At 34.2% G+C, this 144,179-nt stretch overlaps 5 protein-coding genes, 1 long non-coding RNA gene and 2 pseudogenes across 15 annotated transcripts; 2 read left to right on the top strand and 6 right to left on the bottom strand.

The window, feature by feature from the left end:
* The first annotated feature begins 830 nt into the window (after nt 1–830).
* Nucleotides 831–4,702, top strand: LOC126694298 (protein NOI4). 4 transcript variants are annotated; one of them, XM_050390455.1, is made up of 4 exons: nt 844–1,003; nt 1,560–1,685; nt 3,477–3,659; nt 4,317–4,702. In XM_050390455.1, the coding sequence occupies exons 2-4, from the start codon at nt 1,632–1,634 to the stop codon at nt 4,359–4,361; spliced, it is 282 nt and encodes a 93-aa protein (XP_050246412.1). In that variant the 5' UTR covers nt 844–1,003; nt 1,560–1,631; the 3' UTR covers nt 4,362–4,702. The 4 variants fall into 4 exon arrangements, with proteins under 4 accessions (XP_050246413.1, XP_050246412.1, XP_050246411.1 ...); XM_050390454.1 differs by having other exon boundaries at nt 3,474–3,659; XM_050390456.1 differs by lacking the exon at nt 1,560–1,685 and having other exon boundaries at nt 831–1,003; nt 3,474–3,659.
* Nucleotides 4,703–8,674: 3,972 nt separating this feature from the next.
* LOC126694292 (transmembrane emp24 domain-containing protein p24beta2-like) lies at nt 8,675–24,061 on the bottom strand. 2 transcript variants are annotated; one of them, XM_050390450.1, is made up of 12 exons: nt 23,747–24,061; nt 21,736–22,054; nt 18,986–19,126; nt 18,628–18,759; nt 17,993–18,205; nt 17,634–17,858; nt 17,075–17,422; nt 15,479–15,976; nt 11,694–11,903; nt 9,879–10,065; nt 9,681–9,788; nt 8,675–9,013 (listed from the first exon to the last, which is right to left on the bottom strand). In XM_050390450.1, the coding sequence occupies exons 1-12, from the start codon at nt 24,016–24,018 to the stop codon at nt 8,880–8,882; spliced, it is 2,787 nt and encodes a 928-aa protein (XP_050246407.1). In that variant the 5' UTR covers nt 24,019–24,061; the 3' UTR covers nt 8,675–8,879. The 2 variants fall into 2 exon arrangements, with proteins under 2 accessions (XP_050246407.1, XP_050246406.1); XM_050390449.1 differs by lacking the exons at nt 15,479–15,976; nt 17,075–17,422; nt 17,634–17,858; ... (3 more) ...; nt 21,736–22,054; nt 23,747–24,061 and adding an exon at nt 12,675–12,849.
* A 9,708-nt stretch (nt 24,062–33,769) lies between these two features.
* On the bottom strand, nt 33,770–80,284 carry LOC126694287 (cellulose synthase-like protein E1). Of its 6 annotated transcripts, none has more exons than XM_050390443.1 (9): nt 80,118–80,284; nt 43,829–43,961; nt 41,799–42,117; nt 36,910–37,050; nt 36,549–36,680; nt 35,931–36,143; nt 35,617–35,841; nt 35,170–35,517; nt 33,770–34,517 (listed from the first exon to the last, which is right to left on the bottom strand). In XM_050390443.1, the coding sequence occupies exons 1-9, from the start codon at nt 80,254–80,256 to the stop codon at nt 33,963–33,965; spliced, it is 2,205 nt and encodes a 734-aa protein (XP_050246400.1). In that variant the 5' UTR covers nt 80,257–80,284; the 3' UTR covers nt 33,770–33,962. The 6 variants fall into 6 exon arrangements, with proteins under 6 accessions (XP_050246400.1, XP_050246402.1, XP_050246399.1 ...); XM_050390445.1 differs by lacking the exons at nt 43,829–43,961; nt 80,118–80,284 and adding exons at nt 57,046–57,095; nt 57,346–57,488; XM_050390442.1 differs by lacking the exons at nt 43,829–43,961; nt 80,118–80,284 and adding an exon at nt 57,346–57,680.
* Nucleotides 71,057–73,180, bottom strand: LOC126694293 (uncharacterized). Its single transcript, XM_050390451.1, has 2 exons — nt 71,825–73,180; nt 71,057–71,724 (listed from the first exon to the last, which is right to left on the bottom strand). The coding sequence occupies exon 2, from the start codon at nt 71,704–71,706 to the stop codon at nt 71,179–71,181; it is 528 nt and encodes a 175-aa protein (XP_050246408.1). The 5' UTR covers nt 71,707–71,724; nt 71,825–73,180; the 3' UTR covers nt 71,057–71,178.
* A 316-nt stretch (nt 80,285–80,600) lies between the features above and the next one.
* LOC126694297 (uncharacterized) lies at nt 80,601–82,401 on the top strand. Its single transcript, XR_007645702.1, has 3 exons — nt 80,601–80,932; nt 81,077–81,134; nt 82,274–82,401. It is a non-coding gene; the product is annotated as an uncharacterized LOC126694297 (long non-coding RNA).
* A 3,875-nt stretch (nt 82,402–86,276) lies between these two features.
* On the bottom strand, nt 86,277–100,900 carry LOC126695744 (cellulose synthase-like protein E1; annotated as a pseudogene).
* A 3,108-nt stretch (nt 100,901–104,008) lies between these two features.
* Nucleotides 104,009–116,336, bottom strand: LOC126694289 (cellulose synthase-like protein E1). Its single transcript, XM_050390448.1, has 8 exons — nt 116,029–116,336; nt 109,335–109,653; nt 107,460–107,600; nt 107,093–107,224; nt 106,475–106,687; nt 106,162–106,386; nt 105,725–106,072; nt 104,009–104,676 (listed from the first exon to the last, which is right to left on the bottom strand). The coding sequence occupies exons 1-8, from the start codon at nt 116,298–116,300 to the stop codon at nt 104,122–104,124; spliced, it is 2,205 nt and encodes a 734-aa protein (XP_050246405.1). The 5' UTR covers nt 116,301–116,336; the 3' UTR covers nt 104,009–104,121.
* Nucleotides 116,337–119,849: 3,513 nt separating this feature from the next.
* On the bottom strand, nt 119,850–142,320 carry LOC126694290 (cellulose synthase-like protein E6; annotated as a pseudogene).
* Nucleotides 142,321–144,179: the final 1,859 nt, after the last annotated feature.

Here is a 144,179-nt window from a genome sequence, read left to right as displayed (position 1 = left end):
GGATAACCCTGTAAAAATATATCTTGAATTCTATTTAAAATGCCTACAAAATATTACACTCTTCTAGTAATTTATGTTTTCAAAACAAACTTATTCAAAATTAAAAAAAAAGAAATTATAACACTAGAAAAAAAGGCCTCATTGCACGTGCAAAGCGTGTATGATGAGGCTAGTTTATTTTTAATTTTTTTTATGTATATTAAAGATGAAGGAAAAAAGTGAATGATGATTGTTAACAGTAAAGAAAGAAAAACAATAAAAGATAAAGAAAAATTAATATTTCAATGAAATATAGTATAAAATAGATAATCTAATAAATAGTATTTCTTTACGAATGATGACTGTTATTTGTAAAGAAAGAAAAATAATTAAAAAAATCAAGAAAAATTAATATATTAATAAAATATAGTTTAAAATAAATAATTTAACATGAAGTATTTTGTAAAACAAGTATGTATTACGTAAAGAATAGATAAGAACTTTTACACGACCTGATGCCAATACTTTAACACATCTGAAAAATTCTGATGTTACAAATTAGTGCACAATTTTGTGCACAACTCGCCCATGTGGCGAGTTCTGGTTGGTGGAAGAGTGATGGTGGTCACTCTTCCATCAATTATAACTCACCACATAGACGAATTGTGCACAAAATTATGCACTAATTTGTCTCGCTAGAACTTCTCAACATACTCTCATACTTTTGAGTGCTTGCCCACGTCACCAATGACGCCGGATTAACGGGCGTTCCCATAAAACATAACGCCGTTATCTAAACCCCACTCTACGCCGTTCCGTTTCCACAGACGTTTATTACAGTACAGGCCCATTTTTTTGGCCCAAATTTCACATTCCCTTCTCTCTCTAAAAGACTCTTCCTTTCTCTCACTAAAAAACTTCTCTCTCTCTCTGGTTTTTTTTTTTACTTTAGCTTTATTGGTCTGTTGTCATTTTTCTTTTCCCAGAAAGGCAAGCTCTCTCTTTCTCTCTCGAATTCATGTCGGTACGTCCTTTCTCTCTCTCTCTCTAAAAGTTTGTGTCTTTGATTCTCTGTGCTCGATTTGATACAATTCTTGATCGATTCCTCAGCTTCAGTTTTTGGTTTCTTGTTGAATATTTTGATTTGATCCTTTTGGTTATGCTAGTATTGTAATTTAAATATACAATCTTTCTTTTCTTATTTTGTTTTATTTTAAAAAATTTAAGCAACATTTGAGTAAATTTTTATTTTTTTTCCTGAATCTTTATTTGTTATGTTAGCTTCTTTTGTTGAAATTCACGATTTTTATAAGTCAATGGTTTGTGGGTATTTCAATTTTCTGTTTTTTTGAGAAATTTTTTTTTTAATGAATTATTAGTTTATTACCAAAAAAGGAAAAAAAGAAAGAAAGATTAAGTTAATGAATTAATTCGAATGTTAAATGTTTTAGTAAAGAATGGAAAGGAAAGAGCTTTGAGTTTGTGTTTTTAGTTTTAGCTAAATGCTTTTTGTTGTTTGGTTGTTAAGTGCTGACTAAGTAAGTTTAATGACTTGATTTGAATATCTGTTTGCTATGTAGAGGAGCTTTGTGTGGATCTATGATGATATGGCTGTGATACTGTGCTGGTAAATTGCTCTTGATATTGTGTCGATGAGCTCCGGCTCAAATGGGCACTTCCTCCCGTTCAAAGTTGATGGGTGGAGGGTGAGTTTATGGGTTTGTCAGGGTTGAATGCCTTTGGATTACCTGGTAACTAGTTTTGGCGGGTGGGGTGGGGTCAGTTGCCGGTGGGTTTTATGGACTTGGGGCAAGAGTCCAAAGAGCAGCTCATTGAATTTGTAAATTACTGATAATTTGACAGAATTGCTCTTGGTAATTTGCTGCTTTGGTCTGTTTTAGTGAATGCTTATTAATGAGTACTGTTTTTGAGGCTTTGTTATATGGTTAAGCAGTAGTCTAGTGTTTTGTATGTGGGATTTCTTGATTATACATGTTTGTATCACCTAACATTTCACTCATAAATCCTGTCCCTACAAAACACTTTAGCAAAAGAGGATATGTTACTTGGCTGACCCAGTTATCCTTTAGATTGTTTGTGGATACCAAATTTTGTTACTTAATTCTGTAATTCCTTATCTTTGGTCTTTATGATGAATTTTGGTAAACTGGGAATGAATGACTGATTTTAAATCCATGACTAGCTGTGCTGGTTTTGAGCCCAGTGAATAATCTATTTAGTTTCAAGATGTATTTGGTGTTGCATGGTATTTTTAACATAAGACGATTTTTCGTTATGCACATGAGCAATCACCACTGATATTTGCGATTGGAATGACCCAAAGCTGAATTAACGTCTGAAAAACAACAAATTGCCACGTATTCGAAAACTATAGAGTATGCAAGAAATCCTATGGCACTGGAAAGTAAAGGAAAATTACTTAATATCTTGTATAAACCTTTCAGTAGATTTCACAGAGCTGAACTAACCTGGGTCATTTCAAGTCTACCTTTACCCAAAATAATCAACCAGAAGTGTATGTAAAGCTAAAATAAATGGGCTGGCAGTGCAATTTTGGTATTACACTTTTGTAGTGATTCAAACTGAAGTTACAATCTATTAAAGTAATTTAGCAAGTCAAGGGGGTGGATGCTTAGGATGAGGTGAATTTGCTAGTGTTGCTTGGATGCTTTGCAAGGTGTATATAGCTGTAGCTACTCCATTCATTGTATGATTGCTCAGTGGGGCTGAGATGCCTAATATAATGTTGAGGTCATGTAATAAAAGAATGCCTCTCATTTGAGGCATCCCAAAGCTTTATGGAAGGATTATCAATACTTATTGCAGTCTTATGATTGGCCAATCAACCTAGGTAAAATGATGAATCTATCTGTCTTACGCTTTGCTTTTACTTTTGGATGTGTGTGTTAAGTAGTCTGCTTCTTTCCTGGAAATGATCACGTTGATGCCTGTTGCAGACTTGATGGGACTAGTAATGACATGATTAATATATGTACCTTGCTCTGTTATATCATGCTTTGCCTTAGGAAATTTGCATGCTTGAATTGTGGCAGTCAGCTTTTTAACAAACATATTCAAACTCTGTTTATGACTGCATGAGGGTTTGATTCCTTTTCGAAGCTGATCCTACTTCATGGTGGATGGAGAGTCCTCCATAACATCTCTTTCTCGTCTCTAGATATTGAATTATTTTTGTGCTTATGTACGGTTCTACCTGAGAACATGAGAAGTTTTTGGGTTGAATTAAATGACTTTTCTTGCTAATTGTGATGGGGTTAATTATAGTTCCATTTCTAAAGTTCATCAGGGGAGGACAATCAGGATTTAGTATTACCCTTTAGGGTCCATATTACTTAGTGATTGATTAAATGACATTTGTGAACATGATCATTTATTTATTGTTAAGTGGCTGTCCTTTACCTTAAACAGCAATCAGAGATGTAATAAGGTCTTTTTACCTTTCTGTTCTTCAGCAGGACAAGGGTCAACCACTACCAAAATTTGGTGAATGGGATGTCAATGATCCTGCTTCAGCTGAAGGATTTACTGTGATTTTTAATAAGGCTAGGGATGAAAAGAAAACGGGCGGCAAACCAGAGTCACCTGGAAAGGGTGATTCTCAAATCAAGCCTGGAGTTGATACTGCCAAGCCTCAGGCTGTAAGATGCTATTGCACCTCCCTCTCTCTCTCTCTCTCTCTCTCTGCAATTTAATATATTCCTAAGGTGGCCAACTGCTACCTATTTTTGCTACATCATAAGTAGAAAGCTTGATTATTTTTTTGATAAGTAAAAGTTTGATTAATTGTTAGAACTTTGTATTTTTTTTCTTACAGAGTACAGTTGTGCTAAAAGAATCTTGGTCATGTATCACACCTCAGGGTTACTCAAAGGATTTTTCTTAGGTCTACAAATGCCATTCAGATAATAAAAAAGAGTACGATTAACAAAATAAAAAGATTGGACAAGAGCATTGTAGCTCAACTGGTTGACACCTCCTAGTGTTTCGAAATGATACATCTAGGGTTCAAATTTCCCTTTCCCTGCTTTAACTATTGAATTATCAAACAAAATAGAAAGACTGTGACCATCAAAAGAAATGTTAGCAACTCTAATTTATCCTGTGAAGTTCATATGTAGTTGTTTATATAAATTGGCTGTTCTTATTCCATTCCCCCCACCCCAATCAATTGTGTTTGTTTTCTATATCCCTAGAATGGGGAAAAAAGTGGTGTGAGATTGCACTGTCATTTCTGCCACAGCCACACACTTTGCATAAGCTGATTTGTATTATGTGGATGATTCACTGATTTTCAGAAAAAATGGTTTTGCTGCTTTCAAGAACCACCTACACAATCCTGAGAAGGTCAGTGCTTCAACTTAAGAGGCATGTTTTTCTGTAACTAGCTCCACCATATTGCCCCAAAAAAGATGGGAGTTGAAGAGCCGTGATGCGCTCTACTGGAATTTAGTGTGTGCTGTTGTAGAACTTGTGAGGGAATAGGTAAAGAAGACAAACACTTATTGTATCTATATGTACTGATGTTGTGGTTTATTTATTAGAATGTGAGCTATTTCTCCCCATCTGGGCGTTGTATTACTCTAGATCTGTAGAGCTTTGCTTGTGACATCTTTTTTCTCTTCTTATTTGTATTGTATTACCTATCAAATTGGCGTCGTTTATGATATTATTCTTTTTCAAAGTTTGTTATGTCTTTTTTTATCTAGAAAACACAAATTCTGACATTACAAGATAGTTTAGCTTCAAACTATCTCTTCTAACTCACTAAGTGATGATTAATAAGACTATTTATATATATTATTTAAACAAGTTACATGACTCATTAAAAAAGTTATGTGACTAAAACTATACATGAATGAGTTCTTCAATCGCCACATAGTAGGTTAGGAAGATAGTTTCAAATTAGTTTGGAGCTAAATTTTTTCCTATGGAAAATAGAGGATAAGTAAATTAGGAACAATTTTTTGTTTTTGCTTTGTTAAAATCTTTTTCATAGTTAGTTAAGGTAGGAAGTTGCAATTTAAGTAAACATCACTTGTACATTGGCATTGCTTTACTTATTTATTTATTTTTAAATTTGATAGTTACACTGTGGTGGGAGGAGGGATTTGAATCCCAGATGTCATGGATACATCTCTAGAAAAAAATTATAACTTATTTTGTATAAGTGGACTTACATTACATATGAAGGAGGAAAATTGAAATACAAGTCCTTCCTAATACGGTCACACTCCAAGACAGGAATAGACAAAGGTATGGGATTTGAATACCAGTATTTTGCGAACACCTTTGTCTTTACTTTGTAGTTAAGACCTAGAAGTGAAATGAAGAGGACAAAGATGAAAATCCTAGCATAGTACAGAGAGTGTGCTACTCAAATAAAAAATAACATAGTAAAAGTGTGTGCCCATGTGCTAATCAATCAGTTCTCTTCAAATTATGATTCTTTTCTAGTATGTTCCTGTCATAACCTGTAAAGATGAATTGAAGTGCCTCTCCTGTCCTTTATGCGAAGGCCAACAGCAGGAGTTTTGCATCCCCCAAACGATAAAAAGCCTGTGAATATGACTGACAGAGAGGGGAAACAAAACTCTATTATATAAAAAACATTTAAATAAATTTAATGATCCAAAAAAATTTTCACATTATATTTTTAACAATAGTGATTGGTGTCGATAAGAAGCATAGTGTTTTCTCTCGTTCTCAAACACAGTTTGAAATGGTGTGTAGATGTTTGAATAAAGTTGATATTTAATTGAGTATGGAAATCTTCTTGTAGTGAAACGTCGATATAAAGCACGCTGAGCACTAAAGGCAAAGGATATCTGAAGGTTGCTTCCACACTCTCTACCCTTTAGGAGGCCCATCTACCTCAGATTAGTCAGATAATTTGTTCTTTTCTTCTTTTCCGATAAAAAAAAGAAGAAGAAGAGATTATGCTTTAAATTCCGAAGTGTTGGTTTATTGGCTCTTTCAAAAGATTTTTAGACACTCTTGAGAAATGGCGATGTGATATTCTCTCTTCTTACATTCTTGGTAGATCTCACTATAAATTTAATTATTGGGATCAATCGTGAATGTGAGAAGAAGGAATACCACGTTACCATACTCCGAAAATACCTAATAATTACTCACTAAGGTCTCATGAGATTCATAAGGTCTTAAGATTAAAACTTTTAACTTGTATTTTGGAGTCATCAAGATAGTTTAGCTCCAAACTATCTTCTCCAACTTACTAAGTGATGATTTATAAGACTATTCATATGTATTATTTAAACAAGTTACATGACTTATTAAAAAAGTTATGTGACTAAAACTATACATGGATGATCTCTTCAATCACCACATGATAGGTTAGGAAGATAGTTTCAAATAAGTTTGGAGCTAAACTTTTTCCTAAGGGAAATAAAGGGTAAGTAAATTAGGAACAATTTTTTGTTTTTGCTTTGTTAAAATTTTTTCATAGTTAGTTAAGGTAGGAAGTTGCAGTTTAAGTAAACATCACTTGGACATTGGCTCGCTTTGCTTTTCTTTTCTTCTTATTATATATTATTTATTTTTTTTAAAATTCGATAGTTACAGTGGTAGGAAGAGGGATTTAACCCCGAATGTCATGGGCACTTCTCTAGAAAAAAAATTATAACTTATTTTGTATAAGTGGACTTACAAATGAAGGAAAGGAGAAAATTTGAAATACAAGTCCTTCCTCATACGGTCACACTCCAGGACAGGAATAGACAAGGTATGGGAATTGAATACCAGTATTTTGCAAATACCTTTGTCTTTACTTTGTAGTTAAGACCTAGAAGTGAAATGAAGAGACAAAGATGAAAATCCTAGCATAGTACAGAGAGTGTGCTACTCAAATAAAAAATAACATAGTAGAAGCGTGTGCCCATGTGCTAATCAATCGGTTCTCTTCAAATTATGATTCTTTTCTAGTATGTTCCTGTCATCACCTGTAAAGATGAATTGAAGTGCCTCTCCTGTCCTTTATGCAAAGGCCAACTGCAGGAGCTTTGCTTCCCCCAAACGATAAAAAGCCTGTGAATATGACTGACAGAGAGGGGAAACAAAACTCTATTATATTAAAAAACATTTAAATAAATTTAATGATCCAAAAAAATTTTCACATTATATTTTTAACAATAGTGATTGGTGTCGGTAAAAAGCGTAGTGTTGGGTTCATTACAACTAGTTATCTGAATAAGTTGTGAAAAAAAATGATAAGATTATGGTGTACAACGGAAGTAGTATTGTGGTGGGTTCAATTTCAATAAGGTGTGAGAAAAAATTGTAAATTTTTTTTTGTCATTAGGATTGCTATGAGATCAATAAATTTAGTGACAATTTTTTACTAAACTGTTAACATGGTTTTTTATTTTTTATTATTTTTATTTTTATTTTTATTGTTTATGATTAAGGCATAATTTAAAGTCTGGAAGTAATATTTTTCTAATTCATAACTTATAATACATGTGAAAAACTCTCTAAAGTTTCTCCTAATACAGATCACAAGGATATTGACAGCCTTCACACAAACAAGCTTGGTACCATTGAGCAAAATCAACAGTGTAGAGAAGGTTAAAAATTAGAGAACACTTTCAAACAAACCTCGCCAACCCCGAAGTGTTGGTTTATTGGCTCCTAAAGTTAGAAGATTATTAGACACTCTTGAGAAATGGTGATGTGGTGCTCCCCCTTCTCAAATTCATGGTAGATCCCATTATGTATTTAATTACTAGGACCCATCGTGAATGTGAGAACGTTACCATACTCCGAAAATATGTATAATTACTCACTAAGGTCTCGAGATTCATGAGGTCTTAGGATTAAAACTTTTAACTAGTATTTTGGAGTCATCCCAATGAATATCCCAATGAATTTCCTTGTAATTATCTACATGTAAGGAATAAACTACACATGCATACTCAGTGAATAGTCATGTGTTCTAAGAGATTTAAAAGCCACTTAAAAAATAAAATTGATGCTTCTTGCTGAAGAAGAAATCTGGGATTTAGATGAGAGCTACAGAATATGAGCAATACCAGAGATAACAAAAATTCCCATGATTATTTTTTCCACAACTTGTCATCCCAACAAGTTGTGTCTAGTGCAACCACTGTGGTAACAAACAAAACTTGATAATCGAGGGCCAAAACCTGGGCACCATTTGAACAGTATCATCATCTAGTATCTCATTGCAAGATTTAAAATCCATTCTCCTAAGATTTCTTGGCAAGAGTGAATGTGAACACAGAAATATTGATTTTTGCCATTGTTATAAAGTTTATTTTGATAGGGTCACGTTCAAGATTGCAAGCTTTAGGTAAACCAGATGGACAAGAATGGTTGTTACAGACTCAAAAGACAACATTTAGGACAAAAATGTATGCCATAGAGTTGAGGGTTCTTTTCTAATGCCCTTAAAACTGCTTCAAATTCGCATAATATTTGATGTTACTAAATGATGAGCCATGCATTTCTACTGCCATGTTATTTCTATGCGTCATTGTTGCCAGGCACATACTAGCCTAGTGCAACAATGAACGGTACAATGTAGCCAATGAATATGGTTGCATCCAGTGGCTGAGGATGGCCTCTGGTGCATAGACTGGTCAAATTGGCAGCTAATCTAATATAGATCCACGGGTTGGGCTGAAATGCATGTATTTGTGCCTCATGAAAATCATTACTCGAAGGAAAGGTTGCCAGAGAGTTAGCAAATTGGTTTCTATGTATGTTTTTTCTTCTCCTTGGTTACTAAGAAAAAGGAAAACAAAAGCTTCAGGCAAGAGTCTGACTTTGAAATTCTACAACTGATAACTTATGATAAATATTCAATAGCAATTCCATATTTAAACTCTGGACATCCCAAGCTTCCGTTCAAAGAGGCGGCGCAGAAGGTAAACTTGGAGAATGCTGGCACCAACAAGTGCTGCTGATTCAAAAAAGGCTTTGTGAACAGCCCTCCGACCCATTGCATCATTTACTGCATTTTCAAATGAAAAGATTAGATTACGAAATGATTGACAAACTAAATTCATTTAAAAGTCAACCTAGCCAGTAAATGTTATTATTAGTGTCATGCTGACAACGTGTGCGCATTATTGTGTGTATTCTGTCATGTGTAGGAACTCTTGATCAATATTATATAGTCTATTTAGTCTAATCAAATCAGCAATTTTTTTATTTATTCATTTTTTAAAATTAAAAATAAGAAGGCTTCTTTATGCAACACCAAATATATGATGCAATATCACAACAGAATCAAGCTTGAAAAATGAAAACACCAGGTAGATATGATAATCAGATCACTGGACTACTCAGAGAATCTAATTGTAGCACAAAACTATCTATGGCAGGGAAGGAAGAAGGAAGCCAAGAGAGGAGAGGAGGGGGCCAGGGGAGTGTTCATTTCTCTCTAAATAATTAAGGTTTTATCAGTTGGAAGAACAGAATCTGGAACAAATGTCTTAATTGGTTAGAACCCAGGAGTACATAGCATTGATAAATTTAAGGGAAGAAGCAAAAGGCGATTAGTGAAAATCCAAAGAGATTGAATGAGGGGAATAAACACAAGCATCAAACCATTAAAGGACCATGCTTTCCTTCTATTCAACATTACTACAGAAGGAATTCAGATAATCAACAGATACCTATTGCCTGGCGTTCAGTCTGAGCCTCCAGCCAATGCTGTTCAAACTGAATGTTGTAAAGAGCTTCCTCCAACTTTGATATTTGATCTAACAAAGGATTAAAATGCTCTGCAAATATGCAAGCCAGTAAGTCCAAATCCATAATTCAAGGGCTTGATAAAAACAGAAAAGGACTAAGAACGGTGAAGAATGATTAACCATCTTTTGCATGCTGGTCGTAGTATGAAAAATGGCTAACATGTACATCAAAGTCTACTGTCTCATGATAGGGAGATTTATTAGTGAAGCAAAAACGGTGGATTCCTTTATTTTGAGCCACAAACTCAATCTTCTCACTTGTCTTGTCACGAAAATCATGTAACTGTTCACCTGAAGGTCCTTTCACCTGAAGATTTCAACAAGGTTGTAGAATCAATGGTGGTTTTTTCATGGCAATAATAAGAAGTAATAGGAAATAAAACAATTGAAATTTTTAGCTTGACACGTATTAAGTGTTGCCAGGTTAACATCTGTTATGGAAAACATCTTGCTGCTATGAATAAAACAAAGACATGAAAAGAACGCTTTCTTACCCCAAGATATCTATCGAGTTAAAACTTAGGTACAATTCCTTTTGTGCTATACCTTAAATTCCTCAATTAAATTCAATTACATAGTTGTTTGCCAAATGCAGCACAAACAATGTTATCTTTCTTCAAGGACAATAAATTCAACCATGTGGTTCATTAGTCAATGCAACCATGTGGTTGCATTAAATTGGGAAACCTATGGTACAACCATAAATGTTAGTATCATAACAATACACAATACACAATACAAATCCAAAAAAAAGGGTATCATATTGTTGATACGTGTTGACCATACTCATGCATTGTACAATTGTATGTATTGGACAATGCATGTACATGTGGGTTTAAATTGGGCTTTTTACAAATAAAAATGTGCTGTGACTTAAGTCCAACAGGTTGTGGGACTTGTTTTTATCAAAACATTATTGGGCTACTTGGTTGAGGCCAATAATATACCATGTCCATGAGTTTTTTCCCCTTCTCCCTCTTCTACATTTGTACTACACATTTGAAATTCCACTTTCACGTTTACAAATTTCTTTTCAATACTATCAATAACATATTTAACGACAATATAATCACTTTTTAAATCCAATCCACGAAATAATTTGATCTATGGACAACATCATTGTAGGAAAGGTCGAAAATTCTTGATCAATGGAGGAACGATATCTGTGGAAACATTCACTCATGGGGGGTGCTCTTGGACCAGTAAATATCACATATTGCTATTTTTGTTATAAGTTCAAGAAACTTGAATGGCAACAAGAATATAAAGAAAACATTATTAAAATAGAACAACAATAAAAGATTGTAAACGTTGGAGATGAAGAAGAATATAAATAAGAGGAGGATGTCAATGATGAAATGACTTTAGAAGAGGATGATAAAATTGACTTGTACTATGGAGATGAAGTTGATTAGGTAAGATGATGAAAATGATGAGAAAGAAAATATTGTATTAACTTATGTATAATGTATCATCACTTTTAACTTTGACCAATTTCAATGCGGAAGTTATAAATATATTTTAATTTGATTTATTTAGGTTACTTTGTTAAATATTATTGCATAACTGATGATTAAATTAATCATTAGTTGGATATGTTCCAATTTTATAATAAATATTCCTTTCATATAAGTATATCTATAAGTTTTCTATAAATTTTATACAGGGTGTGTATGTTACGATACATTGACACAATACAAGAAAATTAAAAATCAATTCATGATATGATTCACATTTTGAATACTATGGATACAACACTAAGGAATTGTAGTTTGCCCTATCTATCATATGGCTGATATACACTAATGATATTTTTGAAGTAGATAAGTGTACAAGAGGAAAAAAAATTTAAAAACTGAAAAGCTTCACAAAACCTCTTTTTTTTTTTATAGGTAACAAGCCAACAAATTTGAGCAAAGAGACGTGGAAGCTTACCACAAGATCTACACCATCGTGAGTATAATGCCAAGCTCCGTCAACCTTAATTACAACAAAAGAAATATGCAGCGTATCCCCCTCATATTCAATATTGTGAGAGAAGCACTCTTCCCTATCAATCACAAACCTAATGCCAAACACAGTTTGCAGGCTTGACAAGAGTGCCAGCAATACTAACACAGCAAATTTCTGTAACCCAATCTTCATCTGTAGATTACAAAGTGACATTTCCAAGTCATAAGAAAGAATAAAACTAATGGCAAGAAAGAAAAGGGGGGGGGGGGGATCTAAGGAATGAAAAACTGCAAAATTCAAAGATTTGTAGAATCAAAATGCATCAAAGTTCACAAAACATAAAATTTTATCAAGGAAAGTCTGTTACCCAACGTATAAGATAAGTAGTAATTGTCAAATTTAAGCAAACTTAAGGAGCATCATATAATTTTCTACACAATTCACAAACAATCCATCTATGTATACTTAAGGTGCATTATGCAATTTTCTAAACATTTCACAACAAGCTATCTATTGCCATAGAGGAAGCCTTCAAAGAAAATTTTCCCCCTTCTCCTGAAAAATTTAACAAAAAAAAAACAGAGAACAGAAAGAACAGATTCCCCAATTACCTTATATTCTATTGACTACAATAGCTTAACCAGAATAACCCACAATTAACACCGAGAGATTATATAATCCTAATCACAAACAAAACTGATCAAATGAAACAATTTTTCATAACAAAATCAAAAGCACAAGAACTAGATCTCATTTCATACACCGTTTGGTTGCTGAGAACACAAGGGAAAAATAAGAGAAATCATCAGAAACATTTATAATTCAACCCCCACGAAAAAACCCAGAAAAAAAAAATTCAATCTTTTAGAATTTAGAACACCCAATCAGACATCATATTCAAAAATTTCCCATCATGCTAGATTGATCACCAAAAAATAAAGTTGAAAAATTAGAAAATTTTACCTTTGAATTTGAACAATCTGATACCCAGATAGGAAATGGCAACAAAAATTGAAAATTTTGAACGATCTGAGAAGCACTCTGATTTGAGAGTCTCTCGAAGGGGACAAGAGCTCACGAGCTTAGGTTTGTGTCTATTTTCGAACCTGAAAGACTTCGAACAGAAACTGTTTAAAAGGCTGTGATTATATGAACTTCGTTTGTACGTATGGGTGTTTCTATGGCCCCACATTTATTGTCTACGTGTTGAACGGTTCTGATTGGCTGTTTTGATGTATCAGTTCGCCACGTAAGTACGATGTTGTTTGGTCTTTACCTTCCAAAGATGTACTTATGATGTATAGATTCTAGTGTGTTCAAATCTAGTAGCATAGTCCAAGTTTATCCCCAAAACTTGTTTAAAAATAAGTTTATCCCAAAAAAAAGTTTCTAGTAGTATTGTCCAAATTTTCATTTGTAATATTATCCAATTTGTATTAGAGAAGAAAAGAGGATTAAATTCAATTTAATATTGAATTTTATTTTAATTATTAAATTAAGAGTAATGCTACATTCACAAATTATTTTATAACATTTTTACAAAATGTTAATGTGACCAAATTCTTATTGGTTTTTATCTAGACTCAGTATTAATATTATTTTTTCATTTACCAATAATCACTTACCACGTTAGCAGTTTATAAATTTTTTTTTATAAAATAGGTTGTATCTCTAACATTATTCTTAAATTAATTTTTAAATTTAAATTTTTATTAATTTAGTCATTTACTTTATGAAAACGAGTTAATATGGCAGTTTCTATCCAAATTTATTAGCAAACAACATTGTTTAAATATTCTTAAATGGAGAGCTTGATGCCCCCTTTTGGTCTATCAATTTTCATTGTATTATTATTATTTTTTAATCAGAATTTTCATTGTATTAACTTGTTGGTAACTCATGCGATACATAATTTTTTTTACATAATATGATTTTTATTCTCATATTTATTTACTTTTTTAAATAATTATTGTGTTTGTATATTGAATTATATATTTTAGTATGAGATTAAATTCTATAATGACGTGGAGTAAAACCTAAATTCTACGCCTCCAATCCCAATATGCCACATCATTATATTACATTTTAAAGAATAGACATAACCCTCCTTCATCAATACTCATTTGAAAATCAGATTTAACTATGAGTTTATTGAGATGTTATTATTTGTGGTAGGATCTATTAAATTTTAAGTAAAAATTTGATGTGACAATCTCTTATTGGATGGTGTAAAATATGAGTTTTACACCCTGTTCTTATCGAATTCAAACTCTTTTAGTATTAGGCAAATATTATGTTTGTGTTTGTATATGAAATTATATATTAATCATTTAAATAAAATATGTCTTTCTAAGATTCTAATTAAGGATTTAAATATAGAATATAATTTAAATTTAATTAAAAATATAAATTAGAATGATGTTGTGAAAATTGTGAGGCCCTAAAAGCTTATGTGGCACAATATTGTGAGGCCAATAAAAAATTTGTAGGTTAAATAGTGCATGTGTTATTTAAAAATATTTTCTTTTTTTACAAATTTTATGTAATGAAACATATAATGTATTTTGCATTCAACATAATATATATATTTATATATATATATATATATATGAAAAATGTAATATAATAAAAATATTTAAATTACATAATTATAATATTGTTTATATAAATGGAGAATAATGTTATTAATTTTTTTTAAAATATACTATAATCGGTTGACTAATTTGAATATATCCAAGAATATACAAAAAAAATGTACACTCTCATTCCACGGAACACATGTGACATGTCATATTAAATTTAAATTATTATACAAGTTTAGAATCATTACATTCTTTTTTCTTTCCAATATAAGTATAATGTCTATATTATTGAAACTTGAATTTTAAGGTAGACTTGTGAATATTTATAATCTTTTTTAGGGCCAACATCTCTACTTTTTAATGCCTATATTGTTTGTATTTTTTAGTCCAAAACTAAAGAGTTTGGCTCAAATAGAATAAAATTTCATACTTTTCAACCCAAAAGTTAAAGAGAAAAAAATTGAAAATTTGAACCCAAAATTGAAAAGGCAAATTACCCCAAAAAAAAAAAAAAAAAAAAAAATCAATTTAGGCCCAATTAGTCCAAAATAAACTGAATAGACCAAAGTGGATTAAAATGGACTGAATTAGACCAAAGTAGACGAAATTGGACGAAGTAGACCAAATTGGGCCGAATGGATCAAAGTGGACTGAAATAAACCGAATGGACTGAAAGCTATATTGATGTGATTTAAGTGTTTAACATGAGTGTAGTAATAATAAATATTATGCTTCAGTTTTTAGATATTATATAGATAGATATAGATTATAGATATGTTCATATGATTCATGGATTATATAAAAAAATATGTAATATAAAAAGTATTTAGCTAATATCAATGAAAGTAATAACGAAATAGATTAAGGACAAATGTCCTTTTAAGTCATATTAAAAAAAAGTACTTTAACAGAATATGTGCATGCTTAGATCAAGGGATGGTGATATGTGACATTGATATGCAAAATTATACCTCTAGATGTTATGCCTATAAATATGAGATTTTACTTTTATATAGTTCTGAATTATTAGATCAAAATCATCAATATATAAATGTATGCTCTGTTCTAATCAGAACATGACACACTTACAGCCAAATAGCCCTTATTTCATATAAGAAACTGAGAAGATTAATACAATAATGTAAAACCGATACAGGCAAATAGAGCTAATACAATTGATTTGGCTGCTACGGAGCTTGGCAGCTTACCCTTGTCCTTCCTCAGGAAAAGGGCTTGGTACAAAGGCAAATTGATGAGAACCAGTATCCCACATAGAACAAATTGCAAACTCATTGTCTCATAAACTCTCATGATGCCTTTACCCATCAATGCTTCTATCAACACCTCAACAAAGCATACCAAGTTGATCAATGCAAGTGTTGATAATATTGTGAACATTGGAGTGGAGGTTCCAAACTCCATTATTTCTTTCTCATATCGTTGGGACACATCTTGGTCAGCTATTTTGGTTGAGATTACAAATCCTGACTCAGCAAAGCCTAGTAATTTTAAAATGGTGTCTATAAAGGCAAAGAGATAGGAACTTGTTCTCTTGTAAAGCCACATCCTTTGGCTATTCCACCAACCTAGGATTGTACCACCACACCACAGAAACTCGGCTAAGCCACAAATGTGCTTAGCAGTTATCACATATGCAAATGGTATGAACCATGGGCTTGAGTTCTGAATTGAAAACATAAAACTTGATCACGTACATTCAAAAAAATAAAAATAAGAACCATGAATAATCTTAAAAAAAAAAACAATTTCATTCATCTCCAAAAGATAAATATGCAATTTGTACACATTGAATTTGACCTAGATGACGTGTAGGCTGATCCTTGATGTACCACAATGCCCCTACTGTATTTAATTTTGATTTAATACTAGTCTTTCACATGTGTTACAACTGACAAATTAAATTTTAAAATTTTCTTTTTTACATCGTTGAAAACCATGTTAAATAAGAGAAATTATACTAAACTATATCCTAAATTACACTTTCCACTTTAAACTTTCGGAATGCATAGTTAGTGTTAGAGATATATATGAATAATATATACTAACAGTTAGCATCCTAAACTATAACCCGTGTTACGCTTAGCAACCTGCCGTTAATTATGTTGTTATCTTGGATGGAAAACCCAATCACATTCACATGTGACTCTTGCTTTAGTGGCACAAAGTCAAAAGATCCAAATGAGTCACGTGATTCGCATGTGATTGGGTTTTCCATCCAAAATAAGAGTAGAATTGATGTCGGAGTGCAAAGTGTAACAAGAGTTATAATTTAGGGTGTTAATTGTGTATTTTGAAAGTTTAGGGTGCAAAATGTAAGAAAAAAATAGAGCGTTTATTTTGTCACTTCCTTGTTAAGTAAGAAGTTAGTTTTTCCTTTCCTTTCATTTTTGTTTTCATTCCTTTTAGGAGACAAACCTTGACAACACCAAAATGTAGAAAATTTATATATATATATATATATATATATTTGATAAGAAGGTAGAAAAATTATATTACAAAAACAAAAATCCTTCAAACTGATAACTGAGAACAAAACTATGGCTTAGCATATCATTAATACATTCATCTACATTTTTTTTTCCCTCGTGTTCTTTTGTAAAATATTATTTCCAATTATTATGCTTCTATATTGTATTCTTTAGAAACATATGGAACAAAGGAAAAGTTGAATTTGTAGCCTATAGTTTCCAACAGTAATGTAAAGCAAACAAACAAATATAAATACATTGTGACAAATATATACGACGCAAGGATTCAAACCTGTGGAAATAAGGGAATGCCTCTGAGGAGATAAAGTGATGGGATAACAGAGTAATATAGTGTTGCCAAGGAATTAGGAGCCCAAAGGCAATAGGCAGAATATCCCATCTGAAGGACCAAACTAATCTTTCCATATGCATACCATGCAGGACTATACCTAGAAAAAAAAATCTGGAGATCGCCTTCAGACCATCTCTTATGCTGCACAAGTATATCAGGGAGTGTGCTTGGAGCTACTCCTAAGAAAGCTTTCCTTAATGGGTTGAAGTAAACTGATTTCCATCCCCGACATTGGATTGATAACCCTGTTATCACGTCTTCTACCGGACACCCATATAGCAATCCCATCTGCAATCAAACATTGATATATGAAAATTAAGAATGTGTTTGTGTTTGGTCTATTTGGATGCAGCTTTTGCTGAAAGTTGGTTCTGAGTATAATTGTACCTAGAAAAAGTGAGAATTTAAAAAGTTCTACGTAATCAAATAAGCTAAAATTCAAAAGAAAAAGTTATTGGTAAATGCACACGTGTGTGTGAGAGGAGGGAGAGAGAGAGACCTCTTTTCCCCATTGAGTGTTTTTGTCATAGGTAGAGTTTGCAAGACCCTTTAATTTTTCTTCGAATTCAAGAACACTTTCTTCTCTCTTTATATCTTTCACACTTTTCCAGTCACCCTTATATTCCTTACTGAATTTCCTCCCACATAGAATGTCTCTTCTGTGAAAGCATCCAGTTCCAATATATAGAGGGCCTCCACAACCGTCCAAACCATGGAATTCCAACTTCATCACCAAGCAATTGAATCTAACTAGATTAGAAAATTTAATTGATATAGTACCAAATTTTACTAATAAAGAAATCAAATAAACTCATATGGTAAAAAAATAATTCTTTGATTCTATAAATCTTTACTCACCTCAGAGCTTACTCTCAAAAAAGCATCATATAAATCATTCCTAGTAACATTCTTAAAATTCTGTGGAAACTGCACAAAAGCAACCTCATGGCCCTTCTCTTCATCCATGAAAAAGCATAATGCGTCTCGTACAGAATGTGAATTGTTTGAGTACATATCACAGTCCACATTAAGAATGATTGGCGCATTGCTAATTTCTGATGACACTCTTATCTGCACAATGAAACATTAGAGGAAAAATAAATCAATGATACCTTAAAGTTTACCCCAATTTAAGTTGATGACTGTATATTCAAGAGAAAGATAACACACACTCTAGTTTTGTGCCAAACTTGGGGATACTTTCACAAAAAAAAAAAAATAAAGATTGCGGAATTAAAAACATTGTCAGTATTACAGTTATATTAGCCCGCCCATTGCGCTATTATTTATTATTATCATTATGCTTGTTGTACTATTCTTATTAGTCATAGGATTAGCAGTGCTATTCCTAGTAGGTGTAGAATTCTGTTCCTATGCTTATATAACTAAATTGTATGGTTATAACTTAATTAACCAACTTATTTTCCCTGAGAAAATAACTAAATATACTTTCAAAAAATGCGTGTCATTTTGTCTGCAAGAATACACATTACCAATGCATTCATAGCTCCAGCTTTGAAGTTGTGGTGATGCTGGGGTCTCTTCTCTCTAGCCAAATAAACCAGAGTTGGCAACACAAACCCATCTTTATCTGTGACATTGGTGTCTCTCCCATCAATTATTATCTGAAAAAGAAGTTCAAAATGAAAATACTCAGAACAAAAATGATTTGCTTGAAAGTGCTTATAATCCATAGGTGTACATTGTACTTGATTTGCATGCTCTATATAGATAAGTTTTGGTTTGGCAAAGCTAGAAAACAAAATGTGTCCAAATTTTTTAAGCTGACCAAAGAAAAAATAATATTACAATACGGTCTTTATGAATGAATATGTGATAGTGCTGATATACCTGAAGAATTGTGGCATGGTCTCGTTGAGAAGAATATGAATCCCATTGAGAAAAACCTTTGTGTTTTGAGTGTGCTTCTTCTGGGAATCGAGCTAGCTTGGTTTCATTTTCTATTCGACTTTCCATTTCTTCATATAATTTCTACAACATGAACATATGATAGAGCTGTGACTACTGCAATTACCAATGTGGCAACGATTGAATTGTTTTTAATATAAAATCTTGATAGGTAAAATCCTTTATAATTGATTTGAACGGAAGTATTTAAAAAGAAAGATTCAGATTTCAGAAATACTTTAAATGGTTTAAATAAAGAAAAGTACTCCTTCGTAGGCTTGTTTAGAAAATCTAAATTTTAAAGGGAACATTATTTAATGCATTTTCTTTTATATAAAAAGGTACCGTTTTCAAAATTATCCTCTTTAATTTAACCTTTACACCTTATATTAGAAATATGAGCATTCACAACAATGGAGGCATATTGTTATATTGCTAAAATTTAGCTTCACAGACACAAAAGTCACGCTGCAACAATGGAGGCATAAGGAAAAATTTTAGATGTTTAGCTACAGTGCACATCTATTTATAAATGTGCACTGTAGCTGAGAGCAAAAAAAAAAAATTTTTTTTTTTTATTCGGCCGGTTAATAAAATAATAAAAAGTCTCTCTCATCTCTCATCTTTCTTAGTCACTCTCTCATCTCTCTCACTCTCTCATCTCATCTCTCAGTCACTCTCTCAAGCAAACTTCTCTTCCGCCGTCGATTGCCTCACGCCGCCTCACGCCTCATCTCATCTCATCTCACGTTGCCGATCGCCTCATGCCGCCGATCGCCTCATCTCATCTCATCTCACGTCGCCGATCGCTTGCTCATCAAGCTGCCAGTCTGAAACCCATGGAGCTCACCGACGTTGTGCTTGTTTGTGATTGGTGATTTTTTTATTTTGTTTGTGATTGGTGATTTTGTTTGGCCTGGGTTGAGGAAAAAGATTGGAGATTTGGGTTTTTTTTTTTTTTTTTTTGCCTGCTGTGGACTGGTGGTGGTGGTGGTGGTGGTGGTGGGTGTGGTTATGGCTGTGGCTGATGGTAGAAGTGGTTGTGGTTGGTGTTGTGGAAGTTTTTTGGGTAGTGGAATATATTATTTTATTGTAGTGGTTATATTATTTTATTGTGATGTTTATATTATTTTATTGTATTGAAAGCTAAAATAGATCCACTACTGTGACATGTATGTAGGTAAAATAGATAAAGTAACTTATAGCAATTTAGCTCCACTGCTGTGAATGCTCTTACTTATTTACTTTTTAAGGAGGATTTCACTTTGGAACACTCCAAAATAGAATAGATAATTAACAATTTGAGACAAAGGGTGTATGCATATTCTTATGATGAAATGATATTTAGGAATGGATTTAAATTTCAAATTATTATAAAAAGAGGATATAAAATCACTAGGCTTCATATATTATTTCAACTTCATATCACAAGTATTAGAGCAAAATCATCAAAACACAAACTCATTATATTTTGTTAAAATTCATATACAGGAATTTATGATAAAAATTGTTTTTTTAATTCCTTGATTTTAAATCTTCACATCCAAATACCATCTTCCTAAAAAAATAATAAATAATATATAACCATCTATTTCAAGAGATGTGAGATAAGTCCATGCTTTAAAGCGCTCTGTATTGAAAATGCTTTTAAAGAGCTTAATTTAGGGTCTCAAAGAGTTCTAGCAGAAATTTAACTCAGTGGGAAAATTTTGTGAAGAGCTTTTAAATGGCTGTTAAAGAGCTTTGAGATCAGTTTTGGGTTTATTTTTTAAATTATTACCCAATATTCAATTTAGCCTTTTCATGAATACTATGAAGTGCCAGAAAATAAAATAATAATCCAAGTATGAAAATAAGTATTTATAATATAAAATTGAAACACTTTTGTAATGCTCCCTTTTTTTTGGGGGGGGGGGGGGGGGGGCTTTTCTCACATTTAAAAGATCTAAATCCATTTGGTCACCAATATAATGTAAAAACTTTAAAGCACTTTATAATTATAGTTTGTTAAACACTAATAACTTTTTAATAAAGAATTCTTATGGCTCAACCTCTACTAAAATTTTACTGTTCAAACATAACACTGTACTTTCTACAAAAATTCCAAATCACGCTTAATCAACTTCATCGCTATACCGTATGAATGACTCCATTTCTATTATAATAAAAATAGTTGTTATTTTTATTTATTTATAAATCCATAGTTTTGTTAAGTATAGTAGCAAACAACATCCTTCTTCCAAGTATCCCAAACAACATTAGGGAAGGAAGAGTTATTACAACATAAATTACAATTGACCGAAGTATTATATATATATATATATTTTTTTTTTTTTTTTTTCAAAAGAAGTATTATAATAAGAACAGTTGCCATTATAATAATACAAGTGTAACAAGTCAACTCTTTGCACATAATCAGCCTGTTCACAATGTGTAATGGATGACTTTATATATTGCTACTATAATAAAATAGTTGCCATTATAATATTGTAAGAAGCAAAACAATAGTTACCATTATAATATTGTTTTCTACCAAAACAATATTATAATGGTAACTATTGTTGTTTTCTACCAAAATTCAACTCTTTGAATGTGTAACAACTCAGAACTCTTTGAATGTGTCTAGTGTCCCACCGTCCTTCATTTTAGAATAAAAATATTATTTCTTTTTCACTAAAGGAGTTTAATTTTACCTTGATAAGCACCAACTCTTTGGACTGATTAGCATCAAGTGGGTCATCACTTGAGTTGAAATATGCTGCTGGTGACCTTGGCTCCACCTTGAATTTCTTGCAAAATGGTAGCCAATGCTTAGCAAAGTGAGAGGCCTCTCTGAGAGCATAGTAGGTAAGATCTGACCCACCATCGTCTGAAAGATACACGCTTAGCTTCTCTGGTGGATAGTCATATGCCATTACTGACAGAACGGTATTGATCACCATCACTGGTGGCTCAATGACAGGGTCCGCTGTGCACACAAATATGTCCACCTTGGGCAAGTCCTTTTCATGCCTGTTATGTAAATTATCATAACAATAATATTTTTGAGATCAATAATTTTAGTGATACAAAATTTTAACATTTTTTTTTTCAATGTGATATTTGCAGTGATATCGTGTGAAAATTAGCATCACTCAAAACTTGACATATCAACAATTTCTGAAATAATTTATGAAAAATGGTGTATCCTTAGTATTTGCTTTTATGAATTCTGAGATTAATGGATTTGGTCAACTATTTCAAATAAACAAATAAATATAAGTTATTGGATATAATTTGATATTATAAAATAAAGAAATGAACTTTAGGATAAGATGCCAACTTAAAGGTTTACAGCATCTTTTATTTCCAGCTTTTCGTTTAAGAAAGTTTCAATCTTTTAGGTCCTCTTAAAATTTTTTTCTTTCAGCATAAATTTCACTTTTTTCTAGTTAACTTTTACTAAATTTAGATATGAAATCACTAAGTATAATAGTTGGATGGTACTCCTGTTGAGTGCAGGCTTGATTCACTGAAGATGTAGTCCACTTAGCTTTTGCGGTAAAACTATAAAAATACAAATAATGGATTTCAGGGATAGATGATTGGCACTTTTAATGGTTACAAAGTTTTTAACTTCACCTGTTTTTTGGGTAGTTCTCACTATAAATATAGCACTACCAATAGAAGATCTTTTATATATATATATATATATATATATATATAGCACTACCATCAAACTGTTTCTCCACTCCAAAAAAAAACTGTTTCTATGCAAAGTTCATTAGTTCTCACTTGTCACGGTAAACGAGTGACGGCAAATACAGATATAGAGGTGGACATGGAATTCTAAACCTGTTTTGCTTCCTTATAGGCCTATCCACGGGTCGGACCGGAGTGGTTGATCAGATCAGGCGGGTTGGAGCTTCCATGGATGTCAGGCGAATCGGTCGGGGTTGATTATTTGGAAAACGGCAAGAATCCAGCCAAGAAAAGATGAAAAACGGCAGAAATCCGGCCAGATCTCACCAGATCTAGCGAGATCTTGGCCATTTTTGGTAAGATCTTGGCTAGATCTAGCGAAATCTTGTCGGATCTAGCCTAAATTCTCCCAACAAAATCCCAAAATATGCCAGATATACACCTTCTCACCAGAAAAATAGATGGGTCAGTCGGATTGGGTTTCTCGGATTTGAGAGGAGGAGATTCGATATCTGACCCGTTGATCTCGGATTTTGGAGAATTGAATCCATCGCAGACCGCCGGAGCAATCAATTCGATCGACGGCGGGTCGGGTTCGGTCGGCGACAGTGGGTGGGTCGGTTCTAGTGGGTCCTTGGACAGCCCTACTTCCTTATAAATGTATAACTTTTTCAATAAAGGACCCCTCAGTTATTTACCTTTAATAGCTATTAAAGAAAAGTAATTGCTTGATCATAACCTTATTATTAAAGAAAGTACAACGAAAATGCTTACTGCTTGTACACCTTATACTAAAGTATATTTAATTTCCGGAAACTCTACTCTACTCCCCCTATCTTCTCCTCCTCAATCCAAACAGGCCATTAAAGTAAGCAAGAATTTCACGACATGCATAGGGACATATGAAATAAGTTCATCCTCAACTAACAAATACATAAAATGAACTTTTTAAGTACAAATATAAATTTATATCACGTGCATATTCATTGGTGAGATGGAGAGAGAGGAGGGGGACAAACAAACCTCTGAGAGAGCCTATCCTTGAAGGTGCACCTATAGACTGGGTTCCACCGGTGGGCTTGAGTAAGCAACCAGTAAAGACCGAACCAGAGCTCAGCACCAAGCAAACCAATCCAACCCCATCTCCCATCTTCACCTTTTCTTGGTATATGACTCACTCTATGAATCCAAATCAAGCATATGCCCACAAACACAGAGACCACAAGGAGCCTGTATAGGACTCTACCCTTAGCTCTCCTTGTCTCAAACAATGGAAGATACTCATCACTTCCCATCTCTGCCCCCCTGTCTATCTTCAGTTACTATTGTCTATGGTATTTAAAAAGGTTCAATGCAAGGAAATTTATCATTAACATATTATGCCTGTTACTTGTTCAACAATTAATGATGTCTACAGCAATATATAATACTAACCATATATGGCAGCCCCATGCATTGTATATTGGGCTCCCATGTGAACAGTGAATTTTCTAAATTGTGGATATTTTTTAGCCAGGGGAAACAGGGATCTAGTCCAAACATTTAGGCGAGAATTCCTTGCCAATTGATTGCAGGGATGGTACCACTTGAGGAGGAAGTAGGGTCATGGCCCCCCTCAAATCTAATTTTCTAAAATATTTGGGAGTTTATGTTCAAAAATTTTATACCTACCCTCCAAAAATTGAAATCCCCCCATCTAAATTTGAAAGTTGGCTTTAGAACCCAATAATACAATGGCTACTTGGCCCATTTCTGCGGTCGGTGGTCTCATCCCAAAAAATATTTGTTAAATTTCTTTTACTAACAAAACAAATCTTATACTTGAGTGTTTAACTATTCCAATATCAAATGTTTGACTTTTTTATATTCAAATGACTGTGTCTGTGGCTAAGACAGCAATGTGTTTGGCTTTTTATCTCTATATTACTATTTAAGGGGCTGTACCTGTTTGGACCGGATTTTTTTTTTTTTGGTTCCAAAATACCCCTACACTCCTAGGTTTAAGTAGAGACAAAATTAAAAGATAATTTGGTAAAAATACATGTCTAAGTTGCACTAAAACATTGCCTACAAAATAGGAACTCTCTTCCACTAACTCACTTTTTCAAAGTAACTATATGCTTATTATTATTTTTTAAATAGAAAAATAAGTTACAACTCACGTTGTTGCTGTTTTTTTCCTTAAAAAAAAAACCCCATGTTCATCCAAAAAAAAATTAAATAGCAAAAAAATAAAATAAAATAAAACTAATAGTTATCAAAAGAAAAAAAAAAAAGAAAAAAAAGAAAAAGAAAAAGATATATACACTTTTTTGTTTTGATAAGTAGATACAATTTTCACTCCCACTAAAACGTTGCCTACAAAATAGGGATGTGATGAGTGTTCTGCATTTTGGATGAGGTTCAAATTGCTCTTCTGATATGTGTTTGTGGGTGAAAGCTTACTCATTACCTTAAAAAAATGGAATACTTAATGCTTTTCTTTGATAACGATATTAAAGTATGTAGAACATTGTTTTTTTTTTTTTTTTTTTTAAATATTTGATTACAATATTACAATACATAAAACTTTGTTTAAAAAAAAATTATAATAATAACCGTGCAATAATTCTCTAGGAAGAAATTGAGAGAGGAAGAAAGGTTATTTTTTAACTCTTTTTTTATGGGTTATTTTTTAACTCTTAAATAGTATTAATTTTTTTTCATACGGGAAAGACTCGAGATTGTGAAGTTTTTTTTTTTTATTTTTTTTAATTTTATAAATTGGCACATTTTTATTGAGATTGCTGCCATTTTTTATTTATTTATTAATGGACATCATCACATGCGCTTCGCATGGGATGAGGCTTTTTTTTTTTTTTTTTTTAGTGTTCGTAGCAAAAAAATATTTGTGTTTTTTTATTTTATATTGAGAATCGAATTTATAAGTGGATAAAGAAATTTGAAAATTAACAGGAGAGTAACCCAATTTTTTTGGCAATATTTTAGTGGGAGTTAAGGTTGTATTTTTACCAGATTGTCTTTTAGTTTTGTCTTTACTTAAACATAAGGATGTAGGGGTACAGAAACCATCATAAAAAAAAAAAAAAAAATTGAAAAAGAGAGGTACATTCTGAATGAAATAATAAGAAAAACAAAATCAAATAACTAATTAAAAAACACATTTATAATACAGAAAAAGTGAACAGAGAGAGCGATGAAAGTAAGAACTAACAGAGATAATTGTTAGGGTTTTAAGAGGAGATGGAGAGAGAGATTTGTTCAAGGATATTGATGAGGGTCAGACTGTTATTACGATTATGCAAAAGGAAAGTACTATTCGAAAATGAGTTAATTTTTTCAAGGACACCTGTGTCTTTAAAAACCATCATAATAAAAAAAAAAAGAAAAAAGAAAAAAGAAAAAAAGAAAAAAAGAGAGGTACATCTTGGAATGAAATAATAAGAAAAACTAAATCAAATAGCTAATTAAAAAACACATTTACAATACAGAAAAATCAAACAAAGGGAGCGATGAAAGGAAGAACTTACAGAGATAATCGTTAGGGTTTGAAGAGGAGATGGAGAGAGAGATTTGTTCGAGCATATTGAGGAGGGTCAAACTGTTACTATGGATATGCAAAAGAAAAGTACTATTCAAAAATGTGTTAATTGTTTCTATAAGGTTGAATTTAATCAACCATGTGTTGGATTTATTCCGTGACAAATTTGCTTGTAATACAACACTTAGAAACCCTGTATTTAGGTGGGAATCATGTAAGGGTAGTGTGTGAGAGAGTGTGAAGAAATGCTCAAGACTGTGCAGTGAAGCAGGGACTCGCGGCTGGATCTTGCGGGAGGCTCGCGGCTTGCAAGCCGCCAAAAGTTGCACACGCGTAGAGCATGCAGGGGAGCTGAACAGTCATGCCAGCTGGAGCACTACAGGACAAAAATCCAGACTGGTCATTTAGCTAGCTCGCGGCTTGAACTCGTGACTCAGTTAAGTCGCGAGGTCAAGTCGCCAGCCAACCCTGTTTTGGAAAAACTGACTCTTCGCATTCCATTCTCACACCAGTATAAATACCCCTCATTCCCACAAAATATGTATGGCTATTCAGAAAGAAAAACCCTAAGAGAGGTTTCTTCAAAACACCCACCCAATTAGAGAGAGCTACTCATTCTTAGAGAGAAATCTTTGTAGTCTCTTCTCATTCCCTCTCTTATTGTCATACCTATTGAGAGGAGATTTCTATCCAAACACTACCCACACCCATTTCGAGTGTTGAGTGTTCTTGGAGCTTTGGGAAGCATTGGAAGATGCCAAGGATGACGGATGCTATGTATTATAGCGGAATCCGGTAAGCTAGAAAAGAAAAAGGTTCGGCGCAATCTCGTTGGAGTAAGAAGCTTGGAGGGCTTAGGTACATCGGGTAGATTAGGCTTGGAGGGTCTATTGCTCTTCATGTATCCCAACTACATTTTCTAGTGGATTATTGACCGCTTGGAGGGCGGCGGAGAGGTTTTACGCCGAGGGCTTCGGTTTCCTTTTCGATAACACATCGTGTGTTGTCCTTGTGTTTGCATCTCTCTTCCCTTTATCTTTGCCTTTTATTTTCTGCTGTGGATGTGATTTTAATTGGCTTAGATTGTTTTCCAATTCTGTATTAAGCTTTTGTTCATGTTCCGCACATTAATTGTTTAATATAAAGCTTGAATTGGTAATTTGTAATTTGGGGGTCTAAACGTTCAAGGGTGTTTTTACACTATTTGAACTTTCAGTTTCGGTCAAAATTTCACAACTGATTTTGGGGACATGTGTGTTTTTATCTATACTACTATTTAAGGGGCTTTCCCTGTTTGGACTGGATTTTTTTTTTTGGTTCCAAAATACCCCTACACCCCTAGGTTTAAATAGAGAAAAAAATTAAAGGATGATCTGGTAAAAATACATGTCCAACTTACACTAGCAATTAAACAATACCAAATCCTAAATAACAATAAGATCATGTATAGCATTGCCTTAAAAACCATCATAAACAAAAAAGATTAAAAAAAAAAAAAACACAATAGAGAGGTACGTTGTGAATGAAATAATAAGAAAAACTAAATCAAATAGCTAATTAAAAAACACTTTTATAATACAAAAATAGCGAACAGAGAGAGCGATGAAATGAAGAACTTACAGAGATAATCGTTAGGGTTTGAAGAGGAGATGGAGAGAGAGATTTGTTTGAGGAAATTGAGGAGGATTAGACCATTATTACGGTTATGCAAAAGAAAAGTACTATTCAAAAATGTGTTAATTTTTTGGGTAAAAATTTCACAACTGATTTTGGGAACATGTGTGTCTTTATCTATACTACTATTTAAGGGGTTCCCCTATTTGGACTGGATTTTTTTTTTGTTCCAAAATACCCCTACACCCCTAGGTTTAAGTAGAGAAAAAATTCAAGAATAATCTGATAAAAATACATGTCTAACTTGCATTAACAATAAAAAAAATACCAAATCCTCAAATAACATTAAGATCATGTACAAGATTGCCTTAAAAACCATCATAAAAAAAGAAAAAAGAAAAAAAGAAAGAAACAAAGGGAGGTACATTCTGAATGAAATAATAAGTAAAACTAAATCAAATAGTTAATCATAAAACACATTAATAATACAAAAAATGCTAACAGAGAGAGCGATGAAAGGAAGAATTTACAAAGATAATCGTTAGGGTTTGATAAGGAGATGGAGAGAGAGATTTGTTCGAGCATATTGAGGAGGGTTAGACTGTTATTATGGATATGCAAAAGAAAAGTACTATTCGAAAATGAGTTAATTTTTTTGGTTAAAATTTCACAACTGATTCTGGGGACACGTGTCACGCCCCAAACCCGTTACCCGGATTTGTAACCATGACTGGCATGCTAATATCAAGTTTAAACCTGATATTAATAAAAACCAACTTCACTTTTAAAAACTTTTACAAAAGCTTCCCTATTTCTTTTCATTCTTGTTTCTATACTTTTTGAGATATAACTTTTCACTTGATATTCAGAGCATCTACATTGTACTCAAAGAATACCATAATCCACCAGTTACTCAAATTCTAAATTTCACATAATACATCTCTTAATGCTTGAAAGTACACAACTTTCATTAGATCCTAAAATGCACAATACTATAAAGCTAAACATCAAATGCTAATTTGGGATCTATACATTAAAACTAAAACTAGTTCATTCCAAAACTCGACTAAGGCTCCATTTGCTCCAAAATAAACCTATTGACTGAAAGAGTAGAAGGGGTGAGCTACACAGCTCAGTAAAGGTAAGATATATGAGAATTTAATAAGGATGCATGTAAATCAATTCATTTCATTTTATGAATATTCAGATAAGAGAACATCTTTTCATGCATAGTATTTTATACTATTCATAATAATAACTTATATGTTCTTCATAGGAAAATAATTGTTCTCCTTTTTCTTATCAGAATAATATTATCAAAACCTTTCGGATTTAATTTTTTCATTTCTTACAAAGTCACCAGATATAATATTGGTTGTTTAAAATCAATATATATATATATATATGTATTCTCATTACAAAATAATCATTTTAACTTAAATTAGATAATTGGTAACTTTTTAACATAAACTTGTACTTTCATCAGAAGCTTTATCTTTACGAAAGACTAAAACATTTTTATCAGATTCTTTATCTTTAAAGCACAACAGAACTTCAGAAACTTTTATCTTTAAAGAACAGCTTTTCTTTTCATCATAAACTTCTTCTTTTCATGAGAGCTTTCAACTTTTCATAATGCATTTAAACAAAATAATTCTCTCATGATCAATAACATAATATAGTTGTCCATAACATATTGGTTAGTCCATATCTGATAAATCTGTACTTATTTGGGAGGCTTCTAGCACCATAGTGCTAGGCATCCAGCATTCCCCACAATACTAGGTATTCCTGAGATCAGATCATAATACATATCTTCAACCATGGGGGTCGGTTGACTTCCTCCACAAGTTGGCCGTAACCAACAAGGGCGGGTACAACAGAGCTAGTCCCACTTAATGGCCAATCAAATAACATTTTCCATAAAACTGATGACGAGCGCGGACACTCCAAACGAGGCGGTATGCACTAATTGCTCTTGTTTTTTATAATGCATATGACTTTTGACTCTCAGTTATAAGAATTAAATAGTCGGTTTTGTGAGTGTGATTAGGATCTAGAGTTCTTAGTTTAACTTCATCTAGTAATGATCATAAAAACAATATCCTACCAACTTGTTTGTAGTGGTTGTACTTATACTTACTCTTCCAATTTCTACTACAACTACAACTACAACATGAGTACTTTCAACCATGGATATTGTCAAAACTGGGCCTTGCAACAAGTGGAAGAAATTTTCTAACGGACTCTTTGATTTTGCACATTAATGAGAAATTGCTAGGAAGTTCAATATAAAATCAATCATATATGATTTCAGGAAAACCTTGAGTTTAGTTTTGATAGATCTTATATGATTGAGTTGAAATATATTAATAAATAGTTAGTTAGTGTCTTCTCTTTTCTTTAAAGAAAAAGTTACTGAAATAGAGCAACAAGATAATAAATGTTTGAGATGACGAAGAAGAAGTTGAACAAGAAGAAGATGTCAATGATCAAATGATTTTAGAAGATGATGATAGGATTGACTTGGACTATGGAGATGAGGTTAATTAGACAAATTGATGAATATGATTATGATGAGAAAGAAAACATTATTTTAGCTTATATATCATGTATCATCAGTTTTGAGACTGACCAATTTGAATGTATAAGTTATAAATATATTTTAATTTGCTTTATTTAGTTAACTTTGTTAAATATTATTGCATAAGTGATGATGAAATTAATCATTAGTAGAATATGTTCCAAATTTATAATAAATATTCCTTTAATATCTGTATATCATTAATTTCTCTATAAATTTTATAAAGTGTTTGTCTACGTTATGATACACTATACAGATTACAATACAATAAACAATTGATTTACAATATGATTCATGTTTTGGCAACTATAAATACAGCTAAGGAATTTTTTTTTTTGAAAAGTACAGCTAAGGAATTATAGTTAAGTTTTTCCCTATCCATCATACGCCCAATTTGTACTAATAATATTTTGAAGTAAGTGTAAATGAGGGGCAAAAAAACTGAAGAACTTAACAAAACCAACAAATTTGAGCAAGGAAACATGGAATATTACCACAAGATCAACACCATCATACACCCGATTTGTACTAATAATATTTTGAAGTAATTAAGTGTAAATGAGGGGCAAAAAAACTGAAGAACTTAACAAAACCAACAAATTTGAGCAAAGAAACATGGAAGATTACCACAAGATCAACATCATCTTGAGTACAATGCCAAGCTCCATTGGCCTTAATTACAACGAAAGAAAGATGCTCCGTATCTACTTCATATCGAACATTGTGAGAGAAGCACTCTTCTCTATCAATCATAAACCTAATGACAAACACATTTTGCAGGCTTGACAAGAGTGCCAAGTGCCAACAACGCAAACACAACAAATTCCGGTAACCCAATCGTCATCTGTAGATTACAAAGTGAGATTTCCAAGTCATAACAAAGGATAACACTATAGCAAAGGGGGAAGGGTGTGGAATAAGACACAAAAAACTTAACAATTCAAAGAATTTGTGAAATAAAAAAGAATCAAGGCTCATGACACATAAAATTTAATCAACGAAAATCTAGTACCCAATGCATAATATAAGTAGTAAATGTTAACTTTAACTCTTTAAGCAAACTTAAGGTGCATCATATAATTTTCTCCAAAATTCACAAATACCCATCTTTTTTTATTTTTTTTATTTTTTATTTTTTATTTTTTTTATATATATTATTTTTGGTTGGTAAGTAATAGAAATTTTATTGATAAAAAAGTACTTCATGTTCACGATGATGAACATAAAGTAGTTGAAAAAATTACAAGAAAATCAAATAGAAATTCCACAAACAACCGTCTATTGATATTCAATTGAATATAAGAGCTTAACCAGAATAACCCACAATTAACAATGAGAAATTATATAATCACAAAATGAACAAAAGAAACAATTTTTTCATAATAAAACTAAAAACACAAGAATTAGCTCTCATTTCATGCACAATTAGGTGGCTGAGAACACATAGGAAAATAAGAAGAATCACGAGAAACCTTTAAACTTCAATCCCCCCCAAAATTCTATATTTTAGAATTTAGAAAACCCAATAAGACATCAGATTCAAAAAAATAAGTTAAAAAGTAGAAATTTTTACCTTTGAATATGAACAATCTGATAAAAGCTAGAAAGGAAAAGGCACAAAAATTCAAAATTTGAACAATCTGATAAGCACTCTGGTAGAAAGTTTTCAAGAAGAAGATACAAGATGTTTCGGATGCATGCATCCTCCCACTCACATGAGGGTGAGTCCCACACTTGTGGGAACCACCCTCATGTGAGTGGGAGGATGCATGCATCCGAAACACCTAATACTACCTCGTTTCAAAGGGGACAAGAGCTTGAGCTTAGGTTTGTGGGATTTTTTGCCCTTTGGCCTATGTTTGCCTTTTGGGCTACATAACAAAAATCCTAGGTTTGTGTTTCAAACCTGAATAATTTCGCACAGGAACTGCTTGAGTTTAGTTCGATGTCTAACGGTTTAAAAAAGCTGTGATTGTCTAAACTTGGGGTGCATGGAATGGCCTTCTGGCCCACATGATTGTCTATGTGTTGGACAGTTTTGATTGGCTGTTTTGATTATACCATTACCACTCAACAGCTTTTTTTTTTTTTTTTTTTTTTTTTTTTTTTTTTTGAGAATCCCACTCAATAGCATTTGAGTTTACAAGACTCCAGGAATATTTAATAGATTATTTACTAATTATTATGATAATAATATCAATGTTGCTGAGGTTTAAGGTAAGGGTAATGGCATCATTTCTAGTATTTTATAGGTGAAATTAGGCTTTACCACTATAAATTATACTCATGATTATATTTTGTATCCTAAATTTTTTGAATATACATTTTGTACCTTAAACTATAACCCTTATTACACTTTGCACCTCAATGTCAAGTTTGCTGTTAACTTGGAAAAACATGGTTTCATATGAAAATGGTTAATTGCCCTTTTTATTAATCTCTTAAGAAAAAAAAAAAAGGATAAATTACTCTTTACCATTCTAAACTATACTCTTAATTACACTTTTCAACTTAAACTTTAGATTTCTGTCCAAATTAACAATGAACTTGATGTTAGAGTGCAAAGTGTAACAATGGTTATAGTTTAGGGTGCAAAATGTGCATTCGAAAAGTTGAGAGTGCAAAATGTAATTTGGAGTATAGTTTAGGGTGGTAAAGTATAATTTCCCTTATTTTATATTTGTGATTCAAATCCATCTCTCCCTCTTCACTATATATGTGTAATTATTCAGTGCTCTTGGTTCACAACAAATGTGTCCTCCCCTCTCTAACATATAATAAGCTTCATCATGAATTTAATTAGTAAGATCCACTATTACATAAGAGAAATGAGTACACATTTATTGTATTCCTAGAGCACTAGATAATTACTCTCTCTCTCTCTTTGAGAGAGATAATTAGTAACAGTGACAATTATACTATTACCGCAAGACTTGGTTACCAATCCTTGCTCCAAACATATTAGGGCTTCATAAATTGTACTATTACCACAAGACTATACTTCAAGTCTTCTGATTCATTAGAATTCATGTGATAGTGTAGTAACAGTGACAATATTTATAATTTGGTATTCACTTTGTTCGTTAATGGATAGTCAACTATAGTCTTTCAGGTCCAGTTTATCCTACTGACATCTTCACCAATGGTTTACCAATTTATGCATTCACTACTCTATACTCTAAATCGATATCTCCTTCGCCAATCAATTTGTAGGGCGTAATGACTCTTAAAAGAAAAAGGGTTTGTAGGGGTAATAACAGAATATGTTCATGCATAAATCATGGGGTGGTGTTATGCAACATTGATATGCAAAAATTGTACCTCTATAAATATCAGGTTTGACTTGTACATATTTTTGAATTATTCTCCACGTGTAAAACTAAAACCATACATGTAAATTTACATCAAATCATCAATATATAAATGTGTGCTCTGTTCTAATCAGAACATGACACACTCACGGCCAAATAGCCCTTATTTCACATATGAAACTGAGAAGATTAGTACAATAATGTAAAACTGATACAAGCCAATAGAGCTAATACAATTGATTTGCCTGCTAAGGAGCTTGGCAGCTTACCCTTGTCCTTCCTCAGGAAAAGGGCCTGGTACAAAGGAAAGTTGATGAGAACCAAAATTCCACATAGAACAAATTGCAAACTCATTGTCTCATAAACTCTTATGATTCCTTTACCCATCAATGCTTCTTTCAACACCCCAACGAAGCATACTAAATTTATCATTGCAAGTGTTGATAATATTGTGAACATTGGAGTGGAAGTTCCAAACTCCATTATTTCTTTCTCATATCTTTGGGACACATCTTGGTCAGCTATCTTGGTTGAGATTACAAATCCTGATTCAGCAAAGCCTAGTAACTTTAAAATGGTGTCCATAAAGGCAAAGAGATAGGAACTTGTTCTCTTGTAAAGCCACATTCTTTGGTTATTCCACCAACCTATGATTGTACCCCCACACCACAGAAACTCGGCTAAGGCACAAATGTTTTTAGCAGATATCACATATGCAAATGGTATGAACCATGGGCTTGAGATCTGAATTGACAACACAAAACTTTATCACATACATTTAAAAAATAAAAATAAGAACTATAAATAATCTTCTAATAAACCAAAATATGAAATTTTATTCATCTAAAAATATAAATATGCAATTTCTATACATTGAGTTTGACCTGGATGATATGTAGCCTGATCCTCAATATTCCACTACACCCATATCATATTTACCTTTTATTTAACTAGACTTTTGATCAAGTGGTTTCTCAAAAAAAAAAAAAAAAAGAAAAAAAAAAAAAGAAAAAGAAAAAGAAAAAGAAAAAGACTTTTGATCAAGGGTGTTACACGTAATAAATTTGAATGTTATATAAAAAAGAAAAAGAAAAAAGAGGCTAAATTTCAATTTAGTCCCTCTAAGTTGACCTATTTTCAATTCTCTCTCTCTCTCTCTCCTTTTTATTCAATTTCACCATTAAGTCCACCAAAATAATGTCATTTTGGAAAGTGATTTTTTTTTTGGGGGGGGGGGGGGGGGGGGCGGCGCGGTGTTCCTACATTTTTTTTTTCAGATAGCACTATTAAGATCAGGGGAAAAGTTGAATTTGTTGCCCACAGTTTCCCCCCTATAATGTAAAGAAAAAAAAAAAAGTCAAAAACATTGTAACAAATAAGAAGCAAAGAATCACACCTGTGGAAACAAGGAAATTCCTTTGAGGAGATAAAGTGAAGGGATAACAGTGTAATATAGTGTTGCCAAGCAATTAGGAGCCCAAAGACAATAGACGCAATATCCCATTTGAAGGGCCAAGCTAATCTTTCCATGTGCATACCATGCAGGACTGTACCTAGAAAACAAAATCTGGAGATCGCCTTCAGACCATCTCTTATGCTGCAAAAGTGCATCAGGGAGTGTAGTTGCGGCTATTCCTAAGAAAGCCGTTCTTGATGGATTAAAGTAGACTGATTTCCACCCCCGACATTGGATTGATAACCCGGTTATGACATCTTCTACTGGACATCCATATAGCAAGCCCATCTGCAATCAAACATCAATATATGTAAAGTAAGAATGTGTTTGTGTTTTTTGTGTGTGTGTGTGTGAATGTGTGTATGTTTGACAGAGAGAGAGAGTGACCTCTTTTCCCCATTGAGTGTTTTTGTCATAGGTAGAGCTTGCAAGTCCCTTCAAATTTTTTTCTAATTCATGAACACTGTCTTTTCTCCTTATGTCATTCAAACTACTCCAGTCAGTCTTATATTCCTTACTGAACTTCCTCCCACATAGAGTGTCTCTTCTGTGAAAGCATCCAGTTCCAACATATAAAGGGCCTCCACAACCATCTAAACCATGGAATTCCACCTTAATCACCAAGCATTAGAATTTAGCCAGATTAGCAATTTAATCAATATGATCTAAATAATTCTTCGATTCCACAAGTATTTACCCACCTCTCTTATTACTCTCATTGAAGCATCATATATTTCATTCCTAGTAACATTCTTAAAACTCTGGGGAAACTGCACAAAAGCAATCTCATGGCCCTTCTCTTCATCCATGAAAAAGCATAGTGCATCTTGTACAGAATGTGAATTGTTTGAGTACATATCACAGTCCACATTAAGAATGATTGGTCCATTGCTAATCTCTGACGACACTCTTATCTGCACAGTGAAACATTAGAGGATAAATAAATCAGTGATACTTGAAAGTTCACCACAATTTAGGTTGATGACTGTATATTCAAGAGAAAGAAAACATGCCTTCAAGTTTAGTGCCAAACTTGGGAGTACTTTCACTGAAAGAAAATATTAAAGGTTACAGAATTGAAAACATTGTCAGTATTACTGATATATTTGCCTGCCCATTGTGCTATCATTATTATCATTATGCTTGTTTTAGTAGTCTTATTAGTCATAGGATTAGCAGTACTATTCCTAGTAGGTCTAGAATTCTGTGCCTATATTTTATGTAACTAAATTGTATGGTTATATAACTAACTTATTTCACTGAGAAAATAACTATACTTCATACAATGTGTGTCATTTGTCTGCAAGAATGCACATTACCAATGCATTCATTGCTCCAGCTTTGAAGTTGTGGTGATGTTGGGGTCTCTTCTCGCGAGCCAAATAAACCAGAGTTGGCAACACAAACCCATCTTTATCTTTGGCATTGGGGTCTCTCCCATCAATTAATATCTGAAAAAAAAAAGGTTCAAAATTTAAACAGTACTTAAAGCAAAATGATTTGCTTGTGCTTATAAAATTCATAGGTGTATAGCGTACTTGATTTTCATGTTCTATGAAAAAAGATAGAATTTTGGTTTGGCAAATCTAGAAAACTAAATGTGTTCAAATTTTATATGCTGACCAAAGAAAAATAATATTACACATGGTCTTTAGAATTAATGTGTTAGTAATAACATACTTGAAGAATTGTGTCATGGTCTCGTTGAGAAGAATATGAATCCCATTGAGAAAATCCTGTGTGTTTAGAGCGTAATTCTTCTGGGATTCGAGCTAGCTTGGCTGCATTTTTGATTCGATTCTCCATTTCGTCATATAATTTCTACAACATGAACATGGATATAGCAGACTATTAATTTCAATTAACAATGTGTCAACAGTTGAAAGACAAGTAAAATCTTAATGGTTAAAATTCTTTGTAATTGATTTGAAAGGAAGTAATTAAAAAGATAGATTTAAATTTCAGAAATAGTTTAAATGGTTTAAATAAAGTATGAAACGTGTGTGTATATATTTGAGACAATTTCAACCTATGATGTGCATTCCCGATGATAGTTCTTTATTATCAGACTAAGATATCGATTGAACTCCAGATCTCTTATTCAATATATATTCTATTGATGACATGATAATCATGAATATATTAAAATTGATAATAAGGGGATTCTTTTTATTTTTTATTTTTGAGAAACCATTAATATGGTGATTCAATATCATTAGAGAAAATTTTTCAAAATTCAAATTCACTTTATTTTGTTAAAATCCATATAAACTACAGAAATTTATACTAATATTTCTTCTTTAAATTCCTTGATTTTAAATCCTCACATCCAAATACTATCTCCTAAACAAATGAATAATGATAAATAATAAATCATTTTCTATTTCAAGAGATGTAAAATAAATATAGGCCATTGATTATTTCACGCTCCTTATTATATATTGTCCATACACATCATTCAATTACATTTTAATAAAATATGGACATCCAAAAAGTAGTAGACATCGCACGTAAAATTATGGACTCTCAACAAGGGTAAGAAAACAATTATTGATAAATATATACTTTAGAGTGTGTGGGCTGTGTTAAAACTTAAAAGTCTCTTAAAGAGCTTTAGGGCCCAAAAGAGTTCTAGTGGGAATTTGAACTGCTTGATACCGAACACCTCTCTACACCTAGAACTTTGATTGATCTAATTGGATTCAGGTATAAAAATAAGTACTTATAAAATAATAAGTCAATAACACACACTTTTATAATATTATCTATTGTTATTTATTACATTTAAAAGCTTTAAATCAATTTGGTTACCATATATTTAGCTTAAAAGCATTAAAACATCTAATTATAGTTTTGTCGAACACTAACAACTTTTTAATAAAAACTTTTTATCACTAAAAATTTTAAACTTCAAATTTTTATTTTTGGGATTTACAGTTCAAGCTTAAAACTATACTTTCTAATTAAACCGCGCTTAGGGGTGGCAAATGGGCGGGTTGAGTTATAAATGGGTTGGGTCATAGATGGGTTGGGTGTATAATTACCCATTTATCCATTTATAACCCGTTTATATATAAATTAATTATCCATTACCAACCCAACCCATTTAATTAGTAACCCACCCATTTAACCCAATATGACCCAAATACCTCTAAAACTACTTAAATACCCTCTTGACCTCCAAAATACCCATAAATACCTAAAATGATGCAAATACCTCTAATCTTCCAAAATTACCAATATACCCTTGGACATCCAAAATTATCCCAAAAATCTATAAAATTATCCCAAAATACCCATGAAACCTCTAAAATGACCAAAATACCCTTGATATCTCTAAAATCATCAAATATGCTTTAAAACCACTAAAATGACCAAAATACCCCCAAAAACCCAAAAAATGACCAAAATACCCTCGAAACCTAAAAATTACCAAAATACCTCCAAAACCCAAAAAATGACCAAAGTACCCCCAAAACCCAAAAAATGACCAAAATACCCTTAAAACCCAAAAAAAATGACAAAAATACCATCAAAACCTAAAAATGACCAAAATACCTCCGAAACCCAAAAAATTACCAAAATATCCCCTGAAACCCAAAAAATTACCAAAATACCCCCGAAACCTAAAAATGACCAAAATACCCCTGAAACCCAAAAAATGGCCAAAATACCCCCGAAACCCAAAAAATGACCAAAATACCCCGAAACCTAAAAACTTACCAAAATACCCCGAAACCCAAAAAATGACCAAAATACTCCCGAAACCTAAAAATTACCAAAATACCCCCGAAACCCAAAAACTGACCAAAATACCCCCAAAACCTAAAAATTATCAAAATACCCTCGAAACCCAAAAAATTACCAAAATACCCCCACAACCTAAAAATAACCAAAATACCCCTAAAACCTCAAAAAATACCAAAATACCCCCGAAACTCAAAAAATACCAAATACCCTTGAAACCCGAAAAATGACCGAAATACCCTCGAAACCTAAAAATGACCAAAATACCACCGAAACCTAAAAAATTACCGAAATACCCCCAAAACCTAAAAATGACCAAAATACTTCTGAACCCTAGAAATTTACCGAAATAACCCTAAAACTAAAAGGTGATAGAAATGCCCTCATAACCTAAAAAATGGCTAAAATACCCTTAGAATCTAAAAGATGGTCAAAATAACCCCGAAACCTAAAAAATTACCGAAATTCCCTCGAAACCTATAAAATGAATGAAAGACTCTTAGAACCTTTAATTTGTCAAAAATATCCTTGAAACATCCAAAATACCCTGAAACCTCTATTTCGGTAATTTTAGGTGTTTCAGGTGTATTTTGGTCATCTTACATGTTTAGGGGCATTTTGGTCATAATTTGGGTTTCATGGGTTTTTATCGATCATTTTTTTAGGTTTTAGGGTTATTTTGGTCATTTTTTTTAGGTTTTTGGGGGTATTTCGATCATTTTTTAGGTTTTAGGGTTTTTGCTAATTTTTTTAGGTTTTTGGGGTATTTCAGTTATTTTTTAGGTTTTAGAGGTATTTCGTTCATTTTTTAGGTTTATGGAGTATTTTGGTAATTTTTTAGGTTTAGGGAGTATTTTGGTAATTTTTTAGGTTTAGGGTGTATTTTGGTAATTGTTAGGTTTTGGGGGTATTTTGGTCATTTTTTTAGGTTTTTGGGGTATTTTGGTCATTGTAATAGGTTTTGGGGTTATTTTAGTCATTTTTTAGGTCTTGGGGTATTTTAATCATTTTATAGGTTTCAGAGGTATTTTGGTCATTTTTTAGGTTTCGGGGGTATTTTTGATAATTTTAAGGTTTCAAAGGTATTTCAGTCATTTTTAAGGTTTAGGGGGGTATTTTGGTCATTTTTTAGGTTTAGGAAACATTTTGGTCATTTTTTGGGTTTTTAGGGTATTTTGGTAATTTTTGGGTTTTGGGGATATTTTGCTCATTTTAGAGGTTTTGGAGGTATTTTTCTCATTTTGTGGGTTTTGGGGGTATTTTGGTCATTTTTTGGGTTTTGGGGATATTTTGGACATTTGAGAGGTTTTGGGGGGTATTTTGCTCAGTTTAGAGATTTTGGAGGTATTTTGATCATTTTGTGGGTTTTAGGGGTATTTTGGTTATTTTTTGGGTTTTGGGGGAATTTTGGTCAGTTTTTGGGTTTCGAGGGTATTTTTGTCATTTTTTGGGTTTTGGAGGTATTTTGGTCATTTTTAGGTTTTAGGGGTATTTTGGTCATTTTTTGGGTTTTGGGAGTATTTTGGTCATTTTTTTGGGTTTCAGGGGTATTTTGGTTATATTTTGGGTTTTGGAGGTATTTTGGTCATTTTTAGGTTTTGGGGGTATTTTGGTCAGTTTTTGGGTTTTTGTGGTATTTTAGTAACTTTTAGGTTTTAGGGGTATTTTGGTCATTTTTTGGGTTTCAGAGGTATTTTGGTCATTTTTTGGATTTTGGGGGTATTTTGGTAATTTTTAGGTTTCAAGGGGTATTTTGGTCATTTGCTGGGTTTTGGGGGTATTTTGGTCATTTTTTGGGTTTCAGGGATATTTTGGTCATTTTTTTGGTTTTGGGGGTATTTTGGTAATTTTTAGGTTTTGGGGTGTATTTTGGTCATTTTTTAGGTTTCGGGGGTATTTTGGTCATTTTTTGGGTTTTAGGGGTATTTTGGTCATTTTTTTTGGGTTTTGTTAGTATTTTGGTCATTTTTTAAGTTTTAGGGGTATTTTAGTCATTTTCTAGAAATTTAGATTTTATGTTGTTTATTTAAATTTTAGATGAGTTTAGTGGGTATTAGTGAGATTATCCATTTAGACCCATTTAATTAAATAACCAAATGGGTCTTTACCCATTTAACCCAAATATTCAAATGGGTTGGGTTAAGACTTATCCAAATAAGGTGGGTAATGGGTGGGTTCATGGATATGGATAAAAATTGTCACCCCTAACCGCGCTTAATGAGTTTCATCGCAATGCCTTATGGATGACTCCATTGCTATGATAGTAATAATACTTACCGTTATAATAATATTTTAATAGCAAGCAAATATAGTTGTCAACACGATCATTATCCCAAAAAAGAAAAAAAGAAAAAAAGTGAGTCAAATCTTTGCCCTTGATCAAGTTGTTCACAATGCATCATGGATGACTCCATTGCTATATATTAGTATAATAAAAATAGTTGGACTACACTCTATTATTGTAGCTAGGAAGCATCAAAATTGTGATTATTAATTTCTAAAAAAAAAAAAAATTTGTGATTATTATAATATTGTGACCGGTTTGTGTGATGTTAGCTCAATAAATTTGGAAGATGTGTCATAAATTCGGAGGTCTCAAATTCTATTTATCAGACTATTGATTTATATGCTTTTCAAAAAGTTTTGTAGGTAGGAAGTAGAGAATTTTAACCAGACGCTTGGATACCACTTCTATATATATTATATATATTATCTTTGCATCTGAACCACCGCCCTTCATTTAAAAAAAAAAAAAAAATTCATTTGCTATAATCTAATTTACCTTTATAAATGATTCTAAAAAAAAAAAAAAAAAAATTTACCTTTATAAACACCAACTCTTTGGACTGATTAGCATCAAGGGGGTCATCACTTGAGTTGAAATATTCAGCTGGTGACCTTGGCTCCACCTTGAATTTCTTGCAATACGGTAGCCAATGCTTAGCAAAGTGAGAGGCTTCTAAGAGAGCATAGAAGGTAAGATCTGATCCACCATCATCTGAAAGATACACACTTAGCTTCTCTTGTGGATAGTCATATGCCATTACTGATAGAACAGTATTGATCACCATCACTGGTGGCTCGATCACTGGATCCGCAGTGCACACAAATATGTCCACCTTGGGCAACTCTTTTTCATGCCTGTTTTGCAAAACATTCATAATTATAATAAAAGTGAGATAAATTTTACGCAGATTGTTATGACATGAACAATTTTGATTGTTATGAAATGGACAATTTTGTGATCAACAAGTTTAGTGACACAATTTTTATAAAAAATGTTCATTATTAATTAGATTGAAATATTGTGATTGACTTATAATAAAAATGATGTTCGTGGTGGTGGGATTGTGCGAAAGTAATGTAACATCATTCAGTAATAAAAGATCAATAGATTTGGTCCAAGTTTGGTTTACAGTTTACTTGATAAAATATAATAAATCTCAAAGACATTGGATTTACTTCAATATAAAATATAGAAATGAACTTTGGGATAAGGCTTACAAAATCTTTCTCTAATTACCACCTTTTGGTTGATGAAGTTTCAATCTTTTATCTTGTCTTGAACTTTTTTTCCCCTTGCAATATATATATATATATATATATTTTATATTTCTCATTTTGCTCGTAACTTTTCCTTCATCTAGGTAAGTGATATGAAAGTATGGCAATGGAGTTCCAAGTATATATAGATGATGAAGAAAACTTTTAGCCTCCGTTTGGATTGCATTGAAATTCAATTTCAGTGTGTTTGCGTTCAATATAGTGGGTCTTGGGTCTTGGGTCCTGTGTACCGTTCACGGGACCCACAAGTTGTCGAATTTAGCAAATTTTTCTTTAAAATTGAGTCCCATGGTATTATTCACACATTTAAAAATTATTTTGCTATCATATTTTCAGTTTTCAGTTTTTAATGTTTAGTAATAAGCGTATATTCAAATGACTACAAAGTTTGTAGACTCACATATTTTGTTTTTTGTTTTTTGTTTTTTTTTTTTTTTTGAGAGAGTTTCAACCTATAGCGTCCGCTCCTGATGATAGCTCTTTATCATCAGATCAAGACATCAATCAGTTTTTGGTGTAGGCGGGGATTGAACCCCAGATCTCTTATACAACCATCAGATCTCTTATACAACCATCAGTTTTTAGTTTTTAATGTTTAGTAATAAGCGTATATTCAAATGACTACAAAGTTTGTAGACTCACATATTTTGTTTTTTGTTTTTTGTTTTATTTTTTTTGAGAGAGTTTCAACCTATAGCGTCCGCTCCTGATGATAGCTCTTTATCATCAGATCAAGACATCAATCAGTTTTTGGTGTAGGCGGGGATTGAACCCCAGATCTCTTATACAACCATCAGAGACTTTACCAATTGAGTTAACTGGAACCCACTTTTGTTTTTGACTTTTTGGTAGTTCTCACTGCAGATTTAATACCGACAATAATTGGTTCTATGCATGGTTGTCACTTCTCATGGATAGAATCTTTGAAAAAAAAAAAAAAAAGAGTGACGACAAATACATATATAGAAAAAAAGAGGTGGAATTGTACCTTTTCAATAAAATATCTTCAATCATTTACCAGTAATTGCTTTATCATAACTATTTCATCAAGAAAAGTAGAAAGAAAGTTCTTAATGCTTGTACATTGCACTAAAGCACAGTCCATTTAAAGTTGAGCAATAAGACTTTCATGAAATGCATACGGACATATGAAACAAGTTCATCCTCAACTATTTCATCAAAAAAAAAAAGTTCACCCTCAACTAACAAATGCATAGAATACTATGCTTTTTAAGTAAAAATATGCATAAATATATTAGGTTAATATCAGAGGGAGGCAAAAACAAACCTCTGAGAGAGCCTGTCCTTGAAGGTGCACCTATAGACTTGGTTCCACCGGTGGGCTTGAGTCAGGACCCAGTAAAGTCCAAACCAGAACTCAGCCCCAAGCAAACCAATCCAACCCCATCTCCCATCCTCACCTTTTCTTGGTAGATGACTCACTCTATAAATCCAAATCAAGCATATGCCCACAAACACAGAGATCACAAAGAGCCTACAGAGGACTCTACCCTTAGCTCTCCTTGTTTCAAACAATGGAAGATACCCATCACGCCCCATCTTTGTCGTCTCCGTGTTTCTCTTCAGCTACTATTCTATTATTGTACTGGTATATTTAAAGCGGTTCAAATTAAAGGAATCTTTATTTATTTATTTAATTCAAATCTTTATCTGTGATTCTTATGCCTGGTACATGTTCAACAATTATGTCTACCGAAACAATATAATACTGTCCTTGTCGGCAAAAGAAAATATATAATACTGTCCAAATATGGCGGCCCAATTAATCTATAGTGAAATCCAATGGCGACTAGTGAAAGTTGTGAAAATTGAACCCAGTCCAAATTTTTAGGTGGGTTCTGTCCATTTTGCTTAAATTGAACCAAGTCTACAATTTTTATTTGAGAAAACATAGATCTGGCGTAAACACAGCATTTTATGCCTCCAATTAAATCCAATGGCAGAACTGGATTTAAACTACTAATGAAGCAGTTTTATTTCTCTCCAAAAAAAAGAAAAAAAGAAAAAAAAAGTAGATGCACCGTCTCACAAGCAATGAGATCCAAAAGCAACAATTGATGAACCAATTCATGGCTCACGATCCCAACACGAAGAACTTCTCTGAAGCTAACTTCATGTAAGATCAGGAAACAAATTAAGAAAGAACAAATCTTTTTAGTTTGTAGGTATTAATAAGAATATATGCAGTTTCGATTTTTGTTGCTTTGGGTTTAGGATTTGCTTACAAATTTAAGATTTTGATCATGTGCTATCCAATATTAGTTGTGGGTGTTTTTAGATCTATCATATGACAAATCTTTGTAGTTCGTAGGTGTTTATGGCTAATAAGACTATATGCAATTCCAATTTTTATTGCTTTGGTTTTAAGATTGTTTACAAATTTAAGTTTTTTGATCATGTGCTATCCAATGTTAGTTGTGGGTGCTTTTAGATCTATCAAACTTCAATTTTTGGCTGGATTTATAACGTCACATATTTTTTTGTTTTGTTTCTATAATTAGTAGGCTCTGAATTTTTTGATTCTTTACTCTTTTTAACTTTTGGAAGTTTTAACATATTTATTTTTGGGTTTATATTTTTTGTAATATTTGAAATTGTTGGGAAAATTTCAACAATTATAGCCATGTATTATTTTTTTTTTAAAGTAACCCATCTTTTTATTATATTTCTCTATTGTGTAGTTATATATACATTTTGTTTTGCTTCAATAATTTCTAAATAATGAATCATCTGATTCTTTAATATTTTTTGGTATTTCAGAAGTTTTAACATATGAATTTTTGAGATATTATTTTGCAATTTTGAAACTATTTGACAGATTTCCATGACTATAGTGATGAATTATTTCTTTTAAAGGTAACACTATAGTCACATTTTGATAGTTTTTAAACCCTTTAAAAACACAATTGAATTAACCTAGGTAATTAGCCAAGTTGTTACTTAGTCAAAATTAACAAATCTAGGTTATTACAATCGAAACAATCATATCATGCAAAACAACGGAAAGATAAATAACACAATGATATGATCACCCAAGAAATCAAGCCGGTAAAAACTTGGGGAGGATTTAACCTAGCTATCTTCAAGGTAAACCTGAATTCACTATGAAAGAATCGAAATTGTTCAACAGGACTTAGACCACTAACATCTTATTGCTACCCACTAGTAGAAACTTACTGACACGACCACGTGCAAGTTTCGAAACCACGGACTCCTTTCTTGGATTCTCTAGCAAGTACAAGCACACTCGCTTGTGTTTCTTTAAGTTCTTATGGCAGCAACTGAATGATCATCAAGCTCTTGAAGAAATCTCCTTCTTGATAATCCTAAGCTTGTATAAAGGAAAGCTCCTCACAGATCTCACAAGAGATTTACACAAACAGTAATATGAGCAACACTAAAACATGGCTAGGGTTTGCCTTATATACCTGGGGCAAATTACAAAACCCTAAACATTTTAAAACAAACTAGGGCTGAGTTGGAGTTCTGCAGAAAACGCATCTGACCCGATTTTCGATTGATCGAGCCTAAGCTTTGATCGATCGAACCAGGCCGAGAAGCATAAATGATTTATGCATCAGCTTGTTCCAACTTTGAGCAAGTCTAAACACGACTAAACATCTTGTTTTGATCATGGTTTGCCAACAATACACATTAGAGTTCTAAATACATAAAATCCTAAGTCTTTAGAACCTAACACATTTTTTATGTTGTTTCTATAATTTGTAGGTTTTGACTATTTTGATTCTTTAATTTTTTGTCACTTTGGAAGTTTTAACATTGATATTTTTGGGTTCTTTTTTTTTTTGGGTAATATCTAAAACAATTTGGTAGATTTCAATAGTTATAACCATAGATCATTTTTTTGAAGATAACACATCTTTCTCTTATGCTTCTCTATTGTGTAGTCACACATATATATATATATATATATTTTGTTTTGTTTCAATAATTTCTAGATAGTGAATCTTTTTTGATTCTTTAATATTTTTTGGCATTTTGGAAGCTTTTATATCTGAATTTTTGATATTTTTTTTGCAATATCTGAAACCATCTAGCGAATTTTTTGCAAGCCACTGCATGTTCATGCAATGGGTTCTTTATCAAATTTAAACATAAAAGACTGGAGTAATTTATGTGATGGTATAATTTCATAATCAAGTTAGGATTTTATAAAAATTATTTTAGTCTACTACATAAATAAGTAGGTTCCCGTGCGTAGTATGGGTTTGTGACTAGTTTATTGTATTCACAAAGCACTAAATAATTTCTCTCTCTCTCTCTCTCTCTCTCTCTCTCTCTCTCTATATATATATATATATATATATATATTAATTTACCAATGCTACTCACTTGATTACCGATCCTTGCTCCAAGCATATTAGGGCTTCATAAATTATACTATTACCGTAAGAATATCACTTGAACTTCAAGTCTTTTGATTTGTTAGAATTCAAGTGATAGCTTAGTAATAATGACAATATTTATGATTTGGTATTCGCTTTGTTTGTAAATCAGTAGTCAATTATAGTCTTCTGGTTCAGTTTATCCGGTTGACATCTTCACGAAAGGTTTACCAATTTATGCATTCACCGCTTTATAGTTTATACTCTAAATCGCCAATCAATTTGTAAGGGGTAATGATTCTTAAAAGAGAAAAAAAGAAAAAGAAAAAGGGTTTGTAGGGGTAACAACATAACATGTTGATGCATAAACGTGTGCTCTGTTCTAATCAGAACACGACACACCTACAGCCAAATAGCTCTTATTTCACATAAGAAACTGAGAAGATTAGGACAACAATGTAAAACTGATACAAGCCAGTAGAGCTAATACAATTGATTTGCCTGCTAAGGAGCTTGGCAGCTTACCCTTGTCCTTCCTCAGGAATAGGGCTTGGTACAAAGGAAAGTTGATGAGAACCAAAATCCCACAAAGAACAAATTGCAAACTCATTGTCTCGTAAACTCTTATGATTCCTTTACCCATCAATGCTTCTTTCAACACCCCAACAAAGCATACTAAATTTATCATTGCAAGTGTTGATAATATTGTGAGCATTGGAGTGGAAGTTCCAAACTCCATTATTTCTTTCTCATATCTTTGGGACACATCGTGGTCAGCTATCTTGGTTGAGATTACAAATCCTGACATAGCAAAGCCTAGTAACTTTAAAATGGTGTCCATAAAGGCAAAGAGATAGGAACTTGTTCTCTTGTAAAGCCACATCCTTTGGTTATTCCACCAACCTAGGATTGTACCCCCACACCACAGAAACTCGGCTAAGGCACAAATGTTTTTAGCAGATATCACATATGCAAATGGTATGAACCATGGGCTTGAGATCTGAATTGACAACACAAAACTTTATCACATACATTTAAAAAATAAAAATAAGAACTATAAATAATCTTCTAAAAAACCAAAATATGAAATTTTATTCATCTAAAAATATAAATATGCAATTTCTATACATTGAGTTTGACCTGGATGATATGTAGCCTGATCCTGAATATTCCACTACACCCATGTCATATTTACCTCTAATTAAACTAGACTTTTGATTAAGTGGTTTCTCAAAAAAAAAAAAAAAAAAAAGACTTTTGATCAAGTGTGTTACACGTAATAAATTTGAATGTTATATAAAAAAGAAAAAGAAAAAAGAGGCTTAATTTCAATTTAGCCCCTCTAAGTTAACCTATTTTCAATTCTCTCTCTCTCTCCTTTTTATTCAATTTCACCGTTAAGTCCACCAAAAATAAGGTCATTTTGGAAAGTGAAAAATACTAAAACTAATAACTAGATTATGTAGAACTAGACACAATGACTAAATTAAAAAACAAATATGAGTTAATGATTGAAACGAAAATTAAAAATGAGTCAAAATTTATAATTTGTAATTTATCCAAAGAAGAAAGAAGAAGAATAGATTGAAGGATATAAACATTTTTTTTTTCATTTTCTTTTTACTTATAAAAAAGCAAGAAAAAAAAAAATGTAGAGGTTTATAGTTTACTTTGTCATTTATATCTAGAGAAGTGCTATGTCTACAACATTTTCATAACAAATTATAGGTTGTTAGTTGTTATTGATTCAAATTTAAACTTATCACTGAGATTACTTTTTTGCCCCAACAATAACAACCAATAACAACTTACTAGTTAAAATTTGTTGTGAAAATATTGTGAACATATCATTTCTCTTACATTTATCATTCTTATGTTCACTTGTAAATTATTATTTCCAATATTTATACATTTTTTTTTTTTCAGATAGCACTATTAAGATCAGGGGAAAAGTTGAATTTGTTGCCCACAGTTTCCCCCTTATAATGTAAAGCAAATAAAAAAAAGTCAAAACATTGTAACAAATAAGAAGCAAGGAATCACACCTGTGGAAACAAGGAAATTCCTTTAAGGAGATAAAGTGAAGGGATAACAGTGTAATATAGTGTTGCCAAGCAATTAGGAGCCCAAAGACAATAGGCGCAATATCCCATTTGAAGGGCCAAGCTAATCTTTCCCTGTGCATACCACGCAGGACTGTACCTAGAAAACAAAATCTGGAGATTGCCTTCAGACCACCTCTTATGCTGCACAAGTGCATCAGGGAGTGTAGTTGCAGCTATTCCTAAGAAAGCCTTTCTTGATGGATTAAAGAAGACTGATTTCCACCCCCGACATTGGATTGATAACCCGGTTATCACATCTTCTACTGGACATCCATATAGCAAGCCCATCTGCAATCAAACATCAATATATGTAAAGTAAGAATGTGTTTGTGTTTGTTGTGTGTGTGTGTGTGTATGTATGACAGAGAGAGAGTGACCTCTTTTCCCCATTGAGTGTTTTTATCATAGGTAGAGCTTGCAAGACCCTTAAATTTTTTTTCTAATTCATGAACACTGTCTTTTCTCCTTATGTCATTCAAACTACTCCAGTCAGTCTTATATTCCTTACTGAACTTCCTCCCACATAGAGTGTCTCTTCTGTGAAAGCATCCAGTTCCAACATATAAAGGGCCTCCACAACCATCTAAACCATGGAATTCCACCTTTATCACCAAGCATTAGAATTTAGCCAGATTAACAATTTAATCAATATGATCTAAAAATTCTTTGATTCCACAAGTATTTACCCACCTCGTTTATTACTCTTATTGCAGCATCATATATTTCATTCCTAGTAACATTCTTAAAATTCTGGGGAAACTGAACAAAAGCAATCTCATGGCCCTTCTCTTCATCCATGAAAAAGCATAATGCATCTCGTACAGAATGTGAATTGTTTGAGTACATATCACAGTCCACATTAAGAATGATTGGTCCATTGCTAATCTCTGATGACACTCTTATCTGCACAGTGAAACATTAGAGGAAAAAAAATCAGTGATACTTGAAAGTTCACAACAATTTAGGTTGATGACTGTATATTCAAGAGAAAGATAACATGCCTTCAAGTTTAGTGCCAAACTTGGGAGTACTTTCACTGAAAGAAAATATTAAAGATTACAGAATTGAAAACGTTGTCAGCATAACTGTTATATTTGCCTGCCCATTGTGCTATCATTATTATCATTATGCTTGTTTTAGTAGTCTTATTAGTCATAGGATTAGCAGTACTATTCCTAGTAGGTCTGGAATTCTGTGCCTATATTTTATGTAACTAAATTGTATGGTTATATAACTAACTTATTTCACTGAGAAAATAACTATACTTTCATACAATGCGTGTCATTTGTCTGCAAGAATGCACATTACCAATGCATTCATTGCTCCAGCTTTGAAGTTGTGGTGATGTTGGGGTCTCTTCTCGCGAGCCAAATAAACCAGTGTTGGCAACACAAACCCATCTTTATCTTTGGCATTGGGGTCTCTCCCATCAATTAATATCTGAAAAAAAAAAAGGTTCAAAATTTAAACAGTACTGAAAGCAAAATGATTTGCTTGTGCTTATAAAATTCATGGGTGTATAGCGTACTTGATTTTCATGTTCTATAAAAAAAGATTGAATTTTGGTTTGGCAAATCTAGAAAACTAAATGTGTTCAAATTTTATATGCTGACCAAAGAAAAATAATATTACACATGGTCTTTAGAATTAATGTGTTAGTAATAACATACTTGAAGAATTGTGTCATGGTCTCGTTGAGAAGAATATGAATCCCATTGAGAAAATCCTGTGTGTTTAGAGCGTAATTCTTCTGGGATTCGAGCTAGCTTGGCTGCATTTTTGATTCGATTCTCCATTTCGTCATATAATTTCTACAACATGAACATGGATATAGCAGACTATTAATTTCAATTAACAATGTGTCAACAGTTGAAAGACAAGTAAAATCTTGATGGTTAAAATTCTTTGTAATTGATTTGAAAGGAAGTAATTAAAAAGATAGATTTAAATTTCAGAAATAGTTTAAATGGTTTAAATAAAGTATGAAACGTGTGTGTATATATTTGAGACAATTTCAACCTATGATGTGCATTCCCGATGATAGTTCTTTATTATCAGACCAAGATATCGATTGAACTCCAGATCTTTTATTCAATATATATTCTATTGATGACATGATATTCATGAATATATTAAAATTGATAATAAGGGGATTCTTTTTATTTTTTATTTTTGAGAAACCATTAATATGGTGATTCAATATCATTAGAGAAAATTTTTCAAAATTCAAATTCACTTTATTTTGTTAAAATTCATATAAACTACAGAAATTTATACTAATATTTCTTCTTTAAATTCCTTGATTTTAAATCCTCACATCCAAATACTATCTCCTAAACAAATGAATAATGATAAATAATAAATAATTTTCTATTTCAAGAGATGTAAAATAAATATAGGCCATTGATTATTTCACGCTCCTTATTATATATTGTCCATACACATCATTCAATTACATTTTAATAAAATATGGACATCTAAAAAGTAGTAGACATCGCACGTAAAATTATGGACTCTCAACAAGGGTAAGAAAACAATTATTGATAAATATATACTTTAGAGTGTGTGGGCTGTGTTAAAACTTAAAAGTCTCTTAAAGAGCTTTAGGACCCAAAAGAGTTCTAGTGGGAATTTGAACTGCTTGATACCGAACACCTCTCTACACCTAGAACTTTGATTGATCTAATTGGATTCAGGTATAAAAATAAGTACTTATAAAATAATATGTCAATAACACACTTTTATAATATTATCTATTGTTATTTATTACATTTAAAAGCTTTAAATCAATTTGGTTACCATATATTTAGCTTAAAAGCATTAAAACATCTAATTATAGTTTTGTCGAACACTAACAACTTTTTAATAAAAACTTTTTATCACTAAAAATTTTAAACTTCAAATTTTTATTTTTGGGATTTACAGTTCAAGCTTAAAACTATACTTTCTAATTAAACCGCGCTTAGGGGTGGCAAATGAGCGGGTTGGGTCATAAATGGGTTGGGTCATAGATGGGTTGGGTGTATAATTACCCATTTATCCATTTATAACCCGTTTATATATAAATTAATTATCCATTACCAACCCAACCCATTTAATTAGTAACCCACCCATTTAACCCAATATGACCCAAATACCTCTAAAACTACTTGAATACCCTCTTGACCTCCAAAATACCCATAAATACCTAAAATGATGCAAATACCTCTAATCTTCCAAAATTACCAATATAGCCTTGGACATCCAAAATTATCCCAAAAATCTCTAAAATTATCCCAAAATACCCATGAAACCTCTAAAATGACCAAAATACCATTGATATCTCTAAAATCATCAAATATGCTTAAAAACCACTAAAATGACCAAAATACCCCCTAAAACCCAAAAAATGACCAAAACACCCTCGAAACCTAAAAATTACCAAAATACCCCCCAAAACCTAAAAAATGACCAAAAAACCTCCAAAGCCCAAAAAATGACCAAAGTACCCCCAAAATCCAAAAAATGACCAAAATACCCTTAAAACCCAAAAAAATGACAAAAATACCATCAAAACCTAAAAATGACCAAAATACCTCCGAAACCCAAAAAATTACCAAAATATCCCTTGAAACCCAAAAAATTACCAAAATACCCCCGAAACCTGAAAATGACCAAAATACCCCTGAAACCCAAAAAATGGCCAAAATACCCCCAAAACCCAAAAAATGACCAAAATACCCCGAAACCTAAAAACTTACCAAAATACCCCCGAAAACCAAAAAATGACCAAAATACCCCCGAAACCTAAAAATAACCAAAATACCCCTAAAACCTCAAAAAATACCAAAATACCCCCGAAACTCAAAAAATACCAAATACCCTTGAAACCCGAAAAATGACCGAAATACCCTCGAAACCTAAAAATGACCAAAATACCACCGAAACCTAAAAAATTACCGAAATACCCCAAAACCTAAAAATGACCAAAATACTTCTAAACCCTAGAAATTTACCGAAATAACCCTAAAACTAAAAGATGACAGAAATGCCCTCGTAACCTAAAAAATGGCTAAAATACCCTTAGAATCTAAAAGATGGTCAAAATAACCCCGAAACCTAAAAAATTACCGAAATTCCCTCGAAACCTATAAAATGAATGAAAGACTCTTAGAACCTTTAATTTGTCAAAAAGATCCTTGAAACATCCAAAATACCCTGAAACCTCTATTTCGGTAATTTTAGATGTTTCAGGTGTATTTTGGTCATCTTACATGTTTAGGGGCATTTTGGTCATAATTTGGGTTTCATGGGTTTTTATCGATCATTTTTTTAGGTTTTGGGGTTATTTTGGTCATTTTTTTTAGGTTTTTGGGGGGTATTTCGATCATTTTTTAGGTTTTAGGGTTTTTGGTAATTTTTTTAGGTTTTTGGGGTATTTCAGTTATTTTTTAGGTTTTAGAGGTATTTCGGTCATTTTTTAGGTTTATGGAGTATTTTGGTAATTTTTTAGGTTTAGGGAGTATTTTGGTAATTTTTTAGGTTTAGGGTGTATTTTGGTAATTGTTAGGTTTTGGGGGTATTTTGGTCATTTTTTTAGGTTTTTGGGGTATTTTGGTCATTGTAATAGGTTTTGGGGTTATTTTAGTCATTTTTTAGGTCTTGGGGTATTTTAATCATTTTATAGGTTTCAGAGGTATTTTGGTCATTTTTTAGGTTTCGAGGGTATTTTTGGTAATTTTAAGGTTTCAAAGGTATTTCGGTCATTTTTAAGGTTTAGGGGGGTATTTTGGTCATTTTATAGGTTTAGGAAACATTTTGGTCATTTTTTGTGTTTTTAGGGTATTTTGGTAATTTTTGGGTTTTGGGGATATTTTGCTCATTTTAGAGGTTTTGGAGGTATTTTTCTCATTTTGTGGGTTTTGGGGGTATTTTGGTCATTTTTTGGGTTTTGAGGGTATTTTGGTCAGTTTTTGGATTTTGGGGATATTTTGGACATTTGAGAGGTTTTGGGGGGTATTTTGCTCATTTTAGAGATTTTGGAGGTATTTTGATCATTTTGTGGGTTTTGGGGGTAGTTTGGTTATTTTTTGGGTTTTGGGGGAATTTTGGTCATTTTTTGGATTTCGAGGGTATTTTTGTCATATTTTGGGTTTTGGAGGTATTTTGGTCATTTTTAGGTTTTAGGGGTATTTTGGTCATTTTTTGGGTTTCAAAGGTATTTTGGTCATTTTTTGGGTTTTGGGAGTATTTTGGTCATTTTTTTGGGTTTCAGGGGTATTTTGGTTATTTTTTGGGTTTTGGAGGTATTTTGGTCATTTTTAGGTTTCGGGGGTATTTTGGTCAGTTTTTGGGTTTTTGTGGTATTTTAGTAATTTTTTAGGTTTTAGGGGTATTTTGGTCATTTTTTGGGTTTCAGAGGTATTTTGGCCATTTTTTGGATTTTGGGGGTATTTTGGTAATTTTTAGGTTTCAAGGGGTATTTTGGTCATTTGTTGGGTTTTGGGGGTATTTTGGTCATTTTTTGGGTTTCAGGGATATTTTGGTCATTTTTTTGGTTTTGGAGGTATTTTGGTAATTTTTAGGTTTTGGGGGGTATTTTGGTCATTTTATAGGTTTCGGGGGTATTTTGGTCATTTTTTGGGTTTTAGGGGTATTTTGGTCATTTTTTGGGTTTTGTTAGTATTTTGGTCATTTTTTAAGTTTTAGGGGTATTTTAGTCATTTTCTAGAAATTTAGATTTTATGTTGTTTATTTAAATTTTAGATGGGTTTAGTGGGTATTAGTGAGATTATCCATTTAGACCCATCTAATTAAATAACCAAATGGGTCTTCACCCATTTAACCCAAATAGTCAAATGAGTTGGGTTAAGACTTATCCAAATAAGGTGGGTAATGGGTGGGTTCATGGATATGGATAAAAATTGCCACCCCTAACCGCGCTTAATGAGTTTCATCGCAATGCCTTATGGATGACTCCATTGCTATGATAGTAATAATACTTACCGTTATAATAATATTTTAATAGCAAGCAAATATAGTTGTCAACACGATCATTATCCCAAAAAACAAAAAAAGAAAAAAAGTGTGAGTCAAATCTTTGCCCTTGATCAAGTTGTTCACAATGCGTCATGGATGACTCCATTGCTATATATTAGTATAATAAAAATAGTTGGACTACACTCTATTTTTTTTTTTTTTTTGAGAGTCAACTACACTCTATTATTCTAGCTAGGAAGCATCAAAATTGTGATTATTAATTTCTCAAAAAAAAAAAAAAATTGTGATTATTATAATATTGTGACCGGTTTGTGTGATGTCAGCTCAATAAATTTGGGAGATGTGTCATAAATTCGGAGGTCTCAAATTCTATTTATCAGACTATTGATTTATATGCTTTTCAAAAAGTTTTGTAGGTAGGAAGTAAAGAATTTTAACCAGACGCTTGGATACCACTTCTATATATATTATATATATTATCTTTGCATCTGAACCACCGCCCTTCATTTAAAAAAAAAAAAAAATTCATTTGCTATAATCTAATTTACCTTTATAAATGATTCTAAAAAAAAAAAAAAAAATTTACCTTTATAAACACCAACTCTTTGGACTGATTAGCATCAAGGGGGTCATCACTTGAGTTGAAATATTCAGCTGGTGACCTTGGCTCCACCTTGAATTTCTTGCAATACGGTAGCCAATGCTTAGCAAAGTGAGAGGCTTCTAAGAGAGCATAGAAGGTAAGATCTGATCCACCATCATCTGAAAGATACACACTTAGCTTCTCTTGTGGATAGTCATATGCCATTACTGATAGAACAGTATTGATCACCATCACTGGTGGCTCGATCACTGGATCCGCAGTGCACACAAATATGTCCACCTTGGGCAACTCTTTTTCATGCCTGTTTTGCAAAACATTCATAATTATAATAAAAGTGAGATAAATTTTACGCAGATTGTTATGACATGAACAATTTTGATTGTTATGAAATGGACAATTTTGTGATCAACAAGTTTAGTGACACAATTTTTATAAAAAATGTTCATTATTAATTAGATTGAAATATTGTGATTGACTTATAATAAAAATAATGTTCGTGGTGGTGGGATTGTGCGAAAGTAATGTAACATCATTCAGTAATAAAAGATCAATAGATTTGGTCCAAGTTTGGTTTACAGTTTACTTGATAAAATATAATAAATCTCAAAGACATTGGATTTACTTCAATATAAAATATAGAAATGAACTTTGGGATAAGGCTTACAAAATCTTTCTCTAATTACCACCTTTTGGTTGATGAAGTTTCAATCTTTTATCTTGTCTTGAACTTTTTTTCCCCTTGCAATATATATATATATATATATTTTTTTTTTTTATATTTCTCCTTTTGCTCTTAACTTTTACTTCATCTAGGTAAGTGATATGAAAGTATGGCAATGGAGTTCCAAGTATATATAGATGATGAAGAAAACTTTTAGCCTACGTTTGGATTGCATTGAAATTCAATTTCAGTGTGTTTGCGTTCAATATAGTGGGTCTCGGGTCTTGTGTACCATTCACGGGACCCACAAGTTGTCTAATTTAGCAAATTTTTCTTTAAAATTAAGTCCCATGGTACTATTCACACATTTAAAAATTATTTTGCTATCATATTTTCAGTTTTTAATGTTTAGTAATAAGCGTATATTCAAATGACTACAAAGTTTGTAGACTCACATATTTTGTTTTTTTTTTTGAGAGAGTTTTAACCTATGGCGTCCGCTCCTGATGATAGCTCTTTATCATCAGACCAAGACATCAATCAGTTTTTGGTGTAGGCGGGGATTGAACCCCAGATCTCTTATACAACTATCAGAGACTTTACCAGTTGAGTTAACTGGAACCCACTTTTGTTTTTGACTTTTTGGTAGTTCTCACTGCAGATTTAATACCGACAATAATTGGTTCTATCCATGGTTGTCACTTCTCATGGATAGAATCTTCGAAAAAAAAAAAAAAAAAAAAGAGTGACGACAAATACATATATAGAAAAAAAGAGGTGGAATTGTACCTTTTCAATAAAATATCTTCAATCATTTACCAGTAATTGCTTTATCATAACTATTTCATCAAGAAAAGTAGAAAGAAAGTTCTTAATGCTTGTACATTGCACTAAAGCACAGTCCATTTAAAGTTGAGCAATAAGACTTTCATGAAATGCATACGGACATATGAAACAAGTTCATCCTCAACTATTTCATCAAAAAAAAAAAGTTCACCCTCAACTAACAAATGCATAGAATACTATGCTTTTTAAGTAAAAATATGCATAAATATATTAGGTTAATATCAGAGGGAGGCAAAAACAAACCTCTGAGAGAGCCTGTCCTTGAAGGTGCACCTATAGACTTGGTTCCACCGGTGGGCTTGAGTCAGGACCCAGTAAAGTCCAAACCAGAACTCAGCCCCAAGCAAACCAATCCAACCCCATCTCCCATCCTCACCTTTTCTTGGTATATGACTCACTCTATAAATCCAAATCAAGCATATGCCCACAAACACAGAGATCATAAAGAGCCTATAGAGGACTCTACCCTTAGCTCTCCTTGTTTCAAACAATGGAAGATACCCATCACGCCCCATCTTTGTCGTCTCTGTGTTTCTCTTCAGCTACTATTCTATTATTGTACTGGTATATTTAAAGCGGTTCAAATTAAAGGAATCTTTATTTATTTATTTAATTCAAATCTTTATCTGTGATTCTTATGCCTGGTACATGTTCAACAATGATGTCTACCGAAACAATATAATACTGTCCTTGTCGGCAAAAGAAAATGTATAATACTGTCCAAATATGGCGGCCCAATTTATCTATAGTGAAATCCAATGGCGACTAGTGAAAGTTGTGAAAATTGAACCCAGTCCAAATTTTTAGGTGGGTTCTGTCCATTTTGCTTAAATTGAACCAAGTCTACAATTTTTATTTGAGAAAACATAGATCTGGCGTAAACACAGCATTTTATGCCTCCAATTAAATCCAATGGCAGAACTGGATTTAAACTACTAATGAAGCAGTTTTATTTATCTCCAAAAAAAAAAAAAAATAGAAAAAAAAGTAGATGCACCGTCCCACAAGCAATGAGATCCAAAAGCAACAATTGATGAACCAATTCATGGCTCACGATCCCAACACGAAGAACTTCTCTGAAGCTAACTTCATGTAAGATCAGGAAATAAATTAAGAAAGAACAAATCTTTTTAGTTTGTAGGTATTAATAAGACTATATGCAGTTTCGATTTTTATTGCTTTGGGTTTAGGATTTGCTTACAAATTTAAGATTTTGATCATGTGCTATCCAATATTAGTTGTGGGTGTTTTTAGATCTATCATATGACAAATCTTTGTAGTTCGTAGGTGTTTATGGCTAATAAGACTATATGCAATTCCAATTTTTATTGCTTTGGTTTTAAGATTGTTTACAAATTTAAGTTTTTTGATCATGTGCTATCCAATGTTAGTTGTGGGTGCTTTTAGATCTATCAAACTTCAATTTTTGGCTGGATTTATAACGTCACATATTTTTTTGTTTTGTTTCTATAATTAGTAGGCTCTGAATTTTTTGATTCTTTACTCTTTTTAACTTTGGGAAGTTTTAAGATATTTATTTTTGGGTTTATATTTTTTGTAATATTTAAAATTGTTGGGAAAATTTCAACAGTTATAGCCATGTATTATTTTTTTTTAAAGTAACCCATCTTTTTCTTATATTTCTCTATTGTGTAGTTATATATACATTTTGTTTTGCTTCAATAATTTCTAAATAATGAATCATCTGATTCTTTAATATTTTTTGGTATTTCAGAAGTTTTAACATATGAATTTTTGAGATATTATTTTGCAATTTTGAAACTATTTGACAGATTTCCATGACTATAGTGATGAATTATTTCTTTTAAAGGTAACACTATAGTCACATTTTGATAGTTTTTAGACCCTTTAAAAACACAATTGAATTAACTTAGGTAATTAACCAAGTTGTTACTTAGTCAAAATTAACAAATCTAGGTTATCACAATCAAAACAATCATATCATGCAAAACAGCGGAAAGATAAATAACACAATGATATGATCACCCAAGAAATCAAACCGGTAAAAACTTGGGGAGGATTTAACCTAGCTATTTTCAAGGTAAACCTGAATTCACTATGAAAGAATCGAAATTGTTCAACAGGACTTAGACCACTAACATCCTATTGCTACCCACTAGTAGAAACTTACTGACACGACCACGTGCAACCTTCGAAACCACGGAGTCCTTCTTTCTTGGATTCTTCAGCATGTACAAGCAGACTCGCTTGTGTTTCTTTAAGTTCTTATGGCAGCAACTGAATGATATCAAGCTCTTGAAGAAATCTCCTTCTTGATAATCCTAAGCTTGTGTAAAGGAAAGCTCCTTACAGATCTCACAAGAGATTTACACAAACAGCAATATGAGCAACACTAAAACGTTGCTAGGGTTTGCCTTATATACCTGAGGCAAATTACAAAACCCTAAACATTTTAAAACAAACTAGGGTTGAGTTGGAGTTCTGCAGAAAACGCATCTGACCCGATTTTTGATTGATCGAGCCTAAGCTTTGATCGATCGAACCAGGCCGAGAAGCATAAATTATTTATGCATCAGCTTGTTCCAACTTTACATAAATGAACCAACTTTGAGCAAGTCTAAACACGACTAAACATCTTGTTTTGATCATGGTTTGCCAACAATACACATTAGAGTTCTAAATACATAAAATCCTAAGTCTTTAGAACCTAACACATTTTTTATGTTGTTTCTATAATTTGTAGGTTTGACTATTTTGATTCTTTAATTTTTTGTCACTTTGGAAGTTTTAACATTGATATTTTTGGGTCCTTTTTTTTTTTTGGTAATATCTAAAACAATTTGGTAGATTTCAATAGTTATAGCCATAGATCATTCTTTTGAAGATAACACATCTTTCTCTTATGTTTCTCTATTGTGTAGTCACACATATATATATATATATATATATTTTTTGTTTTGTTTCAATAATTTCTAGATAGTGAATCTTTTTTGATTCTTTAATATTTTTTGGCATTTTGGAAGCTTTTATATCTAAATTTTTGATATTTTTTTTTGCAATATCTGAAACCATCTAGCGAATTTTTTGCAAGCCATTGCATGTTCATGCAATGGGTTCTTTATCAAATTTAAACATAAAAGACTGGAGTAATTTATGTGATGGTATAATTTCATAATCAAGTTAGGATTTTATAAAAATTATTTTAGTCTACTACATAAATAAGTAGGTTCCCATGCGTCGTACGGGTTTGTGACTAGTTTATTGTATTCACAAAGCACTAAATAATTTCTCTCTCTCTCTCTCTCTCTCTCTCTCTCTCTATATATATATATATATATATATTAATTTACCAATGCTACTCACTTGATTACCGATCCTTGCTCCAAGCATATTAGGGCTTCATAAATTATACTATTACCGTAAGAATATCACTTGAACTTCAAGTCTTTTGATTTGTTAGAATTCAAGTGATAGCTTAGTAATAATGACAATATTTATGATTTGGTATTCGCTTTGTTTGTAAATCAGTAGTCAATTATAGTCTTCTGGTTCAGTTTATCCGGTTGACATCTTCACGAAAGGTTTACCAATTTATGCATTCACCGCTTTATAGTTTATACTCTAAATCGCCAATCAATTTGTAGGGGGTAATGATTCTTAAAAGAGAAAAAAAGAAAAAGAAAAAGGGTTTGTAGGGGTAACAACATAACATGTTGATGCATAAACGTGTGCTCTGTTCTAATCAGAACACGACACACCTACAGCCAAATAGCTCTTATTTCACATAAGAAACTGAGAAGATTAGTACAACAATGTAAAACTGATACAAGCCAGTAGAGCTAATACAATTGATTTGCCTGCTAAGGAGCTTGGCAGCTTACCCTTGTCCTTCCTCAGGAATAGGGCTTGGTACAAAGGAAAGTTGATGAGAACCAAAATCCCACAAAGAACAAATTGCAAACTCATTGTCTCGTAAACTCTTATGATTCCTTTACACATCAATGCTTCTTTCAACACCCCAACAAAGCATACTAAATTTATCATTGCAAGTGTTGATAATATTGTGAGCATTGGAGTGGAAGTTCCAAACTCCATTATTTCTTTCTCATATCTTTGGGACACATCGTGGTCAGCTATCTTGGTTGAGATTACAAATCCTGACATAGCAAAGCCTAGTAACTTTAAAATGGTGTCCATAAAGGCAAAGAGATAGGAACTTGTTCTCTTGTAAAGCCACATCCTTTGGTTATTCCACCAACCTAGGATTGTACCCCCACACCACAGAAACTCGGCTAAGGCACAAATGTTTTTAGCAGATATCACATATGCAAATGGTATGAACCATGGGCTTGAGATCTGAATTGACAACACAAAACTTTATCACATACATTTAAAAAATAAAAATAAGAACTATAAATAATATTCTAAAAAACCAAAATATGAAATTTTATTCATCTAAAAATATAAATATGCAATTTCTATACATTGAGTTTGACCTGGATGATATGTAGCCTGATCCTGAATATTCCACTACACCCATGTCATATTTACCTCTAATTAAACTAGACTTTTGATTAAGTGGTTTCTCAAAAAAAAAAAAAAAAAAAAAAAAAAAGACTTTTGATCAAGTGTGTTACACGTAATAAATTTGAATGTTATATAAAAAAGAAAAAGAAAAAAGAGGCTTAATTTCAATTTAGCCCCTCTAAGTTAACCTATTTTCAATTCTCTCTCTCTCTCCTTTTTATTCAATTTCACCGTTAAGTCCACCAAAAATAAGGTCATTTTGGAAAGTGAAAAATACTAAAACTAATAACTAGATTATGTAGAACTAGACACAATGACTAAATTAAAAAACAAATATGAGTTAATGATTGAAACGAAAATTAAAAATGAGTCAAAGTTCATAATTTGTAATTTATCCAAAGAAGAAAGAAGAAGAATAGATTGAAGGATATAAACATTTTTTTTTTCATTTTCTTTTTACTTATAAAAAAGCAAGAAAAAAAAAATATAGAGGTTTATAGTTTACTTTGTCATTTATATCTAGAGAAGTGCTATGTCTACAAAATTTTCATAACAAATTATTGGTTGTTAGTTGTTATTGATTTAAATTTAAACTTATCACTGAGATTACTTTTTTGCCCCAACAATAACAACCAATAACAACTTACTAGTTAAAATTTGTTGTGAAAATATTGTGAACATATCATTTCTCTTACATTTATCATTCTTATGTTCACTTGTAAATTATTATTTCCAATATTTATACTTTTTTTTTTTCAGATAGCACTATTAAGATCAGGGGAAAAGTTGAATTTGTTGCCCACAGTTTCCCCCTTATAATGTAAAGCAAATAAAAAAAAGTCAAAACATTGTAACAAATAAGAAGCAAGGAATCACACCTGTGGAAACAAGGAAATTCCTTTAAGGAGATAAAGTGAAGGGATAACAGTGTAATATAGTGTTGCCAAGCAATTAGGAGCCCAAAGACAATAGGCGCAATATCCCATTTGAAGGGCCAAGCTAATCTTTCCCTGTGCATACCATGCAGGACTGTACCTAGAAAACAAAATCTGGAGATTGCCTTCAGACCACCTCTTATGCTGCACAAGTGCATCAGGGAGTGTAGTTGCAGCTATTCCTAAGAAAGCCTTTCTTGATGGATTAAAGAAGACTGATTTCCACCCCCGACATTGGATTGATAACCCGGTTATCACATCTTCTACTGGACATCCATATAGCAAGCCCATCTGCAATCAAACATCAATATATGTAAAGTAAGAATGTGTTTGTGTTTGTTGTGTGTGTGTGTGTGTATGTATGACAGAGAGAGAGTGACCTCTTTTCCCCATTGAGTGTTTTTATCATAGGTAGAGCTTGCAAGACCCTTAAAATTTTTTTCTAATTCATGAACACTGTCTTTTCTCCTTATGTCATTCAAACTACTGCAGTCAGTCTTATATTCCTTACTGAACTTCCTTCCACATTGAGTGTCTCTTCTGTGAAAGCATCCAGTTCCAACATATAAAGGGCCTCCACAACCATCTAAACCATGGAATTCCACCTTTATCACCAAGCATTAGAATTTAGCCAGATTAGCAATTTAATCAATATGGTCTAAAAATTCTTTGATTCCACAAGTATTTACCCACCTCGTTTATTACTCTTATTGCAGCATCATATATTTCATTCCTAGTAACATTCTTAAAATTCTGGGGAAACTGAACAAAAGCAATCTCATGGCCCTTCTCTTCATCCATGAAAAAGCATAATGCATCTCGTACAGAATGTGAATTGTTTGAGTACATATCACAGTCCACATTAAGAATGATTGGTCCATTGCTAATCTCTGATGACAATCTTATCTGCACAGTGAGACATTAGAGGAAAAAAAATCAGTGATACTTGAAAGTTCACCACAATTTAGGTTGATGACTGTATATTCAAGAGAAAGATAACATGCCTTCAAGTTTAGTGCCAAACTTGGGAGTACTTTCACTGGAAGAAAATATTAAAGATTACAGAATTGAAAACGTTGTCAGTTTAACTGTTATATTTGCCTGCCCATTGTGCTATCATTATTATCATTATGCTTGTTTTAGTAGTCTTATTAGTCATAGGATTAGCAGTACTATTCCTAGTAGGTCTGGAATTCTGTGCTTATATTTTATGTAACTAAATTGTATGGTTATATAACTAACTTATTTCACTGAGAAAATAACTATACTTTCATACAATGCGTGTCATTTGTCTGCAAGAATGCACATTACCAATGCATTCATTGCTCCAGCTTTGAAGTTGTGGTGATGTTGGGGTCTCTTCTCGCGAGCCAAATAAACCAGAGTTGGCAACACAAACCCATCTTTATCTTTGGCGTTGGGGTCTCTCCCATCAGTTAATATCTGAAAAAAAAAAGGTTCAAAATTTAAACAGTACTTAAAGCAAAATGATTTGCTTGAAAGTGCTAATAAAATTCATAGGTGTATAGCGTACTTGATTTTCATGTTCTATGAAAAAAGATAGAATTTTGGTTTGGCAAATCTAGAAAACTAAATGTGTTCAAATTTTATATGCTGACCAAAGAAAAATAATATTACACATTGGTCTTTTAGAATTAATGTGATAGTAATAACATACTTGAAGAATTGTGTCATGGTCTCGTTGAGAAGAATATGAATCCCATTGAGAAAATCCTGTGTGTTTTGAGCGTAATTCTTCTGGGATTCGAGCTAGCTTGGATGCATTTTCGATTCGATTCTCCATTTCGTCATATAATTTCTACAACATGAACATGGATATAGCAGTGACTATTAATTTCAATTAACAATGTGTCAACAGTTAAAAGACAAGTAAAATCTTGATGGTTAAAATTCTTTATAATTGATTTGAAGGGAAGTAATTAAAAAGATAGATTTAAAATTCAGAAATAGTTTAAATGGTTTAAATAAAGTATGAAACGTGTGTGTATATATATATGAGATAATTTTAATTAATGGTGTCCATTCTTGATGATAGTTCTTTATTATCAGACCAAGATATCGATTAGTTTTTAATGTAGACGATGATTGAACTCTAGATCTCTTATTCAATATATATTCTATTAATGACATGATATTCATGGATATATTAAAATTGATAATATGGTGATTCTTTTTATTTTTTTTTTGAGAAACCTTTAATACGGTGATTCAATATCATTAGAGAAAAATTTTCAAAATTCAAATTCACTTTATTTTGTTGAAATCCATATAAACTACAGAAATTTATACTAATATTTCTTCTTTAAATTCCTTGTTTTTAAATTCTCACATCCAAACACTATCTCCTAAACAAATGAATAAGGGATAATTACACATAACCCACCTGTGGTTTGGGCGAAAATCACTTTGCCTACCCGTGGTTTGAAAAGTATCACTTAACCCACCTGAGGTGTGTTTCCGTCACTCTCCGTAACCCACCTCGGTCTCTACCGTTACATGATGTGCATGAAATATATACAATAAAGTACTCATATATCTACATATTTAGCCTTACTTTTATATTATTTTGTGACTGATTATATAATATCTTTGTGTTGTAGGTAACAAGGGCTTTACATGCAAAGTGGGGCTAAGCCAATTGAATCAAGCCAACTTACATTCAGCCAGGCATGAATTCAAGAAAAGACCAACCCAATTAAATTTAATTCCAATTGGAGTAAGGAATCAAAGGAAATTTGCTTCAAATCCAAGTCCAATTCGGATTAGGATTCCAGACTACACATCAGTTAGTATTTTTGGCATAACTTTCGGCTCAGATGTCCAATGGAGATGATTCAAGTTGGGCTGGAACGTTAACTTAAAGGGCTACAACTTTGTAGTTTACCAAAAGTCCAAATTCTGACGTTAAATGGGCCAAAATAGTCGGTTAAGTGAAGCCTAAAAATCTGGGATTTTCTCCAAACGAGAATTCAACTTGTAATAGGATTCCTTGACCTATTTAAGGGCTCTTTAGGGCAAAATTCGTAGAGGCTAGTGCTAGGGCTGAGAGCTGAATGTATAGAGAGTGCGGCTACTTCTTTGGTTTTCTTCCATGACAGTTAGTTTTATTTTATTTGTCTAGTTTAATGTTTAGTATTTTATTTTTGTGTTTTCTTTCAATTACTATGAGTAGCTAAATTTATAATTAGGGTTGAGGATGAAACCTTGTTAAGGATTATCAATAATATTTATGTGATTTGATTTTTCCCACAATAGTTGTTCTTTAATGATTTAAATTGTTCTTGCTTCATATCAATTGACTAAGATGAGATTCTAGATATGAGTTCAATCATGTTTTTCTCATGATTTAGGATTTGTCTTAATTAATTGAATGCTTGGTTTATTAGTTCTTGATTATAAAATTGGATATCACTTGTGATTTGTCTGTCAATGAATACAATTTATGATTTGATTTTTAGAATTGGATATATCTTGTGATTTGTTTGGCTACGGATACAATTGATGATTTGATTTTATACTTAAGAAGCGAAGAAGAACATGCTTTTGATTTTTAAAATAAGGATTTTAATGATGATATTTTCCATGATAGCAAGATTGATTTCTAGATTATCATGTTGTGAGTTGGGAAAAATTAATGATCATAAATATATACTGATATGACTTACAAGGTGGATTCCAAAACCTTAATTCCTTTCTCTTGATTGTTTACATCTTTTTATTGCTTTATATCTTTGCTTAGTTTAATTATTTGCTTAATTTTATTATTTGTTTAGTATATTTAATTGCAACCAACCAATTTTTATTTAAACTAGATTAGGATTAATTTGGTTAAGGTTTAATTAATTTTCCTACATTCATACAAGTCCCTGTGGGTTCGACCTCGTTCTTGTCCAACTATACTTCGGTACGGTTCGTACACTTGCGAGTATTTTAAAATTTCACAACATTACAAAAACACCTTTTAACCCCAAAACAGAACATAACGCGAATCAAAACCCCCAAAACTCAAACACTTTTCGAGAGAGACACCCAGGGTGCAATCAGGCTTGTTCTTCGCGGTTTGGAGCGTGTGGAGAGGGAGAAAGCACTTGTTTTGCATCATCGAACCTGGGCAAGGTATGTGTGATGTTTTTTCATCTGCATTTGGGTTCTTGATGTCATTTTTTTATGGTGACCCACTCACGTAGTTAGGTTTTGCTGTTCATCTGCACAGTAAAATTTTTTTTGTATGTTAAATTAGCATTTTGCTATTTATGTGTAGAATCGCTTAGGATATGCATTTTGCTATTGTTGTTTCTATAATGCATATACCTGAAGGAATCAAGTTTATTTGTCAATGATTGCACTTGTTTATGAAGTGTGGGTAGTGTGGGTAGTGTGGTCCTTATGAATTTGTTGGGAATCTGGTTTTGCATGTGCTTTATGTGGTCCTTTGTCCGTGTGTTGTTGTCAATTTGTTGGCTTGTTGTCTCTTTTGGCTTCTTCTCACTTTCTGCATGTCAGTGTGTGTAAACAAAATACTTATTTTAATTGCAGACGGATGATGTCACATTTGACCTTGAAATTCATGTTGGGGGATGTTTTGTGGAGGAGCCAACCATACAATATGTGGGTGGGTCTGTACGTTTACTGACAGAGATTGACCCTGACAAGTTGAGTTACTTTGAAATTCGGGATTTATGCCATCTAGTTGGTGCTCCTAAGGAACACAGTAGATATAAGTATTTAATTCCTAATGGTGATCTACAGCATGATTTAAGAGACATAGAAACAGATACAGATGTCGTAAACATGACTAACCTTCATAAGGCATGGTATGCTGAAAAAATCATAATCTATACTGACATAGATGTGGAGCCATTGGCAGTTGAGTATCCTGATGCAGGGGGAGTGGCAGATGGTGGCGTAGGTGGTGATGCAGGGGGAGTGGCAGGGGGAGTGGCAGGTGGTGTAGGTGGTGATGCAGGGAGAGTGGCAGATGGTGTAGGTGGTCATGTAGGTGGTGATGTAAGTGGTGATGCAGCAAGGGTTGAAATAGAATTGGATAGTGATGATGATGAAGATGATGAGAATGATGATGAGAGTGATAATGAAGAAGATGTTGAGGATGTTGACATTGATGCAAGAGATGAAGAACAGAATGTTGAAGGAGATGATGATGATGATGATGATGATTGGCTAAATGAAGGCCTAGAGGGGGATGGCTTTGGTGATGATGTATTTGCTGCTCAAAACTCAGCTCCACAAGGTTCTGCTCCCAATACAAACCTAGAATCAAGCAATGCACCCCACACAGCCCCAGAATCAAGCAATGCACCCCACACAGACCCTGAGTGGGCTGAGCCAGCCCTTGAGGATGACCTGGTAAGCATGGATGGGTCTGATGATGAGCAGGTACCTGAGCAAGTAGAGTTTAATGCTAAGAGTGACATGAGAAATGTTGTACTGAAGAAGGAGATGAAGTTCCTTAATGCAAAGGTGTTCAGAGCTGCTTTGAGGGAGTATGCAATCAAAAAACCTATTGACATCAAATTCAAGCTTAATGAGAAGACCAAGATATCAGTTCACTGCAAGAATGGGTGTGGGTGGAGATGTTATGCATCTCAAATAAGTGGAGAGCTAACATTTCAAATTAAGACCTTGACTGATGACTGTACTTGTCCCAAGTCTTTCAAAAACAGCCAAGCAACATCAGCTTATGTTGCTAAGAGGGTCATTGAGGATTTTAGCAAAAATCCAAATTAGGAGGTGAGTGGTGTACACAACCATGTGATGCAAAATTTATCTGTTGACCTAAGTGTAAACCAAGTGTATAGGTCAAAGAGAAAGGCAAATGATTTGATAAATGGAGATGAGCAACTGCAATATGGTGTCCTTAGGGACTATGCACAAATGATAACCATTGTAGACAAGGGGAGTAGGGTTATATTGCAGACAGAAATGGCTGAGGAGACTTCCCAGCCAAAATTTAAGAGGATGTATGTTAGGTTCAATGTTCAGAAGGTAGGATTTTTAGGTGGATGCAGACCATTTATAGGTTTAGATGGTTGTCACATAAAGCACAGATTTGGTGGGCAAATCTTATCTGCCACTGCCAAGGATGCAAATGACAACATTTTTCCAGTAGCCATGGTTGTTGTGGAACAAGAAATCAGGGAGTCTTGGATATGGTTTTTGGAAATTTTTGCTGATGATATAGGGAGGCCAGAGGAGCTTCAGTTGGTCTTCATTTTTGATAGGCAAAAGGTATGCAAGTTTTGTTTTGTTTTGTTCAGTTACACTTGAATAGTTGACTTTGTTTGCTGAACTAACTTGTTTTGTTTGTTTGTTTGCTTGCTTGCTTATTTACAGGGGCTTATACCTGCAATAGAGACACTATTCCCTACCGTGGAGTATAGATACTGTGTGAAACACATCTACAACAATTTCAAAGTTGATCACAAGGGATTGGAGCTGAAGGATGCATTGTGGAGGTGTGCTGCTGCCACAACAGTAAGGGAGTTTGATAGATGCATGCAGTACATAAGGGATTTGGATAAAAAGGCATATGAGTATCTTGCAAACATTGCACCTGCACAGTGGACAAGGTCACACTTCACTCCTAGGGCCTTAACAGATTGTTTGGTAAATAATTTGAGTGAGTCTTTTAATGCAATGATATTGAAGTCTAGGGACAAGCCTATCTTGGCAATGTTGGAGTGGATTAGGGTTAGACTTATGACTAGGCTTTACACAAAAAGGGAAGGGATACAGAAGTATGCTGGAAAGTTGTGTCCAAGCATACAAGATAGGTTGGAGAAATTGAAGGTTGAAAGTAAGGCATTTAGTGCTACCCCAGCTGGTAGTTTCCTTTATGAGGTAGGTAGTCAGTATGAGAGGCATGTAGTTGATTTGGTGAAGAAGACATGTAGCTGTAGGTCTTGGGATTTAAATGAGATTCCCTGCAAAAATGCCATAACAGCCATTTATACAAACATTGAGACACCAGAAGACTATACCCACCCATGCTACTTCAAAGAAACTTATATGGAGATATACAAGGAGGTACTTCCTCCCATGCCTGGCCAGTCAGAATGGGCTGAGACTGGACAGCCTGCTCCCCTGGCACCTTACATATACAAACCACCAGGCAGACCACCCAAGCAAAGAAAGAGGGCTTCTGATGAGCCTAGGAACCCTTACAAAGCAAGTAGACAGAACAGACCTGTAAGATGTGGGAAATGCAAAAAGGAAGGGCATAACTCAAGAGGGGCAAGGCTGGCATCATTGGGGAGACACCATGGCAGAGGAGACAGAGACTTTAAAGAGAAAAAGCTGTAAGTAATTAGGATTTAAATGGCAAAAAACAAAAAAAAAAACTTGTTTTTAAACTTACAATAGACACTGTATTGAAACTGGGTTTTGTTGCAGGCAAGGGAAGGGGTGCCTGCACCTAGATCTGCACCTCAGCTTGCACCTCAGCCACCATCCCAGCAGCCTACCCAGACCTACAACATGATGTCTGCCACTCAGCCTTCATCCTCACAGCAAGGAAATCAACCTAGGCCATCTCACAAGAGAGCAGGATGGTTCTCTTCCTCACAACCAGAGTTTCACACACCTAGGGAGACCTGGGATACCTTACCAAGTTCTTCACAGGTAACTTAGTCCTGGATGGTTGTGTAGCTTGGGATATTTTTTAACAAGTGGATCTATTTTTTATTTTGTAGCCTTCACATGCAAGTGGGAGCACTGGTGGTGTGAGGACTAGAGGACAGCTTACTGCACAAAGGCCACCAAAAATGAATCCAGTGGGTGGAAAGAGGAAAGAGTAAAGGCAAGAAATGAATGAAGCTAGTGGGTACGCATGCCAGCATTGGGAGTAAAGCTAGTGGGAACATGTGGGCCTTTTTGGTTTTTTTTTTTTTTTTTGTGAAGACCATTGTTGGCCTTTTGTAATTATCAATTAGTGTAAAAAACAGTCACTGCTGGCCTTGGAATGTGCTTTTTTGTAATTACTAATTAGTGTAAAAAACAATCACTGCTGGCCTTGGAATGTGCTTTTTTATAATTAAGGTACAATACACTCCAGGTTGTTATATGGAAGTTGTGATATTACAGTTTGTATGGAACAATATTTGTCCAAACTAGATTATATGGAAGTTTATTTATTGCTGCTACAAATTGTGTCCAAGTATATTATTTTTATTGTGGAATGGTATGCACAACCAAATTATATGAAAGTTTATTTATTGGTACTACAAATTGTGTCCAAGTATATTTTTCTAATAGAGTGTATGGGAAGTTTTTATTGTGGAATGGTTGTTATGGTGTGCCCAGCCAAATTATATGGAAGTTTATTTATTGCTACTACAAATTATGTCCAAGTATATTTTTCTAATACAGTGTATGAAAGTTTTTATTGTGGAATGGTTGTTATGGTATGCACAGCCAAATTGATAATTGACCATTACTTCTTCCATTGAATGGTTGTTAGGATATGCACAAAATTCTCAAGAATTGACCAATTCTTCATTCATTGCAACATCAAAACATTACATCAGTAGGCTAGTGCTATTACAATGCAAATTCATTAACACCATTGCCATAACTATCTCTACTAACCAATTAACTACTTCAGGGGCAACAATCTAGGTCTCTTCACTCCAGAGAACTCAATTGAGCCAAAACACAACAACATAACAATAACAAAAAAGATCCATGACAAAATGCATGCAGACTTCCACATTCTTTGCTTCTCTTTAGCAAGAATGGCTTTTTCCTTAGCTTTTGCACAGACAGCTCGAGCCTTTCTCTCCCTCTCCTTGGCTTTGGCTTCCTCTTCAAGAGCCTTTTCTGCCATTTTCCTAGCTTCTTCTGCCGTTTCCAGAGCTGTCATTTCCCTCTCATTTGCAAGTTGGAGAGCAGTCTGAAGCCTAGACATCTTCTCTAGAGCCAAAGGTGCAGCTTCATTCCCACGAGGACAGGTTGGGTTATCAATCCAAACAAAGAAAGGACACTTAGGACCAACCTTATAACGGCTACAACCCAAGAACCTCCTCCCAAAATTGTGCAAACTCAAACTTGTTCTCAAAACACAAGTCTGCTCATTGCACATATGTCCACATGAACCCGAGAAATTACCACTTGATGAAGACATCTCAACATAACACGATTCCTGGATTTAGACTTTCACACAGTAAGCTCACACTTGAACAAAATCTGAAACCCTAAATTAGGAACAGACCCAAATGCAGATGAAAAAACATCACACATACCTTGCCCAGGTTCGATGATGCAAACAAGTGCTTTCTCCCTCTACACACGCTCCAAACCGCGAAGAACAAGCCTGATTGCACCTTGGGTGTCTCTCTCGAAAAGTGTTTGAGTTTTGGGGGTTTTGATTCGCGTTATGTTCTGTTTTGGGGTTAAAAGGTGTTTTTGTAACGGCAGAGACCGAGGTGGGTTACGAAGAGTGACGGAAACACACCTCAGGTGGGTTAAGTGATACTTTTCAAACCACGGGTAAGCAAAGTGATTTTCGTCCAAACCACAGGTGGGTTATGTGTAATTATCCCAATAAATAATGATAAATAATAAATCATTTTCTATTTCAAGAGATGTAATATAAATATAGGCCATTAATTATTTCACGCTCCTTATTATACATTGTCCATACACATAATTCAATTACGTTTTAATAAAATATGGATATCTAAAAAATAGTAGACATCACTCGTGAAATTATGGACTCTCAACAAGGGTAAGAGAACAATTACAGATAAATATATACTTGAGAGTGTGTGGGCTGTGTTAAAACTTAAAAGTCTCTTAAAGAGCTCTAGGGCCCAAAAGAGTTCTAGTAGGAATTTGAACTGTTTGGTACCGAACACCTCTCTACACCTAGACCTTTGATTGATCTAATGGGATTCAGATATAAAAATAAGTACTTGTAAAATAATAAGTCAATAACACACTTTTATAATATTATCTATTGTTATTTATTACATTTAAAAGCTTTAAATCAGTTTGGTTACCATATATTTAGCGTAAAAGCATTAAAACATCTAATTATAGTTTTGTCGAACACTAACAACTTTTTAATAAAAACTTTTTATCACTAAAAATTTTATTAAAATTTTAAACTTCAAAATTTTATTTTAGGGATTTACAGTTCAAGCTTAAAACTATACTTTCTAATTAAACCGCGCTTAATGAGTTTCCTCGCAATGCCTTTTGGATGCATGGCTCCATTGCTATGATAGTAATAATACTTACCGTTACAATAATATTTTAATAGCATGCATATATAGTTGTCAACACGATCATTATCCCAAAAAACAAAAAAAGAAAAAAAGTGTGAATCAAATCTTTGCCCTTGATCAATTTGTTCACAATGCGTCATGGATGACTCCATTGCTATATATTAGTATAATAAAAATAGTTGGACTACACTATTATTGTAGGAAGCATCAAAATTGTGACTATTATAATATTGTGACAGGTTTTTGTGATGTGAGATCAATAAATTTGGAAGATGTGTCATAAATTTGGAAATCTCAAATTCTAATTATCAGACTATTGATTTATAGGATTTTCAAAAAGTTTCGTAGGTAGGAATTAGAGTATTTTAACCAGACGCTTGGATACTACTTCTTAATATATATATATATATATATATATATATATCCTTGCATCTGAACCACCGCCCTTCATTTTAAAACCCAAAAAAAAAAAAAAAAATCATTTGCTACAATCTAATTTACCTTTATAAACACCAACTCTTTGGACTGATTAGCATCAAGTGGGTCATCACTTGAGTTGATAAATTCAGCTGGTGACCTTGGCTCCACCTTGAATTTCTTGCAATATGGTAGCCAATACTTAGCAAAGTGAGAGGCTTCTAAGAGAGCATAGAAGGTAAGATCTGATCCACCATCATCTGAAAGATACACACTTAGCTTCTCTGGTGGATAGTCATATGCCATTACTGATAGAACAGTATTGATCACCATCACTGGTGGCTCGATCACTGGATCCGCAGTGCACACATATATGTCCACCTTGGGCAACTCTTTTTCATGCCTGTTGTGCAAAACATTCATAATTATAATAAAGTGAGATAAATTTTACGCAGATTGTTATGACATGAACAATTTTGATTGTTATGAAATGGACAATTTTGTGATCAACAAGTTTAGTGACACAATTTTTATAAAAAATGTTCATTATTGATTAGATTGAAATATTGTGATTGACTTGTAATAAAAATGATGTTCATGGTGGTGGGACTGTGCGAAAGTAATGTAACATCATTCAGTAATAAAAGATCAATAAATTTGGTCCAAGTTTGGTTTGCAATTTACTTGATAAAATAAAATAAATCTCAAAGACATTGGATTTACTACAATATAAAATATAGAAATGAACTTTGGGATAAGGCTTATAGAGGAAACACTCGGCTAGAATTGTCGGGGGTTTGAGAACCGCTGAACAGTCCGTGCATTAGAGAAGGTAGTGACTTCACAAGATCCCAATTTAATTTTTCTTATGGAAACTAAGTTGTTTGTATTTGAGATGGTTGGTATACAAGAAACTCTTGATAGACCTGAGAGATTGGTGGTGCCCAGCAAAGGAAGAAGTGGGGGGTTAGCACTCCTTTGGAAGAGGGAAATCCAGGTGGAGATTCAAACTTACTCCGAGCACTACATTAATGCCATTATTGTGCCAGCGGGTGATTCCCCAAGGTGGAGGCTCACAGGCTTCTACAAAAACCCGGAAACAAACAAGAGAGAGGAGTCATGGTCCCTCCTCACTAGGCTGGCAAGGGGCAACACATTACCTTGGGTTTGCATCGGTGACTTCAACAAGTTGATGCATGGTGGTGAAAAAGAAGGTGGCAACACTCGGCCAGCTAGGCAAATGGCTTGCTTTGGTAATGCCGTGAATGAGAGTCAACTAAGAGACTTGGGCTATGTGGGGTAGAATTTTACATGGTGCCGCAAGTTTGGGGACAGGGGTTGGATTAGGGAGAGGCTAGACAGGGCACTAGTATCAACGGGGTGGGCACAGTGCTTTCCCACACACCAACTGTATCACCTAGCAAACTTAGCATCGAACCATTGCGTCCTGCTTCTCAAAGACACCCCCCCCAGAGAGCACACCATGACAAAGGAAGAAACTTTTCAGGTTCGAATCAATGTGGCTCCAAGAAGAATCCTGCACTCATGTGGTGAAGGAAGCATGGGTAAGAGGCATGGCAAGAGCGTCTGATTCCCCTTATGTAAGTTGTCTTGAGGAATGCCGCTCTGTACTGGCATCACGGAACACCTCAACATTCGGGCATGTCGGAAATAAAATTGCCAAACTCCAACAATCTCTCCAAGATCTTGAATGTCAGGAAGGGACTCCCCACTTAATGGCAGATATTGAAAACACAAGGAGGGAACTGAACAGGATGTTGGACATGGAAGAAGCAATGTGGCATTAGAGAACACACATAGCTTGGCTTAAACAAGGCAACAGAAACACTTCCTTTTTCCACACTAAGGCATCAAGCAGGTACTAACACAACATACTTTTGGTAATTATAGATAAGTATGGAGTGTGGCAAGAGGATGTGAAGGATATTGGGAATGTTTTCCTAGAATATTATGAATCATTGTTTACATCATCTAACCCAATAGTGAGTGTGGAACTGCTTGATGCCATTCACCCGAAGGGGTCAGCCCATATGAATTCCATCCTAACTAGGGAGTTTAGAGTAGAGGAGGTGGATAGGGCCTTGAAGCAGATGTCCACCACTGCATCGAGGCCAGACGAGATGCCCCCCCTCTTCTACCAGCAATTTTGGTCGACAGTCGGTAATGTCATGATTAAAACTGTTTTAGATTTCCTAAATGCTGGTATCAGTCCTCATAAATTTAATGAGACCCACATAGTGTTAATTCCGAAAGTAAAAGATCCAAAGCAAGTGCAGGATTTTTGCCCAATTAGCCTGTGCAATGTAGCATACAAACTCGCCTCGAAAATTCTAGCAAACAGGTTGAAACCTTGGCTCCCAAACTTGGTGTGTGAGAACTAGAGCGCATTTGTGGCAGAAAGGCTGATCATAGATAACATCTTAGTGGCATCAGAAACTATGTTCCACATCAGCTAAAAAAGGAAGGGCAAGGTTGGGGAGATGGCGCTAAAGCTAGACATGAGTAAGGCTTACAACTAGGTGGAGTGGAATTGCTTGGAGCAGATCATGATCAAGCTAGGTTTCAATGGGAGATGGGTGGGTTTGATGATGTAGTGCATTACGACAGTCTCTTATGCAATCCAGATAAACGGACATCCCTATGGCCACATTGTACGTACCCGGGGCCTTTGCCAAGGTGATCCTCTCTCACCCTATCTGTTCTTGATTTGTGTGGAGGGCCTATCTGCCTTACTCCACCAAGCAGTCCAGAATAAGAAGTTGAAAGGCATATCAGCTTGCAGAAATGGCCGAAAATATCACACCTTTTCTTTGCTGACGACAATTTGATTTTTAGAAGGACAACAATGGAGGAAAGCTTTGAAATCACACGAATACTAAAGGTATATGAGAAATCATTAGGTCAGTAGTTGAATAAGCAAAAGACTTCCCTCTACTTTAGCCATAACATGGATGTGGGGACATAAGAGACAATTAAAACTATGTTTGGTGCTCAGGTAATTAGGCAACATTATCTGGACCTCTCCTCACTCATTGGGAGATCAAAAACCAATTCTTTTGCTCAGTTGAAAGGAAAGGTAGCTAAAAAGTTGTTTGTATGGAAGGAGAAGCTACTCTCAGCCACAGGGAAGGAAGTTCTCATTAAGGCAGTAGCCTAAGCGGTCCCAACATACACCATAAGCTGTTTTAAGCTCCCAAACGCCATTTGTGATGAACTAAGGAGCATGGTTAGCCAGTTTTGGTGGGGTCAGAAAAGAGAAGAGAGGAAGATGGTATGGATGATATGGGAAAAGCTATGCAAACCAAAGGACAAAGGAGGTATGGGGTTCGAAGACCTAAAAAGCTTCAATTTAGCTCTCTTGGCTAAGCAGGGGTGAAGGCTTCAAAATCATCCATCCTTGCTTTTTTCGAGAGTGTTCAAAGCAAAATACTTTCCCACCAGTGATTTTGTAAATGCTGCCATGGGTAAACATCCATCCTATGCTTGGCGCAGTATAATGGCAAGCCAGAAGATAGTGGAGAAAGGTATGGTTTGGAGGGTAGGTAATGGTGAGAACATACAAATTTGGTGGGATAGGTGGATCCCAAATCCATCCATATACAAAATCTCCTCCCCACCTTGACTGCTGATCAGAGAAGCAAAGGTAAAAGATCTCATCAAAGAAGGAGTCGGGGAATGGGACATGGACCTGATTAAGCAAGTTTTCCTTCCCCACGAAGTTGAGACTGTCAGTTTTTTAGACCCCTTAAAACACAATTGAATTAACCTAGGTAATTAGCCAAGTTGTTACTTAGTCCAATTTAACAAATCTAGGTTATCACAATCATAAAGATCATATCATATAAAGCAGCGGAAAAATAAATAACACAATGATATGATAACCCAGGAAAACCAAACCGGTAAAAACCTGGAGAGGATTTAACCTAGCTATCCTCAAGGTAAAAAGCAAATCCACTAGAAAGAATCGAAGTTCATACAATAAGACTTACAAGCCTCCACGCTCGCCTTCTTATTGCTACCAACCAGTAGAACTTACTGACACGACCACGTGCAAGCTCCGAATCCACGGACTCCTTCTTTCTTTGGCCTTTGCAAAACACAAACACCCCCGTTTGTGACTTTGAGATCCCACTCAAAGGTTTAGCAACACAAACTCTCCTGTTTGTGACTCCAAGACCACCCTTGAAGGTTTAGATCATCATCACCTTTGATGACAAGAGAAGGCTGCAACTTCTACAATACCGGATCTTGAGATTCTTCAAGGAATAGCACCGGTAGAAGACATAAGAGAGCTTTTTAGGAACAAAATCCTAAATACAAAAGAGGCACTCTCTTTTCTATTTGAAAAGCCACACAAAAACGTGCTTAGGGTTTCCTTTATATACTGGGAGAAGTAGATTAGAAACCCTAATCCTAAATGGGCTTGAACTGCTGTTTGGGCTTAATTAAAATTCTGCAGATACGACTTTCGATCGGTCGAGCCTGTCTTTCGATCGATCGAATCAGACAGATTATGAAATCTTCTTCCTGCAGCTTGTATGTTCTTGAATCTTGACTTGAATCACCTTGAGCATTGTCTAATAAAACCTATAGACTCTAAGATCTATATCTAGACAAGTTTGTGTTCACGATTTGCCAATTGTTCTAAACATATAAAACCTAACAGAGACCATTATAAGTATACCCCTAAGCTTAAGTTTGCCCCTAGATAAGAGAAAATGGGATGGCACAAGCAATGGCAAGTTTACGGTTAGCAGTGCCTACATATTAATTATGGAGGATAGTGAAAAGGGTGTCCTGGGGGAAAACTCTAACCAAGCAATGATGAAGCTATTGTGGAAAAGAATTTAGGGCATGAGGATGCCAAACAAAGTTCGAAATTTCACATGGAGGGCTTGCAAAGATATCTTGGCCACCAAGATGAACTTGAGGAAGCGACACATCACAAGCAATGATCTGTGTATGAGCTGTAATAAGGCAACGGAGACTAGTGGCCATATGTTCTGGTTTTGTGAAAAGGCTAAGGAAGTTTGGAATGGCAACAAAATGGTATTTCCTTTCATAATAGCTGAAAATTGGGAGTTCATTGATATAGTCTGGAATGTCATAAGGTATGCCCCAAAAGAATTTGGAATGCTGGAAAAGACTGTAATGATATGCTCGGAAATCTGGAAAAACAGGAATGTTGTGAGGCACGGAGGGGCAGGCAAAAAGGGGTACTAGGTCCTGAAGATGGCACTCAATCAAGTGGAGGAATATTGGGCTGCTCAATGATGAGGTCCTTCCACAAAGAGATAAGGAAGAAATCTGCTAGATAGTGCTGAGGGAAGGGAGATATAAAGCTAATGTCGACGGTGCAACCTTCACCGAGAAACAAGCGTTGGGCATGGGCCGGGATTCGCAACAGTCATAGATAGGTAATGGCACCCCTGAGCAGGAAAATCTCTGTCCTGTTGTCAGCACTAAGTGCGGAGGCAAAAGCAATAGAATTAGTTGTGGAGTGGACGCTGGAAATGAGATTCAGAGAGGTCACCTTCGAAACAGACTCCCTAAGTTTGCACAATGCTCTGAAAGGAGTGTCAACAACAGTTGCCTTAGTGGAGACAATCACGGATAGCATCCTGCATCAAGCCTAGGCCTATAGATTTTTTGATGTCTCACATGTAAAGAGGCAGGGTAACAAACCTGCCCATATCTTAGCCCAATATGCTAAAAAGATTGGGAACTTAGCTGTTTGGTTGGAGGAAACTCCTAGCCTTATTGAGCATGCGTGTGCTCAGGATGTAGTTTCAAATTCTCAAGTTGAATAGAAGTTTCAAAGTTTTCGAATAAAAAAAAAAAGGTTTCAATCTTTTATCTTGTCTTGAACTTTTTTTCCCATTGCAATATATATATATATATATATATATTTCTCGTTTTGCTCGTAACTTTTACTTCATCTAGGTAAGTGATATGAAAGTATGGCAATGGAGTTCCAAGTATATATAGATGATGAAGAAAACTTTTAGCCTCCGTTTGGATTGCGCTGAAATTCAGTTTTAGTGCGTTTGGGTCCAATATAGTGGGTCCTGTACACTGTTTACGAGATCCACAAATTGTCTAATTCAACAAATTTTTTTTCAAAATTGGGTCTCACGGTACTATTTACACATTTAGAAATTATTTTACTATAGTATTTTTAATTTTCAGCAATAATCGGTATCTAAACAGAACGGCTTCAAAGTTTTTAGACTCACATATTTTGTTTTTGACTTTTTGGTAGTTCTCACAGCAAATTTAGTACCGACAATAAATTGGTTCTATGCATGGTTGTTACTTCTCATGGATAGAATCTTTGAAAAAAAAAAAAAGAGTGACGACAAATACATATATAGAGGTGGAATTTTCCCTTTCAATAAAATATCCTGAATCATTTACCAGTAATTGCTTTATCATAACTATTTCATCAAGAAAAGTAGAAAGAAGGTTCTTTTTTTTTTTTTTTTTTTTTTTTTTTGAGGAGCAGATCGAAAGAAAGTTCTTAATGCTTGTACATTGCACTAAAGCAGTCCATTTAAAGTTGAGCAATAAGACTTTCATGAAATGCATAGGGAAATATGAAACAAGTTCATCCTCAACTATTTCATCAAAAAAAAAAGTTCACCCTCAACTAACAAATACATTGAATACTATGCTTTTTAAGTAGAAATATGCATAAATATATTAGGTTAATATCAGAGGGAGGCAAAAACAAACCTCTGAAAGAGCCTGTCCTTGAAGGTGCACCTATAGACTTGGTTCCACCGGTGGGCTTGAGTTAGGACCCAGTAAAGTCCAAACCAGAACTCAGCTCCAAACAAACCAATCCAACCCCATCTCCCATCTTCACCTTTTCTTGGTATATGATTCACTCTATAAATCCAAATCAAGCATATGCCCACAAACACAGAAATCACAAAGAGCCTATAGAGGACTCTACCCTTAGCTCTCCTTGTTTCAAACAATGGAAGATACCCATCACGTCCCATCTTTGTCTCCGTGTTTCTCTTCAGCTACTGTTCTATTATTGTACTGGTATATTTAAAGCGGTTTAAATTAAAGGAATCTTTTTTTTTATTTAATTTTTTTTTAGAGAGTTTCAAATATTTATCTGTGATTCTTATGCCTGGTACATGTTCAACAATGATGTCTACTGAAACAATATAATACTGTCCTTCTCAGCAAAAGAAAATATATAATACTGTCCAAATATAGCGGCCCAATTAATCTATAGTGGGATCCAATAGCGACTAGTGAAAGTTGTGGAAATTGAACCTAGTCCAAATTTTTAGGTGGGTTCTGTCCATTTTGCTTAAGTACCCGTTTGGTTCAACTTTTAGAGCCTAAAAGTTGCGTTTTGCAAAACGCTGGCCCAAAAATTGCGTTTGGTTATTACAAAACGCAACTTTGGGTCAAAAGTTGCGTTTTAAAAAACGCCCTGAACACGCATCAGTCCTTATGCGAAGCATCAGGTCCATTTTCCAAAAGTCCTTGGGCGTTTTGGGGTATCCGTTGGGGTGAGCAGGCAATTACGAAATTACCCTTCAAATGCTCATGTCTTCAGAGATCGCACAGGCACTTCATTTCACTTTGGGTCTCTCTGCTCTGCGCAAGCTCCTTCGTTCCTCTCATCTCTGTGCTGCTACAAGTAACAACTTTCCGCGCGTAAGTCTCTCTTTTCTTTTGTCATCCGTTGAAAATCTTCTTCCTCTTCTTCTTCTTTCTTCGTCTTCTTCAACGGGCCTTCCTCTGTAATTTTTTTTTTTTTTATTTATTTGTCTAATCTGATCTGAGAAATACATTTTGCAGGTAGAGTTTTGATCAAAAAAACCCCAAGCAACACGGATCTGCTACCCAAAGCCACCAGGTACCAACATTGATCTGGAATTTTTTTTTTTTTTTTTACCAAGCTGAAAAAAAGAATTTTCAGATCTTGCATGCTTTGTTCTTGCTAAAGATATATTTGTTCTCTTGCCGGGTACTGAAAAAGCTTTATGGGTACATGCTTCGTAATTTATTTATTTTTTATTTGTGTTTTTGTGGATGCTCTGTCTCATGCGATATCTGATTTGGGTATTTTATTAGTATGATTTGGGTATTTTAGAAATATAAAGAATGAGAAGGAAAGAAGAATTTTCAGAAGAAATATAAATACTTTTGATACTGGTTGATATGGTTCGTTGTGTATGTGACATTGTGGAATATTGGCTTTGTTGGTTGCTGCATGGTGAAGTGCTGATGGGGTGTTGATTGGAAATGGATGGTAGAGATGTTGTTGTTGCTGGTATGCATAATCTTTTTATTTATCTGTTATTAGCATGAACTGAAATTAGTTCTGTGTAAATTTTAGTTTTTGTTTTTATCCTTTTTGGGTCTAACTTGTGATTGGTTTTAAGGAATCTTTCTAATTTTGGTCCTTGAATTTAACATAAACTAGTAAGGTTTTTTACTAAATTTGATATTTCGTATTCATTAATGGCCGTATAGGAAAGGTAATGGAGCCAAGGAGGTTGTACAGAGTAATCACGAAGTAAAAGTCTATAATGGTGTGGACAAATATTACAAATTGTAATAAAATGATAAGAATTAACCTCTTGGACATTATTGTAGCCTTGCACTAGTATTATTTCATAGTACCTTGCAAACTAAAATGAAATAATTATAGTCAGTAACTTAAGACAACTCCCTTTTTTTGTTAGTAATTATAGATGGATGATGATGAAGAAGAGGACCCGCACACAGTGCAGCAGCTGGTCTAGCTGCTGCACCAGTGCAGCTTGGGCAGCTGCACTGGGTTGCACACAGTGCAGCAGCTAGACTAGCTGCTGCACCTGCAGCCCAGTGCAGCAGCCCAAGCTGCACTGGCTGCTGCACTGTGTGGAGCTTGGGCTGCACACTGCACTGGCAGCTAGTCCAAGCTGCAACATGGATGATTATAATTCTATTTTTTGCATTCCCGGCTGGAATTCTATTTTTTGCATTTCTTATGGCTGGTTAACTTTATAGATGGGTAAAAAGACTACTTCCAACTCTGAGGTAAAAAAGGCTAGAGCAGACTGGGATATTAATCCAACGTGGACAACTACCTTTTGTAACATTTGTGTGGAACAAATTCAAGCCGGGAATAGAACAAATTCATGACGATTGTGAGAGCACTTCCTGGAGTGGAAAGTTTTTTCGTGGTTCAAGCTTCCAATATCTTACTAAAAAAGTCACGTAGGGAGATGTTCCTAACTTTCAAGGACCCAGAGTTACAGCTAGAGTGGCTACAAGGAATGATTTATAACCAAAAGAAGTGAACAACTTTATGTTGTATTAACTTTAAACTAAGTTAGCTATGTTGTATTTAGATTTAATAATATTGATAAGAAGTCAATAATGGTAATAACAAATAATTATGACACTAAAACAGAAAAATTACCTAAACATTATTAAAATAATACCAATTATATATATTATTATTATTTTATTTTTAGTAAGTATATGAAATAGTTGATTTAAGTATGAAATAAACTCCTTATATATACATTGTCCTTTTTGGTAATTTACCCCTCAAACTGCAACTTTTATAGTGCTAGCCAAACACTCAGCTTTTTCAAAAAGCACTTTTTAACAGTTTTTACCAAACACTCAGCTTTTTGAAAAAGCACTTTTTCATTATGCACTTTTTGAAAACTTAACTTTTTCAAAAAGTTCAACTTTTGAAAGTCGAACCAAACTCACCCTAAATTGAACCAAGTCTATAATTTTTATTTTTGTGCAACAAGTAGGAAGGGAGATTTGAATTTTGATTTTATCTATGAAAAGAAGAAGTTGATAGGCCAAGAATGTATTGATCCATTGTGATGGATTAACCAATTAATTAGACAAGTTAATTAATTAATCCAATTAACATGCAATAAGCGTGGTAGTAGTAGCACAAAAAAATAATCAACTAAGTTAATATGCAGTGAAAAATAAATTGACACGGTAATTCGTTTACTAATGGGGAAAACCTATATGGCAAAAAACCCACTACGTGATTTTAATGTCATCACTTCTGAGAATTCACTATTATCACAATAAGCGGTTACAAGTAAAGGAATCCTAGTACCTTATACCAACCTACAGTTGAACCCTTACCTCAATACCTAATTGGACTTGTTCTATAGTGAAAATCTCTCCTTTTAATGCATGGCTCCCAGTACGTGACTAATCAATTCAATGCGCGGATCCCAGTACGTGGCTTACTCACCAACTTGAGAAAGATGTTGGCTGCAAAGTTCTTTAGTTCATCACACGATGAAGATCACGAAACTCCTTGGTTACAAAACCTTACGGTGTACAAATACAGCATCTTCTTAAAGAGAAAGATGAACTAGGACAAATTTTGTCTTTGGTCACAATTTGCATGAACACAACTTTGCTTTACACTTGCGCAACCTTTGACGGCCCTTAAAACAATCCTTATATATGTTTAGGATTGTGAGAAAAGAAAACCCAAACATGCATTCACGGATTGTATTGAAATCAGTTCTAAAAAAATGAATTTCATAAACCTCGATAGATAGCTTATTTGTCGAGATAGCTGTCGAGCATTAGGCTTCAACAGCTTTTAAACCTCGATAGATACTAGCTGTCGAGCTTTAAAATCCAGCACTTCTTCACTTGTTTCTTGGACAGACTTGCATGACTTTAACACTTGATCTTGAAACCTTATTCCTTGAAGCATTAAACACATCCTAGATCTACCTAATTACAAGTAAAGTGCGTTTTGTCAAAGGATTAGTCAATTCTAATTTGACATGTGTTCCTAACATTAAATCACATATGTCCTAATAGAAGTAAAAAGGTTTTCTTTCTATGGAAGCAAGGTCTATGTTACGTACTAAACCCATGTGTGAAAGAGGAGAAAATATAGACCTAAGAGTTTATAATAAAACAAGAGGTGCACAACTTGAATAAGAGAGTCAAATGGACAATTTTACATAATTCCATTTTAGAGAGACGGTCTAATCAATTATCAAAGTCCATATAGAACAATAAAGGGAAATTGACTCGGTTCATAATTCAAAATTAGCAAAAAAATTGTTGGCTAATGAACAATCACTCTCTTGGTCTAATGACCTACTGTTCATGAGCAAAAGAATTAATTCGAATAAAAAATTCAACCACCGATTAAAATATTTAATTTTTACTCAGTATTCACAATTGTGTCAACAAAACCATTCTAGATCTTTTCTCTCTCTCAAACATATCTAAACTCAATGTCAATCAAAAATACAAACTCAAATCACAATTTTAAAACTAATCAAATTAGAACCAAAAAAAAAAAAAAAAACAAATCTTTAGCCTTTGTCATCTGTCGGCGATCTTTGAGAGAGAGAGAGAGAGAGAGAGAGAGAGAGAGAGAGAGAGAGAGAGAGAGAGAGAGAGAGAGAGAGAGAGAGAGAGAGAGAGAGAGAGAGAGAGCATCTGGTCTATCTTGGAGTGGTAGAGAAGAAAAGCAAAAAGAAAAGTGAAGATAGAGAGAAGGAAAAGAATACGTGCGTGGAGGAGAAAAAAAGAGGAAAAAAATAAAATAAAGAGACATGTGGATGAAAAACAAAATAAAGAGACCAAGGAAAAATAAAATAAAGAATAAGAAATTAAAATTGGGAAATGCTACCACAATATTTTCATAATACTTTCACAATAAATTTTAAGTGATGGGTTGTTACTAGTTAATACTGGTGAGAAAAAAAAACAATTTAAGTGGTGTGTTCAAATTAAAATCAGTAACAACTTACCACATATGATTTGTTGTGAAAATATTGTAAAAATGTTAAGAACGTAGCACTTCTCATTAAAATTAGATGATTCTACGACTCATTATATCATTGCCACAAGTGCTCCACTAGATTTGTTAAAAAAACATCATTGGAAAATTTAAAAATATTACCGTTGGGAGATTTAAAAAATATATTTGTTGAGAATTTGAAAATTATGATGAATGAAGGAAGATTGAAAAAAAAAATATTAAAAAAAGAATGAAGAAATAATATTTAAATAGGATAGAAAAAGGATAGAGAATTTGTTGGAAAGTGTATTTGAAAAAGTAAGTAGACAAAAGGTAAAATGAATTGTTCACTCTTTAAGTAGTACAAAAATTTGAAGAGGCTATTGGAGATGCTCCATAATGCATGTATAAATTCAAATTTCTGGCACTTTTTTTTTTAATTATTTTATAAAATTACAAACTTCTTTAAGTATCTGACTATTTCCTCGTGTATATACTGTCCTCCCGTTCCATACACACACACCATCAAATTGAACACCTATGCTCACATATGACATATCTATGTGAAGCAATGGCAGTGCAGATCAAGTTAGGAGCCTTGCCTGTTCTCACATGGCAATGGCAATGCAATATATGTCCTTTGCTGGGACTTCATGTGAAGTTAGCTTCATGGAATACATCCCAAATTATTTTGAATGATTGTCATCCTAGACTTGTTCTCTACCACTAGTAGATCTTGTTTGAATGCCTAGGCTTTTGTTGTAGTTGTTATAAAGAAATAATATTGTTTGCATTTGGGAAGCATCCTTTGTGCTTTTAAAGAGCTAAAAAAAGTCTTTTTTTTTTTTTTTTTTTTGCTTTCAAAATAAATAAGTATTTTGGAAATGCCAACATAGCATTACCTAAATAATTCAGATGGGAAACACCTTTTCTTTGTTGAGGAAAAGAAGAAAGATTAGTATTAATTTAGTAGAAATCCTTAATCACATATAACTTGGGCAAAAAAATAGATACATAATATATATCATAGCACTTCATAGTCCATATGAACTTGGGTTGGAAACATATTTGGGATGAAGCCTCCCATGTATAAAGAAAAAAAATAAGAATTCTTTTTAAATTTTCCTAACAATGGAAAAGACCATCACTCCCTAACCTTCACCAGTAGAAGTTCAATTCAAGGCCTTGTTTGAAGGAAGAGCTACATACCACATGGCTAGTAAGATTTGATATACATTACATTAAAATGTGTCAAATTATAAGCATCAAACAAGCCAACGAAGCTAAAACCATTGACTTGAACAAAATCGTAGAGGGTATACAACCTTTATCATTGTGAATGAAGAGTGCTCGGTAGACTGGTATGTTGGGCATGACAAGTAGCAAGTTAAGACTAAGTTGTATGATCAACTGGTCCAATGCCTTGAACTCCAAATACAAAACAATCTTTTTGATTCCCCCAATTAAACTGAAGAAGTTTAGCATTGCAAGTGTTGCTATAATAGTAAATGTGATATTTGAGCTTCCAAACTGTATGATTTCTTGCTCATACCTCTTTGACACATCCTCTGTGACCACCTTTCCTGTGATCACAAATGTTGTTTTAGAGAGGCCTAAACTAATTGCCTAAAAATGGTGTTAATGAACGTGAAAAAGTATTTAGTAGTCCTTCTGATCACCCACATTTGTTGCCAATTCCACCAAGCTTTAAGTGTATCCCCACAACTCAGAGCCTTAGCTATGCTACAAGAACTTTTGGCTACAATCATGTATGTAAAGGGCAGGAACCATAGGCTTTTAACCTAGAAAGAGGAGGCCCAGAAATCAATAACTAAATGTATTACCGTAAATGGGTCAATATGAAATTTTAATAAATTAATAGGAGGAATGTGATTCAGCCTTAACAGCCTACATCCACAACAAAAATCTTTGATTGATATATATTTACTATAAAGTTCTATGCATTATAATTAATTTATTGAAGAGTGTTTATAGTAGGATAAATTTAAGGCTAATCATAGATTAAATTCAAGGTTACAATACTTGCACTACAAGTAAGTACAAGTACGATTATAATTAATTTTCTTACACTCCAAGTAAGATTATGATTACTTTGCTTACACTTTAAATAAGACCAAATATAATGAACATGTACTAGAATTATATTACAAACTTGGACCTTGACTAGAATTAAACCTTGATATATTGTAAGAAAAGAATAGTAAAGAGATAAACCTGAGGGAATGTGGAAATGCCATGGAGCAAGCAAAGGGGAGGAACAATCATATAATAGAGTGTTGGGAGGGAAAATGGAGCCCATAATAGATAATTACAATATCCCATTTGGGCATCCAATTTTATCTTCCCATGCCCATATATGAAAGGGCAATACTTGGAGAGAAATATTTGAAACATGCCTTCGGACCACCTCTTTTGTTGAATAAGAACATCATTTGAGGTAATTGGAGCAACACCCAAGAAGGCCATTTGGAAGGTTGAATTTATTCAACCATCTAATTGGCTTTATTCCGTGCCAAATTTGCTTGTAATTCAGCATTTAGTAACCCTGTATTTAGGTGGGTTTGTTGTAAGGGTAGTGAGTGAGATAGAGTGAAGATTGCTCAAGAGTGTGCAAGAAAACAGAGACTCGCGGCTGGGACTCGCGGGTGACTCGCGGCTGCAAGCCGCCAGAAGCAGCACACGTGCCAAGCATGCTGGAAGATGAACAGTCATGCTAGTTGGAGCACTACAGGACAAAACAGGACAACTAGCCATACGGTTAACTCGCGACTGGATCTCGCGACTTAGTCAAGCCGCGAGGTCAAGCCGCGAGCCACCCCTGTTTTGTAAAACCTGACGTTTCACATTCCTCTCCCACTCCAGTATAAATACCCCTTTTACCCACGATTGAAAGAGAGCTTCCAGAGAGAATTTTGAGAGAGAAACCCTAAAGAAAAACCAGATTGTTTCACCCACAATCTATACCTTAGAGTCTCTTCAAATTCCTTAACTCTCTTCCTCTCCATTGTCAAATCCTTGAGAGGCATTATACCAAACCTGGTTCTCACATCATCATCATTGTGAGACAGCTGTTTGGGTTTCTGGGAAGCAGTTAGGAAGGAACCAATCTTCATTGGTTGATGCTACGGTCTAGTAGCGGAATCCGGGAAGCTAGAAAAGAAAAAGGTTCGGCGCAACCTCGTTGGAGCAAGAAGCTTGGAGGGCTTAGGTACACTGGGTAGATTAGGCTTGGAGGGTCTATTGCTGTCCTTGTATCCCAACTGTATTTTCTAGTGGATTGTTTACCGCTTGGAGGGCGGCGGAGAGGTTTTACGCCGAGGGCTTCGGTTTCCTCTTCGATAACACATCGCGTGTTGTCTTTGTGTTTGCATCTTCCTTCCTCTCTATCTTTGCCTTTATATTATCTGCTGTGGATTTTATTCTGTTTTGGCTTAGATAGTTTTTAACCAATTTCATATTATAGCATATGTTAAGTTTCCGCACACTAGTTGTTTGACATATTACTTGAATTGGTTAAGTTGTAATTTGGGGGTCTAAACATTCAAAGGTGTTTTGTACACGTTTTTGAACTTTCATTTGGTATCAGAGCGGGTACACTTGTTGTGGTTTTATTACCTAAGTGTGATCCTAGACCCCTGTGTTGTGGTTGTTGTTTTGGAATATACCATGCTAAATTGTAGCTTAAGTGTTTGTGAAAATGACTCTATGCATATGTCTGAAAGGTGTCTTACTGATGATCTTGTAGAGTTGTTAAAAACTAAGAAACATGCTAGAGTATTTGTTCACATGCTGGAATATCTTGAAAATCAGAATCTTGTCTTACACAGTAGCATATCTAAATCTAAATCATTGATTAAGAAATATAAAAGAAAGAAAAGAATGTTGTGTGAGATGATTGAGAATCTGAAAATGAAAAATCAATCTGAAAGAAGCATGAAAACTGATGATGAGTTTGTGTTTGAAGGTCAAGAATGTCTGTCACATGTGAACCTATTTGTGCATACCTCATTGAAGGTGTTTAATGCGTGTTTGTGGTATCTTGACAGTGGGTGTTCTCGCCATATGACAGGGGATAAGTCACTGTTTAAGACACTCAAAGAAAAGGTTGGTGACTATGTGACCTTTGGTGATGGAAGTCATGCTCAAGTCCTAGGCAAAGGAACCATTGAGATACCTGGTTTGCCTCTGTTGAAAGATGTGCTGTTCATAAAAGGGCTGAAGGTGAATTTGCTGAGCATCACTCAAATTTGTGATGATGATTTCCTGGTACAATTCTCTAAGAAAGGATGTTTGATCATCAATGAAGAGGGGATTCAGGTTTTGGAAGGAAATCGGACTACAGATAACTGTTATGGAATAGTTCCCACGGCACCCATATCGTGTAGAAGTGCTCGTGTGGATATGTTGGAGCTGTGGCATCACAGATTTGGGCATGCCAACTTCAAACAAGTAGCAAAAGTCTCCAAACTTGAAGCAGTCGAGGGACTTCCTAAGTTTGGAAAAGTGAAGAAGACCGTTTGTGGTGCATGTCAAATGGGGAAGCAAACTAAGGCAAGTCATCACAAGGTGAATGTGATAGCCACCTCTCGGTGCTTGGAGTTACTTCATGTTGATCTAATGGGGCCTACCAGAACTGAAAGCCTAGGGGGGAAGAGATACATTATGGTCATTGTGGACGACTACTCAAGATACACTTGGGTTGAATTCCTTAGAGAAAAATCAGAAGCTTGTGAGAGGTTGGAGATTCTGTGCAAGAAACTACAAAACGAAAAAGGGATTCCGATAGCCAAAGTTAGAAGTGATCATGGGAGGGAATTTGAGAATGCAAGATTCGAGTCCTTCTGTGAGAAGAATGGAATTAAAAGATAGTTTTCAGCTCCCAAAACTCCACAACAAAATGGAGTGGTAGAGAGAAAAAATCGTGTGATTTAGGAGATGGCAAGAGTCATGTTGCTTAACAAGCAAATACCTCAAAAATTTTGGGGAGAAGCTGTCAACACCTCGTGTCACATTGGCAATAGGATTTTCTTTCGAGTTGGTACAAAGAAGACTGCCTATGAGATATGGAATGGGAAGAAGCCTAAAGTGAAGTATTTCCGGGTGTTTGGAAGTAAATGCTATATCTTAAATGATCGAGAGAATCTTGGGAAGTTTGATGCGAGAAGTGATGAGGGTATTTTTCTTGGCTACTCTACTACAAGTCGAGCGTATAGAGTGTTTAACAAGAGAACAAAGGCTGTGACGGAGTCCATAAATGTCAAGATTGATGATGCCTTACCTAAGGTGGAAATGATTGATGATGTAGAAGGGCCGAGCACCAAAGAGCCCGATGTTGAGGTAGAAGCTTTGGATATAGAAGGTGAAGAACCTATACCAGAAGTAGAATCGACTCCCATTAACCCAAGAATGGAAACGAGATCGATGTCTAGAACTTCAAGTCCTCTTACTCCTCCAGAAGTTCATCCTCCTATCTCTCGTAGTGATGAAGTTTCCACTTCAAAAAGGCCATCTTCAAGAGTTATCAAGAATCATCCGGAAAGTAATATCATAGGATCTCTTGATGACGGTCTTCGCCTCAGGAAAGGAAACATTCTGCTAGCCAATCATGTAACATATCACTGTTATCTTGCACAGTTTGAACCAAAAAGGGTTGAAGAGGCTCTTCAAGATGAGAATTAGGTTGAGTCAATGCATGAAGAGCTGAATCAGTTTGTGAGGAATGATGTGTGGGAACTTGCTCCACGGCCTGAGAACGTTCATGTTATAGGCACAAAGTGGATTTTTAAAAACAAAACTGATGAAGATGGAGAGATAATTCGAAACAAATCTCGGTTAGTAGCTCAAGGATACACTCAAGTAGAAGGAGTGGATTTTGATGAATCATTCGCTCCGGTGGCAAGACTCGAATCCATTCAAATCCTCATGTCCATTGCGTGCACTTTGAATTTCAAACTTTATCAAATGGATGTAAAGTGCGCATTTCTGAATGGATATCTAAATGAAGAAGTATTTGTTGAGCAACCAAAAGGATTTGAGGATCCTCATTTTCCAGATCATGTATTAAGATTGAAGAAAGCCCTTTATGGCTTAAAACAAGCGCCTAGAGCCTGGTACGATCGTCTTACACATTATCTTCTAGACAGAGGTTTCAAGAGAGGGTATGCCGATCGAACTCTGTTTGTCAAAAATGATGAAGATTATCTCCTTGTGGCACAAGTCTATGTTGATGACATAGTGTTTGGGGCAACCATCGAAGATCGTGCTACTGAATTTTCTGAGGAGATGAAGAAGGAGTTTGAGATGAGTATGGTGGGGGAGCTCACATTTTTTTTGGGTCTTCAAGTCAAACAACAGAAGGAGGGTATATTTGTATCTCAAGAGAAGTATGCCAGAAACATTGTCAAGAAGTTTGGATTAGACTCCAAAAAACATGCCTCCACTCCCATGAGCTCTTCCACTAAACTGAATGTGGATTCGTCGGGAGTTGAAGTAAGTCCTACATTGTATAGGAGCATCATAGGAAGTTTGCTCTACCTTACAGCCAGTAGACCGGACATTGCTTTCAGTGTGGGCGTTTGTGCCAGGTACCAAGCTAATCCGAAGGAATCTCATCTGACTGCTGCTAAGCGAATCATTCGATATGTGAATGGTACTACAAACTATGGTCTGTGGTATTCAAAAGACTCAAATGCTTGTCTTGCTGGGTATTCAGATGCTGACTGGGCTGGCAGTGTAGACGATCGGAAAAGCACTTCAGGCGGCTGTTTTTATCTTGGTAACAATCTTGTCTCATGGATGAGCAAGAAGCAGAATTCAGTGTCTCTATCTACTGCAGAAGCAGAATACATCACTGCTGGAAGTTGCTGCACTCAGCTTCTTTGGATGAAGAAATTACTTCATGACTATGGAATTCCTCAAGAAACGATGTGTGTCTTCTGTGACAACACCAGTGCCATCAATCTTTCCAAGAATCCTGTCCAGCATTCAAAATCCAAACACATAGAGATACGTTACCATTTCATTTGGGATTTGGTAGAGGAAAGAGTTGTGTGTCTTGAGTTCATACACACCGACAATCAAAAGGCGGATATCTTCACCAAGCCTCTCGATGGTCCACGGTTTGAATCACTCCGTAAGACCATTGGTGTTGGTACAATTCCTTGACTCTCTTGTGTGTTGTGTGCTTCACATATTTATAATATGATAAGTCTGTTTGTGTTGGGGCACACACCTCTTTGATTAGCTCTTTGTGCAACATGTTTATTGTTTGTTTGTCCATTTGTGAATTCTGTTGCTTCTTTTTATGTTTGTTCAATCATTTTCTTCTTTTGTGTCAAAAATCCAAAAATCACATAAAAGTTAGAAAATCAGAAAGCTTGATTGACATTGTTGAGTTTTTGTCTCAAAACTTGTTTTGCCTTGTACCTTTGTGCTAATGGCTTTGTGCATTTTCGAGCATTGCTTGTTTCTTTGCACTCATATCTCTGTGGGAGAAATCTTGAAATCTTTGTGATTGTTGTAAATAGATCTTCAAACTTGTCATGAATGATTAGTGAATGGTTTTGTTGATCTTGAGACATGCATAGACCTGTGTCTATATATCTTCCCACTCTTTATTTTTGTTTTGCTATAAAGAGCTCACCAAATGTAAATCTCCAAATGAAAAGAGATATTGAGCTGCAAAAGCCTGTCGCACATTCTAGTATTTGACTAGGAAAAAGGGTAAGCGACCTTATATTAAAGTGAATGTTTATTCAAAAAGGCCAAAGGCCTGTTCTTTAAAGTGAAATGTCATATATCACTCTCACAATGAGAGATGATTGCCTCAAAAGATCAAAAAGATCAAATGTTATGATTGAAAGTGGAGTCAAATGATAAGCTCCAAGTTATGTTATCAAGTTGTGTGGAAGGTCATATATACATAGTTCTATAATTGAGATGGGTCACATGATCTAGTGCTAATTGTGTATGCCTTGGTTGAATTGATCATTGAAACTTCACATTAGACGAAGGACTATCTCATTGATGATATCCACACACAACACACAAGTTTATGTTCAATAAATGCCATATTCATTTGTGTGATTGTACTTGATGAAATGTGTTTTCACATGCTCAATCTGTGTTAATTCAAGCACAAAAAGATTTTTGAGTGTTTTAGGTATTTTTGGAAAGTCTTTTGTTTGAAAAATTTGAAAATTTCAAAAATCCAGTTTTGCCCTGTTTTGGCGGCTCAGTCGCGGGTATGTCAAGTCGCGTGCCTCAGTCGCGTCTTCGCAGGTAATTTTTGGCGACTTGTTCGCAAGTGGAAGGTCCAGTCGCGTGGTTTACTCAGAGATTTTCGCGGCTCAGATCGCGACTCACTCGCGGGTAGACCTTCCAGTCGCGAAAAACACTTAGAAAATTTTTTCAAATTTTTGTCCTTGAGTGTTTTGGCGGCTTGATCTGGCGACTTTTTGGCGACTCGTTTCAGTCGCGAAAATCGCGCGTTTTGGACATATAGGGGCAGTTTTTAAACTTTTTGTTTTTCCCTCGATCTTTTTGTGACTGTTCATTGTCTTTCTCATCTGCTCTTACCCATTCACACCGTGCCTCCATTTTCGATCTCCATTATTTGCCTCTTTACAGCTCAAAATCGTCGACTAACAGGTATGGTTTTTTTTTCTGTCTTGAACTCTATTTTACTTGTTGTTATGGTTTTCCCTCTGGATTATTCACATTTGATTGTGATTTTGTGATGGGTTTTTAGCTTAACTATTACTCTTTGTCCATGCTTAGCTTATGGAAGCTTGTGTTTCTGTTTTTGAGCTAGTTTATTTTGGTGGTTGTGTTCTTCATCATGTGCTTAGCTAGGGTTAGCTATTTTTGTCTGATCTGCTGTTGATGTCGTGTTTCACTATGATCCTGTGTGGTATCCTGTTGATGTGTTGTTGAATGTGGGTCCTTTTTCAGCTGATTATGTGGTTCTATTTGGACTCTCTCTACTGTGTAGTTCAATTTGGGCCATTTGTGTCGTAATTCTTCTGGGATTCGAGCTAGCTTGGCTGCATTTTTGATTCGATTCTCCATTTCGTCATATAATTTCTACAACATGAACATGGATATAGCAGACTATTAATTTCAATTAACAATGTGTCAACAGTTGAAAGACAAGTAAAATCTTGATGGTTAAAATTCTTTGTAATTGATTTGAAAGGAAGTAATTAAAAAGATAGATTTAAATTTCAGAAATAGTTTAAATGGTTTAAATAAAGTATGAAACGTGTGTGTATATATTTGAGACAATTTCAACCTATGATGTGCATTCCCGATGATAGTTCTTTATTATCAGACCAAGATATCGATTGAACTCCAGATCTCTTATCCAATATATATTCTATTGATGACATGATATTCATGAATATATTAAAATTGATAATAAGGGGATTCTTTTTATTTTTTATTTTTGAGAAACCATTAATATGGTGATTCAATATCATTAGAGAAAATTTTTCAAAATTCAAATTCACTTTATTTTGTTAAAATTCATATAAACTACAGAAATTTATACTAATATTTCTTCTTTAAATTCCTTGATTTTAAATCCTCACATCCAAATACTATCTCCTAAACAAATGAATAATGATAAATAATAAATAATTTTCTATTTCAAGAGATGTAAAATAAATATAGGCCATTGATTATTTCACGCTCCTTATTATATATTGTCCATACACATCATTCAATTACATTTTAATAAAATATGGACATCTAAAAAGTAGTAGACATCGCACGTAAAATTATGGACTCTCAACAAGGGTAAGAAAACAATTATTGATAAATATATACTTTAGAGTGTGTGGGCTGTGTTAAAACTTAAAAGTCTCTTAAAGAGCTTTAGGGCCCAAAAGAGTTCTAGTGGGAATTTGAACTGCTTGATACCGAACACCTCTCTACACCTAGAACTTTGATTGATCTAATTGGATTCAGGTATAAAAATAAGTACTTATAAAATAATATGTCAATAACACACTTTTATAATATTATCTATTGTTATTTATTACATTTAAAAGCTTTAAATCAATTTGGTTACCATATATTTAGCTTAAAAGCATTAAAACATCTAATTATAGTTTTGTCGAACACTAACAACTTTTTAATAAAAACTTTTTATCACTAAAAATTTTAAACTTCAAATTTTTATTTTTGGGATTTACAGTTCAAGCTTAAAACTATACTTTCTAATTAAACCGCGCTTAGGGGTGGCAAATGAGCGGGTTGGGTCATAAATGGGTTGGGTGTATAATTACCCATTTATCCATTTATAACCCGTTTATATATAAATTAATTATCCATTACCAACCCAACCCATTTAATTAGTAACCCACCCATTTAACCCAATATGACCCAAATACCTCTAAAACTACTTGAATACCCTCTTGACCTCCAAAATACCCATAAATACCTAAAATGATGCAAATACCTCTAATCTTCCAAAATTACCAATATACCCTTGGACATCCAAAATTATCCCAAAAATCTCTAAAATTATCCCAAAATACCCATGAAACCTCTAAAATGACCAAAATACCATTGATATCTCTAAAATCATCAAATATGCTTAAAAACCACTAAAATGACCAAAATACCCCCTAAAACCCAAAAATGACCAAAATACCCTCGAAACCTAAAAATTACCAAAATACCCCCCAAAACCTAAAAAATGACCAAAAAACCTCCAAAACCCAAAAAATGACCAAAGTACCCCCAAAATCCAAAAAATGACCAAAATACCCTTAAAACCCAAAAAAATGACAAAAATACCATCAAAACCTAAAAATGACCAAAATACCTCCGAAACCCAAAAAATTACCAAAATATCCCCTGAAACCCAAAAAATTACCAAAATACCCCCGAAACCTGAAAATGACCAAAATACCCCTGAAACCCAAAAAATGGCCAAAATACCCCCAAAACCCAAAAAATGACCAAAATACCCCGAAACCTAAAAACTTACCAAAATACCCCCGAAAACCAAAAAATGACCAAAATACCCCCGAAACCTAAAAATAACCAAAATACCCCTAAAACCTCAAAAAATACCAAAATACCCCCGAAACTCAAAAAATACCAAATACCCTTGAAACCCGAAAAATGACTGAAATACCCTCGAAACCTAAAAATGACCAAAATACCACCGAAACCTAAAAAATTACCGAAATACCCCAAAACCTAAAAATGACCAAAATACTTCTGAACCCTGAAATTTACCGAAATAACCCTAAAACTAAAAGATGACAGAAATGCCCTCGTAACCTAAAAAATGGCTAAAATACCCTTAGAATCTAAAAGATGGTCAAAATAACCCCGAAACCTAAAAAATTACCGAAATTCCCTCGAAACCTATAAAATGAATGAAAGACTCTTAGAACCTTTAATTTGTCAAAAAGATCCTTGAAACATCCAAAATACCCTGAAACCTCTATTTCGGTAATTTTAGATGTTTCAGGTGTATTTTGGTCATCTTACATGTTTAGGGGCATTTTGGTCATAATTTGGGTTTCATGGGTTTTTATCGATCATTTTTTTAGGTTTTGGGGTTATTTTGGTAATTTTTTTTAGGTTTTTGGGGGTATTTCGATCATTTTTTAGGTTTCAGGGTTTTTGGGGTATTTCAGTTATTTTTTAGGTTTTAGAGGTATTTCGGTCATTTTTTAGGTTTATGGAGTATTTTGGTAATTTTTTAGGTTTAGGGAGTATTTTGGTAATTTTTTAGGTTTAGGGTGTATTTTGGTAATTGTTAGGTTTTGGGGGTATTTTGGTCATTTTTTTAGGTTTTTGGGGTATTTTGGTCATTGTAATAGGTTTTGGGGTTATTTTAGTCATTTTTTAGGTCTTGGGGTATTTTAATCATTTTATAGGTTTCAGAGGTATTTTGGTCATTTTTTAGGTTTCGGGGGTATTTTTGGTAATTTTAAGGTTTCAAAGGTATTTCGGTCATTTTTAAGGTTTAGGGGGGTATTTTGGTCATTTTATAGGTTTAGGAAACATTTTGGTCATTTTTTGGGTTTTTAGGGTATTTTGGTAATTTTTGGGTTTTGGGGATATTTTGCTCATTTTAGAGGTTTTGGAGGTATTTTTCTCATTTTGTGGGTTTTGGGGGTATTTTGGTCATTTTTTGGGTTTTGAGGGTATTTTGGTCAGTTTTTGGGTTTTGGGGATATTTTGGACATTTGAGAGGTTTTGGGGGGTATTTTGCTCATTTTAGAGATTTTGGAGGTATTTTGATCATTTTGTGGGTTTTGGGGGTAGTTTGGTTATTTTTTGGGTTTTGGGGGAATTTTGGTTATTTTTTGGGTTTCGAGGGTATTTTTGTCATTTTTTGGGTTTTGGAGGTATTTTGGTCATTTTTAGGTTTTAGGGGTATTTTGGTCATTTTTTGGGTTTCAAAGGTATTTTGGTCATTTTTTGGGTTTTGGGAGTATTTTGGTCATTTTTTTGGGTTTCAGGGGTATTTTGGTTATTTTTTGGGTTTTGGAGGTATTTTGGTCATTTTTAGGTTTCGGGGGTATTTTGGTCAGTTTTTGGGTTTTTGTGGTATTTTAGTAATTTTTAGGTTTTAGGGGTATTTTGGTCATTTTTTGGGTTTCAGAGGTATTTTGGTCATTTTTTGGATTTTGGGGGTATTTTGGTAATTTTTAGGTTTCAAGGGGTATTTTGGTCATTTGTTGGGTTTTGGGGGTATTTTGGTCATTTTTTGAGTTTCAGGGATATTTTGGTCATTTTTTTGGTTTTGGAGGTATTTTGGTAATTTTTAGGTTTTGGGGGGTATTTTGGTCATTTTTTAGGTTTCGGGGGTATTTTGGTCATTTTTTGGGTTTTGTTAGTATTTTGGTCATTTTTTAAGTTTTAGGGGTATTTTAGTCATTTTCTAGAAATTTAGATTTTATGTTGTTTATTTAAATTTTAGATGGGTTTAGTGGGTATTAGTGGGATTATCCATTTAGACCCATCTAATTAAATAACCAAATGGGTCTTTACCCATTTAACCCAAATATTCAAATGAGTTGGGTTAAGACTTATCCAAATAAGGTGGGTAATGGGTGGGTTCATGGATATGGATAAAAATTGCCACCCCTAATCGCGCTTAATGAGTTTCATCGCAATGCCTTATGGATGACTCCATTGCTATGATAGTAATAATACTTACCGTTATAATAATATTTTAATAGCAAGCAAATATAGTTGTCAACACGATCATTATCCCAAAAAACAAAAAAAAGAAAAAAAGTGTGAGTCAAATCTTTGCCCTTGATCAAGTTGTTCACAATGCGTCATGGATGACTCCATTGCTATATATTAGTATAATAAAAATAGTTGGACTACACTCTAATATTGTAGCTAGGAAGCATCAAAATTGTGATTATTAATTTCTCAAAAAAAAAAAATTGTGATTATTATAATATTGTGACCGGTTTGTGTGATGCCAGCTCAATAAATTTGGGAGATGTGTCATAAATTCGGAGGTCTCAAATTCTATTTATCAGACTATTGATTTATATGCTTTTCAAAAAGTTTTGTAGGTAGGAAGTAAAGAATTTTAACCAGACGCTTGGATACCACTTCTATATATATTATATATATTATCTTTGCATCTGAACCACCGCCCTTCATTTAAAAAAAAAAAAAAATTCATTTGCTATAATCTAATTTACCTTTATAAATGATTCTAAAAAAAAAAAAAAAAAAAATTTTACCTTTATAAACACCAACTCTTTGGACTGATTAGCATCAAGGGGGTCATCACTTGAGTTGAAATATTCAGCTGGTGACCTTGGCTCCACCTTGAATTTCTTGCAATACGGTAGCCAATGCTTAGCAAAGTGAGAGGCTTCTAAGAGAGCATAGAAGGTAAGATCTGATCCACCATCATCTGAAAGATACACACTTAGCTTCTCTTGTGGATAGTCATATGCCATTACTGATAGAACAGTATTGATCACCATCACTGGTGGCTCGATCACTGGATCCGCAGTGCACACAAATATGTCCACCTTGGGCAACTCTTTTTCATGCCTGTTTTGCAAAACATTCATAATTATAATAAAAGTGAGATAAATTTTACGCAGATTGTTATGACATGAACAATTTTGATTGTTATGAAATGGACAATTTTGTGATCAACAAGTTTAGTGACACAATTTTTATAAAAAATGTTCATTATTAATTAGATTGAAATATTGTGATTGACTTATAATAAAAATAATGTTCGTAGTGGTGGGATTGTGCGAAAGTAATGTAACATCATTCAGTAATAAAAGATCAATAGATTTGGTCCAAGTTTGGTTTACAGTTTACTTGATAAAATATAATAAATCTCAAAGACATTGGATTTACTTCAATATAAAATATAGAAATGAACTTTGGGATAAGGCTTACAAAATCTTTCTCTAATTACCACCTTTTGGTTGATGAAGTTTCAATCTTTTATCTTGTCTTGAACTTTTTTTCCCCTTGCAATATATATATATATATATATTTTTTTTTTTTATTTCTCCTTTTGCTCGTAACTTTTACTTCATCTAGGTAAGTGATATGAAAGTATGGCAATGGAGTTCCAAGTATATATAGATGATGAAGAAAACTTTTAGCCTCCGTTTGGATTGCATTGAAATTCAATTTCAGTGTGTTTGCGTTCAATATAGTGGGTCTCGGGTCCTGTGTACCATTCACGGGACCCACAAGTTGTCTAATTTAGCAAATTTTTCTTTAAAATTGAGTCCCATGGTACTATTCACACATTTAAAAATTATTTTGCTATCATATTTTCAGTTTTTAATATTTAGTAATAAGCGTATATTCAAATGACTACAAAGTTTGTAGACTCACATATTTTGTTTTTTTTGTTTTTTTTTTTGAGAGAGTTTTAACCTATGGCGTCCGCTCCTGATGATAGCTCTTTATCATCAGACCAAGACACCAATCAGTTTTTGGTGTAGGCGGGGATTGAACCCCAGATCTCTTATACAACCATCAGAGACTTTACCAGTTGAGCTAACTGGAACCCACTTTTGTTTTTGACTTTTTGGTAGTTCTCACTGCAGATTTAATACCGACAATAATTGGTTCTATGCATGGTTGTCACTTCTCATGGATAGAATCTTCGAAAAAAAAAAAAAAAAAAAAGAGTGACGACAAATACATATATAGAAAAAAAGAGGTGGAATTGTACCTTTTCAATAAAATATCTTCTATCATTTACCAGTAATTGCTTTATCATAACTATTTCATCAAGAAAAGTAGAAAGAAAGTTCTTAATGCTTGTACATTGCACTAAAGCACAGTCCATTTAAAGTTGAGCAATAAGACTTTCATGAAATGCATACGGACATATGAAACAAGTTCATCCTCAACTATTTCATCAAAAAAAAAAGTTCACCCTCAACTAACAAATGCATAGAATACTATGCTTTTTAAGTAAAAATATGCATAAATATATTAGGTTAATATCAGAGGGAGGCAAAAACAAACCTCTGAGAGAGCCTGTCCTTGAAGGTGCACCTATAGACTTGGTTCCACCGGTGGGCTTGAGTCAGGACCCAGTAAAGTCCAAACCAGAACTCAGCCCCAAGCAAACCAATCCAACCCCATCTCCCATCCTCACCTTTTCTTGGTATATGACTCACTCTATAAATCCAAATCAAGCATATGCCCACAAACACAGAGATCACAAAGAGCCTATAGAGGACTCTACCCTTAGCTCTCCTTGTTTCAAAAAATGGAAGATACCCATCACGCCCCATCTTTGTCGTCTCTGTGTTTCTCTTCAGCTACTATTCTATTATTGTACTGGTATATTTAAAGCGGTTCAAATTAAAGGAATCTTTATTTATTTATTTAATTCAAATCTTTATCTGTGATTCTTATGCCTGGTACATGTTCAACAATGATGTCTACCGAAACAATATAATACTGTCCTTGTCGGCAAAAGAAAATATATAAAACTGTCCAAATATGGCGGCCCAATTAATCTATAGTGAAATCCAATGGCGACTAGTGAAAGTTGTGAAAATTGAACCCAGTCCAAATTTTTAGGTGGGTTCTGTCCATTTTGCTTAAATTGAACCAAGTCTACAATTTTTATTTGAGAAAACATAGATCTGGCGTAAACACAGCATTTTATGCCTCCAATTAAATCCAATGGCAGAACTGGATTTAAACTACTAATGAAGCAATTTTATTTCTCTCCAAAAAAAGAAAAAGAAAAAAAAGTAGATGCACCGTCCCACAAGCAATGAGATCCAAAAGCAACAATTGATGAACCAATTCATGGCTCACGATCCCAACACGAAGAACTTCTCTGAAGCTAACTTCATGTAAGATCAGGAAACAAATTAAGAAAGAACAAATCTTTTTAGTTTGTAGGTATTAATAAGACTATATGCAGTTTCGATTTTTATTGCTTTGGGTTTAGGATTTGCTTACAAATTTAAGATTTTGATCATGTGCTATCCAATATTAGTTGTGGGTGTTTTTAGATCTATCATATGACAAATCTTTGTAGTTCGTAGGTGTTTATGGCTAATAAGACTATATGCAATTCCAATTTTTATTGCTTTGGTTTTAAGATTGTTTACAAATTTAAGTTTTTTGATCATGTGCTATCCAATGTTAGTTGTGGGTGCTTTTAGATCTATCAAACTTCAATTTTTGGCTGGATTTATAACGTCACATATTTTTTTGTTTTGTTTCTATAATTAGTAGGCTCTGAATTTTTTGATTCTTTACTCTTTTTAACTTTTGGAAGTTTTAACATATTTATTTTTGGGTTTATATTTTTTGTAATATTTGAAATTGTTGGGAAAATTTCAACAATTATAGCCATGTATTATTTTTTTTTAAAGTAACCTATCTTTTCTTATATTTCTCTATTGTGTAGTTATATATACATTTTGTTTTGCTTCAATAATTTCTAAATAATGAATCATCTGATTCTTTAATATTTTTTGGTATTTTAGAAGTTTTAACATATGAATTTTTGAGATATTATTTTGCAATTTTGAAACTATTTGACAGATTTCCATGACTATAGTGATGAATTATTTCTTTTAAAGGTAACACTATAGTCACATTTTGATAGTTTTTAAACCCTTTAAAAACACAATTGAATTAACCTAGGTAATTAGCCAAGTTGTTACTTAGTCAAAATTAACAAATCTAGGTTATCACAATCAAAACAATCATATCATGCAAAACAACGGAAAGATAAATAACACAATGATATGATCACCCAAGAAATCAAGCCGGTAAAAACTTGGGGAGGATTTAACCTAGCTATCTTCAAGGTAAACCTGAATTCACTATGAAAGAATCGAAATTGTTCAACAGGACTTAGACCACTAACATCCTATTGCTACCCACTAGTAGAAACTTACTGACACGACCACGTGCAAGTTTCGAAACCATGGACTCCTTCTTTCTTGGATTCTCCAGCAAGTACAAGCACACTCGCTTGTGTTTCTTTAAGTTCTTATGGCAGCAACTGAATGATCATCAAGCTCTTGAAGAAATCTCATTCTTGATAATCCTAAGCTTGTGTAAAGGAAAACTCCTCACAGATCTCACAAGAGATTTACACAAACAGTAATATGAGCAACACTAAAACATGGCTAGGGTTTGCCTTATATACCTGGGGCAAATTACAAAACCCTAAACATTTTAAAACAAACTAGGGCTGAGTTGGAGTTCTGCAGAAAACGCATCTGACCCGATTTTCGATTGATCGAGCCTAAGCTTTGATCGATCGAACCAGGCCGAGAAGCATAAATGATTTATGCATCAGCTTGTTCCAACTTTACATAAATGAACCAACTTTGAGCAAGTCTAAACACGCCTAAACATCTTGTTTTGATCATGGTTTGCCAACAATACACATTAGAGTTCTAAATACATAAAATCCTAAGTCTTTAGAACCTAACACATTTTTTATGTTGTTTCTATAATTTTTAGGTTTTGACTATTTTGATTCTTTAATTTTTTGTCACTTTGGAAGTTTTAACATTGATATTTTTGGGTTCTTTTTTTTTTTTGGTAATATCTAAAACAATTTGGTAGATTTCAATAGTTATAACCATAGATCATTCTTTTGAAGATAACACATCTTTCTCTTATGCTTCTCTATTGTGTAGTCACACACACATATATATATATATATATTTTGTTTTTGTTTTTGTTTCAATAATTTCTAGATAGTGAATCTTTTTTGATTCTTTAATATTTTTTGGCATTTTGGAAGCTTTTATATCTGAATTTTTGATATTTTTTTTGCAATATCTGAAACCATCTAGCGAATTTTTTGCAAGCCATTGCATGTTCATGCAATGGGTTCTTTATCAAATTTAAACATAAAAGACTGGAGTAATTTATGTGATGGTATAATTTCATAATCAAGTTAGGATTTTATAAAAATTATTTTAGTCTACTACATAAATAAGTAGGTTCCCGTGCGTAGTACGGGTTTGTGACTAGTTTATTGTATTCACAAAGCACTAAATAATTTCTCTCTCTCTCTCTCTCTCTCTCTCTCTCTCTCTCTCTCTCTCTCTCTCTATATATATATATATATATATATATATATTAATTTACCAATGCTACTCACTTGATTACCGATCCTTGCTCCAAGCATATTAGGGCTTCATAAATTATACTATTACCGTAAGAATATCACTTGAACTTCAAGTCTTTTGATTTGTTAGAATTCAAGTGATAGCTTAGTAATAATGACAATATTTATGATTTGGTATTCGCTTTGTTTGTAAATCAGTAGTCAATTATAGTCTTCTGGTTCAGTTTATCCGGTTGACATCTTCACGAAAGGTTTACCAATTTATGCATTCACCGCTTTATAGTTTATACTCTAAATCGCCAATCAATTTGTAAGGGGTAATGATTCTTAAAAGAGAAAAAAAGAAAAAGAAAAAGGGTTTGTAGGGGTAACAACATAACATGTTGATGCATAAACGTGTGCTCTGTTCTAATCAGAACACGACACACCTACAGCCAAATAGCTCTTATTTCACATAAGAAACTGAGAAGATTAGGACAACAATGTAAAACTGATACAAGCCAGTAGAGCTAATACAATTGATTTGCCTGCTAAGGAGCTTGGCAGCTTACCCTTGTCCTTCCTCAGGAATAGGGCTTGGTACAAAGGAAAGTTGATGAGAACCAAAATCCCACAAAGAACAAATTGCAAACTCATTGTCTCGTAAACTCTTATGATTCCTTTACCCATCAATGCTTCTTTCAACACCCCAACAAAGCATACTAAATTTATCATTGCAAGTGTTGATAATATTGTGAGCATTGGAGTGGAAGTTCCAAACTCCATTATTTCTTTCTCATATCTTTGGGACACATCGTGGTCAGCTATCTTGGTTGAGATTACAAATCCTGACATAGCAAAGCCTAGTAACTTTAAAATGGTGTCCATAAAGGCAAAGAGATAGGAACTTGTTCTCTTGTAAAGCCACATCCTTTGGTTATTCCACCAACCTAGGATTGTACCCCCACACCACAGAAACTCGGCTAAGGCACAAATGTTTTTAGCAGATATCACATATGCAAATGGTATGAACCATGGGCTTGAGATCTGAATTGACAACACAAAACTTTATCACATACATTTAAAAAATAAAAATAAGAACTATAAATAATCTTCTAAAAAACCAAAATATGAAATTTTATTCATCTAAAAATATAAATATGCAATTTCTATACATTGAGTTTGACCTGGATGATATGTAGCCTGATCCTGAATATTCCACTACACCCATGTCATATTTACCTCTAATTAAACTAGACTTTTGATTAAGTGGTTTCTCAAAAAAAAAAAAAAAAAAAAAAAAAGACTTTTGATCAAGTGTGTTACACGTAATAAATTTGAATGTTATATAAAAAAGAAAAAGAAAAAAGAGGCTTAATTTCAATTTAGCCCCTCTAAGTTAACCTATTTTCAATTCTCTCTCTCTCTCCTTTTTATTCAATTTCACCGTTAAGTCCACCAAAAATAAGGTCATTTTGGAAAGTGAAAAATACTAAAACTAATAACTAGATTATGTAGAACTAGACACAATGACTAAATTAAAAAACAAATATGAGTTAATGATTGAAACGAAAATTAAAAATGAGTCAAAATTTATAATTTGTAATTTATCCAAAGAAGAAAGAAGAAGAATAGATTGAAGGATATAAACATTTTTTTTTTCATTTTCTTTTTACTTATAAAAAAGCAAGAAAAAAAAAATGTAGAGGTTTATAGTTTACTTTGTCATTTATATCTAGAGAAGTGCTATGTCTACAACATTTTCATAACAAATTATAGGTTGTTAGTTGTTATTGATTCAAATTTAAACTTATCACTGAGATTACTTTTTTGCCCCAACAATAACAACCAATAACAACTTACTAGTTAAAATTTGTTGTGAAAATATTGTGAACATATCATTTCTCTTACATTTATCATTCTTATGTTCACTTGTAAATTATTATTTCCAATATTTATACATTTTTTTTTTTCAGATAGCACTATTAAGATCAGGGGAAAAGTTGAATTTGTTGCCCACAGTTTCCCCCTTATAATGTAAAGCAAATAAAAAAAAGTCAAAACATTGTAACAAATAAGAAGCAAGGAATCACACCTGTGGAAACAAGGAAATTCCTTTAAGGAGATAAAGTGAAGGGATAACAGTGTAATATAGTGTTGCCAAGCAATTAGGAGCCCAAAGACAATAGGCGCAATATCCCATTTGAAGGGCCAAGCTAATCTTTCCCTGTGCATACCATGCAGGACTGTACCTAGAAAACAAAATCTGGAGATTGCCTTCAGACCACCTCTTATGCTGCACAAGTGCATCAGGGAGTGTAGTTGCAGCTATTCCTAAGAAAGCCTTTCTTGATGGATTAAAGAAGACTGATTTCCACCCCCGACATTGGATTGATAACCCGGTTATCACATCTTCTACTGGACATCCATATAGCAAGCCCATCTGCAATCAAACATCAATATATGTAAAGTAAGAATGTGTTTGTGTTTGTTGTGTGTGTGTGTGTGTATGTATGACAGAGAGAGAGTGACCTCTTTTCCCCATTGAGTGTTTTTATCATAGGTAGAGCTTGCAAGACCCTTAAAATTTTTTTCTAATTCATGAACACTGTCTTTTCTCCTTATGTCATTCAAACTACTCCAGTCAGTCTTATATTCCTTACTGAACTTCCTCCCACATAGAGTGTCTCTTCTGTGAAAGCATCCAGTTCCAACATATAAAGGGCCTCCACAACCATCTAAACCATGGAATTCCACCTTTATCACCAAGCATTAGAATTTAGCCAGATTAGCAATTTAATCAATATGATCTAAAAATTCTTTGATTCCACAAGTATTTACCCACCTCGTTTATTACTCTTATTGCAGCATCATATATTTCATTCCTAGTAACATTCTTAAAATTCTGGGGAAACTGAACAAAAGCAATCTCATGGCCCTTCTCTTCATCCATGAAAAAGCATAATGCATCTCGTACAGAATGTGAATTGTTTGAGTACATATCACAGTCCACATTAAGAATGATTGGTCCATTGCTAATCTCTGATGACAATCTTATCTGCACAGTGAAACATTAGAGGAAAAAAAATCAGTGATACTTGATAGTTCACCACAATTTAGGTTGATGACTGTATATTCAAGAGAAAGATAACATGCCTTCAAGTTTAGTGCCAAACATGGGAGTACTTTCACTGAAAGAAAATATTAAAGATTACAGAATTGAAAACGTTGTCAGCATAACTGTTATATTTGCCTGCCCATTGTGCTATCATTATTATCATTATGCTTGTTTTAGTAGTCTTATCAGTCATAGGATTAGCAGTACTATTCCTAGTAGGTCTGGAATTCTGTGCCTATATTTTATGTAACTAAATTGTATGGTTATATAACTAACTTATTTCACTGAGAAAATAACTATACTTTCATACAATGCGTGTCATTTGTCTGCAAGAATGCACATTACCAATGCATTCATTGCTCCAGCTTTGAAGTTGTGGTGATGTTGGGGTCTCTTCTCGCGAGCCAAATAAACCAGAGTTGGCAACACAAACCCATCTTTATCTTTGGCATTGGGGTCTCTACCATCAGTTAATATCTGAAAAAAAAAAGGTTCAAAATTTAAACAGTACTTAAAGCAAAATGATTTGCTTGAAAGTGCTTATAAAATTCATAGGTGTATAGCGTACTTGATTTTCATGTTCTATGAAAAAAGATAGAATTTTGGTTTGGCAAATCTAGAAAACTAAATGTGTTCAAATTTTATATGCTGACCAAAGAAAAATAATATTACACATTGGTCTTTTAGAATTAATGTGATAGTAATAACATACTTGAAGAATTGTGTCATGGTCTCGTTGAGAAGAATATGAATCCCATTGAGAAAATCCTGTGTGTTTTGAGCGTAATTCTTCTGGGATTCGAGCTAGCTTGGCTGCATTTTCGATTCGATTCTCCATTTCGTCATATAATTTCTACAACATGAACATGGATATAGCAGTGACTATTAATTTCAATTAACAATGTGTCAACAGTTAAAAGACAAGTAAAATCTTGATGGTTAAAATTCTTTATAATTGATTTGAAAGGAAGTAATTAAAAAGATAGATTTAAAATTCAGAAATAGTTTAAATGGTTTAAATAAAGTATGAATTGTGTGTGTATATATATATAGGAGACAATTTTAATCAATGGTGTCCATTCTTGATGATAGTTCTTTATTATCAGACTAAGATATCGATTAGTTTTTAATGTAGACGAGGATTGAACTCTAGATCTCTTATTCAATATATATTCTATTAATGACATGATATTCATGGATATATTAAAATTGATAATATGGGGATTCTTTTTATTTTTTTTTTTTGAGAAACCTTTAATACGGTGATTCAATATCATTAGAGAAAAATTTTCAAAATTCAAATTCACTTTATTTTGTTGAAATCCATATAAACTACAGAAATTTATACTAATATTTCTTCTTTAAATTCCTTGATTTTAAATCCTCACATCCAAATACTATCTCCTAAACAAATGAATAATGATAAATAATAAATCATTTTCTATTTCAAGAGATGTAATATAAATATAGGCCATTAATTATTTCACGCTCCTTATTATACATTGTCCATACACATAATTCAATTACGTTTTAATAAAATATGGATATCTAAAAAATAGTAGACATCACTCGTGAAATTATGGACTCTCAACAAGGGTAAGAGAACAATTACAGATAAATATATACTTGACAGTGTATGTGTGCGCTGTCTTAAAACTTAAAAGTCTCTTAAAGAGCTTTAGGGCCCAAAAGAGTTCTAGTAGGAATTTGAACTGTTTGGTACCGAACACCTCTCTACACCTAGACCTTTGATTGATCTAATTGGATTCAGATATAAAAATAAGTACTTGTAAAATAATAAGTCAATAACACACTTTTATAATATTATCTATTGTTATTTATTACATTTAAAAGCTTTAAATCAGTTTGGTTAGCATATATTTAGCGTAAAAGCATTAAAACATCTAAATATAGTTTTGTCGAACACTAACAACTTTTTAATAAAAACTTTTTATCACTAAAAATTTTATTAAAATTTTAAACTTCAAAATTTTATTTTAGGGATTTACAGTTCAAGCTTAAAACTATACTTTCTAATTAAACCGCGCTTAATGAGTTTCCTCGCAATGCCTTTTGGATGCATGGCTCCATTGCTATGATAGTAATAATACTTACCGTTACAATAATATTTTAATAGCATGCATATATAGTTGTCAACACGATCATTATCCCAAAAAACAAAAAAACAAAAAAAGTGTGAATCAAATCTTTGCCCTTGATCAATTTGTTCACAATGCGTCATGGATGACTCCATTGCTATATATTAGTATAATAAAAATAGTTGGACTACACTATTATTGTAGGAAGCATCAAAATTGTGACTATTATAATATTGTGACAGGTTTTTGTGATGTGAGCTCAATAAATTTGGAAGATGTGTCATAAATTTGGAAATCTCAAATTCTAATTATCAGACTATTGATTTATAGGATTTTCAAAAAGTTTCGTAGGTAGGAATTAGAGTATTTTAACCAGACGCTTGGATACTACTTCTTAATATATATATATATCCTTGCATCTGAACCACCGCCCTTCATTTTAAAACCCAAAAAAAAAAAAAAAAATCATTTGCTACAATCTAATTTACCTTTATAAACACCAACTCTTTGGACTGATTAGCATCAAGTGGGTCATCACTTGAGTTGAAATATTCAGCTGGTGACCTTGGCTCCACCTTGAATTTCTTGCAATATGGTAGCCAATACTTAGCAAAGTGAGAGGCTTCTAAGAGAGCATAGAAGGTAAGATCTGATCCACCATCATCTGAAAGATACACACTTAGCTTCTCTGGTGGATAGTCATATGCCATTACTGATAGAACAGTATTGATCACCATCACTGGTGGCTCGATCACTGGATCCGCAGTGCACACATATATGTCCACCTTGGGCAACTCTTTTTCATGCCTATTGTGCAAAACATTCATAATTATAATAAAGCGAGATAAATTTTACGCAGATTGTTATGACATGAACAATTTTGATTGTTATGAAATGGACAATTTTGTGATCAACAAGTTTAGTGACACAATTTTTATAAAAAATGTTCATTATTGATTAGATTGAAATATTGTGATTGACTTGTAATAAAAATGATGTTCATGGTGGTGGGACTGTGCGAAAGTAATGTAACATCATTCAGTAATAAAAGATCAATAAATTTGGTCCAAGTTTGGTTTGCAATTTACTTGATAAAATAAAATAAATCTCAAAGACATTGGATTTACTACAATATAAAATATAGAAATGAACTTTGGGATAAGGCTTATAGAGAAAACACTCGGCTAGAATTGTCGGGGGCTTGAGAACCGCCGAACAGTCCGTGCATTAGAGAAGGTAGTGACTTCACAAGATCCCAATTTAATTTTTCTTATGGAAACTAAGTTGTTTGTATTTGAGATGGTTGGTACACAGGAAACTCTTGATAGACCTAAGAGATTGGTGGTGCCCAGCAAAGGAAGAAGTGGGGGGTTAGCACTCCTTTGGAAGAGGGAAATCCAGGTGGAGATTCAAACTTACTCCGAGCACTACATTGATGCAGTATTGTGCCAGAGGGTGATTCCCCAAGGTGGAGGCTCACAGGCTTCTACAAAAACCCGGAAACAAACAAGAGAGAGGAGTCAAGGTCCCTCCTCACTAGGCTGGCAAGGGGCAACACATTACCTTGGGTTTGCATCGGTGACTTCAACAAGTTGATGCATGGTGGTGAAAAAGAAGGTGGCAACACTCGGCCAGCTAGGCAAATGGCTTGCTTTGGTAATGCTGTGAATGAGAGTCAACTAAGAGACTTGGGCTATGTGGGGTAGAATTTTACATGGTGCCGCAAGTTTGGGGACAGGGGTTGGATTAGGGAGAGGCTAGACAGGGCACTAGTATCAACGGGGTGGGCACAGTGCTTTCCCACACACCAACTGTATCACCTAGCAAGCTTAGCATCGGACCATTGCGACCTGCTTCTCAAAGACACCCCCCCCCCCCCCCCCCCAGAGAGCACACCACGACAAAGGAAGAAACTTTTCAGGTTCGAATCAATGTGGCTCCAAGAAGAATCCTGCACTCATGTGGTGAAGGAAGCGTGGGTAAGAGGCATGGCAAGAGCGTCTGATTCCCCTTATGTAAGTTGTCTTGAGGAATGCCGCTCTGTACTGGCATCATGGAACTCCTCAACATTCGGGCATGTCGGAAATAAAATTGCCAAACTCCAACAATCTCTCCAAGATCTTGAATGTCAGGAAGGGACTCCCCACTTAATGGCAGATATTGAAAACACGAGGAGGGAACTGAACAGGATGTTGGACATGGAAGAAGCAATGTGGCATTAGAGAACACACATAGCTTGGCTTAAACAAGGCAACAAAAACACTTCCTTTTTCCACACTAAGGCATCAAGCTGGTACTAACACAACATACTTTTGGTAATTACAGATAAGTATGGAGTGTGGCAAGAGGATGTGAAGGATATTGGGAATGTTTTCCTAGAATATTATGAATCATTGTTTACATCATCTAACCCAATAGTGAGTGTGGAACTGCTTGATGCCATTCACCCGAAGGTGTCAGCCCATATGAATTCCATCCTAATTAGGGAGTTTAGAGTAGAGGAGGTGGATAGGGCCTTGAAGCAGATGTCCACCACTGCATCGAGGCCAGACGAGATGCCCCCCCTCTTCTACCAGCAATTTTGGTCGACAATCGGTAATGTCATGATTAAAACTGTTTTAGATTTCCTAAATGCTGGTATCAGTCCTCATAAATTTAATGAGACCCACATAGTGTTAATTCCGAAAGTAAAAGATCCAAAGCAAGTGCAGGATTTTCGCCCAATTAGCCTGTGCAATGTAGCATACAAACTCGCCTCAAAAATTCTAGCAAACAGGTTGAAACCTTGGCTCCCAAACTTGGTGTGTGAGAACTAGAGCGCATTTGTGGCAGAAAGGCTGATCATAGATAACATCTTAGTGGCATCAGAAACTATGTTCCACATCAGCCAAAAAAGGAAGGACAAGGTTGGGGAGATGGCGCTAAAGCTAGACATGAGTAAGGCTTACAACTGGGTGGAGTGGAATTGCTTGGAGCAAATCATGATCAAGCTAGGTTTCAATGGGAGATGGGTGGGTTTGATGATGCTGTGCATTACGACAGTCTCTTATGCAATCCGGATAAATGGACATCCCTATGGCCACATTGTACGTACCCGGGGCCTTTGCCAAGATGATCCACTCTCACCCTATCTGTTCTTGATTTGTGGAGGGCCTATCTGCCTTACTCCACCAAGCAGTCCAGAATAAGAAGTTGAAAGGCATATCAGCTTGCAGAAATGGCCGAAAATATCACACCTTTTCTTTGATGACGACAATCTGATTTTTAGAAGGACAACAATGGAGGAAAGCTTTGAAATCACACGAATACTAAAGGTATATGAGAAATCATTAGGTCAGCAGTTGAATAAGCAAAAGACTTCCCTCTACTTTAGCCATAACACGGATGTGGGGACATAAGAGACAATTAAAACTATGTTTGGTGCTCAGGTAATTAGGCAACATGAAACATATTTGGACCTCTCCTCACTCATTGGGAGATCAAAAACCAATTCTTTTGCTCAGTTGAAAGGAAAGGTAGCTAAAAAGTTGTCTGTATGGAAGGAGAAGCTACTCTCAGCCACAGGGAAGGAAGTTCTCATTAAGGCAGTAGCCTAAGCGGTCCCAACATACACCATAAGCTGTTTTAAGCTCCCAAACGCCATTTGTGATGAACTAAGGAGCATGGTTAGCCAGTTTTGGTGGGGTCAGAAAAGAGAAGAGAGGAAGATGGTATGGATGAGATGGGAAAAGCTATGCAAACCAAAGGACAAAGGAGGTATGGGGTTCGAAGACCTAAAAAGCTTCAATTTAGCTCTCTTGGCTAAGCAGGGGTGAAGGCTTCAAAATCATCCATCCTTGCTTTTTTCGAGAGTGTTCAAAGCAAAATACTTTCCCACCAGTGATTTTGTAAATGCTGCCATGGGTAAACATCCATCCTATGCTTGGCACAGTATAATGGCAAGCCAGAAGATAGTGGAGAAAGGTATGGTTTGGAGGGTAGGTAATGGTGAGAACATACAGATTTGGTGGGATAGGTGGATCCCAAATCCATCCACATACAAAATCTCCTCCCCACCTTGACTGCTGAGCAGAGAAGCAAAGGTAAAAGATCTCATCAAAGAAGGAGCTGGGGAATGGGACATGGACCTGATTAAGCAAGTTTTCCTTCCCCACGAAGTTGAGACTGTCAGTTTTTTAGACCCCTTAAAACACAATTGAATTAACCTAGGTAATTTGCCAAGTTGTTACTTAGTCCAATTTAACAAATCTAGGTTATCACAATCATAAAGATCATATCATATAAAGCAGCGGAAAAATAAATAACACAATGATATGATAACCTAGGAAAACCAAACCGGTAAAAACCTGGGGAGGATTTAACTTAGCTATCCTCAAGGTAAAAAGCAAATCCACTAGAAAGAATCGAAATTCATACAATAAGACTTACAAGCCCCCACGCTTGACTTCTTATTGCTACCAACCAGTAGAACTTACTGACACGACCACGTGCAAGTTCCGAATCCACGGACTCCTTCTTTCTTTGGCCTTTGCAAAACACAAACACCCCCGTTTGTGACTTTGAGATCTCACTCAAAGGTTTAGCAACACAAACTCTCCTGTTTGTGACTCCAAGACCACCCTTGAAGGTTTAGATCATCATCACCTTTGATGACAAGAGAAGGCTGCAACTTCTACAATACCGAATCTTGAGATTCTTCAAGGAATAGCACCGGTAGAAGACATAAGAGAGCTTTTTAGGAACAAAACCCTAAATACAAAAGAGGCACTCTCTTTTCTCTCTGAAAAGCCACATAAAAATATGCTTAGGGTTTCCTTTATAAACTGGGAGAAGTAGATTAGAAACCCTAATCCTAAATGGGCTTGAACTGCTGTTTGGGCTTAATTAAAATTCTGCAGATACGACTTTCGATCGGCCGAGCCTGTCTTTCGATCGATCGAACTAGACAGATTATGAAATCTTCTTCCTGCAGCTTGTATGTTCTTGAATCTTGACTTGAATCACCTTAAGCATTGTCTAATAAAACCTATAGACTCTAAGATCTATATCTAGACAAGTTTGTGTTCACGATTTGCCAATTGTTCTAAACATATAAAACCTAACAGAGACCATTATAAGTATACCCCTAAGCTTAAGTTTGCCTCTAGATAAGAGAAAATGGGATGGCACAAGCAATGGCAAGTTTATGGTCAGCAGCGCCTACATATTAATTATGGAGGATAGTGAAAAGGGTGTCCTGGGGGAAAACTCTAACCAAGCAATGATGAAGCTACTGTGGAAAAGAATTTAGGGCATGAGGATGCCAAACAAAGTTCGAAATTTCACATGGAGGGCTTGCAAAGATATCCTGGCCACCAAGATGAACTTGAGGAAGCGACACATCACAAGCAATGATCTGTGTATGAGCTGTAATAAGGCAACGGAGACTAGTGGCCATATGTTCTGGTTCTGTGAAAAGGCTAAGGAAGTTTGGAATGGCAACAAAATGGTATTTCCTTTCATAATAGCTGAAAATTGGGAGTTCATTGATATAGTCTGGAATGTCATAAGGTATGCCCCAAAAGAATTTGGAATGCTGGAAAAGACTGTAATGATATGCTCGGAAATCTGGAAAAACAGGAATGTTGTGAGGCACGGAGGGGCAGGCAAAAAGGGGTACTAGGTCCTGAAGATGGCACTCAATCAAGTGGAGGAATATTGGGCTGCTCAATGATGAGGTCCTTCCACAAAGAGATAAGGAAGAAATCTGCTAGATAGTGCCGAGGGAAGGGAGATATAAAGCTAATGTCGACGGTGCAACCTTCACCGAGAAACAAGCGTTGGGCATGGGCCGGGTAATTCGCAACAGTCATAGACAGGTAATGGCACCCCTGAGCAGGAAAATCCCTGTCCTGTTGTCAGCACTAAGTGCGGAGGCAAAAGCAATAGAATTAGTTGTGGAGTGGACGCTGGAAATGAGATTCAGAGAGGTCACCTTCGAAACAGACTCCCTAAGTTTGCACAATACTCTGAAAGGAGTGTCAACAACAGTTGCCTTAGTGGAGACAATCACGGACAACATCCTGCATCAAGCCTAGGCCTATAGATTTTTTGATGTCTCACATGTAAAGAGGCAGGGTAACAAACCTGCCCATATCTTAGCCCAATATGCTAAAAAGATTGGGAACTTAGCTGTTTGGTTGGAGGAAACTCCTAGCCTTATTGAGCATGCGTGTGCTCAGGATGTAGTTTCAAATTCTCAAGTTGAATAGAAGTTTCAAAGTTTTCGAATAAAAAAAAAAGGTTTCAATCTTTTATCTTGTCTTGAACTTTTTTTCCCATTGCAATATATATATATATATATTTCTCGTTTTGCTCGTAACTTTTACTTCATCTAGGTAAGTGATATGAAAGTATGGCAATGGAGTTCCAAGTATATATAGATGATGAAGAAAACTTTTAGCCTCCGTTTGGATTGCGCTGAAATTCAGTTTTAGTGTGTTTGCGTCCAATATAGTGGATCCTGTACACTGTTTACGAGACCCACAAATTGTCTAATTCAACAATTTTTTTTTTCAAAATTAGGTCTCACGGTACTATTTACACATTTAGAAATTATTTTACTACAATATTTTTAATTTTCAGCAATAATCGGTATCTAAACAGAACGGCTTCAAAGTTTTTAGACTCACATATTTTGTTTTTGACTTTTTGGTAGTTCTCACAGCAAATTTAGTACCGACAATAAATTGGTTCTATGCATGGTTGTTACTTCTCATGGATAGAATCCTTGAAAAAAAAAAAAGAGTGACGACAAATACATATATAGAGGTGGAATTGTACCTTTTCAATAAAATATCCTCAATCATTTACCAGTAATTGATTTATCATAACTATTTAATCAAGAAAAGTAGAAAGAAGATTCCTTTTTTTTTTTTTTTTTTTTTTTTTTTTTTTTTTTTGAGGAGCAGATCGAAAGAAAGTTCTTAATGCTTGTACATTGCACTAAAGCACAGTCCATTTAAAGTTGAGCAATAAGACTTTCATGAAATGCATAGGGAAATATGAAACAAGTTCATCCTCAACTATTTCATCAAAAAAAAAAGTTCACCCTCAACTAACAAATACATTGAATACTATGCTTTTTAAGTAGAAATATGCATAAATATATTAGGTTAATATCAGAGGGAGGCAAAAACAAACCTCTGAAAGTGCCTGTCCTTGAAGGTGCACCTATAGACTTGGTTCCACCGGTGGGCTTGAGTTAGGACCCAGTAAAGTCCAAACCAGAACTCAGCTCCAAACAAACCAATCCAACCCCATCTCCCATCTTCACCTTTTCTTGGTATATGATTCACTCTATAAATCCAAATCAAGCATATGCCCACAAACACAGAAATCACAAAGAGCCTATAGAGGACTCTACCCTTAGCTCTCCTTGTTTCAAACAATGGAAGATACCCATCACGTCCCATCTTTGTCTCTGTGTTTCTCTTCAGCTACTGTTCTATTATTGTACTGGTATATTTAAAGCGGTTTAAATTAAAGGAATCTTTTTATTTATTTAATTTTTTTTAGAGAGTTTCAAATATTTATCTGTGATTCTTATGCCTGGTACATGTTCAACAATGATGTCTACCGAAACAATATAATACTGTCCTTCTCAGCAAAAGAAAATATATAATACTGTACGTCCAAATATAGCGGCCCAATTAATCTATAGTGGGATCCAATAGCGACTAGTGAAAGTTGTGGAAATTGAACCTAGTCCAAATTTTTAGGTGGGTTCTGTCCATTTTGCTTAAATTGAACCAAGTCTATAATTTTTATTTTTGTGCAACAAGTAGAAAGGGAGATTTGAATTTTGATTTTATCTATGAAAAGAAGAAGTTGATAGGCCAATAATGTATTAATCCATTGTGATGAATTAACCAATTAATTAGACAAGTTAATTAATTAATCCAATTAACATGCAATAAGCGTGGTAGTAGTAGCACAAAAAAACAATCAACTAAGTTAATATGCAGTGGAAAATAAATTGACACGGTGATTTGTTTACTAATGGGGAAAACTTATACGGCAAAAAACCCACTACGTGATTTTAATGTCACCACTTCTGAGAATTCACTATTATCACAATAAGCGGTTACAAGTAAAGGAATCCTAGTACCTTATACCAACCTACAGTTGAACCCTTACCCCAATACCCAATTGGACTTGTTCTATAGTGAAAATCTCTCCTTTTAATGCACGACTCCTAGTACGTGACTAACCAATTCAATGCGTGGATCCCAGTACGCGGATCCCAGTACGTGGCTTACTCACCAACTTGAGAAAGATGTTGGCTGCAAAGTTCTTTAGTTCATCACATGATGAAGATCACGAAACTCCTTGGTTACAAAACCCTACGGTGTACAAATACAACATCTTCTTAAAGAGAAAGATGAACTAGGACAAATTTTGTCTTTGGTCACAATTTGCATGAACACAACTTTGCTTTACACTTGCGCAACCTTTGACGGCCCTTAAAACAATCCTTATATATGTTTAGGATTGTGAGAAAAGAAAACCCAAACATGCATTCACTGATTGTATTGAAATCAGTTCTAAAAAAATGAATTTCATAAACCTCGATAGATAGCTTATTTGTCGAGATAGCTGTCGAGCATTAGGCTTCAACAGCTTTTAAACCTCGATAGATACTAGCTGTCGCGCTTTAAAATCCAGCACTTCTTCACTTGTTTCTTGGACAGACTTGCATGACTTTAACACTTGATCTTGAAACCTTATTCCTTGAAGCATTAAACACATCCTAGATCTACCTAATTACAAGTAAAGTGCGTTTTGTCAAAGGATTAGTCAATTCTAATTTGACACATGTTCCTAACATTAAATCACATATGTCCTAATAGAAGTAAAAAGGTTCTCTTTCTATGGAAGCAAGGTCTATGTTACGTACTAAACCCATGTGTGAAAGAGGAGAAAATATAGACCTAAGAGTTTATAATAAAACAAGAGGTGCACAACTTGAATAAGAGAGTCAAATGGACAATTTTACATAATTCCATTTTAGAGAGACGGTCTAATCAATTATCAAAGTCCATATAGAACAATAAAGGGAATTTGACTCGGTTCATAATTCAAAATTAGCAAAAAAATTGTTGGCTAATGAACAATCACTCTCTTGGTCTAATGACCTACTATTCATGAGCAAAAGAATTAATTCGAATAAAAAATTCAACCACCGATTAAAATATTTAATTTTTGCTCAGTATTCACAATTGTGTCAACAAAACCATTCTAGATCTTTTCTCTCTCTCAAACATATCTAAACTCAATGTCAATCAAAAATACAAACTCAAATCACAATTTTAAAACTAATCAAATTAGAACAAAAAAAAAAAAAAAAAAAAAATCTTTAGCCTTTGTCATCTGCCGGCAATCTTTGAGAGAGAGAGAGAGAGAGAGAGAGAGAGCATCTGGTCTATCTTGGAGTGGTAGAGAAGAAAAGCAAAAAGAAAAGTGAAGATAGAGAGAAGGAAAAGAATACGTGCGTGGAGGAGAAAAAAAGAGGAAAAAAATAAAATAAAGAGACATGTGGATGAAAAACAAAATAAAGAGACCAAGGAAAAATAAAATAAAGAATAAGAAATTAAAATTGGGAAATGCTACCACAATATTTTCATAATACTTTCACAATAAATTTTAAGTGATGGGTTGTTACTAGTTAATACTGGTGAGAAAAAAAAAAACAATTTAAGTGGTGTGTTCAAATTAAAATCAGTAACAACTTACCACATATGATTTGTTGTGAAAATATTGTAAAAATGTTAAGAACGTAGCACTTCTCATTAAAATTAGATGATTCTACGACTCATCATATCATTGCCACAAGTGCTCCACTAGATTTGTTAAAAAAACATCATTGGAAAATTTAAAAATATTACCGTTGGGAGATTTAAAAAATATATTTGTTGAGAATTTGAAAATTATGATGAATGAAGGAAGATTGAAAAAAAAATATTAAAAAAAGAATGAAGAAATAATATTTAAATAGGATAGAAAAAGGATAGATAATTTGTTGGAAAGTGTATTTGAAAAAGTAAGTAGACAAAAGGTAAAATGAATTGTTCACTCTTTAAGTAGTACAAAAATTTGAAGAGGCTATTGGAGATGCTCCATAATGCATGTATAAATTCAAATTTATGGCACTTTTTTTAATTATTTTATAAAATTACAAACTTCTTTAAGTATCTGACTATTTCCTCGTGTATATACTGTCCTCCCGTTCCATACACACACACCATCAAATTGAACACCTATGCTCACATATGACATATCTATGTGAAGCAATGGTAGTGCAGATCAAGTTAGGAGCCTTGCCTGTTCTCACATGGCAATGGCAATGCAATATATGTCCTTTGCTGGGACTTCATGTGAAGTTAGCTTCATGGAATACATCCCAAATTATTTTGAATGATTGTCATCCTAGACTTGTTCTCTACCACTAGTAGATCTTGTTTGAATGCCTAGGCTTTTGTTGTAGTTGTTATAAAGAAATAATATTGTTTGCATTTGGGAAGCATCCTTTGTGCTTTTAAAGAGCTATAAAAAAGTCTTTTTTTTTTTGCTTTCAAAATAAATAAGTATTTTGGAAATGCCAACATAGCATTACCTAAATAATTCAGATGGGAAACACCTTTTCTTTGTTGAGGAAAAGAAGAAAGATTAGTATTAATTTAGTAGAAATCCTTAATCACATATAACTTGGGCAAAAAAATAGATACATAATATATATCATAGCACTTCATAGTCCATATGAACTTGGGTTGGAAACATATTTGGGATGAAGCCTCCCATGTATAAAGAAAAAAAATAAGAATTCTTTTTAAATTTTCCTAACAATGGAAAAGACCATCACTCCCTATCCTTCGCCAGTAGAAGTTCAATTCAAGGCCTTGTTTGAAGGAAGAGCTACATACCACATGGCTAGTAAGATTTGATATAAATTACATTAAAATGTGTCAAATTATAAGCATCAAACAAGCCAACGAAGCTAAAACAATTGACTTGAACAAAATTGTAGAGGGTATACAACCTTTATCATTGTGAATGAAGAGTGCTCGGTAGACTGGTATGTTGGGCATGACAAGTAGCAAGTTAAGACTAAGTTGTAGGATCAACTGGTCCAATGCCTTGAACTCCAAATACAAAACAATCTTTTTGATTCCCCCAATTAAACTGAAGAAGTTTAGCATTGCAAGTGTTGCTATAATAGTAAATGTGATATTTGAGCTTCCAAACTGTATGATTTCTTGCTCATACCTCTTTGACACATCCTCTGTGACCACCTTTCCTGTGATCACAGATGTTGTTTTAGAGAGGCCTAAACTAATTGCCTAAAAATGGTGTTAATGAACGCGAAAAAGTATTTAATAGTCCTTCTGATCACCCACATTTGTTGCCAATTCCACCAAGCTTTAAGTGTATCCCCACAACTCAGAGCCTTAGCTATGCTACAAGAACTTTTGGCTACAATCATGTATGTAAAGGGCAGGAACCATAGGCTTTTAACCTAGAAAGAGGAGGCCCAGAAATCAATAACTAAATGTATTACCGTAAATGGGTCAATATGAAATTTTAATACATTAATAGGAGGAATGTGATTCAGCCTTAACGGCCTACATCCACAACAAAAATCTTTGATTGATACATATTTACTATAAAGTTCTATGCATTATAATTAATTTATTGAAGAGTGTTTATAGTAGGATAAATTTAAGGCTAATCATAGATTAAATTCAAGGTTACAATACTTGCACTACAAGTAAGTACAAGTACGATTATAATTAATTTTCTTACACTCCAAGTAAGATTATGATTACTTTGCTTACACTTTAAATAAGACCAAATATAATGAATATGTACTAGAATTATATTACAAACTTGGACCTTGACTAGAATTAAACCTTGATATATTGTAAGAAAAGAATAGTAAAGAGATAAACCTGAGGGAATGTGGAAATGCCATGGAGCAAGCAAAGGGGAGGAACAATCATATAATAGAGTGTTGGGAGGGAAAATGGAGCCCATAATAGATAATTACAATATCCCATTTGGGCACCCAATTTTATCTTCCCATGCCCATATATGAAAGGGCAATACTTGGAGAGAAATATTTGAAACATGCCTTCGGACCACCTCTTTTGTTGAATAAGAACATCATTTGAGGTAATTGGAGCAACACCCAAGAAGGCCTTTCTATTTGGGTGATAATAACGTGATTTCCAACCCCTAAATTGGATAGCCAAGCTAGTTATAGAGTCTTCAGACAAGCACCCATAAATTAGCCTCATTTGCAAATTTATAATTATCATGTTCAAGATTAAAAGTTTCATATATACACACACACTCAGAGAGAGAGAGAGAGAGAGAGCTCCCCCCCCAACTCCATTGAGTCTCCTTCTCAATGCTACAACTAGCAAGTATTTTTGATGTTGCTTCTAATTCATTAACAGTTTTATCTGTATTATTTTTGTCTTCTATGTTCCATTCTTTTCTATAATCCTTGGAATACACTTTTCCACAAAGACTTTCTCTTCTATGGAAATGTCCAGTACCACAATATGGAGTTGCACCATATCCATCCATTCCAGCAATCTTAACCTTCATATTCAACCAAGAGTATAATATGTTACTCCACCAAATAATCCATATAGTTTTGTCTTTCTGAAAACAAAGCTATAGTCTTGGATTACCCACATTATTAATTACTGAAAGAGTATATGCATATAAATCATTTTTGGTGATATTGTCATAATTTTGTGGAAATTGCACGAAGGAGATCTCATGGCCTCTCTTTTCATCCAAGAAAAAACATAGTGCTTCTTGTATTGTATCTGCATCATTTGCATACATGTCTCAATCCAAGTTGAGGATGAAAGGGGCATTGCTTATCTCTGATGACATTTTTATCTGCACTTTTGAAATGCAAACTTCAAAATACTAGGAAACTAACAATCAATAACATCACCTAGTGGACAAGGTCACAAATACTTACGTCATTACTACACATGCTTACAAACTAAACAAACTTCTTTTTTGTATGCTTATTTTCATTTTGCTTTAGAAATATCATTACATTGAAAAAAAAATTTAAAGAACATGTGTTGCAAGTAGAGTTCTACTGGGAGAATGTAAAGTAAATGTATGTACATAAGTTGAAAGTTTACCAATGCATTCATAGCTCCAACTTTGAAGTTGTGAGGCCATTGGGGTCTTTTTTCTCGTGCCATGTACACTAGTGTTGGCAATCGCCCTCCATATATATCAACCGCATTTTGTCCCTTCCATCAATAATAATCTTTAAAAAAAATGATAATAAATAATTTTTTTAAATTTTTTATAAAAGGGTGTATTATGAAATTTTTGGGAAGAATACAATAGTTACCTTCACAATTGACTGGTGATCTTGCTTTGTTATTTTGGAGTTCCATTCTGAAAATCCTTTGTGTTGTCCCTTATTTCTTTTGTAATCTCTCCCATTTCAATAGTTGAGTCAATCTGATTTTCCATTTCTTTGTATAGTTTCTTTAAGAAACATTAAAAAAAAAAAAAAAAAAAAATTGATTAGCAGTTTATCATCATGAAAATTCAATCATTCTAGCTTAAGGGTAATGCAAATAGTTAATTGATGTCACATTGCATGGATTAAGACTAAGTATTTGGTAATTCAAATGACCATGCTTGTGAACTAACCATATAATTCATTAAGTCATCTAAACAAGTCTCATGAGGATTTAGATTGTTAATTGAATCATTTGGATTTGAAGAATTTTTCTCTAAATTTATTTGAAGGAGTATTTAATCCAACGTAAACTCACTACCATTCAACTTAAGGGTACTATTAGGATAATGAATTTGTATTATTTTAAAAATTATACACATAATTACACTTTGTACCATAAACTTTTCGAATGCATGTTTTGCCCCTTAAACTATGACTTGTTACACTTGGCATTATGACGTTAAATTTACCGTTACCTTGGATGGAAAAATATGACATCACATGAAAAGACTTAATTGTCTATCTTCTCAATCTCTTAAAAATAAAGGAGAAAATACATTTCACTACTCTAAACTATACTCTTAATTAAACTTTGTACCTTAAACTTTGGATTTCCATTTAAGTTAATAGCAAACTGGACGTCAGGTGTAAAGCGTAACAAGCGTCATAGTTTAGGATGCAAAACATGCATTTGAAAAGTTTAGAGTACAAAATGTAATCAAAGGTACATTTCAAGGTAGTAAAGTGTTATTTCTCTTATTATTTAAGTGGATAAACTAGTCTAACTAAATATACCATGAACTTACCTTGATAGCCAACAATTCTTGGGCATATGTCATGTCTTGAATGTCAATTTGTTGAGCAAAGTAGGCATTCAGGGAGCCTTGTTGGATATTAAATTTTTGCAAAAGGGTATCCAATGCTTAGAAAAACTAAAGGCCTCTAGGAGAGCATAAAATGTCAACTTTGACCCACCATCATCTGAAAGGTAAATACTCAAATTTTCAAGTGGATAATTGTAGGACATGACTAATAAGATTGTATTAATCACCATAGTTGGTGGCTCCTTATTGGGGTTTGCTGTGCACATGAAAATGTCAATACATGGTAACTTGTCTTTGTATCTATAACATGCAAAGAAAGTATAAATTGAGGGGAAAAAATGGCACAATATTTTCAGATTTTATCCCAAGAATGTCATATAGCCACTATGATGGTTCACACTTACCATGTGGAATTGAAGTGAAATAAATAATAAAATAAAAATTTTCTTTACTGAACTTGTTTTTTAGAAAAGATTTTTCACTCTTTGAATTTGAATTTGCTGAATAATTCTCTATTTAATGTTTGGTTGATAAGAAAATGTTTGGCATATACAAAGATGTATTTAAAAAAAGAAGTAATCATTTTTGTTAGGTTCTAAGAAATTAGGAGTTAATGTATTAGAACTTCAATTTGTATTATGTTGGCAAACCATGATCAAAACATAGATTCTAGGTCTAGGCTTGCTCAAAGTATGTTTATTTGTAAAATTGGAATCGAGTGATTGTAGAATTTATTGGACTAAATCTGCAAGGCTCGATCGATCGAAAATTAGACTCAATCGATCGAACCACGTGCAGATTTATTTTTCTGCAGAATTCCAGTTTAGCCCAAACTCTACTTAAATGTATTAGGGTTCAACTAAAACTCTCCTATATATAAGGGAAACCCTAGAACGTTTTTTGAAGTTGTTTTTAGAGAGATTAGAGTGCCTCTTGTGCCTCTTTTTGTATTTAGGGTTTTATACCCAAAGGCTCTCAAAAGGTTGCTCATATTGCTGTTTGTGTAAATTTCTTGTGAGATCTAGAGGAGTTTTCCTTTACCCAAACTTAGGGTTTTCAAGGAGGAGATATTATCTACACCTTGATGATCATCTCTGAAAGTTCAATTATGTGTAAAAACACCCTTGAACGTTTAGACCCCCAAATACAAAATAACCAATTCAAACTTTATGACAAACAACAAGTGTGCGGAAAATGAACATAAGCTATAAACAGAATTGGAAATCAATCTAAGCCAATTATAAATCACATCCACAGCAGAAAATAAAAGGCAAAGATAAAGGGAAGAGAGATGCAAACACAAGGACAACACACGATGTGTTATCGAAGAGGAAACCGAAGCTCTCGGCATAAAACCTCTCCGCCGCCCTCTAAGCGGTCAATAATCCACTAGAAAATGTAGTTGGGATACAAGAACAGCAATAGACCCTCCAAGCCTAATCTACCTGATGTACCTAAGCCCTCCAAGCTTCTTGCTCCAACGAGGTTACGCCGAACCTTTTTCTTTTCTAGCTTACCGGATTCGACTATAATCCATAGCATCCACCATCCTTGGCATCTTCCAATGCTTCCCAAAGCTCCAAAAACACTCAACACTCTAAATGGGTGTGGGTAGTGTTTGGATAGAAATCTCCTCTCAATAGGTATGACAATGAGAGAGGAAATGAGAAGAGACTACAAAGATTTCTCTCTAAGAATGAGTAGCTCTCTCTAATTAGGTGGGTGTTTTGAAGAAACCTCTCTTAGGGTTTTTTCTTTTTGAATAGCCACACTATTTTGTGGGAATGAGGGGTATTTATACTGGTGTGAGAATGAAATGCAAAGAGTCAGTTTTTCCAAAACAGGGTTGGCTGGCGACTTGACCTCGTGACTTAACTGAGTCGCGAGTTCAAGCCGTGAGCTAGCTAAATGGCCAGTCTGGATTTTTGTCCTGTAGTGCTCCAGCTGGCATGACTGTTCAGCTCCCTTGCATGCTCTGCGCGTGTGCAACTTTTGGCGGCTTGCAAACCACAAGCTTCCTGCGAGATCCAGCCGCAAGTCCCTGCTTTACTGCACAGTCTTGAACATTTCTTCACACTCTCTCACACACTACCCTTATATGATTCCCACCTAAATACAGGGTTTCTAAGTGCTGTATTACAAGCAAATTTGTCACGGAATAAAGCCAACACATGGTTGATTAAATTCAACCTTACAATCTCAGTTGCTGCCATTGAAGTTTAAAGAAACACAAGCGGGTGTGCTTGTATCTGGTGGTGAATCCAAGAAAGAAGGAGTCCATGGATTCGGAGCTTGCACGTGGTCGTGTTAGTAAGTTCTACTGGTGGGTAGCAATAAGAAGTCGAGCATGGGGGCTTGTAAGTCTTATTGTATGAATTTCGATTCTTTCAAGATAGTGGATTCAGGTTTACCTTGAGGATAGTTACGTTAAATCCTCCCCAGGTTTTTACCGGTTTGGTTTCCTGGGTAATCATATCTTTGTGTTATTTATCTTTCTGCTGCCATGCATGATATGATTATTGTGATTGTGATAACCTAGATTTGTTAAATTGGACTAAGTAACAACTTGGCTAATTACCTAGGTTAATACAATTATGTTTTTAAGGGGTCTAAAAATTATCAATTTTATTAACTATTAAAAGTTGAAAGATTAAATTGTAAAATGAGACAAATTTTATGCACTCGATCAATTGATGAATCCAACTTGAAGGATTTGATTGCATTTTTGAAAATTTTGAGACTGAATTAGATAGCAGGTCAAATTTTATGGAATAAAGTTGATGTTTGCATATTAGTCATTGAACAAAGTTTAGCTACAAAATTGATTGTAGTATAAGGTTAAGACATTACTTAATATCCTTTTATTGGAGGTAAATTTTGACAAATCTACTATTATATTACATTTTCTTCTTATATTCTTTATGCTTGCAAAATTTCTAGAAAATTAAAGATAAATAACTATGTCATTAACAAATTATTCAAATTGGAAGTTTTTGTAGTTTAAAATTATGCATAAAATATAATTTTATAGATTATGTAGTAAATTATATCCAAATGACACAAAATTTGATATGTGTACTAAGAGCGTAAAGAAAATATAATCCAGTGGTTAGATTTTTGAAATATGTAATAATGTTAATGATATTAAGTAAGATTGTAGCCTTAGACTACAACTAATTTTGTAGTTAAACTTTGTCCTTAGTTATTTTAAAATTTCTTAACTTTGGTCTTATTAAGAGTTCAGACAGAATATATCATGTTAATTGATCTGACCCAAATTATTTCAGATAGAATATATATTTACTATTTTATATCATGATATTTTCTAGGATTTATCTTAATAAAACTATGATCTGACCCAAATTATTTCAATTTTTTCTTTCCTTATTTTCATTTATATAATTATGTTAGGTTGATATTTTTGAGATTTTGGATAATTTTTACATATATTTTTGTTATATCTCAAATTAATATTGAATTAGTTGAGTTTGTATTGTGTGGATATATGCTGAATTTCATAGAGAGCACATACTAGTAGGATTTGAGCTTTAAAAACAACCATAAGAAACCACAATTGTGACTAGACTACCATTCAGGAGCAGTTTGATGCATTTAGGGGTTTAAGGTGAAAACTAAATTGAGGCATTTTATATATTTAAATATGATTTAAACAATTTTATAATATTTTATTTTCTTATTATAGATGCAAAATTACTAATTAACTTGAACCACATAAATTTTTATTTATTTATGAGAAATTCTATAGCCACAAAAAATTTGACAAAACTTTTCACACCTATTAAACCCACCACTTAAATTACTGTTTTGTCTACCAATAATAGCTAATAAAAACCTACAACTTAGGATTTATTGTAAAAATATTGTGAAAAATGTTTTGGATGTAGATTTCCCACTCTTTTTTTTTTTTTTTTCCTTCTTGTTTTTTATTTGATAATTATTTATTTATTTATTGACTTAATATTTAGACTTAATTAATACTATTACTATAAAATAAATAACCTTATTGGCTAAAATTTGAGTTCTTTTTTCTACTTGGGGTCTTATGTGACCGTCTCATTTTCCTATACTATAGAGCCATAGAACCGGCCTACTACCACTACAATTTTGGTCTGTATTTTATGATCTTTTTGTATGATTTAAATATATTTTTTTAATCAATATTTCATAACATGATCTCGATTTTTATAGCAAAAATAGAGATTTTGCTAATATTGAAATCATTCTTCATATATATATATATATATATATATTTTACTTTTCCTTTAAATTCTCCAACCACATCAAATTTACTGTATCAATTGGTTATCTTGATTGAGGTAGGTGCAAAATTAATTTAGGGACCAAAATGAGATTAGGCTCAAAATGTAAGGGCCAAAAATGTGTTTTCACCTTTTTATTTCCTTATATTTTCTAGGATTTCTACCAATCTATATCTATATTATATATATATATATATATATAAACTGAAACGTAGCATTTATTGTTGCTATGCTCTTGTTGAGCTACATTAGCGACCACGTCATTATTTTTATTAATAAAAAATTATTTTATTTTCATTCATTTTCTATTAGTGTTTTAAAAATTTCCACTTCAAGTTCCATAACACCCATGCCTCCCTATCTCCATTGTTTTCAACTTCCCATGTAACTTCTTTAATGTCTAAAACTCACCATCTCCCCATTTCTTGCCTCTTCCTCTTCTCATTGAACCCAACCATTTCATGCCTGTTGAATTGCCATTGTCCCTATAAAATCAAAGAGATCATGTATAAACAGTTAAATGTCCTCTATCTCTCTTAACTGAAAGAGGAATAGTTTTGGATTTAGCTCTTGCAAAAAGCACAGGACCAGTGGTATTAGAACAATGGTTAAGATTATTAGCTCTCTACTTCCTCACTCTAAAACCCAACTCTATATGTCCAATCAAATTACACCACCTAACTAATAATATCCTACTTTCATTTCAATTTGATACACTCTATCTCTCGTTGAGGCTTAGCTTTTATTTGATGGTGATCTATGGTTTTGAGGTTCTTTGGTTGTGACCCACAAAGGTAAACTCTTTTTTCCTGGTCTCTTTGGTGGTTTTGTGAGGTTTTCTTATGTGGGATTTTTGAATTAGGTTTATTTATAAGGTATATGTATGCGGGTTTGCTTCAAAGTTGTGCTCTTTGCTTTGATTTTGTGGTTGCGTTCTCTTTTTGCTCCATGTAATATTCGAAAATTTAAGGTTTTGTTATGTGGGTATTTGAACTTTGACCTCTACATGATGTATTTGTAAATGGGTGCCTTTCAAAAACTTCAAGAGCTATTTTTTTATATTCTGTTTTGTTGGACTACCTTGGTTTTGGGGGTTTAGGCTCATAATTTCCTCTGATTTTCATAGATTATTTACTAAAGTTTTGGTCTTTTTGCGATTGGGTTCTTTGTTATTGATTTATATTGCTCAATTTTTTCCAACTTATTGAATTTTGGATTCCTTAAGCCAGGTTTATATGCAATTCAAGTTTTGTTAGTCATTCAAAAAAAAAAAAAATCAGCTTTTGTTAGCTATTAATCTTGGATTACTTAAAAAAAAAAAGTAGAAATAGATCAATTACTTAGTGACAATGCGTTATAGATAAGAGTGTGTAAAATTAGAATATGTTTTGCTTCCTCACTCTAAGTTTCTATGCTTTCATGAGTATGCAATGGTATTGGAATGAAAGTCCAATGTGTATAAAATGTTTTGCCTAAGCCTAATGAGTTATAGGCTTCCTCTCTCAACTATTATAGTCTTTCACACATTTACACTCTATATGTCCAATGCATAATAGAAATTTAGGTTTAGAATTTTTTTTTTTCCTATGCTAAGTTCTCTCAACTATCTTATGTGAAATAGGGAAAATGTTTTGTACAAAAACTATTGTTAATTCTCAATTTAATTTCTTCCCATTCTTGGTGTATTGTTTCCGACAATTTAAGTGTGTTCTATTTGTAAACACATGGGCTTTCTACTCTATTAGGAAATTATAGGCATTTTTATTTTCATTATCCACATCATATTTGAATAAACTATCTAAATATTATAATAATGATAATCAAAGTCTTTTCTAAAACGGTTCATTAAATATAAAAGTCGTGTGACTATATGAGTATATTCTTTATTGTTTTAATTAAATTAAATGACAATCAACTGCCTCCACCATTATTATAAAAAAAAAAAAAACGTTTTAGGTTTTAATTTTTTATTATTAATTATTATCAATAAACCACAATAATCATTCAAATAATAGTTACATTCTTACTATATATGAAAATATATAGTCGACAAGTATGAGAGAAATATTCAATAGCACAAAAATTTACACCATGATTTTTCTTCTTTTCATTTTTCTACTTCTTTTTATTTTTTATTATTATGTCAATTTGAATTCATTGTTTAATTTTTGTAAAATCTATGTATACTCTACACTATATTTAATTATGACGTTTCTAGGGTATGCTATATATTTGATGGCTGATTCAAATGATTTCTTGACAAAATAGTTTTTGAATAATTTGATAAGTTGTGTTATATTTCTTTGAATTTTTTTTAGTAATGGTAATTTATTAATTTATGCAGTAAAAATTTTCTTTTGACAATTCACAAAATGATCCTTAAAGAACTATTATTATAAATTTTTTACTTTTCAATAAGTTCAGCCACAAATGATCATTAATAATATTCTCATGCATCGTGTGGATTTGCGGCTAGTAAAAACAAAAAAAAAAAAAAAAAAAAAAACTCAAGACTGTACTAAGATTAAAATCATGTTTCAGAGGGATACATATACACAGACATACTGTATCAGTTGGTCACCTTGATGGGTTGCCAAGGAAAATTATGAAAAAAAAAGCCTAGAAAATAAATAAACTAGGAAGTTGCATCAAGATGAAGCTTTCCCTGTATTCAACTCAGATTATTGGCTACAATTTCTCATAATAGGCCACAAACTGAATGATCCCTTGTGATAGAAATTAATTAATTAATTAGTAAAGTTATTAATTAATCAATTTATCATGCAAACGCGTGGTAACACAAACAAATCACCAATAAACTAATTAAGTAGTAGAAAATAAATAACACGGTGATTTGTTTACGAATGGGGAAAACTTAACGGTAAAAACCCCACCGGGTGATCTTCAGGTCATCATTCCTGAAACTCCACTATTATCATAACAAGCGGTTACAAGTAAAGAAATCCCAAGTACCTTACTAACCTACAGTTGAACTCTTGCCCCAATACCCAATTGGACTTGTTCTGTAGTGACAGTTCCCCTTTCTGATGCACGACTCCAAAGTACGTGACTAACCAATTGCACAGATCCCAGTACGCGACTTCAATCACCAACTAAGAAGATTGTTGGTTGCAAAGTTCTTCAGTTCATCCACACGATGAAGATCAAGAAGATGCTTGGTCATAAAACCCTACGGTGCACATACACAGCAACTTCTTCAAGAGAAAGAGATGAACTAGGGTAAGAACTTCGTCTCCGGTCACAATTTGCTCGAACAGAGTTTGCTCAAAGCTTGTGAATTGTTTGACGGCCCTTAAAACAATTCTTTTATATGTCTAGGGTTAGGAGAAAAGAAAGCCCAAAGACATATTCACGGATCCCAAGAAAATCATATCAGAATTCTGAAATTCTTAAACCTCGACAGATAGGAGGTGTCGAGTAGGTGTTGAGCACACCGGACTTTGAACAGCTTTCTTAAGCTCGATAGATGCAGTTGTCGAGCTTTAATGAATTTGCACTATCAGCTTGTTTTCTTGGACAGACTTGAAAGCTTCAACACTTGATCTTGAAATAAGGTTTCTTGAAGTATTTAAACACATCTTAAATCTATCCAAATACAAGTAAAGTGCGTTTTGTCAAAGGATAAGCCAATTACATAAAATCATGACATATGTTCTTAACATGTGAAACACATATGTCCTAACAATCTCCCCCTTTGGCAATCCGTGACAAAACCACAACAAACAAATGAGCATATGAGAGAAGTCATAAATCACTCAACTTATATTCACTTGTTGAATACAATAAAATCTATCCTAACATAAACTCTTGAAAAACTTTTCAAGAAGAGAGTTTATGGCAAATAGACTTTGACAACCTGTATTTCTGAAACAATTTAAAAAAAACTCATCAAGGTATCTTTGTGTTAAACAGAAATAATAGATTGCATACAAGAAATAAGAAGCATGTGTATAAAGGGAGAAAAGAAACAACACATGAAGGGGGTAGGTGAAAGAAAAACATACATCAATATAAATAGGAGTAAAGTACAATGTATGTCAATAAATGGTCACAAGATCTCATGTACAAGAATAATGTCTCTAAAAAGAAAGAAAAGAAGATACATAATATCCTCACTACATCCCTCAAATGATCATATGAATACTCCCCCTAACAAAATGGTCCTATACTAACTCTCCCCCTAAGAATGGCTACTCTCATATCCAAAACTACTCCCCCTTTTTGTAACTAGTGACAAAGGGTAAGAGTGTCAAGTAGGCATCTCATTGGTAGAGCTAGCATCTCCATCAGCATCATCGTCATCACCATCATCATCATCCTCATCCTCAGATTCATAAGCCACGAGAGAAGGTGGTGAAGGAGTAGCCTTAGGTGCAAAACCACCCATGGACGTTTGTCGCCGTGCAATATGACTGACATGAACGTTCACCTGATACAACTTCGTAGAGAGTGTATCTAGATGAGCATCCATGCGTTGTAGCTGCATCATGATGTCTCCTAAGGTCACATCGCCCGAAGAAGAGGGAGGAGCGGATGTGGATGGAGCAAAATGGGATGGAGCTGAACGGGAGGGAGGAGCTGCTGAATCTGACTGTCGCAATCGAGACTGGGCCTCGCTACGTTTAACGGTAGCGTAATCTATGGCACACATGACGGTGAAATGGTCGGAAGAGGGAAAATGAACAGAAAAATGGCGTAAGATTCTCGTGATAACGAAAGGAAAAATGAGCTTATCACGGGACGCCGAATCTAGATGAACATCTATAATAGAAAGAATGAAATGAGAAGGGAAATCTACACTTTTCTTCAATAAATCTACATCAAGAGAAATGCAAAATCTAATCAAGGATATGCTTGGTGTTATAGTGATACAACATTATGAGAAGTATTTGGGCCTCCCCTCTCTTGTTGGTAGGAATAAAAAGGAGAGTTTTACTCACATCAAGCAACAAATATGGAAGAAATTACAAGGGTGGGAAGCAAAGCTTTTATCTCAAGCGGGTTGAGAATTTTTGATCAAGGCAGTTGCACAAGCCCTACCCACCTATACTATGAGTTGTTTTAAGCTTCCTATTACTCTATGTCATGAAATAGAAGCCTTGATTTGTAGGTTTTTTTGGGGTCAAAGGGGTGATCGTAGAAAAATTCATTGGACCAAGTGGCAAGACTTATGTAAACCAAAAAACCAGGGTGGTATGGGGTTTAAAGACCTCGCTTTGTACAATCATGCATTGCTGGCAAAACAGACTTGGAGGTTATTACATGACACTCAATCCCTCTTCTATAGAGTATTCAAAGCCAAGTTCTTCCCAAATTCCATGGTTTTGGAAGCAAAATGTCCACAAAGTGCATCTCATGCTTGGAAGAGCATAATCAAAGGAAGGGATGTGATAAAACGGGGTGGGCTATGGCGTATTGGAGCTGGATATTCGGTGCAAGTGTGGGGTGATAACTGGCTACCTAAACCTGGATGTCCGAAAGTGATCACACCAATGGCAGAGGGTTGTGTGACAAATAGGGTGGGAGATCTTATTGACCAAGAGAATAGGACATGGAATGAAGACTTAATTGATAGAACTTTCTATGAATTTGAAGCCTCAACGATCAAAAGCATCCCATTGTGCCAATCCTTACAAGTCGGGTTATACTCGGTCTTTTAATCCGGACGGTGTATACTCGGTCAAGTCGGGTTATAGATTTCTGCAAGACTCATGCCTAGCCCGCTAGCCAAGTTATTCAACGCCAAATCCCCTGCAACAGCTCTAGAAGAAGCTCTGGAGTCTTGATGTCCCGAATAAGGTGAAGCATCTATTATGGCGAGCTTGTAAAGACTCACTCCCCACCAAAGCAAATCTGATGCGACATAAAATCGTCCCCGACAACCTCTGTGAGATTTGTAAGCAGCATGAAGAGGACACACTCCATGCTCTGTATCACTGCCCTGAACTACAGAGCATATGGACGGCGACTCCATCCTGGAACCAAGCTATCTTCAGGCAAAGCACGTGCTTCTCTGACTTTATTGTTTTTGTTTTTGCAGGTCTGAAAGAACCCGAGCTTCTCATGGTGGTATTATGGAACTTGTGGAAGCATAGGAATAACCTTCGCTTGGGCAAGCCTACAATACCTCTGAATAAGGTACTGGAGCACTCTCGGGAGCAACGGATTGAGTCCCACTCCAGACCCTTAACATCAACAACATTGATGGCAAAGCAACCAGCTAGGTGGACACCGCCTCCGGATCATTGGTACAAACTTAACTTCGACGGTGCCACATTTGCCGACAAAGACATAGCAGGAATTGGGATCGTGGTGCGCAACAGTGACAGCCTCGTCATGGCATCTCTAGCACAACAAATCCCATTGCCACCTTCAGTTATAGAAGTCAAGACCCTAGCTGCAAGACGGGCTCTAGAGTTTGCTTTGGAGCTGGGTTTTGAACGGATCATTCTTGAAGGAGATTCTGAGTCTTTGGATAAAGCCTTGAAGACGGAGTGCAGTAACTTTACAACGTACGGGCATCTAGTGCAAGATATTCTTTTCCTCAATACACACTTGTCTGAATTTAAAACATCTCTTGTACATAGACAGGGTAATAATTTAGCGCACTCTTTAGCAAGAAAATCGCAATATTTATCACATATGTCAGTCTGGATGGAAGATGTACCACCAGACCTTTTATCTGTACTAGAGGCTGATTTCACTAGCCTTCAGTAATAATACAATGGTCCCTTTCTAAAAAAAAAAAAAAAAAAAAGAAGGGAAATCTATAGTAAGATGCTCAAGAAGAGATAACAAAAATCGAGCATGAGGCTCTGTAATGGAGTTATAGTGAAAGAGTGGATGAAAAACAAAAGTCATCACCATGTTCATGAATCTAGGACCTTTAGCAAAAGGTCGACATGGTGTAAACAAATGCTCACCCCAAACAGAAGGACGCTCACAGAAAGCAGACATGAGCTCATCCCTGGACATAGTCCTTAGACGCTTACAACTAGGATAGTCAGGAAACTCTATCCTAGGGACCCGAAGCACATTTGTAACAAGTTGCAGTGTGATAGGAATGCACGTACCTCGAACGCGAGTGAAGAAAGGAGGTACTGAACGATCAATCCCTTGCATGTTGGAGTAAAACTCTTGGATAAGCTCGAGAGGACAGGTGACCGGGACGTGACACAGTGACTCCCATCCCCTACTGTGAATGACAGAGGGAAGGTCAATGTCGGCAAAGTCCGATAGAATGACTGGGCATTTCGAATGAATGCCTCGTTTAGAAAAGTTCTCTGAAAATGCCTTAAAGGCATCATCATCACGAAACCAAATATGAGATAGTGTAGGATTAGAGGACGAAGAAGCTCCGGAACGAAGAGGGTTCCGGGCTAGAGTGGATTTATGCTTAGGTGCCATAGACACGACTAACGTAAATAGAAAGAGAGGGAGAGAAAGAGAGACAATTAGAAAAGTCCCAAGCAATTTCAAATATAACAAGTATATTGAAAAGAGAGTACGTATGCATGAGAAAATGCATGAACATGTGACATGCAAAAGAAATTGCATCATGGGCTCAGCCTAATCCAAACCTATCAGCACACAAACAGATAGCACATATCTAAATGAATGAAAATACTATTATAATGCTAATGTGATGCAATGTATGAGGTTTTAAACTCATTTAAGTGAAAACCCAATCCCAAAATTTCAATAATAACTCATCAATTTTGAAAAACCCCAAAATTTTTCAAAAACCCTAAAACCTAGGTTTCAAAACATGAAATGCATGAATGTGAAAGGATTAAAAGCTTACAAAGTGAAGAAAATCTTGAAAAAGCTTGAAGAAACCTTAAGGAATAGTTAAGGGAGTGAGATGAGAGAGTTTGGGAGAGAAATCAGAGAAGTATCGAGAGAGAGGTCGATCGAAATGAGTTTCGAATCGCACAGGGAGCTTAAATAGTGTAGGAGTAAATCTTGACAGATGAAGGTGTCGGGAGGTGTCGAGATATCTGTTGAGGAAGGTGTTGAGAAAATGAACGTTGATAGATACAGGTATCGAGGAACAAAACAACAGACACCTGATCAGAATCTCGATTGATCCACCAGGTGTCTAGAAGCTATCGAGGAGGCAGAAGCAATCTCGATCGATCTAGTAGGTGTCGAGAAGCTATCGAGGAGGCAGAAGCAATCTCGATCAATCCAGCAGGTGTCAAGGAGCTGTCGGGATTGCGATAAGAAAAAGCTGAAGAAGCTTGATAGACAACAAGGTATCGAGGAGGTGTCAAGCCAGCTTTTAAAAACAGTTTTTCGAGATGAGAAAAACACAGACATGAATGCAATCCAACATGCAACTCAACCAATGATCCAATCAACATATTAAGCTCTCAAAATCATCTCTCAATAACAATTTTAAGCACATGGATCTTCAAAAAGAAACACACACACACACACACACACACACACACACACACACACACACACATACACAACAAGTCTAACCAATTTTATATTTCAAAAAACAAGTCAAGACAGTTTAGTGAGCAAATATTAACACATGTAAAACCTTGTGATGGCCAAATCACATTTCACCTGCACATGTATCAAAAATAGCAAAGAATATTGCGTGTTGTGTGTGAAAAACATTGCAAGATTACATATGTGTATACATGTTATGACGATTTGAGATATAAGAAAATCACTTTAACTCACACACAATCATAACTACTTGATGGGGACTATCACCTTCAAGGTACATCCTATAACTTCCACATCTCCTAGAATACACGCTTACAATAATTTTTAAAGCATTTTTGATCTTTTTACTTTTGATTTTTCTTTGCATATTTTTCTTTTAAGCATATCATGCATGGGTATATTAGAGAGAGAAAATAAATACACAATGATATTTGACATTCCAATTTTGCTATGCCTAAGCACACAAATGTTATTAACACTACACTTTTGCTATGCCGAAGCATACAGGTGTCATATTATGATTGGCGGGCAACAGTGGTGAGATGGTTATGAAAAACAGGTGTCATACACTGTTTTTGTATTTTTTTGATTTTTCAATTTTTTTTTTATATGAAAAACAAAACAAAGCAAAACTGAAAAAAACAACAAAAACATGTTAAACAACCAATGCATAAAAACTAGATTGACTCAAAACTTGAAAGCAAAACACATAAGTAATGCACACACAAAAACAAGAAGAGAGAGAGAGAGAAAAGTGACAGAATCACTTGGAACCCTTTTCCTTCCACACTCTGGAAGAAACTTTCCTTTGATTAAACCCTTAAACCGGCAGTGAAGGGGGAAAATTGTTCAAGTTCGAAAGGAACTTGAGGGCTTTAAGAAGATCTACAAGGGGAGCAAGAGAGGATTAAAGCTAATTCTGGTTCCTAGATGCTATCATACCGTTGCTCTATTGAGTGGCTAGCCACTTGTAGCAATTTGGTTGAGTATGACTGGTAGCTCCACAATGATGACAGAGATGCTGCTTCTTTTTTTTAGGCTTTTGGAGTTAGCTTTCTTAGCCCTAGGGTTTTTAACATCTTTCTTCTCAAGCTTAGGGGGTGCACCTAAGATAGATTTACCCTTGTCTATGTTCTCACTAGCTAATTCATTTTTAATCTCATTGGTTAGTTGTGCACAGAGATGCTCTTCTAAACTACAAATGATACAAAGTTTAGAAAACTTTATTTCAATAGCCATCCAAGGTACACAAGTACCAATGTACACAAAACACACACTGTTTTTGTATTTTTCTGATTTTTCAATTTTTTTATTTTTATATGAAAAACAAAACAAAGCAAAACTGAAAAAAACAACAAAAACATGTTAAACAACCAAAGCATAAAAACTAGACTAACTCAAAACTTGAAAGTAAAACACATAAGTAATGCACACACAAAAACAAGAAGAGAGAGAGAAAAGTGACAGAATCACTCGGAACCCTTTTCCTTGCACACCCTGGAAGAAACTTTCCTTTGATTAAACCTTGAACTGGTAGTGAAGGGGAAAAACCGTTCAAGTTCGAAAGGAACATGAGGGTTTTAAGAAGATCTCCAAGGGGAGCAAGAGAGGATTGAAGTTGATTCTGGTTCCCAGATGCTATCATGCCGTTGCTCTGTTGAGTGGCAAGCCACTTGTAGCAATTTGATCGAGTATGACTGGTAGCTCCACAATGATGACAGAGATGCTGCTTCTTTTGTTTAGGCTTTTGAGAGTTAGCCTTCTTAGCCCTAGGGTTTTTAACATCTTTCTTCTCAAGTTTAGGGGGTGCTCTTAAGATAGATATACCCTTGTCTATGTTCTCACTAGCTAATTCAGTTTTAATCTCATTGTTCTCAATTTTAACATTATTAACAGGATGAACAAAAACAGTAGTACTAGTAGAAGCAGTATTAGAGGAAGAAAGACCATACCCTAAACCTGTTCGATCTGAAGCAGATTTTTGAATGCTGAGCATATCATCAAGCTTTGCACTTGAAATCCTCTCCAATTGAGCTCTGACTTGAAACAGCTCCGCTTCAAGCTTCTTGGTCTTCTTAGCCAAGAAATTGTTCTCGAACCTCAGTGCTCCAATAGTTTGATTAGCCTCATCAAACTTTGTGGAAAGCTCCTCACGGTCAAGTTCCACATCATTGAGCTTCTTGGTGGTTGGCCTATACAGTTTCTCATGCTTCTCAGAAAGCTTGTACAGTTTCTCATAGGCTGTATGTATGTCATCTTGATAATCCATCTTCTCAAATTTGGATTTCACCAATTTCTCCTCTTTAACCACATCTTCAACAATCCCATCAGTAGGATCAACACTGGCAGTGAAGGCATTCAAGATTCCGTCATCCTCATTGTCGAAATCATCCTCAGGCTCGGTGTCGCTTAAGGTAGTAGCAAGTGCCTTGCTCTTCCCAATGCTCTTGAGATATGTAGGACACTTATGTTTCATGTGACCGAAGCCTTGACACCCAAAGCACTTAGGTCCTGCGGGAACAGTGTACTGACCACCTTCCTTAGCATCCTTCTTCCCTTTGTCTTGGCCTTTAAACTGAGAAGAACTGGATTGCATGTGGTCCTTGTCGAAGCCCTTTCCATTTGTGTTCTTCATAAACTTCTTGAACTGCCTGGTGATGTAGGACTTCATCTTGGAATCTTCATCATCTAAAGACTCATCTGTCTCACTGCTTTTGGCCTTTAAAGCCATGTTCTTGCTTTTACCCGACATGCCTATTCTTGTCAACCCTAGCTCGTAGGTCTGTAAGTTTCCAACCAGCTCAGTCAGAGGAATCTTGTCAATATCCTTCGATTCCTCTATTGTCGTAATCTTGGCATGGAATCTCTTGGGTAGAGATCTGAGCACTTTTCTTACAATCTTGGGTTCAGGAATGGTTTCCCCAAGATTGAAGGCTAAGTTCACTATGTCCTTTAGCTTGGCATAGAACTCATCGAATGACTCATCCTCCTCCATCTTTATCTCTTCAAAGCTTGTAGTGAGCCTCTGAAACTTTGAGTCTTTGACAGCCTTAGTACCCTCATAGGTTGTTTTGGAGGATGGTCCATGCTTCCTTAGCAGTTTCAGTAGGGGATATCTTCTTGAACTCCTCATTGGTGATTGCACTGAATAAAGCATTCAATGCCCTGCTGTTGAAATTTGCCACCTTGATCTTGGCTTCATCCCAATCAGCCGGCGCTTCCTTTGGCTTAGTCCAGCCAATCTCGATAGCTTGCCACACATTTTCATCTAAAGACTGCAAGAAAGCTCTTATGCGTACTTTCCAGTACGCATAGTTAGTGTCATTAAATAAAGGAGGTATGATTAATGACTATCCTCTATCCATGACAAACAGGGGTCAATGGATCAACACAGCAAAGATTAAACTCTAATCAGAGTGTGCCTACTCTGATACCACTTGATAGGCCACAAACTGAATGACCCATTTTGATAGAAATTAATTAATTAATTAGCCAAGTTATTAATTAATCAATTTATCATGCAAACGCGTGGTAGCACAAACAAATCACCAATAAACTAATTAAGCAGCGGAAAATAAATAACACGGTGATTTGTTTACGAATAGGAAAAACCTAACGGCAAAAACCCCATTGGATGATTTTCAGGTCATCACTCTCGAAACTCCACTATTATCACAACAAGTGGTTACAAGTAAAGGAATCTTGTTCACGAAAAATAATCTGCAAGCGCACAGAATCGTAACAAGTAGTAAAGTGTTTTTAGAAAACGAATGCCGAACGCACAGGGATTAACTATGTTATTGAATACCAAAATTCACTAAATTAATTACTATTTGGAAAATCGAAAATAAAAGGAAGTTCTACTATCTAAATTAAATTAAAAAATTACGAATAAAAAAAAATTAAAAAAGCGTAAAAATCTAAAAGTGTAAAAAAAAAAAAAATGATAAGAATGGATCTAGAGCGATTGATTTCACCTAACAAATCCCACACAATTTATTCTTCCTAGTTATTAAATTCTAATAATCTCCACTTGATGATTAAAAATTCCTCAACTATTCAATATCTTCTCTCGAATAATATCAAAAATATCTTCAACTAACAATTCCATATCTCTATGTGAATTTAATTAATTGGAGACTCATTATGTACTTTGAATGTTCTGAAAAATCACACTAATTGTGGTAAAGCATCTCTACTTTCGCTCAACTAATGGTATTTAATTCTAGAACTAAAATAACAAATCACCTCTCGGTCTCATTGTCATTCAATTGATCAATCAATAATTCGTAAAAAGAAATATTAAGCATTAAGAATAAGAATTAAACGCTCAATCATGGAAATATTAAAAATAAAATAACTCAGAATATAAATTGTGTGTTCATTGCTAGACTACATCAACGCTCTAGAAAATAAAATTTAGTTCATAATCAAATTGAAAAGAAAACAAATAAAACTTATGTCTTTCATTTGAATTGGTTGATCAAGCTCTCGCCCTTTGTCCTCAGAAAGACTCCAGAAAAATTCTTCAATGTGGTGCCTCCAGCCCTAGCACTAGCCTCCCTGAATTTTGCCCTAAAGAGCCTTTAAATAGGTTAAGGAATCCTATACAAGTTGAATTCCCGTTTGGAGAAAATCCCAGATTTTTAGGCTTCACTTTACCGACTGTTTTGGCCCATTTAACTTAAGAATTTGGACTTTTGGTAAACTACAAATTGTAGCCCTTTAAATTACTTTCCAGCCCAACTTGAATCATCTCGATTGGACATCTGAGCCCAAAGTTATGCTGAAAATACTAACTGATGTGCAGGCTGGAATCCTAATTCGAATGGGACTTGGATTTGGTACAAATTTCCTTTGATTCCTTACTCCAGTTGGACTTAAATTTAATTGGGTTGGTCTTCTCTTGAATTCATGCCTGGTTGGATGTAAGTTTACTTGATTCAATTGGCCTAGCCCCACTTTGCATGTGAAGCCCTTGTAGATTAATCTGAAATCTTCTCATTCCTAAATGAATAGATAAATATAAATAAAAATCAAATCAAATCAAAAGAAATAAAGGAAAACTAACAATTTTAATAAATAAGAGGATAATAAAAATCATGTAAAAATTACACTTATCAAATCCCAAGTACCTTACCAACCTACAGTTGAACCCTTACCCCAATACCCAATTGGACTTGTTCTGTAGTGACAGTTCCCCTTTCTGATGCACGACTCCAAAGTACGTGACTAACCAATTGCGTGGATCCTAATACGTGACTTCAATCACCAACTAAGAAGATTGTTGGTTGCAAAGCTTTTCAGTTCATTCACACGATGGAGATCAAGAAGATGTTTGGTCACAAAACCCTACAGTGCACATACACAGCAACTTCTTCAAGAGAAAGAGATGAACTAGGGCAAGAACTTCGTCTCCGGTCACAATTTGTTTGAACAGAGTTTGCTCAAAACTTGTGCAACTTGTGAATTATTTGATGGCCCTTAAAACAATCCTTTTATATGTCTAGGGTTAGGAGAAAAGAAAGCTCAAAGACATATTCATGGATCCCAAGAAAATCATATTAGAATTCTGAAATTCTTAAACCTCGACAGATAGGAGATGTCGAGTAGCTGTCGAGCAGGTGTCGAGCACACTGAGCTTTGAATAGCTTTCTTAAGCTCAATAGATGTAGTTGTCGAGCCAACTGTCGAGTTTTAATGAATTTGCACTATCAGCTTGTTTTCTTGGACAGACTTGAAGGCTTCAACACTTGATCTTGAAACAAGGTTTCTTGAAGTATTTAAACACATCCTAAATCTACCCAAATACAAGTAAAGTGCGTTTTGTCAAAGGATAAGCCAATTACATAAAATCATGACATATGTTCTTAACAGGTGAAACACATATGTCCTAACATCTCACCTAATGTATGTGAGAGAGAGAGAGAGAGAGAGAGAGAGAGAGAGAGAGTTGTAACCTGTATGAGAGTCTTTCCTTAAAAGGGTAATTGTAAACAACCTTAACACAACAAGACTGAGTGAGTATCCAATACAAACCGAACCATAGCTCAGCCATGAACATACCAATCCAAGCCCACCTCCCTTGCTCTCCCGCTCTTGGAATGTGAGTCAATTTGTAAACCCATATCAAACATATTCCCACAAACATTGTGGAAGCAAACACCTTATATGCACCTCTAAATCTTGCTTCCTTTGTCTCAAACAGTGGAAGTAGTGCTTCTTCTCCACCACCCTCCTTTCCCATCTTCTGTGTGCATTTCTGTGGTCTCTGTGTGATGTAATCAATTTAAATCTGGCAAGAATGTTTCTATCTATTGTTGAAAACTTGATATTTCTCTACTGAAAAGACAAAAGCTTTTTATCTTATAGTAATATTAATTAGAATAAACTACCATTCACATTTATTGTTTCTATTTATAATTTCATAACTTTATTTTCTAGGAAAATTATTACTTTGTATTTTATTATTAATGTTAAGAAGATTTGAATTGTAAATTGTGCTATTAATATAAGATTTGTATTGTAAATTAAATTGTTAGGTGCTAAAGACTTAGGTATTTATGTATTTAGAACTCTAATGTGTATTGTTGGCAAACCATGATCAAAGTAATGTGTTTAGAAGTGTTTTAGTCTTGCTCAAAGTTGTATATTTTATGTAAAGTTGGAATCGAGCTAATGCAGAAAGTATTGTGCATTTTGGCCTGGCTCGATCGATCGAAGCTTAGGCTTGATCGATCGAATCTCGGGCAGAATGTATTTTTCTGCAGATTTCCAACTCAGCCCTAGTTGTTTAAAACGTTTAGGGTTTACTAATTTTTTCTAAGTATAAAAGGTAAACTCTAGCCACGTTTTAGTGTTGCTCATATTGCTGTTTGTGTAAATCTCTTGTGAGATCTAGAGGAGCTTTCCTTTACACACTTAGGTTTTTCAAGGAGGAGATTTTATCTACACCTTGATGATCAACTCGGTTGTTGCCATTGAAGCTTAAAGAAAACACAAGCGAGTGTGCTTGTATCTGGTGGTGAATCCAAGAAAGAAGGAGTCCGTAGATTCGGAACTTGCACGTGGTCATGTCAGTAAGTTCTACTGGTGGGTAGCATTAAGAAGTCGAGTGTGGGGACTTGTAAGTCTTATTGTATAAACTTCGATTCTTTCAAGATAATGGATTCAAGTTTACCTTGAGGATAGCTAGGTCAAATCCTCCCCAGGTTTTTACCGGTTTGGTTTCCTGAGTGATCATATCTGTGTGTTATTTATTTTTCCACTGCTTTACATGATATGATCTTTATGATTGTGATAACCTAGATTTGTTAAATTGGACTAAGTAACAACTTGGCTAATTACCTAGGTTAATTCAATTGTGTTTTAAAGGGTTTAAAAACTATCAAGTGGTATAAGAGCGGCTTGCTCTCTTGTTGTTGATCTTTTGATCACTGAGCTGATCCTTGACCCCTGTTGTTATGGATTCTTGGAAAGTCTTTTTGCTTATTTATCAACTTGCTTACTTTGTGTATTTGTCACTTGTTGATTTTGTTAAATCTTTCCTTGGATGTCTTGGTCTTATCATATGTGATAATAATTATTTGTGTTATACTGCCTTAACCGCCTTAAAGACACACGATTCTTGTCTTTGGTATTTGGATAGTGGTTGTTCCAGGCATATGACAGGAAACAAAGGATTACTCAAGACCCTCTTTGAAGGAAAGATTGGGACAGTCACTTTTAGAGATGGAAGAAAATCTGTAATCAGAGGCATTGGAACTGTGGACATTCCAGGGTTGCCAGTCTTTGAAGATGTTTGGTATGTTGATGGACTGAAGGTAAATTTACTCAGCATCAGTCAGATTTGCGACAATGGACTGAATGTTCTCTTCACTAAGTATAAATGTGAGATACTCGATGGAGGAGGTGACTGTATGTGTGTTGGTGTAAGGACAATGGACAACTGTTATGGATTGATACCAAGCATAAGCAACAAGTGTTTTGGTGCAAAGATTGATCAAGTTGATTTGTGGTATCAACGGTTGGGGCATGCAAGTCATAAGTAGTTAGAAAAGATTTCCAAATGTGATGCTGTTATTGGTTTACCTAAGTTTGAGAAGATAGATAAGTGCATATGTGGACCATGTCAGATAGGCAAACAGATAAAATCTAAACATCTGTCTGTAGCTAGTGTTCAAACTTCAAGACCTC

This window comes from Quercus robur, chromosome 8 (assembly GCF_932294415.1).
Source record: "Quercus robur chromosome 8, dhQueRobu3.1, whole genome shotgun sequence".
Lineage (NCBI taxonomy): Eukaryota > Viridiplantae > Streptophyta > Magnoliopsida > Fagales > Fagaceae > Quercus > Quercus robur.
The sequence above is the reverse complement of the archived record's forward strand: the minus strand, read 5'-3'. Positions and strand labels throughout refer to the sequence as shown.

Excerpts from the sequence above, each read along its gene's own strand:
- LOC126694287 (XM_050390443.1), bottom strand. The coding sequence starts at position 80,256 with ATGGGACGTGATGGGTATCTTCCATTGTTTGAAACAAGGAGAGCTAAG. Across the intron at positions 43,962-80,117 it reads GAATCATATACCAAGAAAAG|GTGAGGATGGGAGATGGGGT; the intron begins GTGAAGATGGGA and ends TACCAAGAAAAG. Across the intron at positions 35,518-35,616 it reads ACACTCAATGGGGAAAAGAG|ATGGGCTTGCTATATGGATG; the intron begins GTCACTCTCTCT and ends GTTTGATTGCAG.
- LOC126694292 (XM_050390450.1), bottom strand. The coding sequence starts at position 24,018 with ATGGGAAGTGATGAGTATCTTCCATTGTTTGAGACAAGGAGAGCTAAG. Across the intron at positions 9,789-9,878 it reads CGACCAGCATGCAAAAGATG|AGCATTTTAATCCTTTGTTA; the intron begins GTTAATCATTCT and ends GCATATTTGCAG. Across the intron at positions 9,014-9,680 it reads GACTGAACGCCAGGCAATAG|TAAATGATGCAATGGGTCGG; the intron begins GTATCTGTTGAT and ends TTGAAAATGCAG.
- LOC126694289 (XM_050390448.1), bottom strand. The coding sequence starts at position 116,300 with ATGGGACGTGATGGGTATCTTCCATTGTTTGAAACAAGGAGAGCTAAG. Across the intron at positions 109,654-116,028 it reads AAGGACAGGCACTTTCAGAG|GCATGAAAAAGAGTTGCCCA; the intron begins GTTTGTTTTTGC and ends TTTGCACAATAG. Across the intron at positions 106,387-106,474 it reads CAATAAGAGTAATAAACGAG|GTGGAATTCCATGGTTTAGA; the intron begins GTGGGTAAATAC and ends TTGGTGATAAAG.
- LOC126694298 (XM_050390454.1), top strand. The coding sequence starts at position 1,632 with ATGAGCTCCGGCTCAAATGGGCACTTCCTCCCGTTCAAAGTTGATGGG. Across the intron at positions 1,686-3,473 it reads TCAAAGTTGATGGGTGGAGG|CAGGACAAGGGTCAACCACT; the intron begins GTGAGTTTATGG and ends TCTGTTCTTCAG. Across the intron at positions 3,660-4,316 it reads ATACTGCCAAGCCTCAGGCT|AAAAAATGGTTTTGCTGCTT; the intron begins GTAAGATGCTAT and ends ACTGATTTTCAG.
- LOC126694293 (XM_050390451.1), bottom strand. The coding sequence starts at position 71,706 with ATGTCTTCATCAAGTGGTAATTTCTCGGGTTCATGTGGACATATGTGC.